Source organism: Cetorhinus maximus, chromosome 21 (genome assembly GCF_964194155.1).
Source record: "Cetorhinus maximus chromosome 21, sCetMax3.hap1.1, whole genome shotgun sequence".
NCBI lineage: Eukaryota > Metazoa > Chordata > Chondrichthyes > Lamniformes > Cetorhinidae > Cetorhinus > Cetorhinus maximus.
Window position 1 is genome coordinate 29,281,093 of NC_135899.1, and position 130,856 is coordinate 29,411,948.

At 44.0% G+C, this 130,856-nt stretch overlaps 2 protein-coding genes and 3 non-coding genes across 7 annotated transcripts; 3 read left to right on the forward strand and 2 right to left on the reverse strand.

The window, feature by feature from the left end:
- Window positions 1–24,458: 24,458 nt before the first annotated feature.
- LOC144695808 (uncharacterized) lies at window positions 24,459–40,826 on the reverse strand. Of its 3 annotated transcripts, none has more exons than XM_078566802.1 (4): window positions 40,654–40,826; window positions 39,741–39,857; window positions 34,292–34,565; window positions 24,459–26,908 (listed from the first exon to the last, which is right to left on the reverse strand). In XM_078566802.1, exon 4 carries the CDS (start codon window positions 26,637–26,639, stop codon window positions 25,944–25,946), a length of 696 nt encoding a protein of 231 aa, XP_078422928.1. In that variant the 5' UTR covers window positions 26,640–26,908; window positions 34,292–34,565; window positions 39,741–39,857; window positions 40,654–40,826; the 3' UTR covers window positions 24,459–25,943. The 3 variants fall into 3 exon arrangements, with proteins under 3 accessions (XP_078422928.1, XP_078422927.1, XP_078422926.1); XM_078566801.1 differs by lacking the exon at window positions 40,654–40,826 and adding an exon at window positions 40,509–40,645; XM_078566800.1 differs by lacking the exon at window positions 40,654–40,826 and adding an exon at window positions 40,324–40,501.
- Window positions 40,827–56,900: 16,074 nt separating this feature from the next.
- LOC144695152 (major histocompatibility complex class I-related protein 1-like) lies at window positions 56,901–79,576 on the forward strand. Its single transcript, XM_078566049.1, is given in 5 exon segments — window positions 56,901–56,943; window positions 60,715–60,975; window positions 68,619–68,891; window positions 69,119–69,394; window positions 79,353–79,576. Coding segments are annotated over 5 exon segments (1,074 nt in total). The 5' UTR covers window positions 56,901–56,903.
- Window positions 79,577–79,875: 299 nt separating this feature from the next.
- trnan-guu (transfer RNA asparagine (anticodon GUU)) lies at window positions 79,876–79,949 on the forward strand. The gene has a single exon. It is a non-coding gene; the product is annotated as a tRNA-Asn (tRNA).
- A 4,406-nt stretch (window positions 79,950–84,355) lies between these two features.
- trnah-gug (transfer RNA histidin (anticodon GUG)) lies at window positions 84,356–84,427 on the reverse strand. Its single transcript has one exon. It is a non-coding gene; the product is annotated as a tRNA-His (tRNA).
- Window positions 84,428–104,858: 20,431 nt separating this feature from the next.
- On the forward strand, window positions 104,859–104,932 carry trnan-guu (transfer RNA asparagine (anticodon GUU)). The gene has a single exon. It is a non-coding gene; the product is annotated as a tRNA-Asn (tRNA).
- The last annotated feature ends 25,924 nt before the right edge of the window (window positions 104,933–130,856 follow it).

Below are 130,856 nucleotides of genomic sequence, written 5' to 3' on the forward strand. Positions count from 1 at the left end.
TCTGCTGGAAACACTCAGCAAACTCAGTACTAGTCGAATTTGAAGTGGAGTGGTAAAATGATATTTTGAAATGGATTGTGACACTGTGGATTACACTAGCAAGGAAGAGCACCTTTGGCCGACTGAGTAGCACTGTGGATCAATAAGGATTCAAGCCCTACTCCAGCGTTTGAGCACAAAATTCAAGGCTGCGGCTCAGCGCAGTGATAAGTCAGTGATTTCAGACGAGACGTTACGATGCCTGCTCGGCTGGATAGAATAGATTCCCAAGCACTCTTCAAGAGAAGCAGGGGAGTTTAATCCAGAGCACAACAACTTGCTGAGTGAAAAAGAAGTCCCTCCAGCCCGACTCTCGTTCCATTTTTTTCAACCATTCTCTCAAACCTTCTTCCTCGAGTTCCCTACACGTTTGTCAGCGAAAAGAGTCACCCCTATTTGCTTTATCATCCTTTGCCGCCCACTGCCCCGGAAAGTTTGAACCCCTCCCTTAAATCTCCACATAGCATTCCCGCTCTGGAAGAGAACAATCCCGGCCTCTATAGTTTCCCCCCATAACTGAATTTCCACCGCGCTGGACACGGGCAAGGTGGAAGAGTATGCAAGGGTCTGGAAAATGTTGCCAGTTGGAAATTCGGAAAATGAAAACGAAACAACACAGAAAACCCAATCTCCAGCTTTGCGAATCTTTAGAAACACCCTGGGAAACGGAAACAAATGAGAATGAAAAGCGAACTGTTCGACTGATCAATGGCAGCCAAAACACATTTCCCTTCTTCAAGAGGCTGAAACGTTTAGTTTGAATTGGTTAGTGCAATTAGCTGATCTTACTAATCGACAGGATTGTTGTTTCTGCTCAGCAGGACATAAAGGCTAGTATTGGTTTCAGGACAATCTGAATGTTTGAAAAAAGAAAAATGCAGAGTTGCTGGAAGGGAGAAGGCTATGGGAGAGCGTGTTGATGGTGACATGGATATTTATGCAATGGAAAAGATCAGACTGATCCCAAGTATCTACCATAAAGTTTGCATGCTTTATTTTAGCAAATGGAAAGCTTGGCAGTCTATGTACTGTAGGTGTTTAGCGCGTTCGACTATGAGTTTAAGGTTTAGTGGTTCAAGCTCATGCAGAGGTATAGTATTTAATTATTTTCCACCTTAAATGTTTCATGCCCTGCAGCGTTGGTCTGTGTTCTGCAGCTGTGATAAAACATTGGAATTTCGCCAGGTGGCAATATTGACGCTGTGTTGGAGTGTGTCCATAGATACACTATCAATTACTTATTTTCAGCTTGATGTCTTATATTCCTAATGGGGTGGAATCCGCTATCTTTTATTTGAAATGAATACTCACCAAATATATCGGCGGGAGCTCACTAGTTAATTTCTGCGCTGACAATGTTTGCCAAAAATGCTTTATGCAACTGAAGGACACGACCAAAAATTATGCGTTTCAAACCTTCAACAGGTAAATTCGTACATCACCACGCGCCTGGGTGGGATGGAACCATCAACCTTCCAGTTCACATCAGGACACGCTAACCGATTGTGCCTCAGAGGTTGCGGAAACAGGGCCTCAAATAATAAGCATGGAACATTTCCGCTGGATACATGGACTAGGTCTGAAATAGCCCACGACACAAACATCGATGATACCCAGCGTTCTATATTCAATACTTTCATTGCATTTTATGTTTCCAAATATTCGGACTGTCCTGAAACAAATATTAGATTCTATTTCCTGATGTACTTGAACGACAATCCTGTCAATTACTAAAATTAGTTAATGTCACCAAACAGTGCATGTTTCATTGTCTTAGGGAAGGAGAAGTTGTCTTGATTGTGTCCGATCAGTCGGAACGTTCGCCCTTCATTCTCCTCCGAATCCGTTCCCCAAGGCATTTGTCAACACTCACAAAGTTGAAGACTGTTTTTCCTGTGTTAATCCGCTTCCATTTTCTCGACTCCCGACTGGAAATATTTTCATAAACTTTACTTACTCTTGCGCCATGCCTCATGTCCAGGGATGAGGACATTCAGTTATATGGAGAGACTATAGAAGCCGGGGCTGCTTTCTTTCGAGCAAAGAAGTTTGAGCGGAGGTTTAATGGAGGCGTTGATACTTATACGGGGGCAATGGACGGAGAAACTGCTAGAGCAAATGGTTTACACTGAAAAAAGAATCGGATACTAGAGGAAGAAAATTTAAGATAACGTTTAAGAAATTAAACCGGAGCGAGGGAGGTGAACCGAAGAGATTCTCGTTCTTACTCAGTGAGTTGTCATGATCTGGAATGAGCTCCGCTGCTTTTCTTCAATTAAGTGCTGAGGCCTCTCACCACTCACTTAGCACTACCCTTGATTTTTGTGCTCAAGCACTGGAGTGGAACCTGTATCCTTATATCCACAGTACTACCAAGTCAGCCATCGATGCTGTTCCGTGTTGATGTGTTCCACAGTTTCACAACCCGTTTCCAAATATAATTTTACCTCTTCAGCTCAAATTTTATAAGTTACGGGTCTGTTAACTGCTTCAAACAGATTCTGTATTCAACAGGAATCTCCGGAACATAAAACGTTCCTCGGATTGCTGTTCTCGCCGCATTCTGAGATCCACACTCAGTGTCATGCGCCGCCATATTAACACACTCGACCTCTCTCCAGCAGCACCGACTCATCCTGCCTCAAAGCTGTCCTTGTCCCCAGTTTCATTTTATTCTTCGCCAAATCCGAAAAATGTTGTCCCGTTGGCCTTTTTTTTCATCAAAACAAGCCTTTCCATGCTTAAATATTGTGCTTCTCAGTGCATTGATTTCGGAGATGGCAGAGCAAAATATCTGGTATGACGCTAATTGTGACTCGGATTTGAACCGAGGCTACTGTGGCTACAACATAGAATATTAACCACTGTACCATCACGGCGCTACATATCGACAACTGGTATACGTTGGTGTTGCAATCACCTGTCATTCCTCTCACCTGAAATGATTGAAGGCCCAATCTGCTCATTTTTCCTAATAAAATAAACTCTTCATTCCAGAAATCAACCCCGTGTACCTTCTCAGAACTGCCTTAATTGCCAGTATGTTCTTCTTTAAATAAGTTGAACCCCGTGCAATTGTAGCTCGGCTTCCCTGTTTTTATAGTGCATCCTCTTTGCAATAAAGACCAACTATCAATTTTCCTTCAATTTTCTTCCTCTATTTTCACACGAACTTTCCCTGACACGTGGGCGAGGGCAGCCATGTCTCTCTCTTCCTTAGCATCCTGTATTGTTTTAATATCAATTACAGTATGCTTTTCCATTCCATCTGTTCTAAAAACTGAACGTGCTGGAAAGCCTCAGCGAAACTGTATCTTCTTCTCTTGCTGTTTCTTGCCTTCAGACAGTGCTCATCCTTTTTCTTCAATTAACACATTCTGCTATTTTGATTTCAGACATTGTAACCTTCGCTCTGCTGTTAACATCTACTCTGTACCAAAGATTTCATCATTATGGTATCATTACCAAGCTCCTTGGCTTCAGTTACATGGTATTTGTGTATTTTAATCTTTACTGCACCACCACCCCACCCCCACCCCCCGCCCCCACTAATCTCTGACATTCCATTTTTCTTCACCTGCCCTCCTTGTTCAACGGCATAAACCCATCTCATTTCTAGCTTTCTGCAGTTCAGAAGAAGTCATATTGGACTCGAAACATTAACTCTGTTTCTCTCTTTGCAGGTGCTTCCAGACCTGCTGAGCTTTTTCCAGCATTTTCTGTTTTAATTTCAGATTTCCTCTAAATTTCTCCGATTGATATCTCATCCACCTTTCTTCCTACTGATACCTGGCATGTTTGCGATAAATTCTGAAATCCCGTTGCACGGTGACTGTGCCTCCTTGGATTGACAGCACTGTCTCCCGGATAGCTGCCTTGCATCACGTCAAAGGAGACAAAGGAGTTGGAGACTCAAGTTCTCACTTTCTTTCAAGGCGGGAGATTGAATAATTGTGTGAAAGAGATTTCCATCTCCCCTTGGATCCTGTAAATCCTGATGTTTTGATGTGACCAAGCCATCGCGCCAAAGAAGCTCCCCAAGCTTGCAGCTAAAATATTGTTAATCCATATAATTGTCAAAGTATGGGACCTATTACATAAGTATAAAGTGCATAAGATTTCGAGTTTTTTCAATGTAGTGCAAGGCAATATGAAGTGCTTCAACATACTTACAATTGCAGGTTATATTTGTTACTTACTATACAATTAATTTCAAAAATTCCCTGGTGTATATGGCCAAGGGGCTTTACTCAGGTTACAGCACCTTGGTGTTCTACTATGGTGGGAAAGGCCAAGACTGTGGCCTTTTTCCATTGAGCCCTTTCAGCCGCTGCCCCAAGATTTAGTGCATCCCTCAGCACATTTTCCATCAGTCATTTTATTTGATCCATCTCGATAGGCCTATTTCCAACTCCATATCATCTCCCGCTTGTCAGAGTTATTCACTTCACCACGGGAGCTTGTAACTTTAACAGGTTGTGTCCTGGAGCCCGCTTTCCTTGATTTGGGAAATCGATACAAACTTGAAACTGCAACGGCCCAATGATGAAGCTCACTTGCTTCCACTCAATAGGCTGAGCCCAGAGTTATTGCTGTTTGCAATCCAGTTTGGTGACGGTTCAGCAGCTGTTAAAACCCAATGAATAACACTGAGACTCAGGCCGCGGCTGATGAGTTTGACGATGACCCTCCTCTTCCGGCAGCTGTGACAAGGAATGATTTCTGTCACACAGGCATTTTGCAACATGGTGAATTTTCTTTACAGAGCGAGAGAGAGAGAGAGATAGAAAGAGAGAGACAGAAAAGGCCAGGGTAATACCTCCACACAGGCAGACGACCTACTCTGGTACTGGTTGCATACTTAGGGTTTGTTGGGCTGTAGCCAGGTTTTTGTTCTCTCCTCCTACAATAGACATAAACAGAACTCCAGTTGCAAACAGCACCCCTTCCCCGCCTCACCCCTACAAATTGAAAGGGTTAATGACCAGATTTCCCTGAGCTCACTCAGAAGACACTCTTACTGTTCATCTGAGACAAAGACATTGGGCAATATTCTCCATTAACTCTATCTTCTCTGGAAATTGAGGAATAAACTTACAGGCAGATTGCAGAAAGAATTCCCATAACTTACCTCTCTGCAGGCTACTAACCACATACTCTCATCCTGTTGTAATTTATGAATAACCCAGATACATTTGGATGCGAATTACCTTACAAACACAAAACTTTTTAACCGTGAAATTATTCGCGCCACGAGTTAACTGAGTCACCCAAATCTCTACATGCAATTTCCCGTGAGCTCTGGACTTGTACTGCAGCCATGTCGCCAATCCCTGGAAACTGTCTCTTTTGCTTACAACGATGCTGCCGGATCTGAAGTTCATGCACCGCTTTCCAACAAGGAATAAGCCGCCCTTTCAATTTCCGACTGAAGCGTCAGCTCCGCAATTGCGCAGTCAACAAACCTTCTTATATTTACCAACCTCAGAGGGAGTAGTTTAATAGCAGAGAGCGATTCATGTGAGGGAAACATAGGGATAGGCATTGAGACAAATAAGTGCAGAGCGACAGCGATAAAGTGAGCTTGGCAGAAACAGAGAGACGGACGGAGCCTGAAAGGCGTAGAGATACATTTCACAACTCCAGCTCTTTCTTCATTCAAAAAGTCACGAAATGTTTACCGTTTACAAATACCAGATTCTCAAAACGCTTCATTACCAGTTAAGTACTTTCGACGTACAATCACTTTTGTAATGACAGAGATATCTCTGTCCACACACGTCATTATTTTGTTTGATGCAGATTCGGGAGATGTAAAAGCTGTTGAACTTTGAAAAGCTTGCTCAGTTGAAATCGCATGCTTTCGGGAAACAAATCATCTCGAATCAATAACGTTGTGAACGTTAAACACGTTTTCTTCTACTTTTCCAAAGAGAATTTTAAGACGTGACATAATGGTCAATTGGGGTGTATTCACGGACCGCTTAGATGGACACACCTTCCAGAAAAATATATCCCTTTTTAACTATGGACGTTGCCTTGACAAACTTTCTGCTTCGCTTCCTCTGGTTCAAAAACTCACTCCTGATAGATGTCAATCCCACCTTCTACAAAGCAGACGATCTTCGAAAACTCACTTTGTGGCTTGCACTAGAACTGCCAACATGGCAGGACTGATCGGAGGCTTGAACTGGCGACGTATCACGCATTCAGTGAAAACCCATAAGCGAAAATTACCCCCCAGGATAAATCACTGGCCAATGAAGCACCATTTCAGTTAGCATACACTTGTATTGTCACGTAGAGCCGATAAGGCATGATTTCAGACCGCTGAAATAAAATCAGAAAATGCTTCAAATAAGCAACCAGCCAGGCAGCATCTGTGGAGAGAGAATCAGAGTTCATGTTTCAGGTTGGTGGCCTTTGATTTGAAATCGCGGGGTGAGGGAGTCGCAGATTTTAAGCAAGCCGGGACCGAAGAGGATTACCAAAAGAAAATGTCTGTGACAGAGTGAAAGTCAGGAGAGATTAAATGACAAAAGAGTTAGTCATGCAAGGCCGAAGGGAATGCTAAACGGAGAATCATAAATGGCTACAGCACAGAATGTGCGCATTCCTTCCGCCCTGTCCGCGCTGACCCTTTGCAAGAGTAGTACGATAAGTGAAGATGTGTCGAGACAATTTTAAAGCATGTACTGTCGATGCTTCTTTAAATCCTGGGAATGTCAGATAATTTCCTGCACTTGCTTCTCTGAATACAGCTCCCAACTCTTAACCACGCACCCTCCTCCTGTGCTGGTTTCAGATGCAGATAGAAGAATTTGTTCGCGAATAACCTTCCAAACGCAGCTCTTTTTAAATTTCACAGTATTCGCTCATTAATTAACTGAATCAACCAACCCGCATGTGCAAGTCTCGTCATCAGCAACAATTTACAGTGATGTCTCGACTTGTACTGCAGACAGGTCTCCAATCCCTAGGAAACTGTCAGAGAGCTTCTTGCACATTGCGCATTGTTAATCATGCACAGTGCTCCTGATGCCGTTTCACATCAGCACTATGAAGCTGGGGCAAGAAAATCTGAAAATCCGGAGATACTACTCAGCTTGCGCAACATTATCAACTCAGATGAAACGTCATAAGCTTGAAAAATAAACTCTCTTTTTCCTCTCCACGACGCTGCATCTGCCGGAGCTAAAGTGCAATTGCAGAAGCTGTAAGAGCTCACTTTGGAGTGAGGCTGTAGGACATGTAACGATGTTTTTCAACAACGCTGTACATGAACTCCAACCAAGGCCTGGGAGCCGACACAACGCTCTAGTCATTGCGCCACAGGAACAAACGCTGGAGCAAAAAAAACATCTAATTTATTCGCTCAATTCTAAGCAAAACCTTGGATCCCTCGGGCACTAAACAGGACAGCCAACTTTCGGGCTGCTGTCACCAGCTTCAAAATTATTTTCGATATCCGTGATATTCTAGCCGAGGAATGTAAAGCGCTGGATCAAAGCTGCCGAGGCTTATGTCAATATTAATCACTATCAGCATTATTGAGAGCCCTGATTTTAGCAATGTTTTAGACAAAATACGCAGAAAAGCAACTTGTGTTAAGGACACAAACAGTTTGCAAAGGGGCATAGATAGGCTGAGTGGGATAACATTTGGGAGATACGCCACTTTGGAGGAATAGAAAAGCAAAATATTATTTACATCAGGAGGGGCGAGAGAATGCTGCGGGAGACAGGAGACTGCTTGTCTCCGTTCACGCATCAATTTTAGGTTAGCATGCAAGTATTCCAAGTAATTCGGAAGGAATGTGGAATGTTGGCCTTTATTTCAACGAGGATGGAATATAAAAGCAGGGAAGCCGTGCTACAGGAGTACAGGGCATTGGTGAGACCACATCTAAAGCAGCGCATACAGGATTCTTCTACATATTTAAAAAATATGCTCGCATTGCATTCAGTTCTGAGGAGGCTCTTTCTGTTGATTTCTGGGGAATCAATGAGGAAAGATTGGGCAGGTTGGGCCGATACTCATTGGAGTTTAGAAGAATAAGGAGTGACCTTATTGAAACATAGAACATTCTGGCAAGGCTTGACGGGATAGATGCTGAGCTGATATTTCTCCTCACGGGGCCATCCAAAACTAGGAGGAATAATTTCGGAATACATGGTCTCCCATTCAAGACAGAGATGAGTAGGAATTTCTTCACTTAGAGTGCCGTCAGCTTTTGGAATTCTCTCTCCAAGGGAGCGTTGAATCCATTCAAGGCGGAGTTGGGCCGATATTTCCTCTAAGACGAATGTAAGGGTTAGAGGGACAGGCAGGAAAGTGGAGTTGAGGTGCCAATCAGATCAGCCTTGATATTTCTGGAATGCTGGAGCAGGGTCGAGGGGCCGAAAGGACTACTCCTGCTCCCATTTATTCTGGTCACCAAAAATCCACTTTCTAAGCCGCGTAGTTCCCATCTTTGCTGAAAGTAGGCCGATGACTCATCGCTGCGATTAGGCGCCGTGATCGTATAGTGGTTAGTACTCTGCGTTGTGGCCGCAGCAACATCGGTTCGAATCCGAGTCACGGCACAGGAAATTGCAAACGTTTTACTGTGCCATCTCATGAAAGAACGTACTGAGGAACAAAACATTAGTGCTTCAAGAAATATTGATGGTGACAAAAATTGTGTATTGCTTCCAAACCGAGCGCCTTCACATGTCTGTGTTTGATGCTTCAGAATTCAAACAGTAAACGTTTTAAAAAAATGAAATAATCAGCAGGTCAGGTAGCAATTGCCGTTTCACCCACCAGAATAAATTATGTCAATGCACCCTATCAAAACCATTTGATATTTTACAGACCTCTACCAGCTCATCCCTCAATTTTCCTCCGGACGCAGTAGTAAAAGAAGTTGAAGTGGAGCGTTAGAATGATATTTGGAAACGGCTGCGCAACTGCGGAATACATGAGCATGGGAGTGAAGCTAGGACTCACTGGCAGCTTTGTGTATTTCAAATTTTCAATCTCATTCCAGGGTTTGAACACCAAATCTAAGACTGATGCAGGGCAGCAGAGAGTGAGTGCTGTCCACTTTCAGCGGAAGCGGTAAATTTCCTGCTGGGCTGGATAAAAAAGACCTGTGCTGTTTTCAATAAGAGCAGGAGATTTCATTTCAGATCATCATACGCTGGGTAAAAATAAAATTCCTCAGTCCATCTTCACTGCCCCCTCAGGTTTTCTTTCTTAAGCCATTATTTTAAACCTCCTTCCTCTATTTCTAGAGACTTTTAAGAACATAAGAACATACGAAATAGGAGCAAGAGTACACCATTCAGCCGCCTGAGCCCGCTCCGCCATTCAATATAATCGTGGGTGATCTTCTACTTCAACAATGCCCTCCCGCGGTAGCCGGTGTCTATGGATCGAATGCATAGAATTCTATCGAACTCAGTCTTGGACATACTCAACGACTGAGCCTCCACTGCCCTCTAGGGCAGAAACTCCCAAAGATTCACCAGCCTCTGAGTGAAGCAATCCCCCCACATCTCGGTCCTAAATGGCCTGCTCCTCATTCTGAGACTGTGTCCCCTGGTTCTAAGCCCCCAAGCTAGAATAAACATCCCACCGCATCGACACTGGCGAGCCCTGCAAGAATTGTATGTTTCAATGAGATAATTTCTCATTCTTCTGAGCTCCACAGAATAAATGCCTAGTCCCTTTCATCCATTCTCGTTGGACAATCCCTCCATTCCAGGAATTAATTTATTGAAACATCATTGCACTTCCTCTGTGGCAAGTATATCTTTGCTTGGGTAAAGAGATCAAAGCCGTATACAATACTCCAGATGCGGCCTCATCAAGTCCCTATATGTTTATAGTAAAACACCGTTATTCAAATATTCAAATCTTCTTTAATAAAGATCGGCATACCATTTGTCTTCTTAATTGTTTGCTTTGCCTGCATGTTGGTTTTCAGTGACTCATGTCCCTTTGAAATTCAACACTTCCAAGCCTCTCACCTTTTAAGAAATGCTCTGCATTTCTTTTTTTCCCGAGCAGAGTGGATAAACTCACAGTTCTCCACATTGCATTCCATCTGCCAAAATTTTGCCCTTACACTTAGCCCCTCCAAATCCCTTGGAAGCGTCTTTGAATTCAGCCCACAATTCAAACTTCCACTTAGCTTTGTGCCATAAGCAAACTGGAAATATTATATTTAATGTCCACACCCAAATCATTGATATAGATTGTGAATTGCTGGGGCCCAAGCACTGATCCTTGTGGTTCCAAATATTCACAGCCTGCCAATCTGAAAATGACCTATTTATTCCAGCTCTTTTTTTTCTCCGTTAACCATCTCTCACTCCATGCCAATATATTCCGCACAATCCCATGTGCTGCAATTTCATTTACTAACCTTATGTATGGGACCTTATCAAAAGCTTACTGAAAATCTAAATATAACTCATCCACGGGTTCCGCCTTACCTATACTCGCTGCATCATGAAAAAAAAACTCCAGCAGGTTGGTTAAATATGATTTCCTTTTCATAAATCCATGTTGGCTCTGCTGAATGATACCATTATTTTCTTTGTGTCCTGTAATCACATCCTTTATTCTAGACTCCAGCATTTTCCCTATTACTGATTTCAGGTTAACAGATCAGTAGTTCCCCTGTTCCTCTCCCCCTACATTCTTAAATAGTCGGGTTACATTTACCACCTTCAACTTGTAGGAACCATTGCAGAGCCTATGATTTTTGGAATATTATCCCTATAGCCAACCCTCTCAACATTCGAGGAAGCAGATATCAGGTGCAGGGATTTTTTCTACTTCAGCCCCATTAATTTCTCTAGTTTTTTTTTTAAACAAATATTAATACTTTGCAGTTAATCGTTTGCACTAGTCCCTTGGTTCTCCGTTACTTCTGGGAGGTTTTTTAAATTCTTCTCTGTGAAAACAGACACGAATAATTCGTTTACTTTCTCTGTCACTTCCTGATTAAAAATTCTCCTCACTCCACTTGTAATAGACCCGCATTTGATGCTTCAATCTTTTTCCTTCTTAAATGACCATAGAAGATATTACAGTCCGTTTTTTACGTTCCTCGCTAGTTTACTCTCATATTCTATTTCCCCTTTCTTGGTCCTCCTTTGCTTCAAATTCTCAGGCATACCATTGTTGGCAACATTATACGCCTCTTCCTTTGATCTAATGCAAGTCTTGGTTTCTTCCATTCGCCACGGTTGGAACACTTTCCTTGCTGGATTTTTGTGCATTAAAGGGATGTATTTTTGCTGTGAACTATGTATTAGTTCTTTAAATGTTAGCCACGGCCTGTCTACGGTCATACTTTTTAACATAGTTTCCCAATTTACCATAGATAACTGGCCCTCATACCTTCATAGTTTCCTTTGTTTTGATTTAAGACCCAAGTCTCTGAGTCAGCTACATCAGTTTAAAATCGTTTGAAATATTCTAACATATCACTGTCACTCTTTCCTAAAGGCTTCTTTACAATATGATTATTAATTAGCCCCTTTTCATTGCACAATACTAGATACAAAATAACCCGTTCCCTATTTGGCTCCTGAACGAACAGCTTTAGAAACCATCTTGCATACTTTCCGAGCATTTGTCCAACACAACATTAGTACTAATAAGATTTACCCAGTACATATGCATATTGAAATCCCCCATGATTACTATATTACCCATGTTACTTGCAATTCTAATTTCCAGATTTATTCTGCGATTTACATTATGACTGCTGTTTGGTGGTCTATAAACAACTCACACTAATATTTTCTAGCACTTGCTGTTTCTAAGTTCCACACAAATTGATTCTATGTCTTGTTCTTTAGAGCTAAAGTCATCTCTCAGTACATTACTACTGCCCGATTAAACTAACAGAGCTACCCCACCACCCAGCTCCCCGTCCTTCCTGAATGTCGCAAATGCTTAGATATTCAGCTCAGGGCTTTGGTTTTTTTGGAGCCACGTCTCTGTAATGGCTATCAGGTCATACATAGGAATTTGTATTCGAGCTGACAATTCGCCTGTTTTATTGTGATGCTGTGGGTATTCAGGTAGAATACTGGCCCCAGAACGGTTTATGTGAAGTCCGCTTCGTGCTGACTTCAAATTCCCCAGTACTGGTACCAGTGGCCCATGAACGGGAACCCACTCTCCCAAGAGATTATTAACTTTGACATTCTGCTTTTTTAATTTACTGTCTAGCTCCTCAATCTTTCTGCAGAACCCCTTTGGTAGACTCGCCCATGACAGTGTTACCTTTATGGACCATGGCACATTCCACTGAAAGTCCTCTCCAACCCTGAGCCGACAGCCCGAACTCTGGCACCGGACATCTGCATTCTCGCTCTGTCCTGCAGAGAACAGTGTCCCTCACCTTGACTATAGTATCCCCAATACGACTGCATTCATTTTAACACCACACACTTGAATAGCTTCCTGTATCATTGTGCCATGATCAGCTTCATCTTCTAAACTACAGCCTTCACTCTGGTCCATAGTAAGGCCACAGCTGGAGCACTGTGTGCAGTCCTTGTCGTCACACTATAGGAAGGATGAGATTGCACTGGAGAGGGTGCAGAAGAGATTTGCCAGGATGTTGCCTGGGCTGGGGCGTTTCAGCTATGAAGATAAACTGGATATGCTATGGTTGTTTTCCTTAGGGCAGAGAAGGCTGAGGGGGCACCTGATAGAGGTATACACAATTATTAGGAACATAGATAAGATAGATAGGAAGAAACATTTCTCCTTAGCGGAGGTGTCAATAACCAAAGGACATAGATTTAAGGTAAGGGGCAAAAGGTTTAGAAGGGATTTGAGGATAAGTTTTCTTTCACCCAGAAGGTGGTTAGAATTTGGAACACACTGCCTGAGGGGGAGGCAGATACAGGAACTCTCTCAACATTTAAGCAGTACTTAGGTGAACACTTGGAACACCATAGCATACAGGGCTACGGGCCAAGTGTTGGAAAATGGGATTAGAATAGAGAGGTGCTTGATGGCAGGCACGGACACGATAGGCCGATGACTCTATGGCCTGGTAGCTCATAGCAGATGACAAGATTTCAGGTCTGTGTTTGCACACAAAAATCATGGCTGGGCCTCAGGCCGGAAATGAATGAGTGCTGTACGGTTGGATGCGCTGTCTGTCAGATGAGGCGCTAAATTTTCTGCTCGGGTGGATCCAAAGGATTCCCCGGCACAATTTTCAGGAAGTGGAGGGCATTTTCTCTGCTGTCCAGTTAACCCTCAGCCAGCTTCACAAAAGCAGTTTTCCCGGTTATTATCCTGCGCTGTCTGTGAGAGCTTGCTGTGCGGAACAGTGACCGAACTCCTGCAGCACTTTACTGGGTGCACTGCCATTGTTGACAACCACAGGACCTCTCAAAGCGTCATTAGACGACAAGTCTTTCTTTAAAAATCCAAGGTTTAGGAGGGGAGATATATCAAATAAATTCCGGGGAAAGATTAGTTTGGAGACCGCTGGTACGGAATGAACTTTAAATTCCAACCCCCCACGACCCCAAACTCCCGCCCAAACCGCCAAATGCACTTACAGATTTCTATTGGCCATTTCATACATTGATGGATTTTAAAGGCCAAAGATGGAGCCTTAACTATAGAATAAATTATCTGCTCTATGTGGTTGAGTTTAACCGCAGCCTTTAATCTCTATGCTGAATGTTTAAATCCAATGCGTTCAGAACATCTGACAGATCGGATGGTTTAGATTGCATCAATGATGGCTACGACATTTGTTTCGATCTAAGAAATTAGGAGGAAATTGAACAACATGAAAGGGTCTAAAGGGACGATAAAGAGATTAAACTCCACAATGCAGGATCAGCACTGTCAGAAAGATCCAAACCATTTCAAGTGCCTCTGGGCTGTCATACAATTATCACGCGCTAACTGACGGCGTCACTAGAGCTGGACAACGAGAGATAGCCCTCATTTTCAGCTGGTATCATAGTGACAGTGGAACTAAGTTTATTTTGATTGTGTGGGTACGAACAGGGGTTACATGAGAGTGTGCAGCCTTAGTTACATTAGTGAGCAATCAATGCTAAAATTGATTCCTTGGTTTCTTGAATTTTTCCCTTTTGGGAGTGACCATGAAATCTACTTTCGCCGTCCTGTCACGCACTTTGTTTCAGATCATAACAGGTCGAGAACAAAATAAATGAATCTTCTTAGCCCAGCTCCCAGCCCCTACGTTTTATTTACAAAGAACAAAGAACAAAGAAAAGTACAGCACAAGAACAGGCCCTTCGGCCCTCCAAGCCTGCGCCGATCATATTGCCTGTCAAACTAAAACATTTTGCACTTCCGGGATCCGTATCCCTCTATTCTCATCCCATTCATGTATTTGTCAAGCTGCCTCTTAAACACCACTATCGTACCTGCTTCCACCACCTCCTCTGGCAGTGAATTCCAGACGCTAACTACCCTCTGCGTAAAAAACTTGCCTCGCACATCTCCTCTAAAGTTTTCTCCTCTCACTTTAAATCTATGTCCCCTAGTAATTGACTCTTTCACCCTGGGAAAAAGCTTCTGACTATCTACTCTGTCCATGCCACTCATAATTTGTAAACTTCTATCAAGTCGCCCTTCTATCTCCGTCGCTCTAGTGAGAACAATCCGAATTTCTCCAACCTCTCCTCATAGCTAATAACCTCCAGACCAGGCAGCTTCCTGGTAAGCCTCCTCTGCACCCTCTGCAACGCTTCCATATCCTTCTGGTAATGTGGCGACCAGAATTACATGCAATATTCCATGTGTGGCCTAAACAAGGTTCTATACAGCTGCAGCATGACTTCCCAGCTTTTATACTCAATACCCCTGCCGATGAAGGCAAGTATGCCATATGCCTTCCTGACTACCTTATCCACCTGCGTTGCCACTTTCAGTGACCTGTGGACCTGTACACTCAGATCCCTCTGCCCGTCGATGCACTTAAGGGTTCTGCCATTTACTGTATAATTCCTACCTGTATTAGACCTTCCAAAATGCATTACGTCACATTTATCCAGATTAAACTCCATTTGCCATTTCTCCGCCCAAGTCTCCAACCGATCTATATCCCATAGTATCCTTTGACAATCCTCTTCACTATCTGCAACTCCTCCAACCTTAGTGCTGTCTGTCATTGGTTCAAGAAGACAGCTCACCACCGCCTACCCAATTAGGGAGGTGCAATAAATGCTGGCCTAGCCAGTGACATCCACATCCCGGAAAGGAATAGAAAAAATATCTTCAACGATGGCTGTATGCTCCTGCTCCCCTTGTCATTGAAAACAGTCTTTCCCTGTTTGTCCAGTCAATTTAATCCGCCCACTTCCTTGATGAGACGATGAGCGAATAGAATTTCGCATTTATTAGGTTTAGAGTGCCCCTGTGTAAATGGACCAAACATAGGAAATATGATATCTTGGTAGTAACAGAAAAATCCATGATAAAATGCATGGCTGGGTAGGACATATTCCTTGAAAGAAGATGTTCAAGAAAGATTGTGAAGGGAAGTGGGGGAGGGGGTGGGGATAACAAGAGGATTGGCAGTATTGATGAAGAATGATATTAGTGAGTTGGAGATGGAAAATTGACTTGTTGGGTCAATAATGTTAGTAAGGGAGGTTAAGGATTTTCGTCCAAGTCAGAGTGGTTGTTGGTTAGGAGGGGAGTTTACAGGTGGTGATGTCCCCATGCACCTTTTGCCCTTGTATTTCTAGTTGATGGAGCTCCCGAGTTTGGTAGGTGGCATGGGCACAGGATTGAGCCAATTAGATCGCTTCTTCAGAGAGTTGGTACAAGCACAATTGGCCCACTGGCCTTTATCTGTCATTATGTAATTCTGTGCAGATCGGGGATCCAGCCCACCACCTGTCTGACTTGGAGCCGACAGAGGAAGAACAATTAAGATGAGCTCGCTCACCAGGCACTCAGAGGGTGGAAATCCTTAGGGAAGTGCAATAGGCACCGAGTAGTTGGCCGTCCCGTTCCATCCACCTATCCTCTGCTTTCTCCTCTCCTCTCCTCCTGAAACTATATAAGTTTGCCAGCAAAGGGGGTTAAGGGCTATGTAGCAAAGGCATGTAGATGGATTTGGATCAATGATCATCCTGAAAGCTGATTGTTCACGGCATTTCCTTAGAAATATAGTCCATCTCACTGAGGAACTGGGTTTTGTTTGTTTGATAGTTCACACCTAATCGACCAACTTCGCTGAACGGAAAAAGAAGAGAGTGAAGGGTAAACTGCTTGTACACAGTGACACGGATTTGTCTGCAGTGGGCGGGATCAGATCAATTCCGTGGTTTTGGCTTTGAGAATTTCCTGCAATGGAGATGAGAGTGACTGCCCTTGACACCAAGGCAGCCTTTGAACGAGTGTGGCATCAAAGAGCCCAAGCAAAACTGGAGTCAATAGGAATCAAGGTATACTTGGTGTGGTTCCGCTTTTGGAACCATATCTAGCATAAAGGCAAACTGTTGTGGCTGTTGTAGGTCAATCATCTTAGTTCCAGGGCATCACTGCAAGAGTTCCTCAGGGTAGTGTCCTAGGCCTAATAATCTTCTGCTGCTTCAGCAATGACCTTTCTCCCATTATAAGGTCAGGAGTGGGGATGTTTGCTGGTGATTGCACAATGTTCAGCACCATTGGCGACTCCTCAGATACTGAAGCAGTCCATGTATAAATGCAGCAAGACCTGGACAAAATATCCAGGCTTGGGCTGACAAGTGGCTAGTAACAGTCACACCACACAAGTGCCAGGCAATGACCACCTCCAACAAGAGAGGATCCAGCCATTGCCTCTTGATGGTCAATGGCATTACCATCACCAAATCCACCACTATCAACATCCCGGGGGTTACCATTGATCAGAAACTGAACTGGACTAGCCATATGAACACTATGGCGACAAGAGCAGGTCAGAGGCTAGGAATCATGCAACGAGTAACTTACCTCCTGACTCCCCGAATCTTGTCTGCTATCGGCAAGGCCCAAGTCTCCCCACTTGCTTGGATGAGTGCAGCTTCCACAACACTCAAGAACCGTGACACAATCCAGGGCAAAGCAGCCTGCTTGATTGGTACCACATCCGCAAATATTCACTCCCTCCACTACCGACGCACAGTAGTAGGAGTGTGTACCAACTACAAGATGCACTGCAGGAATTCACCAAGGCTCCTTTGAAAGCACCTTCCAAACCCACGACCACTACCATCTAGCGCAACAAGGGCAGCAGGTGGATGGGAAGGCCACCACCTGGAAGTTCCCCACCAAGTCAATCACCATCCTGATTTGGAAATATATTGCCGTCTCTTCACTGTCGCTGGATCAAAATCCTAGCAGTCCCCTCCGAACAGCACTGTCGCGATGGTCAATAAATGCTGGCCCAGCCAGCGAAGATGACATCCCGTGAATGAATTAAAAAGAAAGAAACAGGGCTAACGTTTCAGGTCAGTGACCTTTCATCAGAACTGAAGAATTATAGAAATGTAAGGGGTTTTAACCCAGTTGAACGGTGGAGGGTGCAGGGAAAACTAAAGGGAAGGTCTGTGATAGGCTGGAGGGCAGGGGAGATTAAATAACAAAGAGTGCAAGATGTAACAGCCAAGAAGAATGTTAATGGATCTTCTTCCTGAACCCTTGCTCTGACCTGAAACCAAGAGCATATATTGACGCCGTGTCTACCATGTTCACTTGGCACGGTAAAGGTCCTTGATCACTTGACAAACAACACGTGTGCAATAAATTATTAGTGTTCTTTAATGGTGTGAAAGCAATCATCGTTCGTCAGGCAGCTTATGTTTTGTTAAAATAATTCCCTGGATCAGAAAACACCGTGGGCCGTGGTGGTGAAAGGGCGGACTACTAACCACTAGGCGCAAAGGCAACGGTAGTGATTGTTGTTCTAATTCAACTAACAGTCTTCATTTGTGTATGATTTTAACTTCCTGTGCTGCATATGAATGCATTTTGTGACTTGTCGGTTACAGATCTATTTACTCGGATTTGCCTTCTTTGTTCAATTATTCGACTGAATTCTTTGTCTTTACTTGGAACATTTTTAATGCCTATTTATTTCTCTTTTTATTTCAATTGTTCTTAAATACGTTTATACACAACACACGTGCACCCAGATACAGAGAAACAACATATAGAAACGCACATTTATTCAGATCTGACACACTTTCACATCCACAATCTGTTTGCAAGCATTGCAATTTTAATCATAAATATTTATATATTTAGGGTCTGACGCAATCCAATTCCAAGATGCCACAATAGCTACGTTAAAGGTGCGGTAGAAAAGCAAGTTATTGTCGTTAAAAACGCTAAGGGAACACATTTCTATTCCTCCAATATTTCCCATATCCGCTCTGTAACTTGCATTTGCGAGCCTACCAAGAGATAGAATTATTGCATTCTCTAGGGTGGATCGGGAGAACACTATTTCTTGGATAATAAGAACAAAACATGCTGGGAAAAACTCAGCAAGTAAGGCTGCATCTGTGGAGAGACACAGGGTTAACGTTTCAGGTCTATGACCTTTCAACAGGACTAAATAAAGACAGGAATCTAAGAGTTTTGAAGCCAGTGGAAGGAGAGAGGGAAGAGGAACCACAAAGGAGAAGGACTGTCATGGGGTGTGGGCCAGGGGAGTTTAAATAACAAAAAACGTCATCATGCAACAGCTAACAAGAGTGGTCATGGATATCTTAAAGAAATAACAGTTGTGTCAAAATGGGGCGTAACTTGTAATATTAAAACCACCTGAATGCAACATGAAGGGATAAAGAAAGAAGCCAGGCAAGACAAACGCAGAAAAACAAAAAAGGGTAGCAAAAAAACACACAGAATAAGATGGAGACAGAGGTTGTGAACTAAAGCTTTTGAACTGAATGTTGAGTGCAGAAGGCTATAGAGTATCGAGTCTAAAGATAAAGCGCTGTTCATCGAGCTTGCTTCACCAGGCACTGTAGCAGGCTTTAGAGTGCTGGGTAAGCATGAGAGGGGGATGGAGAATTAAAATGACAAGCAACTGGAAGCAAAGCAATCGCTCAGCCTGCAATTGTTCTCTCACACCTTGAACAGCGTGCACAGTATAATAAATTGAAAGCAGTACAAATAAATCACCGTTTCACTTGGAAGGAGTGTTTGGGCCTTGTTTCTCGATTCCTAAGCCTAAATAACTGAAATGATTTTCTGACCATATCCTGAACTTATGGAGACCAAGAACCCTCGTCTCATCTACACGTCTGAAAAACTCTCCATTTATTGTGTACTGTCTTTCCATTTTAGTCCTGCCTAAGTGTATCATTTCGTACATTGAATTTTATCTATTTCTCAATATGCTGTTTAATTTGTGATTTCCATCTCCTCGAGCTCTGTGTCTGGGACTAGTGGCTGAACTCAGGACTATTTCCATGTCGCTTCATCTCCTCAGTGTCCAAAATTCTATCGACTTCAGCTTTAAACATACTCATGCCCTGTGTACTCAGAGCTCTCTGCGATAGAGAATATCTAGCGTTCAGGAATCTCTGAATGAAGAAATTCCCCTCATCTTTCATTTTCTGAGCTCCAGTGAAGAAGCCCTTTTTACTCAATCTCTGCTTGTAGATCAGCCATATCATCCCGGGAATGAATCCAGGGAGCTTTCGTTACACAACCTCTGATGCAAGTATTTTCTTCTCCAGGTAAGACCGTAATTGTGGTGAACTTCATTTGCGTTCTCATCAAAGCCCGATAAAATTGCAACAAGACTTCTTTATTTATAAATTCCAAGTTGCTTACAATAAAATCTGACGCAACATTTGCCTTATGAATCGCTTGCTATCCTTGGATGGTGATTTTGTCTGAATCGTGCACTATGACATTCAAATTTGTCTCATTTACTATGCTCCCTCCTGGCCAACCCGTTTTGCATTCCAACACCAGGCCTTTCTTCAGTAAATCATTCTGTTTTCTTATTCGCCCTCTTCACCTATTTCTATCTGTCGAGCTCTGTTACCCGCCGACCCATTACTGCAATTTCAAGGATTCATAAGCTTGCGATGTAGGCGGTTAGGTGGCCAAGTGGAAAGCTGTTGATATTAGTAACCAAAGATCGCAGGTTCGATTCCCGTCCGTCTCTAGAAACAAGCTTTGGACTTCAATTCCTGCTCCCCGCACTTCACCTACTAAGCGATCTATTACAAATATACGTTCTGTGTCCATGATGTTTGACATTGACTCGCTTACATCTAACTAGGCAAAATTAATACGCTGAAATACTTCACATTTAGTTACTGGTTCGTCTCTACCCTTTACTCTTTTTTCAGGAGATTATACAGCTCCAGACTTGATTCCAGGATGGTATGCTACCTCCCTGGTGCAAAATCAACAACTGCAGACTGCCGATTCGAGAGAAGTGATGGTACTAGAGTTTATGGCGAGCCTCACTGAATATTACATTTTCAGAAAGATATAAGTGATTGGGTTCAAAGAAACCAATGGAAAAGTTGTAATTCTTATTCCATATCGCGCCGTGTGAAGCGACATTTAATTTGCGGCTATTTCATCGGTGGTATCAGTGAAGGAAAAAAAATCTGAACACATTGGGCCACTTAATAAGGTCTTATCTGCGTTTAATATCGTAATTTCTGTTGACCGATTAAAAAAAAAAATAATACCTCTTTAGGTGTCCTTGCCCTTGCATATTGGCGCCAGGCTGTGCTCTCCCTGATATCGCTGTCGAGCCGTTCTTGTTCCTGCTGCAACATACCAGCTTCGCTTGTCAGAAATAAAATATGTTTAATGTGTCCATTAATAATGCTGAAAATAGCTTATCGTCTTGCATTCATCAGGACACTTGCCAAGAATACCAATAAAGGGTAAAACAACAATTTATAATGTGTGAGAAGAGAGTGCTGATTAGTTGGCAAGTGGAATCTGGTTCTAGAGGAGGTGCCCTGGAGAATGCACCAGTGATGGCAACAGACAGTTAACTGCCAACAATTGTTTGAAATTTGTGCATTTGCGTGTATGATAAGCTACATAAATTAATGCGAAGGGCCCTGTTCTTTGCAGACAGAAATAACATATGCACAACTTGTGCCTGTTTCAGCTGAACAAAAGAAGTGACAGCCAGTCGCTGACTCAGTGCTGGGGCTGTACAGGACGTTGTACTTTCAATGTCCTGCTGCGGTTTTCCAGGTCTATTTCTATTGACGGCAATGCTGGGGGTTGTGTAGATCTATGTTCCAGCAATGTAATGCTGGAATTTGTACTGGCCTGTGTCCTTACCGTGCTTGAGGTGTTTACAGGTACTATCTCCCGTCATGCTCGCTCCAAACTCATCCAGTCCATGAGAATCACCCCCTGCTCCCTTGACACTATTCCCAGTAAACTTATAACTACAAAAGCTCCCCTGCTGGTCCACTTGATGGTTGTCCTTCTTTAGGTAATGGTCCTCTCTCCTTTAAAGCTGGTGTAATCACCTCGCTCCTCAAAAAGACAAAACATTCTCTCAGCATCCTTGCAAACTGCATACCCACCTCCAACTTCCCCTTCCTCTCCAAACCTCTTGAACATGTTGTCATCTCCCAAATCCGAGTCCATCTTTTCTGGATCTCCATGTTCGAATCCCTGCAATAAGATTTCTGGCCCTGTCAAAGTCACACATCACATTCTATGCAACAGTGAGAAAGTTAACATACCTCCTCCTACTTTTCAACCTGTCTGCAGTCTGTGTCATGGTCAGTCACACCATCCTCCTCCGATGGCTTTCAACTAATCATCAGCTTGGCGGGAGTGCGGAGGGGGAGTGCGGGGAGGGGGGGGGGGGGTGGGTGGTAGGGAGGTGGTGGGAAGGTTGGGTGGGGGGAGCTGAACTTGCCTGGTTCTATTGTAACTTCTTTAACTGTAGCCAGAGAACCACATGCGATGGCTTCACCTGTTCTTGCACCTTTGCCTCTGGTGTCCAATAAGGATCTATCCTTGCCCCCTTCTATTTCTCATCTACACGGCAACATCATCTAAAAATACGTTAGTTTTTTTATACGTATGGTGATAAATCTCATTTCTACTTCACCACCCAGTGGCATTCAGTCAATTAAAGCACATCAAGGGGGCAAGAAATGGATATGGCTTTGAAGGGACATAACCTACAGTGACAGCAGCAAATTTTCAATGTGATAGGGAGAGAAGGGGGCCGAGTGCCTGAATGAAACTGGTGGAAGGGTGAATGAGTGCCAGTGTAAAATTGGAAGCGGGAGGGAGGTGTGACCGTGTGAAATCGGAGGGAGGGACAAGGCATATCAGTGTGAAATTGGGAGGAGTGGAGTGTCAGTATGAAATCGGAAAGAGGAGGGAGAGCACAGCCTTGAACTGGGGACAGGAGATGAAGAAAAGTACCAAAGCATTAAAAGCAGATAAGGAGATCAGAAACTCTTGGCTCAGGATAACTGGGTGCTGCTTGGTGGTGCTGAATGGGAGTTGCATTTACAGATTTTTACAAGCAGGCTATGGGTTCCATAATAAGCAGCTCAGAGGCTGATGAAGCCAAAGTGCTTGGACTCCTCCTTGTAGACTTCCCTCCTCTTCAGATATAACTGCAAGCAGAAGATAATTCGAAGCAACAACATGCCACCCAGTGAAAGCACACAAGGTCACACCCTGGCTCCACTGAGTCCTGCATCTCAGCAATGCTCAGCAGAGGGAAATAGAGTTAAGACCATGGAGCCCTTTGCATGGAGATAATGTGAAGAAAGTCCCTGCCAGGCTGCTTTCTCACATTTTGCTGGATGTCCAGCTACAACTGGGATAGTCAGATTCTGGGACCACGCTGCTTGCTTGTTCTCTTACCCAGAAGAGGTGTCTGTTTTTGGAGGGATCACCAGCGGGGAAAAATTATTGGAAAGACGATGTCTACCCTCATTGCAGGGAAAATAAACAAAACGGATTCATATTTCTCTTGGAGACAAAACTACACTAAAAAAGTGAAAATCTTAGAATTCTAATGTGTGTTCATTCCCATTTTGGGTATATCAATGAGCAGTAATGAATATCCACACTTATAATGGATATACATACAACAGCTATACTGGACATATTAAACTGCTCATTATTTAAATCAGTGCCGCAGCTACAGCAAGATTGACTGAACTGAGGTTTGTGGAAAGAGCTGACAGATGTGTTGTACTGAGGTGTGGTATCTCATGCCTGAAGAATCTGTTTGTGTCAAATTGTAATTCCCTTTTCCTGTTGCCTAGTGTCAGAAATAGAAATCAAAGAGAGATGATGCTCCAATCTGTTCATTAACTGTTTGACACACTTCTGCGCATTTCCTGTCTTAATTTATAAAGATCCTGACTCCATGAGTTAACAATGGATTGCCAGTCTGTCCATTCTTAAGTGAGATCTGAAAAGTCATCTTTCTGCCCAACTGCCACCATGCTTGGATTGTGTTAGACAGCAGAGCTAATATCTTGCCTTCATTCAGTACATTTTGTGAAGCGTGAGATTGGACTTGAGGAAAAACTGAGTTTAAATCTGATAATTCCAAAATTTGGAGCTGGTTAATGATTTTTGTTTTTCAAGTACTATATGGTGATGTGATCAATCAAAGCAAATTAAAAGATATGTCCTTAACACAACTGAATGATTATACAAGAATGCAATCACAGAAAGACTGTGATATTCAATATTAACTAGACTCCCAATTTATCTTCTGTAAATTTTGAAATTGTATTTGATTCCCAATTCCAAATCATTTATGGAAATGGTGAACAACAGTTGTACCAGCACCCATACCTGTGGAACAGCACTTTCTCATCTTCCACCAATATAAGTAAATACCTTTAACCCCTTGCTCTGTTTTCTGTTTTGTAACCAGCTTGTCAGTCTACCTGTTCCCCAACATCCCATACTCTAGCCTTAGTCATAAGTGTACTGTGATATCTATCAAAGGATTCTTGAAAATTCAAGTATATTGCACCTACTGAATTACTCTTGTCTATATTTCTATTATTTATTTAAAGAATTCAAGAGAGTTATTCAAGCATCATCCTCCCTTTTGAATTCTGTGCCAATTGCTCTTTAAAATATTTTCCAGTTCTATACGTCTTTTTATTACATCTGTAAACGAGCTTGGACATGATTTTCAGTGAAAGTTGATCATTTTCAGTCTGGTCCATTTTACTTTCATTGTAATAGGCTTAAAAAGTCAGGAAGCTATTTTAAATCGGGCATATAAATTTCTGCAGCAGCCATTTCATATGTTGTGTCTTTTTAATTAACCATTATGCTGATTTTATATTTTACTCTAGTCATGAAACAGATGATCTTTTAGAAATGTACATTGATTAAGTTATAAGGCGAAACAATATAATTAATAGAAAATATGTAGGAAGGATTAGAGTCTTTATTTTAAAATTACCACTGTAAAAGCTTAAGGTGCTTCTAGAAAGTTATGGTGTCAGCAAGAATTGCTTTAGCTAAAGCAATATTTCTAACTTTTGATAAAATACGGAACATCACGGCTGCCAAGTCCTGGCTCAAGAATACAGCTCATTGTTCACTATCTGATCAAGATTAGTAAAACAAGGAACTATTATCTTCCATTAACTGTCCTTTTTGATCCAAGCTGTTATCTTTAAATATGTCATTAAATACCAATTAAATTAGCCTAACAATAGCCAGAACCAATCAATGAGCTAAAGAAACCTCACCTGACATGGTGTGATGTTCATGTGAAAGGATAAAATCAGGGTCTGAGAGCAGACCTATTGCTAGCCATAGCTACTAACAAAGAGATAACAAGAAGATTATGACTCTGCAGCCTGATCAACCATCGGAAGTCTTAAAGTCTGTTTTTGGATTTGATAAGTATACCTCTTCTCTGTGTTCATTAATATTCTTTTGAATAACCTTCTTTTGAATTTTCCTTCTGAGAATATTGTCCGACCTATTGGGTTTAATTCTTGTTCGGACCTCAAAGAGTTAAATGAACTATTGGTAGATTGGGGTGATTGGGCTTTGAATATTTTATACACCACCCAAATTCCTCAAACTCCTATACATCTTTGAGTACGGATATCATTGTCTTTCATACCAACATCATTAAACTGGCTGATCTATGATTGACTGGGTTTGTTCTAACTTCCTTTTTATATAAAGGAACATGATATTTCTATCTGCATTAAACTTCTTCAACTTTAAGACTAGTGTATCCTGTCTGATATAAACAAACCCCACCATCACTGAAACCAATTTCCTCCATTCTGATATAAACCAATTCCACATTCGCTGGCACCAATCTCCTCCTGTGTGATATAAATCAACCCCACAGTCACTGACTCTTATCTCTTCCTGTCTGATATAAACCAAGGCACCAAGTTCACAAAGATTAAATCCAGCCCATTACTTGTGTTGGACTTGTCTCCATTCCCATGCTGAGGAGATTGCTTTGCCAGATGGGAGTTGCAACAGTTGGGAGCTCTTGATTTTCTACAATTCCCATTCCCCTTCTTTCTGGTGGACAATGGGGGCACCATTGTTTGTAATGTGCAAGTCAGTAAGAATTTTCAGCAAACACTAATTGGCACTTTCTAATTGGGGATGTTAATCAGTGAAACCTTTCACACACTGAATTGTAGATTTTGGTTCAAATATCAATTTAGTACCGATGTATAAGTTTATAATTTTGTTGCAACCTCATTTCTGATGCAAGTCCCTGAATTATGGAGAAAGATCTGAGACAGTGGTTTTTTAAGGGACACTGAAGTTACGAGAAGAAAATTAGCCAAATATACAGAATGTTAAACTGCAGCCCAATTACAAAGGTTATTAATATCAGCAGAAACAAACGTTGTCTGAATGAACATGGTTCAGTCCTGGGTGTGATTAACAGTAGCAATAAGAGAAGATTCAAACCCCTGAAGTCTCATGTGAACTCGCTGGTGTCTCAGCAAGTTAGAAGATCGATTAAATCCCTTTTCACACACAGAGCAGATAAATGGCTTCTCTCCGGTATGGACTCGGTGGTGTGTCAGAAGCTCGGATGAACGAGTGAATCCCTTCCTACATACAGAGCAGGTGAATGGCCGTTCCCCAGTGTGAACGCGCTGGTGTGTCAGCAGGTGGGATAAGTGAGTGAATCTCTTCCCACAAACAGAGCAGGTGAATGGCCTCTCGCCGGTGTGAACTCGCTGGTGTGCAATCAGGTGGGGAGACTGCCTGAAGCCCTTCCCACAGTGAGTGCAGCTGAATGGTCTCTCATCAGTGTGAACTCGCTGATGTGTCTGGAGGATGGAGGAGTGAGCAAATCCCTTACCACACACAGAGCAAGTGAATGGCCTCTCCCCAGTGTGGCTGCGTCGATGATTTCTCAGCTCAGATGGGTAATTAAAGCCCTTGCCACACATGGAACAGGTGAACGGCCACTCCCCAGTGTGGTTGCGTCGATGAATTTCCAGTTTGGACGGGTAATTGAATCCCTTCCCACAGTCCCCACATTTCCAGGGTTTATCCATGATGTAGTGCCCTTGTATCTCTATCGGTTGGGTGATCAGTTGAAGCCTCATTCACACATAGAACACGAAGACAATTTATCCCTGCAATGAATGGCACACATGGCTGGTTAAAACTCTTTCCACAGTCAGTGCATTGGAACACCCTCTCACTCATTTGTGTGTGTTTCAGTACTTTTCTTACAGATAGAACAGACAAACATCTTTTCTGCCACATTCAGTGGCTGATGATATTCAGATCCTGATGAACTGAACGGCTCTGTCCATCTTGATATGATCTTTGGTTCGAGTTTGCCATCTGCAAATTCTCCCTTTATAATATCCTGCAAAAGGAGTTTACAAAAATCATCACTGTCACTACAGGTGAGAAATTTAAAACAGACATTTCTAGCTTCTGTGAAACATTATTCCTAATTTTTTCAATCAAAGCAGTAAATCACCATTCCAAACACTCTACCTCCTCCCTCTGCTGAAATCCAAAACCATCGCAGTTTCTCCAATATTTTCCCTTTCGGTCAACATTTCTTCCTCACCTGAAGGTGCTGACCTGGACTGGGTTCACTTCCACATTCACTGGTTCCTCTCCCCCTCCTTCTTGACCATGCTCACTCTGGCTGGGTTCAGTTCGACACTCAACAGTTTCTCTCCAATAGGAGACTCATATGTGTCCAATCTACCTGTGCCACCTTCTGCAGTGAGTGCAGGCAGGCTATTCCACAGTTCTCACCTGACACCTCACATGTGCACTTTCCAGCTGGGTCACTGGACTTTGTCCCAATGGCTCAGTGGGTAAAGGCACCGTTCAGTGAGGCTGAGGTGTAGGAACAGGAGTGGCCCAAGATTTAATCCTGTCTGCAAATCCTGCCCTTCCAATACCTGTAAAAGCTGATTGCAAGAGTCATCACTGCAAGTAGGAACAGCAGGAGGCCATTCAGCCCCTCCAGGCTGTTCCACCATTCAATTAGATCATTGCTGATTTGTGTCTTAGCTCCTTGGCATGCTACCAATAACTGCCATTTACATACATACTATCACAACATAGTATAATGTTCCAAGGCAGCACACAAGAGTGTAAATCAGACAAAAACTGACACTGAAGTAGGCTTTCAACTGTCAAAATGGAATCTTATGAATAATTGAAAGATTATTAAGAAAACACACAAGTTATGGGCAATGAACATGGTCTAACTGGATCGCTGTACAAAACACCAATTGCTCAGTTTTTGCAGAATGGTGGGCGATCCTACCCAGAATGATCCGCACAGTAGATATGGCTCACGTCTAATGTAAGGGCCCTAATGCACAGGCATGTGAAGGCTCCAAATCCGGAGACAGCCTGTTTGTGCAGAGCACATGCGATGGCCCAGGAGTGCAGCTTCAGCAACACCAAGTGCAGGTCTCAGGTCCTGAATCAGAGCCGCCCAGCCAGGCGGAAATATGGCAAGGTCCTTGGGAGGCATCATTAACCTGATGTTCATTGCCTCCCTTATCCTCGCTGTTGCTTCCCGGTTTTGTCCCCCATGTCCACCCAGTCCGACTTGTAAAGAAGCCACCCAGAATTCCCCGCAACTGGCCCTGGGAAACATGCGCGCTGTGGACAGCTGGGGAAATGAGTACATAGGATAGAGTGGTTTCTGGGGTGCAGAGAATTGTAGGAGCTGTGGCTGCCATTAATTAGTGGCTGTAGGTAAGCGTTTTATTGTAAGCTGATGGAAGGTCAGTGATTGAAAATGTTAGCTATGTTGCTTTCTCCAAAGATGCTGTCGGATCTGCTGAGTGTTTCCAGTATTTGTTTTTATTTCAAACATTGCATGTGCAACATTTTGCTTTTGTTTTATTGCAGGCATTGCTCATAGAAACATGGCAGCAGCGTGTACGATCTACAAGATGCACTGCAGCAACTCACCAAGGCTCCTTTGATAGCACCTTCCAAGCCCACGACCTCAACCATCTAGAAGGACAAGTGCAGCAGATGCATGGGAAAACCATAAGCTTCAAGTTCCCCTCCAAGCCATACACTATCCTGACTTGAAACTACATTGCTGTTCCTTCACTGTCACTGGGTCAAAATCATGGAGCTCCTTCCCTAACAACACTGTGGATGCACCTACACTACATGGACTGCAGCAGTTCAAGAAAGCAGCTCATCACCACCTTCTCAAGGAAATTAGGGATGGGCAATAAATGCTGCCAAGCCAGCAATCCATGAACGAATTCATCAAAAAAAATTCCTCAGTGGTGCTTTTTGATCCTCTCAGACCAGAGCCTCTTTGCTGTTGCTGTGAATCCATGTCCATCCATTGTTCTGTTCCATCTCTGCGCTCCCTGATCACCTCTCTGCCATTGTCTAAGCTCCTCTGCCTCTATCATGGGTGTATTTTAGCCATGTTTCATATCCGACTGTTACTTCTATCAACCATGACTAAATGAAGTTTCCACCACTGCCATCCCCATACCACCGCTTTATCTTTGTCAATATCTTTCATAGTCAGGAACTGTTTCTTCAGCATTAAATGCCATTTTTCTTACACCTTCTGAGCTTTTATTGACAATGGATTTCTGCACCATATTTATTCCCCATTATTCATTCTGCACACCCTGAAATGTTACCTTTGCTTTTCTCTCACTGCAGATATTCTGTGACCTCAGAAGCAAAGAATGGTTACAGCACAGAAGGCCATTCAGCCCATCATGTCTGTGCTGGCTCTTCAAATGAGCAGTTTCCTTAGTGTCACTCCCCACCTTCTCCCTGTAGCCCTGCACATTCTTCCTTTTCAAATAATCGAATTCCCACTTGACTGCCTTGATAGAACTTCCCTCCACCGTATTCCCTGGCACTGCATTCCAGATCCCAGCCACTCAATGCGTGAAAAGGTTTTCCCTCATGTCTAAATCAGTGCCGGCTGCTTCTTGATCCTTCCATCAATGAGAAGTTTCTCCCTATCTATTCCGTCCAGATCCCTCATGATTTTGAACACTTCTATCAAATCTCCACTCAACCTTCTCTTCTCCGAGGAGAACAGTCCCAACTTCTCCAATCTATCTACGTAACTGATAACCTTCATCCCTGCAACCATTCTCGTGAATCATTTATGCACCTTTAATTACTTCACGTTCTTCCTAAAGTGTGGTGCCCAGAAGCGGACGCAATACTCCAGTTGAGGTCAAAATTGTGTTCTATACAAGTTTAACATAACTTCCTTGCTTTTAAGACTCCATGACCCTTTGATGAAGGCCAGGATGCTGTATGCTTCATTAACCACGCTCTCAACCTGTCCAGCTGCCTTCAATAATTTGTGCACATATACACCCAGATACCTCTGCTCCTGCACTCCCTTTAAAGTTGACCCCTTTATTTTATATTGTTCTTTGGTATTCCTTCTACCAAAGTGAATCACTTCACATCTCTCTGCATTGAACTTCATATGCCATTTGTCCACCCATTCCACCAACCTGTCTATGTCATTTTGAAGTTCTACACTAACCTCCTCACAGTTCACAGTACTTCCAAATTTAGTATCATTCACAAATTTTGAAATTGTGCCCCATGCACCAAGGTTTAGGGCATTAATATACATCAAGAAGAGCAAGTGTCCTAACACCAACCCCAGGGGAATTCCAATATAAACCTTCCTCCAATCCGAAAAACAACCATTCACCACTATTCTCTATCTGGCATCACTGCAGGAGCTCCTTGGGGTAGTGTCCTCGGCTCAACCACCTTCAGCTGCTTCATCAGTGACCTTCCTTCCATCATAAGGTCAGAAGTGGAGATGTTCACTGATCATTGCACAATGTTCAGCACCATTCACGACTCCTCAGATACTGAAGCAGTCTATGTCCAAATGCAGCAAGACCTGGACAATATCCAGGCTTGGGCTGACAAGTGGCAAGTAACATTCATGCCACACACGCCAGGCAATGACCATCTCCAACAAGAGCGAATCTAACCATTGCCACTTGACGTTCAATGGCATTACCATCACTGAATTTCCCCACTATCAACATCCTGGGGGTTACTATTGACCAGAAACTTAACTGGACTAGCCATAGAAATACTGTGGCTTCAGGGGCAGGTTCGAGGCTAGGAATCCTGTGATGAGCAACTCACATCCTGACTCCCCAAAGCTTGTCCACCATCTACAAGGAACAAGTCAGGAATGTGACGGAATGCTCCCCACTTGCCTGGATGAGTGCAGCTCTCATAACACTCAAGAAGCTTGACAACATCCAGGACAAAGTAGCCCACTTAATTGGCACCACATCCACAAACATTCACTTCCTCCACCAACGATGCACACCAGTGTGTGCAATCTACAAGATGCACCGCAGGAATTCACCATCAAGAGCACCTGCCAAACACACGACTGATACCATCTGAAAGGGCAAGGGCAGAAGATAGATGGGGTCACCACCACCCGGCAGTTCCCCTCCAAGTCACTCACCATCCTGACTTGGCAATATATTGCTGTTCCTTCACTGTCGTTGGGTCAAAATCCTGGAACTCCCTTCCTAACAGCACTGTGGGTGTATGTGCACCATATGAACTGCAGCGGTTTAAGAAGGCAGCTCACCACCACCTTCTCAAGGGCAACTAGGAATGGGCAATAAATGCTGGCCCAGCCAGCGAAGCCCACATCTCGTGAATGAATTTTAAAAAAATTCCTGTCACTCAGCCAATTTTCTATCCATGCTGCTATGGTCCCTTTTGTTCCACGAGTTCTAACTTTGTTCACAAGGTCTGTTGTGTGGCACTTTATCAAATGCTTTTTGGAATTCCATGTACACCTGATTGTACAACCAGTATTGTCCACATCAACACTCTCTGTTGCCTCATCAAAAAACTCAAGCAAGTTAGTTAAGCACGATTTTCTCTTAACACATCTCTGCTGGCTTTTCCTAACTAGCCCATACTTTCACAAGTGACTCTTAATTTTATCCTTTCTTGAAGTGTCCCCACCAACGAGGATCAACTGACTGGCCTGTAGTTGCTGGGCTTATCTTTACTTCCTTTTTTCTACAGGGTTGTAACATTTGCTATTCTCCAATCCCTGAATTTAAGGAAGGCTGGAAAAGTATGGGCAGGGCCTCTGTAATTAATTTAATACCTTAGTTATGCCCTGTCTCCATGCATAAATCCTCTTTTTGGTCTCTAATCAGCTCTACTCCTCCTTTTACTATTTATATGCCTATCAAAGACTTATGGGTTCTGTTTTATGTTTGCTGCCAATCTATTCTTATACTGTCTCTTAGCTTTGCCCATTTGCTTTTTCAATTCCACTCTGAATCTTCTATGTGCAGCCTGGTTCTCGGATGTGTTATCCACCTGATAACTGTCATAAGCACACTTTTCCTTCTTCATGTTAATCTCTAACCCTTTTGTCATCCAGGGAGCTCTGGATTTCTTTGTTCTATCTTTCCCCTTCGTCAGAATATATCTTGACTATCTCTGAATTATCTTTTCTTTAAAGGAAGCCCATTGTTCAGTTAGTCTTGTCTGCCAACCTTTGATTCCAATTTATCTGTGTCACATCGATTCTTACCCCATTGAAGTTTGCTTTCTCCCAGTTATTCCCATTTGGATTGTTCCATTGCCAACTTAAACCTTATGATATAGTGATCACTTTCCTCTAAACAGTCTCTTGCTGACACTTGATCCATCTGTCCAATCTCATTCTCAAGAACCAGGTCTAGGAATACCTCTTTTCTTGTTGGACTGGGAACATACTGATGTAGAAAATTCTCCTTTTTTTACTACAAGTTATTGTTTAGCTGCTAGAAGGGACAAGACTGCAAAGCTGATTGACTAGAAGAATGGCTTTGGGCCTAGAATGTTCTGAGGCATACAAATTAAGGTTAGATTGTTGTGAGGATGGTAGGGGCACTCTTCCTATTGTTCAAGAGTTGCACATACTGGGTTAGAAGTAATTGGTTGTGTTGGTCCAAGTGCACATACTTGGTCTAAATGTTGCAAAGCTGCCTGCAGAAAGGGTATAAAATAGGGCTGCATCACTGAGGTCTTTGCACTCGTCACAGGTCACTTTCTGGGGGGCTTTTGGCAGAAGAGAGAGTGAGGAGTAGGGCACATGCAGAGAGAGCAATTGCCAGCAGTAGGGAACTTGCTACATTTGCATTGGGCATTGTCAGTCGATGGGTATTTGTCATGGGTTGAAGGGTTGCCATAAGAACCAAGTAATTGGGTTAACTAGTGCCAAAAGTAACTGTCACAGTGCTGAGGATTTGCATAAGAATTCAGTATTAGAGATCAATGGATCCTGCATTGGCAGGGTTGCAGGGCTAAAGCAATTGCTTTAAGAGAGTGTGATTGTAAAACGTATAACCACTGGCTGCTTAGGAATCATTCAGTCAGTTAAAGTCTAGCTTGGAAGAATCAGTAGGGAAGTAGTTTAATGATTTTGGGAAAGAGAGAGAAAGAGAAAGCACTGAGCAGTCAGCTGTGAAATTTGTAGCTCCAGCAGTTAAAGGTTGGCTGGAAGCTGGGGGTTGGAAAAGGATGCACTAGAGTTGTAGTCTTAAAGCTGCAAAGGGATTTGTATGTTTTTAGAGTTAAGTTGGCTGAGCTAAAATCTCAATGGACATTATGAGTCAAGAGACCAGGTTCAAGGAACCAAGAAAATATCCCAGAAGTTGCAGTATCCATGGGAAAGATAGAGCAACATACATTGACCTTGTGTGTTGTGCCATGCTTTGACTAATGAAATGTTAAGTGTCTATCTTTATTGTCCAACTAAAACTTATAAGTTTGCATTCTAAGGCCAGAACTTTACGGCCACTCCCACTGGTGGGATTTTCTGGTCGCGCCGAAATCTACGAGCTATTGAACAGCTCACTGCATTTTCAGGCTCTGCCTTCACTGTGATGGGGCCGTAAAATTCTGCCCTAAATTAGTGGTAGTCCTTTTTGCCAATATGGTTATTCCTTGACAAGAATGTTCTTAATCTGGTGTTTAGAATAGAGTCCAAATCCTTACACTATATTCGGATAACCACTCTATAATTCTTGCGCCTCAAAAATTTGTTCCTCTACATTTTCCCCACTAGGTATAGACTACTTCGAGCTATCTAATTGCACCTTTTTGTTCCTTTGTGTTAGCCAAATAGATGCTATCTTGACCCCTCTAGGACATCCTCTCTCTCCAGCACTGCAATGTTCTCCTTAATTAATACTGCAACCCTTCCCACTTTCCTTCCTTTCCTATCTTTCCTGACACCTTGCATCCAGGAATATCTAACCCCCAGTCCAGTTGCTCTTTGAGTCAGGTGTCCATTATTGCGACAACATCATGTGACTATCTGCACCTGCAACTCACCAATCTTATTTACCATACTACGCACATTTACATACGTGCATAGTAACCCTAATTTAGACTATATTATTTTCCCCCTTATGCTGGACACATCTAATACCTTACTATTTCTTATTCTGGTGCTATCTCTCTCCCTCCCAATATTCTGTGTACCTTGGTAGACCTCCCTAGTATTACCTCCCTAGTATTACCTCCCAGTTCCCACACCCTGCCAAGTAAGTTTAAACCCTCCACAATAGCACTAGCAAATTCTCATGCAATGAAATTGGTGCTGGCTCCACTGGAAATACTCAGCAAGCCAGGCAGTATCTGTGGAGAAAGATACATAGTTAACATTTCAGGTTGTTAATCTTCCGTCACTCTACAATAAAGCACTTACCAACAGCCGCTAAATAATGGTGGTGCAGTTTCCACAATTCTCTGCACCTCAGAAACCTTTCTATCCAACAGGCTCATTTCTCTGGCCGCTGAGAATGCACATGCTCCCCAGGGTCAACTTTGGGGCTTTCTGGGCGGTGCCTTTGTTGTGACTCAGACTCGGTGTAAACTGGAAAAGAAACTAGGAAACGATGGGTAGAATGGGCGCTGCACCATCGGGTTAATGGTGTCTCCATCCCTGGTCTGTATAAATTGCATCCATACATTTTAAAACACTGTAAGAGAAGAGAAAGCAGAGGCATTAATACAGATATTTAATAATTAATTGGAGAAAGGTGTAGTGCTAGGAGACAGGCAGATAGCTAATGTTATGACTATATTTAGGATGGGAGATAGTTTACTGGACAGCTTCTATAGACCATTCAACATAATGCAAGGAAATATAATGAAATATTTATTAAGGAAGAAAATAGAAAACAATTTCAAATCAAAAATTATAGCAATGAATAGTCAACATGAGTTTCAACAGGGGAAGTCTTACTTGATCACCCTCATTGAATTGTTTGAAGACATAATAGAGACAGAAGACAAGGGTAATGCAGTAGATTAAATTTATCTAGATTTTCAAGTGGCTTTCGATAAGGTGCTGCATAATGTATTGGGCCAGATAATGTGGGGTTGAGAGACACATAGCACAATTGATGGTGAGCTGGTTTCAAGACAGGAAGCAGAGAATAACAGTAAAGTATAGGAGCATAAGAGAAAGCTAGCTAGATTATAAAAATAGATATTAAGAGTTCTTACAGGTATTTAAAAAGGAAAAGCATAACTAAAATGAGCATTGGTTCTCTAGAGAGTGAGTCTGGGAATTAATAATGGAAATTAAGGAAATGGCAGATGCATTGAACAAATATTTTGTGCCCGTCTCCACAGCAGAAGACACAAATAACATCCCAGAAGTAACTGTAAATCAAGAGTTGAAATGGAGGGAAGAACTTAAAAAAATTAAAATCACCAGGGAAAGGGTGCTGAGAAATTTATTAGAACCAAAGGCTATCATGTCCCCAGATCCTGATGGACTTCATGCTAGGGTTTTAAACGAAGTGGGTGCTGAGATAGTAGAGGGATTGGTTTTCACTGTCTAAAATTCCTTAGATTCTGGAAAGGTCCCATCGGTTTGGAAAATAGCAAATGTAACACCTCTATTCAAGAAAGGAAAGTGACAGAAGCAGGAAACTACAGGCCAGTTAGACTAACATGTCATAGGGAAATTGCTGGAATCTATTCTGAAGGAGGTTATAGCAGAGCACTTAGAAAATCTGAATGCAATCAGGCAGAGTCAGCATGGTTTTGAGAAAAGGAAATAGTATTTGACTAATTTACTTCAGTTCATTGTGGAAATAACAAGCAATGTGGAAAAAAGGGAACCTGCAGCTGTGGTGTTCCTGGTCGTGCCACATGGAAGCTTACTCCACAAAATTGGAGTTCATGGTGTAGGGGGTAACATATCAGCATCAATAGAAGATGGTTAGCTAACAAGAAGCAAAGAGTAGGGATAAATGAGTCATGTTTGGGTTGGCAAGATGTAACCAGTGGAGTGGCAGAGGGATTACTGCTAAGCTCTCAACTATTTACAATCTATATCGATGACTTGGATGAAGGGACTGAGTGCATGGTTGCAAAATTTGCTGATGACGCAAAGATAGGTAGGACAGTTAGTTATGAAGAGGATGTAAGGAGTCTGCAGAGGGATATAGATAGGTTAAGTGAGTGGGCAGTATAATGTGGGAAAATGTGAACTTGTCTACTTTGGCAGGAATAAAAAACAGTATATTGTCTAAATGGAGAGAGAGATTGAGTATTTCTGAAGAAAGACATTTTGTCAAAGCTTTTCATTTTGCACTCATCAGGACAATCAAAGATCTGTCTGCAAGGAGCAGGGCCCTGTGTATTAATATATGTAGCTTCCAGTACATGCAAATGTGCCACACTGAGCCTGACTGACACTCTTAAATTGGTTGTGAGCGTAATTTTTAGCTCACTGAGGATTATTTAACAAATGTTGTCCAATCGCAGAATCACATCAAATGTTGGACACTTTGTTTTGAGTTTTGCAAGCATGGGCTGGTTGGGTAGTCTGTACCTTGCCCGTTGCAAACAGCGGAAGAGAGATTGCAGAATTCTGCTGTATAGAGGTTTTGATACATGAATCACAAAAAGTTAGCATATGGAGCAAGTGATCAGGAAGGCAAATGGAAAGTTGTTATTTATTACAAGGGGAATGCAATTTAAAAGTAGGGGTGTTTTGCTATAATTATACATGACATTGGTGAGACCACATCCAGAGTACTGTGTACAGTTTTGGTCACTTTATTTAAGGCAGGATATAACTGCATTAGAAGCAGTGCAGAGACGGCTCAACTCGGCTGATTGCTGGCATGAAGGAGTTGTCTTATGAGGAAAGGTTGGATAGCTTGGGTCTTTATCCATTGGAGTTTAGAAGAATGAGCGGTGATCGATATAAGATCCCGAGGGGACTTGCCAGGCTGGATGCTGAAAGGGTGATTCCCCTTGTGGGAGGGACCAGAACTAGGGAACACAGTTTAAAAATGAGATGTCTCCCATTTAGGAAGGTGAGGAGAATTTTTTGCTCAGAGGGTTGTTTCTGTTGAATTCTCTTCCCCAGAGAGCAGAATATTTTTAAGAAAGATTCTTGATTGACAGGGGAGTCAAAGTGTATAAGTGGGTAGACAGGAAAGTGGGATTGAGGCCATAGTCAGACCACATGATCTTATCAAATGGCAGAGCAGACTGGAGGGCCGAACGACACACTCCTGCTCCTATTTCATATGTTCATGTGTACGTATCTTCGTAAAGGATAACAGTTCAGGGTGGCAGGAAGTAGAATGTTGAAACACACAAAAACACAATTTGTAAATGTGCAGAAGACACAAATTGACAGGGTTAGCCAATACAGAGGAGAACTGAAATAAATTACAAGGGACATTAATAAACTTGCAGAATGGTATATATAATTGTCAAATGAATTTCAACGCAGCTAAGTGTGAGATATTACATCCTGGTAACTAAATGAGGTCACAGATTATTTGGAAATAAGAGTCCAAATTTCGTAGATGAGAAAAGAGATCTGGGAGAACAAATACATAAAGGAGTAAAAAAAAAATTGCTGTTTATTTCTAGAGGGGTAGAAATGAAAAGTAGAATAGTTAAGCAAACATTGTATCGAAGTTACACATGAAGTACAGACAAAAATTCATGAACATTCAGACACCAAACCCAGGGGCCATTACACTGGGACACCAAATGCAGGAATCACTTAGACTGAGATAGCACATCCAGAGCCCAAAAGCACCGAGATACCAAATCCATTGAACACTTATACTGTAACACCAAATCCACAGACTACTGAAACTGAGACACAAATCCATGGATTTATACCAAACAGGGTGGCGCTGGTCTCTGCTCAGCTTCCTGAAGCTGCACCACAAATGATCTACACTGACAGGTGGTCCTAGGCGGCTCTGGAGCCTTCAGATGCCTGCTTGTTTTGTGGCAGTTCTGAAGGAAATAGGCTGTATTCTACCATGCGGTGCACTCTGGGTAGAATTTACATCATTTATATGCAATGTTACAGACAGAATTAGTTCATGTACCATTTTAGAAAATTTGAATAGTATAAAACACTGAACATTATTCACTTCCATTCTCCACAAGTGTTGGGAAACTAAATGTATTAATGGCGAGATTCACTTGCTTGGATTTTAAATTCTTTTGTTTATAAATTGAATTATGTTTCTCCAGTTTCTCCCCCCAATTCAGATTCATGGCCTCATTTTTTTTCTTGCTCTGCACCTCAAATGGCAGTGGAGAGTTTTGCAAATAGTGATTGATTGTTCTGTGAGCCATCAGGAAGACAGCACGGAGGCTGGAAGGCCAAGGGTGCAACGTGTTTCTGCAATCAATGACAGTGCTTGAGAGTTGGAACCCGAGTTGGTCAGTCTGGTGAGCCAGTTGAACCCCTGTTAAACAAGTTATCTTTTAAAATTTAATGGTGGTTTCTTTTGTCAACAAAACAGTTTAATATTTGTCAAGATTTTCTTTTCCTGGAATTCTTGTTACGTTTGTCTTGATGGCAGTTTTGGACTGATTATGCTCATCAACTGAGGATACTGGATTAACCTTCCAACACTTACTATTGCGGTTCATGCATGTGTTGGGTCACATATTTGACAGAAAGTGGTAAGTGAAGAACTGAACTCAGCCAGAGTCAGCACCCTCAGGTGAGGGAGAGAAGTCAACTGGAAGGGAAAATATTGAAGATGATATGATGGGTTTGGATTTCAGAACAAGGAGGGGGAGAGAGAGAGTGAGAGACAGGAAGGAACAAGAGAGGAAAGAATGTTCCATAGAAACTAGAATTGTCTGTTTTGAATTTCTATCTTGCATTTGCAGTGATGGCTTTTGTAAACTCCTTTTGAAGGATCTTAGGAGGGGGAGATTGCTGATGGGAAACACAAACAAAGATTTGGCAGAGCCACTCGATTCATCGGGACCTGAATAAAATCAGCCGTTGAACTCGGAAGGAGAAATTTGGTCTGTTTTTTTTGTGGAAAAAGATTTCAACTTCTGTGTGACTGGACAAGCACTGTGACGTACACACTAGTGTGAAAGCGTTGCAGTGCACTGACTGTGTAGTAAAGAGCTGTAAATCAGTTACACAGCTTGAAATAACATTGCCTCATTCATAGCGCAGAGAAACTGTAAATGTGTTTTCTGTGTGGATTCAGCTTCAACTGCATGTTCATCCTGGAGAGTGACAGGGACACCGACACCATGGAGAAACCATGGAAATGTGGGGACTGTGGGAAGGAATTCAATTAACCATTCAAGGAGTGGAGAGGCCATTCACCTGTGCCATGTTTGAGAAGGGATTCATTCAGTTATCTACCCTGTTGGCACACCAGTGAGTTATATTGCACATTTTAAAGCATTGTCAAACATCCCAAGGCGCTTCACAGGAACATTTATGAGAATTTGACATTGAGTGCTGTAGGGATATATTAGGAGATCTGAGGTGAGTTTTAAGGATGTTCTTAAAGGTGGAGAAGTTTAGGGAAGGAACTAAGAAGATTAGGGACTTGGCAGCTGAAAGCACAGCAGCAAATGGTGAAGGGAAGGACATTTGGGATATGAAACAAACTAGAGGAGCTCAGGGATCCTAAAGTGTTGTAAGGCTGGAGGAAGTGAAAGAGATAGGGAGGGGGATGGCCATGAAGGAACTTAAAGATGAGTAAGGGAACTGTAAAGCTGCATAGGTTTCCAGGGAAGAGTGAGGCCAATAAGGAATTTGAACATGAGGAGGAAAATGCTAAAAACAAGACTTTGCCGGACTTGCAACTAACATTTGTATCACACCAACAGACACTTACTCTTTGGTGCCTGGCATAAAGGAAGAGAAAACAGTGATGTGGAGAAGCTATCAGGTTCACAGTGGCAGCTGATTTTGCCAAGTCCTCCTGTCAGCTCACAGGATCAAATGGGAAAAGCTGGAAGGAACAGAAAAAGATCTTACAACAGAATATGGATAATCGCACAACTCCCTCCCTTGCATGAATCAACAATTGCTGATTTCTCCCAAAATCAAGTTGCAGGCCAAAAGAGAATCAGATAAATAATTGAACTGGGGGGGGAGGATGATTTTTTTTTGGTTTACACTGCAAATTCTTATGGCTTGGTTTGCATTGCCTGAATACGGAGGAAGCAGTTTTCAGAAGGAAATCTGATAAATATCTGAAGGGGAAATATTTACAGGGTTATGGGGATAGGGAGAAGGACTGATTGGATTGTTCTTTCAGAGAGCCGGCACAAGCAAAACGGGCCGAATAGCCTCCTTTTGTGCTGTATCATTTTATGATCTACTGAGAGGTGGCAGCTGGTCACCGGCTGAGCTGGTACACCGCACTGCGAGGGTAGAAATTCACGGGGAACCGCAGGAGGCCCCCAGTAATTCGCCATCCCGTTCTCTCCTGATTCTAAGATTGAAAGTGATGACCAGCCAACTGGATTAAGGGATAAGGAGCAAAGGCAGCTGAATCGGGTTGGATCAAAGATCAGCCATGATCCCACTAAATGGTGGTACAAGCTCGATGGGCTGAATGCCCTCCTCCTGTTTCTGTGCTCCTGCTGACAACCCTCACATCACCGCTCTCGGCAACTGTGACCTCACAGAGCCCGGGGTCATGGGTTCACCGCCGCTGCCGCCGGGACCCGACGTCGGAGGAGGTGCTGCCCCACGCCGCGCCTGTCCCAGGCCCACTGACTCGGCCGCTCCCGGTTACCAACCAGCCTCCGTAGACGTAGACCTCAGCCTAAGCCTCGCCGCCCATAACAACATCCGCAAGGCCCAGGACAGCCCCCACCCACCCGAAACCACCATCACTGGCCTGACACCGAGCCTCAGCCTATTGCTGAGGCAAAGCTGCTTAGTGTCGGAAAGGCGCATGCGCGGCCTCTCCGCGATTTACGGGCTCAGGCGTCAGCGCGTGACGCGTGACGCATGATATAATGGGCGGCAGCTGCCCGGGAGAGAGAGAGAGAAAGAGAGATAGAGAGGAAGAGAGATGTCAATCAAAGAAACCGTAATGATTGCGAATCTGGATTTGAGGATTTTCTTTCAATGCAAAATCTGGAACATGCTTCAATAGAAACAGAAAATACCCGAAAAGAAAATATTTGTAAATGAAATAATTTCAAATAAGAGCAGAGGCCTTCGAAGAAGAAATAGAAAAGCAAAGGGAAAACAGGAAAGAGTATACAAAATGCTGCAGAGGAAGTACAGTATTGCCAAAACGCAAAGGGAAATAAAGGAGCAAGACCAGATGACAGATGAGATACTAGCAATGATGATAGAAAGGTGAAAGAAATGAAACGGACCTGAGTATGATGAAATTGAAAAGAAAATAAAGAATGCTTGTAGGGAAGCTAAAGATGTTTGATGAAGTATTGGAGTTGGAAAGAAAGCACAAAATGGGAGCTGTGCAGGTGAAATCTTTGACAGAAATAGAGAGATAACAACAGATAGTGAGTGTATAAAAGACAAAAAATGGCAAAATATTGTTTGAAGAGGATGCCGTCGCAGAAAATGGACAGAATATATAATATAATATAATATAATAAATATATGATGATCTAAATCGTAGGATCCCTCAAGATATAGAGACAAACGATAGACCAAACGTTATGATATCAGAGGTGAGAGAATGCTTTGAAATTGATGAGTACAGGGATCTCCAGACGTAGATGAATAACAAACTAAAAGCCCTTTGAGAAACAAATAGAAGTGGTAACAGAAATGTGATCAAACATATTGCACACAATGCATTGCAGTGGCTTAAGACATTCATTATTCATCAAGTCACCTAAGAAACCTAAAGCAATGGAGTGTGATCATTTTAGAAAGGTAAGCTTAATGAGTCATCTCTTAAGTGACCTTGGAAACCTTGAAGTGAAAATTGGTGAAACACAATCTGGATTAGACCTGAAGTAGGAACAAAATTTAACCCAAAAGCAATACTTGACAAATATTTCCATATACTTCATAGATTATAACAACACATTTGTCATGTTTATTGCCTAAAGCTAATGGACGTGCTGCTGAAATTTGTAACAATGCGAGATTTATCCTGAGCCTATATTGGGACCAATTAGTGAGCATCAGTCTAGAAAATGGATAATCAGATACCTTTCAAGTGAAGAGAGGAGTATTGTCGCCACAATCATTCAGTCTGTACGCAGAACAAATATTCAGCATTAGATGTACTTTTATGAGTAAAAATTGGAGGCAAGAACATAACCAACTTGCAGTACTCTGACAACACAGTGCCGCTTGTCAAATCAGAAACCGTACAAAATATCATACAGCAAGTGAAATCTTGAATTTAAAATATGCAAAAAGATGAAAACAACGGTTGGTAAAAGGAAGACATTATATTTAAGTGGAGGGTGTCACACTGGAACAAGTAGGTAGGTTTGTCTACTTAGGACAAATGATAACAAGATGGTAGATGTGATGCCAAAGTCAGAACAAAGATAGAGATAGCCAGAAGTAATTTTGTGAAGATGGAGGATGTGTTAACAACAAGAAAACTCAAGCTTGCAATAAAGAAAAAAATCATAACATGCTATATTCTATCCACTTTCCTGTATGTGCCAGAAACCTGGGCAATAAATAAAGATCTGTGGAGGAAAATAGAGCCCTTTGAAATGTGGATGCTAAGACATATGCTTAATATTCTATATACAGACCATAATATAAATGAATCATAGAAAATTTATGGCACAGAAAGAGGCCACTTTACCCACTAAGTCTGCGCCAGCCAAAAAATGAACCACCTGCTTTTCCACTTTCTGGCATTTGGTCCATTGCCCTGCAGGTTACATCACTTGAGGTGCTTATCCAGAAACCTTTTAATTGAGTTGAGAGTTTTTGCCTCTGCTACTTCTTCAGGCAGTGAGCTCCAAACCCCTACTACACTCTAGGTGAAAAAAAATCCTCATCTCCCCTCTAAATTTTCTACCAATCACTTTAGATCAGTGCCTCCTAGTCACTGACCTCTCTGCTAAGGTAAGAGGAGTGTGAGAGGAGGACTGTGGGACAGGCAGTCAGCAGCACCTAGAGAAGAGTGCAAGAGGAGGACCCTGGGACAGGGCAATTAGCAGCACCTAGAGGAGAGTGTGAGAGGAGAACCCCGAACCAGGCAGTCAGTAGTACCTAGAGGAGAGAGCGAGAGAAGGGTCCTGGGACAGTCAGCAGCGCCTGGAGGAGAGCAGAAGAGCTATATAAAAATAGCGTGAGAAGTAGCAAGAGTTTGAGAGCAGGCTGTAAAGGATTGTAATATTGTTTGTACTGATGCACCTGGTGATACATTTTGTAAAAGTTTAACCGGGATTGTACCCTTGTAATGGTGTTTTTGAAATGGTTTGGAATGTGATTGAAGATATTTTATGAATAAAGTATATTTTTACAAAAAAAAAAGAGTTTGAGAGCAACTGAGGGAGTTTGGTGAAGAGGGAGCAGGTGCTCCTTTTCAACCTTTCCTCAGAAAGAAGACCGGCATCCTTGATAAGTAGGACCTGGTGAATAAATTAGAAAAGTGTAATATTTTTAAAATGTTGCTGTACTTGGATTTAACTGAGAAGTGCCAGGAATAAGGGAAATTTAGGGCCAATATAATAAAGTAATATAAATAACCCAAAGTAGAATAGAGCTAACGTAAGGGAAGTAGAGTTAAGACATGGCAAGGCAGCTCAGTCGAGCGGAATGCGTGTCCTGTAATATGTGCGAAGTCATGGAGGCTACCGGAGTCCTAGATGACCAAACGTGCAGGAAGTGCTGCCAGCTGCACACATTTGAGCTCTGGGTTGGAGCTCGAGCGGTGGCTGGAGGCACTGTGGCACATCCACAAGGCTGAGAGCTACATGGATAGCACATTCAGAGAGGTGGTCACACCGCAGCTTAAGGGCCTGGAGACAGAGAACGAATGAGTGACCACCAGGCAGTCCAAGAGAAGTAGGCAGAGTCCTGCTCACAAATTGGTTTTCCGTTATGGAAGCTGGTGAGGGCACTGGTTCTTGAGGAGTGCAGTCAGAGCCAAGTTTATGGCACCACAAGCAGCTCAGCTGTACAGGTGGGTGGAAGAAGAGAGAAAGAGCAAAGGTGATAGGGGATGCATTGGTTAGGGGAGCAGTCAGGTGTTTCTGTGGCCATAGATGTGACTCCAGGATGGTAAGTTGCCTCCCTGGTGCCAGTGTCAAGGATGTCACAAAGGGGCTGCAGGACATTCTTCTAGGGGAGGGTAAACAGCCAGAGGTCAGGGTTCATATTGGTAGCAATGACTTAGGTAGGAAGTGGGGTGTGGTCCTGCAATCAGAATTTAGGGAGCGAGGGAGAAAATTAGCAAGCAAGTAGTAATCTTCGGATTACTCCCAGTACCACATGCCAGTGAGTACAGAAATAGGAGGATAAAGTATATGAATGCGTGGCTGGAAAGATGGTGCAGGTGGGAGGGCTTTAGATTCCTGGGACACTGGGACTGGCTCTGGGGATGATGGCACCTGTACAAGCTGGATGGGTTGCACCTGAACGGAGCTGGGACTAAGTTCCTTGCGGGGTGTTTTCTAGTGCTGTTGGGTGGGCTTTAAACTAACTGAGCAGGGGTGTGGGAACCAAGAGAAAATATTACTGAGGAATATCAGGGTGCACAAAATACTGGGAGGGACTAGTATAGAGAATAGTAAGTTAATAAGTGAAGTTAGGGTGAGGGAGAAAGTAACACAATCTAAATCAGGGTTACTATGCATGTATGCGAATGCACGGAGTATAGTAAATAAGATCACAGGTGGAAATATGATTTTGTGGTGATAACAGAGACCTGGCTCAAGAAAGGGTAGAACTGGGTATTAAATATTCCTGGATTCTTGAAAAGATGGGAAAGGAAGGAAAGGAAGAGGGCTGGTGGTGTTGGTTAAGGAGAGCATTGCAGTGCTGGAGAAAGAGGATGTCCCAGAGGGTTCAAGGACAGAATCAATTTGGCTAGAGCTACAGAACAAATAGGGTGCAATTACATTGCTCGGTGTAGTCTATAGACCGCCAAATAGTGAGGAGGATGTAGAAGAACAAATCTGCAGGGAAATTATAATGGGTGACTTTAATTACCTGAATGTAGACTGGGACAGTAGTAGTGCATAGGGTGGAGAGGGGCAAAAGTTCCTAGATTGTGTTCAGGAAAATTTTCTACAGCAGTATGTGTCCAACCCAACAAGAAAAGATGCACTGTTGGACCTGGCTATTGGAAATGAGGTGGGCCAAGTAGATCAAGTGTCAGCGGGGGAATATTTAGGAGACTGTGATCATTGTATTGTACATATTAGGATGATGATAGAAAAGGACGATAGGCAATCCAGAGTAAGAATAATTGACTGGACGAGAGCCGACTTCGATGAGGCAAAAACGGAGCTAGGCCGAATAGATCGGAATGAAAGATTGGTGGGAAAAACTGTAGCTGAACAATGGGCTACCTTCAAAAAAGAATTGGTCCAGGCACAGTCAAGGTATATTCCATTGAAAGGGAAAGGTAGGGCAAACAAATCCAAGCTCCCTGGGTGAAAAAAGGAGATAGATATTAAGATAAAAATCAAAAAGTGTGCTTATGACAGGTGTCAGGTAGAAAATACAATTGAGAACCAAGAGGAATACAGAGGCTCAGAGGGGAGGTGAAAAAGCATATTATAGATGCGAAGAGAGATTGTGAGAAAAGACTGGCAGCCAACATAAAGGGGAATCCCAAAGTCTTCTATAGACATATAAATAGTAAAAGGGTGGTAAAAGGAGGAATGGGGCCGATTAGGGACCTAAAAGAGAATTTACACATGGACGGAGAGGCCATGGCTAAGGTATTAAAATAATACCTTGCATCTGTCATTGCCAAGGAGGTATTGCTATCCAGGCCACAGTGACAGACAAGGAAACTCTGTCACTAGAAGGGTTCAAAATTGATAAGGAGAAGTGTTGATTAGACTGTCGGTACTTAAAGTTGACAAGGCACCGGGACCAGATGAGATGCTTCCAAGAATATTGAAGGAAGTGAGAGTAGAAATTGCAGGGGCACTGGCCATAATCTTTCAGCCATCCCTAGACTCAGAGGAGGTACCAGAGGACTGGGGAATTGCAAACGTTACGCCCTTGTTCAAAGAAGGTTGTAAGGATAAGCCCAGCAATTACAGACTAGTCAGTTTAACTTCAGTGGTGGGAAGGATTCTAGAAACAATTATTCAGGATAGAATTAGTAGTCACGTGGAAAAATATGGATTGAGAAGGAAGTGCCAACATGGATTTCTAAAGGGAAAATCGTGTTTCACTAACTTGCTGGAGTTTTTTGAAGAGGTAACAGAAAAGGTCGATGAAGGTAATGCTGATGTGGTGTACATGGACTTTCAAAAGACATTTGATACAGTGCCACACAACAGATTTGTGAGAAAAATTATTGCTAATGGAATAAAAGGGACAGTAGCAACGTGGATACCAAATTGGCTGAAAAATACGAGAGTAATGGTCAATGGATATTTTTCGGGCTGGAGGAAAGTTTGTAGTGGAGTTCCCCAGGGGTTGGTATTGGGATCCTTGCTTTTCCTGGCATATATTAATGATCTAGATCTTGGTTTGCATTGGGATAATTTCAAAGTTTGCAGATGATACGAAGCTTGGGAGTGTTGTAAACTGTGAGGAGTAAATGTAGAACTTCAAAAACACATAGACAAGTTGGTAGAGTGGGCAGATATGTGACAGATGAAGTTCGATGCGGGGAAGTATGAGATGATGCATTTTGGTAGGAGGAACACAGACAGACAATATAAAATAAGGGGTGAAATTTTGAAGGGGGTGCAGGAGCAGAAAGACCTGGGTGTATATGTGCATAGGTCATTGAAGGTGGCAGGACAGGTGGAGAGAGCAGTTAATAAAGCATATAGCATCTTGGGCTTTATTAATAGGGGCATAGAGTACAAGAGCAAAGAGGTTATGCTGAATTTATATGACACTTGTTATAGTTGGAGTATTGTGTACAGTTCTGGCCGCCACTTTATAGGAAGAATGTGAATACATTGGAGAGAGTGCAGAGAATGTGTACAAGAATGGTTCCAAGGATGAGAAACTTCAGTTACGAAGATAGATTGGAGAGGTTGGGACTGTTCTCCTTGGAGAGAAGAAGGCTAAGAGGAGATTTGATAGAGATTTTCAAGATCAAGAGTAGGTTGGACAGAGTAGATCGGGAGAAGCTGTTCCTGCTTGTAAAATGATCAAGAATAAGAGGCACATATTTAAAATGACTTGCAAAAGAAGCAACTGTGTCCTGAGAAAAAACTTTTTCATACAACAAGTGGTTCGGGTCTGAAATGCACTGCCTGGAAGTGAGGTGGAGGCAGGCTCAATGGAGGCATTCAAGAGGACATTAAATGATTATTTGAATAGAAGCAACGTGCAGGGGCACAGGGAAAAAAGCAGGGCAATGGCACTCATAATGCTCATTTGGAGAGCCGGTGCAGACACGATGGGCCGAATGGCCTCCTTCTGTGCCGTTAAAATTCTGTGATTCTGTAAATAGGCTCCTCCAATCCACGCTATCCAAGCCTCTCACAATTTTGATCTCAATCAATGAAGAAGCTCTTGAAATTGCAAGAGCAAAAAGAACTCTAAAAGGTGACATCCAGAGAAGAAAATGTCAGTATTTCAGCCACTTCATAAGAGCTGAAAAGCTACAGAAATCTCTCCTAGAGGGAAAAGTGGAGTGCAGCAGAAAAGGGGATTGACCTAGCAGTGGTTAGATGACGGACGTCAGAGAGTGGTTGCAGACGAGCTACTGGGGATGGGTGAGGACGGCACAAGACAGAAAAGGGTGACATACCACGACAGCAGGACTCCTGGTAGGAGTGCCTACAAGCAGGACAGGCCAGGAACGACTGAAAATGTACAGAAAAAAGGCAGAAAACTGCAAATACAACAAATCTGCAATAAAAATGGAAATGCACAAACTGCCATAGATGTGATGATCAGGCCACTGTCAGAGGCAGATGATCTTCCCAACCTTGGGTAGAAAATAAACAAAATGCTTGGATGTAACTTCTTTAACACAGGGTACTGGATGCATGGAGGCACTGATACCCGAATGTAGCAGCAAATTGGAGAGATTTGTCCAAATATCTAATAGCGGGAATGAGTGCTACCTCGGATATGACAGCCGAGAATCAGATTTTTTTTGTCGCACCAGCGTTTACTGAGTTCTGTACCTGGACTTTGTAGCTATTGTGGCTACGGGATTGGATAACATCAAGTTCTACAAACTTTCTATTGAAACTCAGTTTCTTGCTTGATCACCTAACGTCTCCTGTTAACCTCCCGAGCAAATGACGATGAGGCGCACATGGTTTCTTTGATTGGACAGTTCACAATACTTGGATAGTATATTCCGATACAGGCGCAAAATATCCGAGACTCTTCCACCCGGATATTGACAACTCAAAGCGAAATATTTATTCCGATTTGATACGGTTACATCATCCAACCAACCAGCACAGAGGCGATGAGCAAACAGGAACATTTCCTTATAAAAACAAAAAACTACTGCGGATGCTGGAAATCCAAAACAAAAACAGAATTACCTGGAAAAACTCAGCAGGTCTGGCAGCATCGGCGGAGAAGAAAAGAGTTTTCCTTGTTTAACACAATCAACAGTGGGCACAGCTCTGGGACCCAGAGATCTTTAGTTCGGAAAGGAAAGGAATTTCCCATAAACCGTTGATCCCAGCCTGTCAAAGGAAGCAAAAATGATTGGACTAAAAGTGCTGATCCTTCTGTGTGAAGGGGTCTCTGCAGGTGGGTAATGCGGTCAAAGAAGGTCTCACTGGCCAGACAGGGTACTGGCACGTTCACCCCCAGTGAGTAATGGGATAGATGAACGACCATGATCATGGTTGCCCCTGCATGTGTGTAAGTGTTGTTTTTGTGGGTTTCATTTCTTTTACTGGGGGGGTTTTAGCATTCTTGAAAGTCCCCTCCACACAGAACGATGTTGTCTCCTTTTGCCCTTTGGTATTTGAAGTTCTTCTGTGGTTATTTGTTTTCCCTGACGGAGTTTCAGTACCAAACACCGCGAACTTAAAGAAGTGATGGCTGCAACCAGTCAAGCCCAAACCAGGGGTAACACAATTAGGGTGGCGGTGAAAGGCAGCGGAGGAGGGACACCCATTGACTGTGCCTTCTTCATTAAGGGAATCCTCTTGGAATCCTGTGGATTTGAAGCTGCGGACATCTACTCTCTACAGGATTTCCTCAACGCTGGATACTTTGACGTGACTTTGAAGAATGCTGCGGCATTCGTGAGATTCCTGAAGGTTTTCGAGAAGAAGAGAAACCTGCCACAGCTGAGAATCCTCATGTGGAGTTGCTGTTTACTTTGCTGTCACAATGGGACCGCTTGGTTACTGTGCACCCCGACATCCCCCATGTCATTGGTGCGCTTACCTTCCTCACCAGGTACGTCGACAAGGCTGGGAACTGCACCAAGGTCAAGGACGTTTTTGGGATTTGGACCAGCAAATGGCAGGTCAAGGTTACTCTCAAGATGGATGACCCCCAGCTTCTCTATTGTGGGAGGCCACAGCTACTTTGTATATGCCGGGCAGCCTAAAGTTTGCCATTCCTGCGGCAAATCTCGTCAGGCAGTGGCCAACTGCAATGTCATCATCTGCAAGACCCACAAGCAAGAACAACATCAGACAAAGGACTGCAAGGAGACTAAGTGCTAAGGAAAAGAATGATGCAGCAGATGGCCAAACACCAGCACTGCCTCCCTGCACTTTCCAATCCTCAGCAGAGCGTATCAATTGAGGAGGAACCAGCAGAGGATCAACCGGGGATTGGCAGCTGGTGTAGAAGACCAAAAAAGAAGAATGGGCCAAGAAGGGACCAAGTCACCTCCCAGACGAGTGGCAAGAGGCAACTCTCATCCGACATGAGCTGCTGCTGCTCAGATGAAGAAGGACAAGAGGGGCACCAGAAGAAGCAGCAACGCTCTAGGGAGCTGGAGCTCCAAAACATTGGAGACAATGAAGATGCCAGCGCACCCCAGCTCCATCAAGCCGGGAGCAGTGAAGCATTTGGCGCACCCCAGCTGCAGGAAACTAGGAGCAGCAACATCCCTGAGGGGAAATGGATTGGGAGAACAATCCAAGCCTCACTCCTTGCACGAATCCCCCCAATGTCACCTGGGTGGAACATTTCCAATGGGGCAGACCAGCATGTTTTCCTCAACCCTCACAAGGGAGACAATTTGCAAACACTATGGGTGTGCAGAAGCAGACCAAAGGACTGAAACTGTCAAAGAGAACAGGTCTGGTAAGTGAAAAAAATGCTTTAAAATGGCGATAAAGATTGTGTCCATAAGCATTTGTAGCATTGAATCTGCTACGCTATGTGCCAAAGTCAAAGCTGTTTCTGCAGGAGTGTGTAATATCGCACCTCAGCCCTGACAGGTAATGATCACGGTGGTGGTCCCATGGACCATCGATCTGGTCAGGAGGAAGGAACTCATGTTCCTCCGGCCTGGGTATTCTGCAGCAGGGAGGCAACTTCATCATCTCCGAATTAAGGAGATGGTCGGCAGGCGCCTCCTTGTACAGACATATTGTACAAGAATGCTCTGCTCTGGTTAATTAATGTGTACACCTCAGCTCAAAACAGCAGTGGCTGGCCGTCCTTCAGCAGCTTCCACTGTTGCTGGTCACTTCCAGACCGGTCATTCTGGGTAGTGACTTCAACTGCACCATCAATGCACTGGACAATCTGGAAGGGTCAACAGCACGTCCAGACTCCTGATGGAAACAGTGAAAGACGCAAAGTTGCATGACACCTTCAGCAACTTTGAAGATTGAGTGTGGCATAGATACATCTGGTAGCGGCCAGGCAGGTCCATCCATTCTAGGATAGACTTCCTTTTGTGTCCCGAACATTCACAGTCAGATCTACCAATGTCAAGCCGGTGTTCTTCTCTGACCACTGCCTCCTACTGGCTGACTGCCATTTACAGGAAGACCATAGGGTGGCAGAGGGACATGGAAAGTGAATGTGAAACTGTTGACCCAAAAAACATTGAGGAACTCAAGGAGCATTACAAAGGTTTGAGAACAATGAAACCCCTCTTTGAGTCCCCTATGCACTGGTGGGAAGAGATCAAGGAGAACATCAGAGGTTTTCCATCTTCAGTGGTGTTGAGCAGGTGAAAACGAGAAAGAGGGAAATGTCCCAACTCCAGAAAAACATGCAAAATCTGCTCCAGCTGTAGTCAATGGGGGTAGATGTCAAGGAGGATCTCCAAGAGGTGAAATGCCAGATAGCCTCTCTCTTTGCCTCGGAGGTCTCCAAGATCATCTTCTGGTCCAAAGTCTGTTCCGTGGAGCAGGATGTTACGTGCTCGGATTTCTTCCTCCAAAAACTACAGAGAGAGAGAGCTCTGTGATCAGCAGCCTGAAGGAAGAAGACAGCTCAGTAAGGTCATTGCCGTCTGACATTTTGAGGATCAGCAAATCTTTTTATGCTAGGTTGTGTGATGTGAAGCCCACAGACAGCATGGCGTCTCAGTCCTTCCTGTCCCCATCACGGACGTGTTTGTCAACAGTACATGGGAGAGTCGGGAGAAACTGCTAACTCTGGATGTGCTGACTAAGGCCTTTAAGAAGAGTAAAACCCCTGGAAGCAATGGCTTACTGGCTGAGTTGTGTTCAGCTCTGTGGGACTGGATTGCCCAGACCTGCTGGAAGAGTCCAAGAGTATGCTTCTGGCCAGCATCGTGTCAGAATCCATGAGGAAAGGCATCATCACTCTCATCTACAAGTGGACGGGGGAGATGGAGGAAATTAGAAATTAGCCACCCATTTCACTGTTGGATGTGGGCTGTAAAATTCTGTCCAAGCTCATCACCAATTGGGCCAAGTCTGCTCTGGAGTGAGCGATCCACCCCGACCAAAACTGCGCTGTACCAGCAGGAAGATCTCTGACAGCCTTGCGCTACTCAGGGATACGATTGCCTATGTACAGGACAGTGGTGTGGACACCTGTCTTATCATCCTGAATCAGGAGCAAGCTTTTGATAGAATATTGCACACCCACATGACGGATGTGCTCTGCAAAATGGGCTCTCTGGAGGGAATCCGCAATTGGATCCAACTGTTCTACACAAACATCAGTAGTGCAGTTTCAATCAATGGGTGGGAATCGGAAAGCTATCCAATTAAATCTGGAGTCAGGCAGGGCTGCCTCTCTCCCCTGTCCTGTTCGTGTGTTGCAAAGAACCCTTTGTTGAGTCCATCAGGAAGGATTCGGGCATAAGAGGAGTGATGATCCTAGGCAGTGGAGGCACTCAAGTCAAAACCTCCCTGTACATGCATAATGTCTGTCTTCTGCGCCACTATCGGTGTACAGACTGATGAACATCTGCGACTAGTTGGAATTGGCCTTGGGGTCCAATGTGAATTGCAGCAAGAGTGAGGCCATGTTCTTTTGGAACTGGGCTGACCGATCTTTCGTCCCCCTCATGGTCGGAGGTACTGGGGAATGTGCTAAAAACTGGAAGGAAAGAGTAGCTAAGGTCAAACTAAAACTGGTCATGTGGGAGTGATGCTCCCTCTCCATTGCAGGTAGGAACCTGGTCATCAGGTGTGAGGCAATCTCAGATTGCTGTACATGGTGCAGTTCTGGCCCATTCCTCACTCCTGCGCTGTGGTGATCCACCCGAGCCATCTTCCGCTTCATCTGAAGGTCAAAAATGGACCATGTTCGCAGGTACATGATGTACAAACTTCTAGATAAAGGAGGAAAAAAGCATACCCAACACCACCCTGATCCTGATGGCCATCTTTGTATGTGGCTGCATCAAGCTGTGCCGAAACCCTCAGTACGCAAACACCGAGTGCCAATACTTGATGACGTGCTACCTGTCCCCAGCGTTGCAACAGGTGGATCTGGCCACATCGCGGTGGAACGCTCCAAATAGTTGGACCATGTTGAACCACCTCTCCCTTGTAGAAAAGTTTATGCAGAGAAACACCTTTGACCACAGGTTCATCAGGCAGCAGTGTGCATGTAATTTCCTAGAGGCCCTATGTTTGAAGAGATAGTGGATCCTGTCAGATGGTCCCCCGAGCAGACTGTCAGAAGTCATTTGGCTGAAAGCCTCATCACCAAAACTTCCAAACAAGCATCTAGACGTAGCTTGGCTGGCAGTGAGAAAGACTCCCAGTCAGATCCTTCCCTCATGCCTGGAGTCTCACCCCTTCCACAGTTGTCCTTGAGGTGGCTGTGGTGGGGAAGAGACTGTTGTCCACTTCCTTGTGGAATGTGCCTTTGCAAAGAAGGTCTGGAGAGGGATGCAGTGGTTTTTGCAGAGGTTCATCCCAAGCAGTTCTGTGACACAGGACTCTGTGCTCTATGGGCTGTTCTTAGGGACGCACACCGAGACAAACATCAACTGCAGTTGGAGGATCATCAACTTGGTGAAAGACGCTCTTTGGTCTGTCCAAAACTTGTTGGTCGCCCAGTGCTGAGTCTTGTCCTTGACAGAGTGTTGCAGACTGGCAAATTCTGAGGTCCAGGACTACTTGCTGTGGGACTCACTGAAGTTTGGGGCAGCCATCGCAGAGGCGCAATGGGGAAAGGTCGCTGTCTAAGACTCTTCAACCATAGAACACCCAGGTACTGGAAACTGTAAAACCCCTCATGTTTCATGATTCACATTGAATGTATACAGTAAATATTACATGTATCACAATTATATTGAAGCACCTCAGAGTGCACATGATCTATATAGAAAACTTGAATTTCATTGCACTTTCTGTGATGGCTATTTGAGATGTTTTGTAATGTTCTTTTAGATATTTTATGAATAAAGTATTCTTTTGCAAAAAAAAGGATCAGAGAGCTTCTCACTACCATTAGAGAGAGAAAGAGGGAGAAACCATGGTCAGTTTGAGTGCGACTGTTGGGCAAATTGAGGGACAGATTCATTGGGCTGAGACATAGAGAGAGGAACATTGGAACAGGAGTTAACCATTCGATCCTTCATGCCTGCTCCACTGTGCAGTTTGATCCTAGCAGATCTGTATTTCAACTTGATTTATACATTTTTGTTCCATGTTCCATATTTTTTGATATTCTTATGTAGCAAAAATCAATGGATCTCTGTTTAAAGTGAATGACCCAGCTCTTATTTTGAGTAGCTCTTGCAGAGAGCCGGCATGGACATGGCAGGCTGAATGGCCTCCTTCTGTGCTGTAACCATTCTTTGATTTGTTATGTCCACTTTTTCCGTGTCTAAAACATTGAATACTTTAACATTTTAAACCTCTCAATCAGATCACCCCATCAATCTACTAAACTCAAGGGATAATAAGTCAATTTAATCAAACTATCCTCTCACATTAATCCTTTTAGCCCTGGTTTCATCCTGGTCAACATGCACTCCCTCCAAGGCCAAGATAACTTTCCTCTGGTGCGGTGTCCAGAACTGAATACGGTTTTCCAGATGGGGTCTAACCATAGTTCTATCCAGCTGGAACATAAGTTCCACCCCTTTTTATTCCAAATCTTGATGAAATGCAACATTCCATAAACCTCCTTAAACATTCCTCAAACCAGGAACCATTCTCTCCAAGGTACCCTAGTCCAATCCTCAGCCACTTCAAATCTCCTATCTTCCCTATGGCGCCTTTCTGTACAAGCACAGATGAGTACCTGTCCTTTTGCCTCCTCCCTTCTCACTGCCCAAGGGCCCCAAAACTCCTTCCAAGTGAAACAGCGATTTACTTGTGCTTCTTTCAATTTAATTGACTGTATCCATTGTTCACAATGTGGTCTCCTCTATATTGGGGAGCCCAAACGCAGACTGGGTGATTGCTTTGTAGAACACCTATGTTCAATCAGCAAACATGAACCCTGAGCTTCCGGTTGCTTGTCATTTTAATTCTTCACCTTGCTCCGACTCTGACCTTTCTGCCCATGGCCTGCTATAGGGTCCCAGTGAAGCTCAACCCGAGCTCCATGAACTGCACCTCATCTTTTGATTCGGCACTCAGCAGCTTTACATTCATACGTACGAATTAGGAGCAGGAATAGACCAATCGGCCCTTTGAGCCTGCTCTGCCATTCGATAAGATCATGGCTCATCTGATTTTAACCACGACTACACATTACTGCCTAGCCCCGATAACCTATCACCCTCACTTTTTAATTCATTCATGGGACATGGGCATTGCTGGCAAATATTGCCCATCCCTAATTGCCCTTAAGAAGGAGGCAGTGACCAGCCTTCTTGAACCACTGCAGTCTATTTGGTGTAAGTACACCCAGAGTGCTGTTAGGGAGGGAGTTCCAGGAATTTGACCCAGTGACAGTGAAGGAACAACGATATATTTCCAAGTCAGGATGCTGTGCGCCTTGGAGCGAAACTTTCAGGTGGTGGCGTTCCCATCTATCTGTTGCCCTTGTCCTTCTAGATGGTAGTGTGTCGTGGGTTTGGAAGGTGCTGTCTAAGGAGACTTGATGAGTTCCTGCAGTGCATCTTGTAGATGCTGCCACTGTGTGTCAGTGGTGGAGGAACTGCGTGATTGTCGATGGGTGCCAATCAAGAGGGCTGCATTTTCCTGGATGGTGTCAAGCTTCTTGAATATTGTGAGAGCTGCACTCATCCAGGCAAGTGCGGAGTATTCCATCACACTTTTGACTTGTGACTTGCAGATGGTGGACAGACTTTGGGGAGTCAGGAGGTGAGTTACTCGCTGCAGGATTCCTAGCCCCTGACCTTATCTTATCGCCATGCTATTTATATGGCTAGTCAATGGTAAACCCCAGGATGTTGATAGTTGGGGGATTCAGCAATGCTGATGCCATTGAATGTCAAGGAGCATGGTTAGATTCTTTCTTATTGGAGATGGTCATTATCTGGCACTTGTGTGGTGTGAATGTTCCTTTCCACTTGTCAGCCCAAGCCTGGATGTTGTCCAGGTCTTGCTGCATTTAAACTTGGACTGCTTCAGTTTCTGGGGAGTCACAAATGGTGCTGAATATTGGGCAATCATCAGCGACCATCCATACTTCTGACCTTATGATGGAAGGAAGGTCATTGATGAAGCAGCTGATGATGGTTAGGCCGAGGACACTACCCTGAGAAACTCCTGCAGTGATATCCTGGAACTGAGATGATTGACCTCCAACAACCACACCACCTTTCTATGTGCTATGTCAGTGGACAATCCCCCCACCCCCATCCCCTCACCCCGCCCCCCCTTCCGATTTCCATAGACTCGTTTTGCTAGGGCACCTTGTTGCCATACTCGGTCAAATGCTGCCTTGACGCCAAGGGCCATCACTCTCACCTGACCTCTGGCGTTCAGCTCCTTTGTCCATGTGCTGCTCAATAGCCTGTTGATGACCTGTTCCATCACTTTGCTGATAATTGAGGGTAGACTGATGGGGCGGTAATTGGCTGGGTTGGAATTATCCTGCTTTTTGTGGACAGGACATATCTGGGCAATCTTCCACATGCTGGGTAGATGCCAGTGTTGTAGCTGTACTGGAACAACTTGGTTAAGGGTGCAGCAAATTCTGGAGCACAAGTCTTCAGTACTATTGCCAGAATATTGTCAGGGCCCATAGCCTTTGCAGTATTCAGTGCCTTCAGCTGTTTCTTCATATCATGTGGAGTCAATCAAATTGGCTGAAGACTGGCATCTGTGATGATGGGGACCTCCGGAGGAGGCCGAGATGGATTATCAACTCGGCACTTCTGGCTGAAGATTGTCGCAAATGCTTCAGCTTTATCTTTTGCACTGCTGTGCTGGGCTCCTCCATCATTGAGGTTGGGGATATTTGTGGAGCCTGCTCCCCCAGTGAGTTGTTTAATTGTCTCCCACTATTTATGATTAGATGTGGCAGGATTGCAGAGCTTAGATCTGAACCATTGGTTGTGGAATCACTTAGCTCTGTCTATTGCATGCTGCTTATGCTCCTTGGCACAGAAGTAGCTCTCAGATGTAGCTTCACCAGGTTGGCACTTCATATTTAGGTATGCCTAGTGCTGCTCCTGGCATGCCGTCCTGCACTCTTCATTGAACCAGGGTTGATCCCCTGGCTCGGTGTTAATGGTAGAGTGGGGATATGGCAGGCCATCAGATTCCAGATTGTGGCTGAGTACAATTCTGCTTCTGATGATAGCCAAAACGCCTCATGGATATCCAGTCTTAAGTTGCCAGACCTGGTTAAAATCTATACCATGTGGTAGTAGTGCCACACAATGGAGAGTACCCTGAATGTGGAAATGGGACTCCGTCTCCCAACAACTGTGTGGTGGTCACTCCTACCGATGCTGTCATGGACGGATGCATCTGCAGCAGACAGATTAGCATGGGCGAGGTCAAGTATGTTTTTCCCTCACCACCTACTGCAGACCCAGTCTAGCAGCTATGTCCTTTTAGACTCGGCCAGCAGTGGTGCTACTGAACCACTTTTGGTGATAGACATTGAATACATTCTGCACCTTCGCCATCCTCAGTGCTTCCTGATTCATCAGCTGAGGGGGATGGGGTGATCAGCAGTAGGTTTCAGGACAGGACATGCCAAGGAATGGTGATGGTGGTGTCTGGACATTACCTGTAACGTATGATTCCATGAGTATAACTATGTCGGGCTCTCCCAATTTTGGCACTAAGCCCCAGATGTTAGTAAGGAGGATTTTGCAGAGTCAACAGGGCTGAATTATTTGAGTGGCTGTTGTCATTTTCGTTTTCCAAGTCAATTCCAAGAGGTCCATCCATTTTCATTCCTTGTAGGCTTCGTAGCAGTTTGATACAACTGAGTGGCTTGCTAGGCCATTTCAGTATCAGGTCATTGCTGTGTATTTGGTCTGACATGTAGGCCAGACCAGGTAAGGGCATTTTTCCATGGTGGGATTCAAACCCAAAGCATTACCCCAAGTTTATGGATTAATACCCCAGTGACAATACCACGATGCCACCATCTCCCCTCGCTTATCAAGAGTCTATCTACCTCTGCCTCAAAAATATGCAATTGACGAAGCGAGTTCCAAAGACTCACGACCCTCTGAAAGAAAGAAATTTTCCTCACCCCTGTCTTAAATGGAGACCCCTTATTTTTAAACAGTGACCCCTCATTCTAGATCCTCCCACAAGAGGAAACATCCTCTCCACATCCACCCTGTCAAGTCACCGCAAGATCTTATATGTTTCAATCAAGTTGACTCTTCTAAACTCCAGTGGATACAAGCCTCGCCTGTCCAGCCTTTCCTCATAAGACAACATGCCCAATCCAAGTATTAGTGTAGTACACCTTCTCTGAACTGCTTCCAATGCATTTACATCTTTCCTTAAGTAAGGAGACCAATACCGTACACAGTACTCCAGATGTAGTCTCACAATGCCCTGCATAACTGAAGCATAACCTCCCTGCTGTTAGATTAAATTCCTCTCACAATAAACAATAACATTCTATTTGCTTTCCTGATTACTTGTACCTGCATACGAACCTTTTGCAATTCATGCACTAAAACACCCAGATCCCTCTGCATTTCAGCGCTCTGCAGTTTCCCACAATTTAGATAACACGCTTTTTTATTCTTCTTGCCAAAATGGACAATTTCACATTTTCCCACATTATACTCCATTGCCAGATGTTTGCAAACTCATCTCACCTATCTATATCTTTTTGTAGCCTCCTGATGTCCTCTTCACAATTTATTTTCCTACCTATCTTTCTGGACTCAATATTGACTTTTGATCATAGCTCTACCTCCATCTTGTTCTATTTGTTTTCTTCTTGTATTTTGTTTTACTGTGTTGGCCGTCTTGTCCCTTTCTTTATCCTTTCATGTTACATTCAGATAGTTGCGATGTAGCCATTCGTGTCTCATTTGGACATGCTTTTGCTTCTTTACCGTACCCACTACCACTTTGTTTGGCTGTTGCATCATAAAACCTTTTGTTATTTAACCTCTCCTCCCTTCCACGCTGTCACAGACCTTCCCTTTGGTTCTTTCTGCCCCTTGCCCCTTCTACTGGCTTAAAAACTCTTACATTTCCACCTTTCTTCAGTTCTGATGAAAATACATCTTGACCTGAAACATTAACTTTGTTTTTCACAGAATCACAGAATCACACAGTGCAGAGGAGGCCCTTTGGCCCATCGCGTCTGCACCAACACGTGAGAAATACCTGACCTATCTACCTAACCCCATTTACCAGCACGTGGCCCATAGCCTTGAGTGTTATGACGCCCCAAGTCATGCCACTCCACAGATACTGCCTGACCTGCTGAATATGTCTAGCGCTTTTGTTTTTATTCCATGAACCTTGTTAGTTTTTGTTTTGTCCACTAGCTTTTCATGACTTCTGAACTTGGATATCAAAGTCTTACTGCTCTCACATTCCTGGCATCTCACTGTGTAGAACATACTCTGATCTATCTTTCTCAGGTCCAAACACTCCCACATTGAACTCCATCTGCCACAATTTTGTTTTACCCACTCACTGAATATATGAGTGCCCTTTTGCAACTTTTTTTCACCCATCCACACAACAACTTACTGCCACGCCTAATTTAGTGTCATCTGCAAAATGATAAATAACTCTCAATTCCTTCAACCAATTTGTTTACAAATGTGGTGAAGAGTTGCGATCCCTGGGGCAGCACGGGTTGCATTCCACCAATCAGAATATTAGCCCGTTTATCCCCAATCTCTGTCTCCTACTTCCCAAACTATTTTCAGACCAAAATCAGAAGATTACTCCAATCCATAAACGCTCATTTTCGCAAACAATCCCTTGTGTGGAATGGTAGCAAATGCCTTCTGGAAATCTTTGTGAATAATGTCCATCAACACTCCCTTATCTTTCATGTCGTTGACCTCCAGTTCAACTAAATTAATCAGACCTCAGTTACTTTTTACTAATCCATGGCTCCCTCTGATCAGCTAATATTTATTCTTGTGCTCAGCCACTCTGTCTGTCATATCAGATTCTAATTGCTTCCTCACTCTGAACATTAAACTGATTCCCTATAACTGCAACCTTTCTGTTCTGCTCCTCCTTTTCCATGGTGCTTTGGTCACCTATCCAATAGCCTTCCTCCTTATTCCCGCAGGTAGCAAATAAAACATAACTGTTAGTCAGAACCAGACTCTGTGGTTCTCCCTCCCCAATCTCTATTAGATTCCACAATCTTGATGACTGTCAGTCGACACTCCTCTTACTGAGCCTGAATATCTCTACTTGGTGTTACTGAGTCAGAAGTAAGCTAGACCCCTCTCCCTCAGTATGTCAGTGGGTAGGTTACCCCAGGCCCCTCTCCCTCAGTCTGTAAGTGGATGGGTTACCCCAGGTTCCTCTTCCTATGTCTGTCTGCAATGTAGGTATATATATATATATATATATTTATGTGTGTGTATATATAGATATATGGGGATTCATATTAAGTATTTGAGGAATTAGATGCTGTATTCAGTCACTCAGTGGGTGATTATTCCCATTGGTCAGTATAGAGACAGGGAGCCTGGATGGGAGAGGGAGGAGTGGGCCACAGACTCAACCTATAGCAGACAGCGTTCAGTGTAATTGGGCCCATGGCTCGGCCTATAACTGATGGTGTTCAGTGTGACTGGGTATTACTTACAGAGGTTGCTAACTTACCTCTCTCTGTGGGGTTGGTGTTTTGGGATTCATTCCCTGATGTCTCTTTTTGTGTGGGGTTGGTATTTTGGGGTCCATGTCCTGATCTCCGTCTCTGTGTTTCAGGCTCTCACTCTCTCCGGTATTTCTTTACATCAATGACCCCGATTCCCAGTGTCCTGGAGTTTGTGCTTGTTGGTTACGTGGACAACATGGAGTTTGTTCTATATGACAGCAATCAGAAGCGGATGATTCCTCGACAGCGCTGAATGGCGGAGAGCAAGGGTCCCGAGTATTGGAAGCAGCAGACACAGACCACACAGGCCTGGGAACAGGCTCTGAGAATCAGCATTCAGAACCTCATGAGCAGGACCAACCAGACAGGCGGTGAGTCCTCACCCTCCCACTGCTCACAGCGCATCCCACAGGTCAGGTCCGGGAATGGGATGACAACCCGAGACTAGGAGAGCAGGGAGTTGGGGGCAGGGGCGTAGGCTATGTAGAACCATTGAGCCATAGAAAAGTTAAAGCACAGAAGGAGGCCATTCGGCCTATCTTGTCCATGCCAGCCCGAGGACACCCAGGTGCCCTTTCTAATCCCACCTTCCTGCACCCTGCTGCTTACAGCACTTGAGGTGCAGATCCAGGTACTTTTTAAAAGAGTTTATAGTTTCTGCCTCTACCACCAACTTGGGCAGCGAATTCCAGACACCCACTACCCTCTGCGCAAAAAAGTTCTTCCTCATGTCCCCCCTACACCTTCTGCCACTTATCTTGAATCTATATCCCCTGGTTCTAGAATTCTCCACCAAGGGAAATAATTTTATCTGGTCACACTCTATCTATTCAAACAAAGAACAAAGAACAAAGATAAGTACAGAACAAAAACAAAAATACCTGGAAAAACTCAGCAGGTCTGGCATCATCTGCGGAGAGGAGCACAATTAACGTTTCGAGTCCGAATGACCCTTTAACAGAACTAAGTAAAAACAGAAGAGAGGTGAAATATAAGCTGGTTTAAGGGGGGGTGGGACAATTTGAGCTGGATAGAGGCCAGTGATAGGTGGAGATAACCAAAAGATGTCACAGCCAAAAGGACAAAGAGGTGTTGAAGGTGGTGATATTATCTGAGGAATGTACTAATTGAGAGAAGAAAGCAGGACAAGCAAGGTAGAGATAGCCCTAGTGGGGGTGGGGTGGGGTGAAGGAATCAAAAAAGGCTAAAAGATAGAGATAAAACAATGGATGGAAATTCATTTAAAAATAATGGAAGTAGGTGGGAAAAGAAAAATCTATATAAATTATTGGAAAAAAAAGGGGAGGGAAAAGTACAACACAGGCACAGGCCCTTCGGCCCTCCAAGCCTGCGCCGATCATATCGCCCGTCAACTAAAACATTTTGCACTTCCGGGGTCCGTATCCCTCTATTCCCATCCAATTCATGTATTTGTCAAGCTGCCTCTCAAACACCACTTTCGTACCTGCTTCCACCACCTCCTCTGGCAGCGAATTCCAGACACTCACTACCCTCTGTGTAAAAAATTTGCCCCGCACATCTCCTCTATAGTTTTCTCCTCTCACCTTAAGTCTATGTCCCCTAGTAATTGACTCTTCCACCCTGGGAAAAAGCTTCTGACTATCTACTCTGTCCATGCCACTCATAATTTTGTAAACTTCTATCAAGTCGCCCCTCAATCTCCGTCGCTCTAGTGAGAACAATCCGAGTTTCTCCAACCTCTCCTCAGTTGCTAATAACCTCCAGACCAGGCAGCATCCTGGTAAACCTCCTCTGCACCCTCTCCAACGCCTCCATATCCTTCTGATAATGTGGTGACCAGAATTGCACGCTATATTCCAAGTGTGGCCTAACCAAGGTTCCATACAGCTGCAGCATGACTTCTCAGCTTTTATACTCAATACCCCTGCCATTGAAGGCAAGCATGCCATATGCCTTCCTGACTACCTTATCCACCTGCGTTGCCACTTTCAGTGACCTGTAGACCTGTACACCCAGATCCCTCTGTCCGTCAATGCACTTAAGGGTTCTGCCATTTATTGTATAATTCCTGCCTGTATTAGACCTTCCAAAATGCATTACGTCGCATTTGTCTGGATTAAACTCCATCTGCCATTTCTCTGCCCAAGTCTCCAACCGATCTATATCCCTTTGTATCCTTTGACAATCCTCTTCACTATCTGCAACTCCTCCAACCTTAGTGTCGTCTGCAAACTTACTAATTAGCCTGGTTACATTTTCCTCCAATCATTTATGTATACTTCAAACAGCAAAGGTCCCAGCACTGATCCCTGCAGAACTCCACTAGTCACAGCTCTCCATTCAGAAAAGCACCCTTCCACTGCTACCCTCTGTCTTCTATGACCAATCCAATTCTGTATCCATCTTGCCAGCTCACCTCTGATCCCGTGCGACTTTACCTTCTGTACCAGTCTGCCATGAGGGACCTTGTCAAATGCCTTACTGAAATCCATGTATATAACATCCACTGCCATTCCATCGTCGATCATCTTTGTCACTTCCTCGAAAAACTCGATCAAGTTAGTGAGACACAACCTCCCCTTCACAAAACCACGCTGCCTCTCACTAATACACCCATTTGCTTCCAAATGGTAGTAAATCCTGTCACGAAGAATCTTCTCCAATAATTTCCCTACCACTGATGTAAGGCTCACCAGCCTGTAATTTCCTGGATTATCCCTGCTATCCTTTTTAAACAATGGAACAACATTGGCCATTCTCCAGTCCTCTGGGACCTCACCCGTAGCCAGTGAGGATACAAAGATTTCTATCAATGCCCCAGCAATCTCCTCCCTTGCCTCCCTCAGTACGCTGGGGTAGATCCCATCTGGCCCTGGGGACTTATCAACCTTTACATTCGTCAAGACACCTAACACCTGCACCTTTTTGATCTCAACATGATCCAGGCTATCTACACACTCTTCCCTAGACAAATCAACCGCTAGGTCCTTCTCTTTGGTGAATACTGATGAGAAGTATTCATTTAGTAACTCCCCCATTTCCTCTGGCTCCACACACAGATTCCCACCTCTGTCCCTGAGTGGGCCTACCCTTTCCCTGGCTACCCTATTGCTTTTTACATATGTATAAAAAGTCTTGGGATTTTCCTTAATCCTGGTTGCCAGTGACTTTTCTTGACCCCTTTTAGCCCTCCTGACTCCTTGCTTAAGTTTCTTCCTACTTTCTTTATATTCTCCATGGGCTTCATCTGTTCCCAGCCTTCTAGGCCTTACAAATGCTTCCCTTTTCTTTTTGACTAATCTCACAATATCCTTCGTTATCCATTCCTCATAATTTTGTACACTTCAATCAAGTTACCTCTCAGCCTTCTTTGTACTAAGGAAAATAACTCCAACCTATCCAATCTCTCCTCGTAGCTACACTTTTCTAACCCTGGCAACATTCTTGTAAACCTCTTCTGCACTATCTCCAGAGCTATTACACCCTTCCTGTAATGTGGTGACCAGAACTGCACACAATACTCCAGTTGTGGCCTCACCAGTGTTTTATACAATTCCAACATTATATCCTTACTTTTAAATTCTATACCTCTGCCAATGAAGGAGAGCATTTCATATGCCTTCTTTACAACCTTGTCTACTTGAACTGCTGCCTTCAGGGATCTGTGTACTTGTACGCCAAGATCTCTCACTTCATCTACCCCTCTTAGTATATTCCCATTTATTGTGTAATCCCTATAACTGTTTGACCTCCCTAAATGTATGATCTCACACTTCTCTATGTTAAAATCCATCTACACTTTACCGCCCACTCCACTAACCCATCTATATTGTTTTGGAGATTATGGCTATCCTCTACACTATCCGCTACTCGGCCAATCTTTGTGTCATCTGCAAATTTCCCAATCGTACCCCCCCCCCCCAGGTTCACGTCCAAATCGTTAATCTATAACACAAACAGCAAGGGTCCCAACACCGAGCCCTGTGGAACACCACTTGAGACAACTTTCCATTCGCAAGGGCATCCATCGACCATTACCCTTTGTTTCCTGTTACAAAGCCAACTTTTTATCCAGTTTGCCACATTACCCTGAATCCCATGGGCTTTTACTTTCCTGATCAATCTGCCATGTGGGACCTTGTCAAATGCCTTGCTAAAATCCATGTACTCAACATCCACTGCATTACCTTCATCAACCCTTCTTGTCACTTCCTCAAAGAATTCAATCAAATTTGTGAGGCAAGGCCTTCCTTTAACAAATCCATGCTGACCATCCCTGACTAGTCTGTGCCTTTCCACATGACAGTTAATCCTATGTCTCAGGATTGATTCTTCTAATTTGCTCACCACCGATGTAAGACTAACTGGCCTATAATTGTTTGGCATTTCCTTTGAACCCTTTTTAAACAATGGAACAACGTTTGCAACTCTACAGTCCTCCGGTACCTCCCCTGTATCTAGTGAAGATTGGAAAATCATCCTCAGAGCATCTGCTATCTCCTCCTTGACTTCTTTCAGCAGCCTCGGAAACAATCCATCTGGCCCTGGTGACTTATCAACTTTCAAGGATTTCAACCCTTTGAGTACTTCCTCTCTCTTTATGACTATCCCATCCAATATCTCGTAGTGTTCCTCCTAGACAACTATATCTACATCCTCCCATTCCTTTGTAAACCCAGAGACAAAATATTCATTCAAAACCCTTCCCACAGCCACTGCATCTACGCACAAGTTTCCATCTTCATCTCTGATAGGTCCCACTTTTTCCTTAACTAATCTTTTAGCATTAATGTTTGATAAAACATCTTTGGGTTATCTTTAACTTTACTTGCTAATCTTTTTTCATGCCCTCTCTTTAATTTCCTTATTTCCTTTTTTACTTCATCCCTGCACTTCCGATATTCGTCTAGGCTCTCTGCAGTGCTTAGTTCTTTGTGCCTATCGTACGCTTTCTTTTTCTGTTTGATCTTCCCCTGTATTCCTCTAGACAACCAGGGGGGTCTAGATTTGGCAGTACCACTCTTATTTTTGTAGGGGACATGTCTTCTTTGTACACTTAGGATCTCGCTTTTTAGTGCTTCCCACTGGTTTTCCACTGTTTTATCCTCCAGCAGTGCTGTCCAGTCCACCTTAGCCAAGTCCCTTCTCATTTTTGCAAAATTTGTCTTCCCCCAGTACAAGACATTTACTCCTGCCTTATCTTTGTCCTTTTCCATGATAATGCTAAATCTAACTGAATTGTGATCACTTTCCCCGATACAGTTGCCAACTGTCACTTCACTCACTTGCCCTTCTTCGTTCCCCAAGACTAGGTCTAGAATTGCATCTCCTCTCATTGGGTTTGTCACTGATTGGTTGAAAAAAATTTCCTGGGCACACTGCATGAATTTTTCTCCCTCAGTGCCCCTTATATTGTTTGAATCCCAGTTGATATTAGGAGAGTTGAAGTCTCCTACTATTATTGCCCTCTTGTTCTTACAAGCAGAAGTTTGCCTACATACTTGCTCTTCTATCTCCCTTTCACTATCTGGGGGTCTGTAGTATACTCCCAGTAGTGTGACTGCCCCTTTTTTATTTCTAAGCTCAATTCATAAAGCCTCGTTTGTTGACCTATTTAGTATATCATTTCTTCTCACAACTGGAATTGATTCTTTAATCATTAGTGCTACCCCCCCCTCCTTTTTTATCTTCTACTTTATCGTGTCTGAAGACTCTATTACCAGGGATATTAAGCTGCCAGTTTTGTCCCTCCTTTAGCCAGGTCTCCGTTATAGCAATGACATCCTGCTGCCATGTGTCTACCTGTGCCCTTAACTCATCTGCCTTGTTTGGAATCCTCCTTGCGCTGAAGTAAAAACAGTTTAACCCTGTCAATTTCCCTTGCTGGACACTTTTTAAACTTTGCTTCTCCTGTAACTCCATGTCTATCACAACGTCCCTAGTTAATGTTCTACCTCCATTTTTCTGATCTGAATGTGACCTATCCGATCCTACTCCTGGTACCCGCTGCCGCACTGGTTTAAATACTCCCCAACAGAACTAGCAAAAGCCCCCGCAAGGACACTGGTCCCAGCTCTGCCTGGGTGCAGCCTGTCCAGTTTGTACCACCTTCCCCAGAACCGGTCCCAGTGCCTCAAGAATCTGAATCCCTCCCAGCTACACCATCTCTCCAGCTGCGTGTTCATTTGGTCTATCCTCTTATTCCTGCTCTCGCTTGCACGTGGAACTGGGAGTAATCCTGAGATTACTACATTTGAGGTCCTGCATTTTAATTTATCTCCTAACTTCCTGTACTCAGCTTGCAGGTCCTCATCCCTTAGTTTACCTATGTCATTGGTACCAATGTGTACCACGACCACTGGCTGTTTACCTTCCCTCCCCAGAATGTCCTGCAGCCACTCCGTGACATCCAGGGACATGAAAGGGACTGGATCAGGGCTTGGAAAGAGCTGAAGGACCAGGAGAAGGGGACAGAGAGAGGGTTGCCTGTACCCCAGGGATGGGGGTTGGGGAGGTGGGGGCATGGTGTGGCAAGTGCTCCATGTTACGGGGAGGGTGGAAAATGTCCCTTACATCGGGGACAGGGGTAGTTCTGAATCTGATTCCAGGGTGAACCACCCTCCCAGCGGTATGCCAATGGTGAGAGGCCTCACATTGACTGTTTCCACCTGGTTCACATGGTGGCTTCTTGACAAGTTTCGAGAGCCTAGCCCCCAGCCATATATCCCTATTCCACCACCGCTCCCCTGTGTCGCTCTGTTCCCCCTAGTGTCTCTCTTTCACCCCCATCTTTCTTTTCCCACCATGTCTCTCTATTCTCCCAGTATCTCTCTAATCCCCCCCGACTTTGTTAAGAGGGTCCAAGCCGGCTGGTGAAGTCAAAACTAAGACACAGGGCCTTTCCTTGCTGAAAGAGTGTATTGACTTTATTCTGTGTCAACACTCCTCACCTCCACCTAATGTCCCAGCTATCCCTTGTTTATGTGTGTTCAGTTACCCATCACCTGTTTTCCTTAATTGCTGTTAACAAACCTTAACAATGAAAATTCACATCAACGGATCCTAACAATGTAATTGATAAGACATTGACACCCGTGTCTCTCTATTCCCTCTGTGTCTCTCTGGTCCCCCCAGCAACTCTCTATTCCCCCCTTGTATCGTTCTCTAATCCCCTCCCCGTATCTCTCTATTCCTCTCCGTGTATCTCTCTATCCCCCACTTGTCTAACTATTTTTCCCAGTGTCTCCCTATTCCTCTGTGTCTCCCTACTTACCATGCCTGTGTCTCTATTCCCCCCGTACCTCCCTGTTTCCCCTGTGCCTCCCTGTTTCCCCCCTGTGCCTCCATGTTCCCCCCATGTCTCCCTGTTTCCCCCGTGTTTCCCTCGTGTTTCCCTGTTTCCCCCCATGTCTGCCTGTTTCCCCCTTGTTTCCCTGTTTCCCCCATGTCTGCCTGTTTCCCCGTGTCTGCCTGTTTCTCCCCATGTCTCCCTGTTTGCCCCGTGTCTCCCGGTTTCCCCCATGTCTCCCTGCCCTCTCATCTCTCTCTGTTTTCCCCCCCTCCATCTCTCTGTTTACCCCCATCTCTCTATTCCCCCTACATTGTTCTCTGTCCCCCTCCGTCTCTTTCTGCGCCCCCAACTCTCTGACACCCCCGTCTCTCCCAGCCCTCCCGAATTGCTCTGTTCCCCCCATCTCTCTCTATTCCACCAACCTGTCTCTCTATTCCTCCCATCGCCTCTCTCTGTTTTCTTCCATCTCTCTCTGTTGCCCGTCTCTCTGTCCCCTGCATCTCTCTCTGTCCCCCCATCTCTCTCTGTCCCCCACTGTCTCTCTGTCCTTCTCCCCCAATGTCTCTCTGCCCCTCCATCTCTCTGTCCTTCCCCCCCATGTCTCTGTCCTGCCACTGTTCCTCTGCCCTTGGCCCCATGCCCCCTCTCCTGCCCTGCCAATGTCTCTTTGTCTCCTCTGCGGAGGATGACCACTGTCCTTGTGAAGCAGGCTCTGGTTGGCTGTGTGTGTTTGATTGACAGGGATCCATACCTATCAACTGATGTACGGTTGTAAGATGTGGGATAATGGGAGTACCAGTGGATTTGAACAGCTTGGCTGGGATGGAAAGGATTATGTCAACTTCGACAAGGATCATATGGTCTGGGTAACTCGTGTGACTTGGGGACAGCTGAGCAAGAACAAGTGGGACCAGGCCCCGGGCTTCAACCAACACGTGAAACGTTACTTGGAGCAGGAGTGCATTGAGTCACTGAAGAGATACCTGATGGAAGGAGAAAAGGAATTGAGACCTTGTGAGTGTGTGAAAGGGGGACTGACAGTCAATAACTGGGGGTGGGTGGATCCGAGAACCAGTGGGTGAAGGGGATTGAGAGTCGGTGAGGGAGGAGGTGACTGAGGGTCTATTTTCTAATCCCCAGTTGAAAGGGTTTTGTACAATTCCCTTGTGGTTTAAATGCAGTTTAAAGATCTCTCACCATCTCGCACAGACTTGGCTCTGATCTGTTTTACTCTCTCTCAGTCACCCCTCAAGTGTTTATTTCTGTGGACAAGGCCTCATCCACTAAACTTACTCAGCTCTCCTGCCTCCTGACGGGATTTTACCCTTGTGATATCGAAGTTACTCTGTTGAGAAATGGCGAGCCGATTACGGACACATATTCCACTGGCATCCTGCCCATCCACAATGGCATCTACCAGCTCAGAAGATGGGCTCAGATCAAGTTGGAGGACAGAGCCACTTATTCCTGTCAGTATGAGCACAGCAGCAAAGAAGGAGTGGAGACCAAAGATTGGGGTAAGAGGAACAGTGATTGCAGGGACAGTGTCTGTCAGTGAGGTTCGAAGATGTTTATAATCACCCCTCCTCATTGCATCTTCTAAAATTAATCATCACACACTTTGTTACACTAAGCTTCATCGGTCACCTGTCTGTCCATTTGACTGGTCTGTGATCCCCTGAAACCTGTTGCAATCCTCTCTCTGTTTACTGCATTTGCAAGATTTGTACCATCTGCAACTTTGAAATTATGCTCTGAATACCCAAGTCCAGGTTATTAATATAGATTGAAAAAAGCAGCAGTCCTAATACCTACCCCATACCACTATATACTTCACTCCAATCTGAAAAACAACCATTCACCATTACCCCCCACTTTCTGTCTCTTAGCCAATTTTGTATCTACACTGACACTGTCTCTTTTTCCCCACAGCTTTCAATTTCACAACAAAGTCTATTATCAGATCCTTTTTAAAAATCAATGTACAAAATATCAACTGCACTACTCTCATCAAGTTTGTCAGACACAATTTGCTTTTAACAGTTCTATGCTGGCTGTCAATTTATTAACCCAAATTCTTTTTTTTACCAAGAGAGAATTAATTTTGCCTTGGATTATTCCAACATTAAAAAGAGAAGATCTAGGTAAGGGAAAGCAAATGATTGTGACTTCAGTTAGAATTGATGAATAAAAAAGGACATATGAATATAATGGGAGTTGTCTACAGGCTGCCTGATAACAATTAAGAAGTAACACAGAATGTTTTAATTCAGAGACTAGAGAGGCTTGCAGCAAATGAAGAGGTTTATTTTTAAATAGGGGACTTTCAATTTCACAGTAGCACAAGAGAAACACCGTAACTCATGTCAGAAAGATATTGAATATCTTCATTCAATATAGTTTTCTACCAGGATGTTCTAGAGCCAGCAAGGAGGCAAGGTGTACTCGATTTAGGATTGAGTAATGAGCCAGATGTAGCTAATCTAACAAGAAAGGAACATATAGCTAATGGTAGTCATAATATAATCATATTTAAAGTTGGTTTTGAAAAGAAGAACCTTGATAGTTACTAAGATTCTACATTGTGGTAAGACTGGCTCTAAACGGAATGAGACAGAGAGTGACAACAGCAAACTGGTCAAAACTTTTATCAGGAATATGTACAGATGAACAGTAGAAGTTCAGAAAATAATGTAGCTCAATAGATATCTTGGGCTTCATAAATAGAAGCAGTGTGTACAAAAGCAGTGAAGTTATGCTGAACCTTCAGAGAGCTCTTGTTAGGCCACATTTAGAGTATTGCTTCCAAATCTGGTCATGACACTTTAGAAAGAATTTGAAGGTCCTTGAAAGTGTGCAGCGGAGATTTACCAGAATGTTTCCAGGGATGGGATGTTTTAGTTACAACGTTAGGTTGGAAAGCCTGGTGTTATCTCCTTGGAGCAAAGGAGATTGAGGGGAATTTTGATAGAGCTGTAAAAGGTTATGGCAGGTTTAGAAAAGGTAGACCTAGGAAAATCTCTCCCCATTAGCTAATGGTAAAAGGACGAGGGGACATAGATTGAAGATTTTGGGCAAGAGATACAGGGAGGATGTGAGCAAGAACTTTTTTTACACATCATGAGGTAATGACCTGGAACTTGCTGCCCATGAGGGCGGTGGAAGAGGAAACAGTCAATGATTTCTAAAATAAATGGGATGGGCACTAGAAAGAAATAAACTTACAGGACTATGGGGATCGAGCAAGTGAGTGGGACTGACTGGATTCCTCCATGGGGAGCCAGCACTAAGTTGATGGACCAAATAACCTTAAATTACTTTTTGACTCGAATAAAGAATCCGTACATATCCCTAAGGAGCAAGAGTTCTACCTACCAAATAAAACAACCCTGGCCAGCAAAGGAGGCAAAAGATAATATAAAACTCAAGAGAAAAGCATAGTGTAGATCCAAGGGACAATGAGATAGAATAGAGAACAGCTAAGGAGACAAAAAAGTCATCAAGAGCTGCAAAATGGAATTCAAAATGGAACTTGCAGGTGACATTGAGATGTGCACAATTTTCACAATCATAATGAAAGGAAAAGTGTAGTTTGGGCAATTAAAAAAAAACCAAATTGGGTAATATTGTAATGAAAATAAGGAAATGGCAGATTTTTGCTAAATAATTACTTTGTCAATCTTCACAGTCGAGGAAGAGGATAATATACACCTGACAGACCAGGGAATTAATTAGGAATCAATGACTGGAATAAACTTAATTAATTGTAAAAGAAGTATACAGTGTTGGAAAATGGCACTAAAGGCTAACAAATCCCTTGAGTTTTAAAGGAAGTAGGTGAGGAAATTGCAGGTGTTTTAGCCATAATCTTCCAAAGTTCTCTTGATTCAGGAATTGTCCTTATAGTTTGGAAAATTATTAATGCAACTCCATTATTTCAAACAGACAAGAGAGAAAGAAACCAGGAAAATATAGTCCTATTAGTCTAAATTTGAGCTGTTTGGAGAGACCCAGCATGGCTTTGTAAAGCAGAGATTATGTTCCTTCACTGTCACTGGGTCAAAATCCTGGAAATTGCTCACTAACAGTGCTGTGGGCGTACCTACATTACATGGACTGCAGCATTTCAAGAAGACAGCTCACCATTACCTTCTCAAGAGCAATTGGCCGGCAATAATGCTGGCCTAGCCAGCGGCACCCACATCCCATGAATGAATAAAAAAAATTATATCCAATGAATCTAATTGAATTTTTTAAGCAATTAACTGAATTAGTAAACAGGAGAATGCCCATGGATGTAGTTTTTATGAATTTCCAGAAGGCTTTCGATAATGTTTCGCATAAGAGACTGATTAAACCTCATGAATTGAAGGCATATTATTGGCCTAGTTAGGAGATTGGTTAGGGAGTATAAGACAGAGAGTAGGAATAAAGGATATACTCAAAGTAGAAGAAAATGACTAGTAGGTCTCACAAGGATCTGTGATGGGGCCTCAACTATTCACTTTATTTATTAGTAGCTTAGATAACACAATTGAGAGCCACAAATCCATCTTTGCTCAGGACACAAAAATTAGTGGCAGTGTAAGTGGTGTAGATGGGAGCATAACATTTGGAAAAAAAGACATTGAGAGAAAGTGGGTGTGGTTGATGGATTTCAATGCAGGGATATGTGAAGCCATCCATTTTGGACCAACTTGGTAGATGGGAGTAATTTTTACATCATGAATAACCTTGATTAGGCCACATCCAGAGTGCTGTATACAATTCTGAGCACCACACCTTCAGAAAGGATAGATCAGCTTTGGAAGGAGTGCAGCACAGATTCACCAGGTTGTTACCAGGGCTCCAAGGTTTAGATTATGAGGAGAGATTAAACAAACTAGGCTTGCATTACATGGAACTTAGATGGTTAAGAGATGATTGATTGAGGTTTTTAGGATTTGGAAAGGTATTGAAAGCATAGAAAAAGAGAAATTTTTTCTCTGATGGGGATACTCTAGGACCAAGAGACATCACTTTCAAATCAGAACCTGATCATCCAAAAACAGTTAGGAACCACTTCTTCACACAAAGCATGGTAGAAATAAAACATTAAAATAAAAAAAAGATATAAAATAAAATAATTAAAATAAATTCCTAAAACGCATACCTGTGTAATTAAGTAATGTATAACTTTTAGTTGTATTTGTGGGTGGTATTAGCATTAAATAAACACAGTAAATTGTAGTATATATGAGAATTCTTCTAAATTAATCAAGAAAATAATTAAAATTAATTAGTAAATTAAAATAAATTAGTAAATTAAAATAAATTGGTAAACAAATACTGTAGGAAATGCTTTATATAAAGTTTAAGCTATGTCGGTGCAGCTCGGCCATGTGGAAAGTGCCCTTTGTGGGATGTGGGAGGTCGTACATGCACAAAGTGCCTTCGATGACTACATCTGCAAGAATTGTCATCAACTACAGAAACTTATGGTCTGAGTTGCGGAGCTTGAGCGGCGGCTGGAGTCACTGTGTTGCATCTGCAAGGCTGAGGATTACGTGGATAGCACATTTAGAAAGGTGGTCACACCAGAGCTAAGAAGTACACAGACAGAGAGGGAATGGGTGACCGCCAGAATATCTAAGAGAAACAGGCAGGTAGTGCAGGAATCCTCTGAAGCTATCTCGTCCTCTAACTGCTTTTCCATTTTGGATACTGGCAAGCAAGATGGTTCCTCAGAGGAATGTGCAAGAGCCAAGTCTGTGGTACCACAGGTGTCTCAGCTGCACAGGAGGGGAGGAAGAAGAGTGGAAGTTCTATAGTAGCAGGGAATTCCATAGTTAGGGGAACAGACAGGTGTTTCTGTGGATGTAGACACGGTTCCATGATGGTCTGTTGCTTCCCTGGTGCAAGACTGAAGGATGTCACAGAGCGGCTGCAGGACATTCTTTTAGGGGAGGATGAACAGGCAGAGGTCATGGTCCACACTGGGACCGATGACATAGGTAGGAAAAGGGATAAGGTTTTGAAAGCAGATTTTAGGGAGTTAGAAAGGGAATTAAAAAGCAGGATGTCAAGACCAGTAATCTCAGGATTACTCCCAGTGCCAAGTGCCAGTGAGCATAACAATAGGAAGGTTCAATATGTGGCTGGAGAAATGGAGTAGGAGGGAGGGCTTTAGATTTCTGAGGCATTGGGACCAATTCTGGGGCAAGTGGGACCTGTACAAGAAGGATGGGATACACCTTAGCAGGACTGGAACTAGTGTCCTTGTGGGAAGGTTTGCTAGTGCTGTTGGGGAAGGGTTAAACTAGATTGGCAGGGGGATGTGAACCTGAGGGAAAATTCAGAGTGCAGAAGAGAGAAACTGACAGTGGGAAGTAGTGAAGTATCAACCGAAAATGAGGATATATCAGAGAGTAGTATCAAGGTGGATAGAATACAAGGAGAGTTTGATAGAATTAGAGTAGGCAATAGTAAGATGTTAGGTGGGGTCAGAATAAGGCGGGAAGGTAAAAAGCCTAAATAAGGGCTAATGTGCATGTATGTGAATGCACAGAGTGTGGTTAATAACATTGGTGAATTGCAGGCACAGGTTGACAAAAGTAATTGATATTATTGTTATAACACAGACCAGGCTCAAAGAAGGGCAAGACTGGGCGTTAAATATTCCTGGGAACAAGGTGTTTAGGAGAGACAGGAAAGGAAGAAAAGGGGTTGGGGGGGCGGGGGGGGGAGGGGGGCGGGTGGGGAGTTGCGAGGCAACTGCCCAGGAGACAAAGATATCATGGAACACAAGGTGAAGAGAAAAGTAATGATAGTATAATGATGAAAGCTTTGGAACCGAGTAGGTGCTAATAACAGAATAAAAGTGAGCAATATCTGAAAATGTGTTATGAGCAGAAAAGGGGTGAGCATTGTCTGAAAGCACAAACATGAAAATAAGTTACACACTGCTGGTTTTTTTTTCCAGTATTTTCAGTTTTTATTACAGGAGCAATGGAAAAGCAGAACATAATTCCGATTGAGAGAGGCTACAAAATGCTGTGGAAGAGAGGGATGTGGGTTTCCTCGTACATCCGTCACAGAAAGTGAGCATGCAGGTAGAACAAGTAATTTGGGAAGAATATGGAAAGTTGGCCTTTATTTCAAAGAGTATGCAGTATAAAAGTGAGGAAGTCATGCTACACTTGTACAGGGTTCTACTTATTTAAAGAGGAACATACTGGCGTTGAAGGCAGCTCTGCAAAGATACATGAGTAGATTCCTGGAATGAATAAGTTGCCTTATGAGGAAAGGTTGAGCTGATTGGGCCTGTACTCATTGCGTTGAGAAGAATGAGAGGTGATTGCAACAAGGGTCGTGAAGGCTCGAAACATAACTGATTTCTTCTCCACCGATGCTGCCAGACCTGCTGAGTTTTTCCAGGTAATTCTGTTTTTGTTTTGGATTTCCAGCATCCGCAGTAGCTTTTAGCTTTTTGTTTTTATCTCTGTGTTTAATTGACTGCCACCTCTCTTCAAGAAATGCCCTCTCTGAAGAAGTACGGTTCTGTTCTCCGACAGGATTTCCGCCTGTCTCTTCTGCCCTGCTCACCTTCATTGCTTTCCATTTCTCTCCTGGTGTTTGATAAGGTGTTTACTAAAACCCGCTTTCACAGCCATATCTCCTTTCTCAGTGACTGTCTCCGTCTCCGACTCACCCCACGTGGATTTCAACTGAAATTCCATCCCTCTAGTTTCGAACCCACCCAGGATTACAGGTATCTCCGGGACATAAAACGTTTCTCGGACTGCTGTTCCCGTCGCATTCTGAGATCCACATTCAGTGCCATGCGCCGCCATATGAACACACTCGACCTCTCCCTCCAGCAGCACCGCCGCACCCTTTTTCAAAGCTGCGTGTGCCCCCAGTTTCATTTTATTCTTCGCCTCATCCGTCGCCTCAACAAGAAACTTTTTCTCTTTCTCTCAAGTGCTAAGGAACGCAAGCTCCAACAACTCATCGACACCAACACCCATCTGGGATCCTCCACCCCTGCTTGTCCCTCCGTCCCCACCCCATCTTCCAATCCCAGCCCCAGCCACGTATTCACTATACCCCCTGACCTTCCCCTCTCCGATGCTGAACGTTCAATGCTCAGCAAAGGACTTAGTTTCATACCCTTACGCCCTCATCTCAATGAATTTCGGGCTCGGCATGATGCTGAACTCTTCTTCCGCCGTCTTCGTCTCCGTGCTCACTTCTTTGGGCAGGAGTCCTCTCCCCGTTCAACGGATCCTTTTACCCACCTCCAATATTCTCCCTCCACCTGGACCCCTCCCTCTGGATTCTTACCTTCTCTTGATCTTTTCATTGAGAACTGTCGGCGTGACATTAGCCGTCTCAATTTCTCTGCTCCTCTCACCCATTCTAATCTGTCTCTCTCTGAACTCACTGCACTCCGTTCTCTCAGGTCCAACCCCAACATTGTCATCAAACCCGCTGACAAGGGTGGTACTGTTGTTGTCTGGTGCATTGACCTCTACCTCGCGGAGGCTGAGCGTCAACTGCAGACACTTCCTCCTACCTCTCCCTGGACCATGACCCCACCACAGAACATCAAGCCATTGTTTCCAGGACTGTCACTGACCTCATCTCCTCTGGAGATCTTCCTCCCACAGCTTCCAAGTTGATAGTCGCCCAACCCCAGATGGCCCGCTTCTACCTCCTACCCAAAATCCACAAACAGAACTGTCCTGGCAGACCGATCGTGTCAGCCTGTTCCTGCCCCACGGAACTCATTTCTCGTTATCTTGACTCCTTTCTCTCTCCCCTTGTCCAGTCCCTCCCGACCTACATCCGTGATTTCTCTGACACCTTACGTCACATCAACAATTTCCAGTTCCCTGGCCCCAACCGCTTCCTCTTCACCATGGATGTCCAATCCCTCTACACCTCCATCCCCCACCAGGATGGTCTGAGGGCCCTTAGCTTCTTCCTTGAACAGAGGCCCGAACAATCCCCATCCACCACTACTCTCCTCCGTCTGGCTGAACTTGTTCTCACACTGAACAATTTCTCCTTTAACTCCTCTCACTTCCTCCAAATAAAAGGTGTGGCTATGGGTACCCGCATGGGCCCCAGCTATGCCTGTCTCTTTATGGGGTATGTGGAACATTCCTTGTTCCAGTCCTACTCCGGCCCCCTCCCACAACTCTTTCTCTGGTACATCGATGATTACTTCGGTGCTGCTTCATGCTCTCGTCGGGACCTGGAAAAATTTATTAATTTTGCTTCCAATCTCCACCCCTCCATCATTTTCACATGGACCATCTTTGACACTTCTCTTCCCTTCCTTGACCTCTATGTCTCAATTTCTGATGATAGACTGTCCACCAATATCCATTACAAGCCTACCGACTCCCACAGCTACCTCGACTACAGCTCCTCACACCCCGCTTCCTGTAAAGACTCCATCCCATTCTCTCAGTTCCTTCGCCTCCGTCGCATCTGTTCTGATGACGCTACCTTCAAAAACAGCTCCTCTGACATGTCCTCCTTCTTCCTTAACCGAGGTTTTCCATCCACGGTCGTTGACAGGGCCCTCAACCGTGTCCGGCCCATATCCCGTGCATCCTCCCTCACGCCTTCTCCTCCTTCCCAGAAACATGATAAGGTCCCCCTTGTCCTCACTTATCACCCCACCAGCCTCCACATTCAAAGGATCATCCTCCGCCATTTCCGCCAACTCCAGCATGATGCCACCACCAAACACATCTTCTCTTCACCCCCCCTGACGGCATTCCATAGGGATCGTTCCCTCCGGGACACCCTGGTCCACTCCTCCATCACCCCCTACTCCTCAACCCCCACCTATGGCACCTCCCCATGCCCACGCAGAAGATGCAACACCTGCCCCTTCACTTCCTCTCTCCTCACCGTCCAAGGGCCCAAACACTCCTTTCAAGTGAAGCAGCATTTCACTTGCATTTCCCCTAACTTAGTCTACTGCAGTCGTTGCTCCCAATGCGGTCTCCTCTACATTGGAGAGACCAAACGCAAACTGGGCGACCGTTTTGCAGAACACCTGCGGTCTGTCCGCAAGAAAGACCCAAACCTCCCTGTCACTTGCCATTTTAATACTCCACCCTGTTCTCTTGCCCACATGTCTGTCCTTGGCTTGCTGCATTGTTCCAGTGAAGCCCAACGCAAACTGGAGGAACAGCACCTCATCTTCCGACTAGGCACTTTACAGCCTTCCGGGCTGAATATTGAATTCAACAACTTTAGATCTTAAACTCCCCCTCCCCCCATCCCCACCCCGTTTCTCCCCCTCCCCTTTTTTTTCAATAATTTATAAAGATTCTTCTTTCCCCACCTATTTCCATTATTTTTAAATCTAAAACTAAAACCTTGTTAGTCTTTCCACCCCACCCCCACCAGAGCTGTACTTTGAGTGTCCTGTCTTCCATTCTTAATTAGCACTTTTCTTAGACAAATATCACCACCTTCAACACCTCTTTGATCCTTTTGACTGTGACATCCTTTGATTATCTGCTCCTATCACTGCTTGCTTATCTCCACAATCACCCCACCCTCAACCTCTCTCTCCCCCCGCCCCCGCCCCACCTTAAACCAGCTTATATTTCTCCTTTCTCCTAACTATGCTTCAGTTCTGCCGAAGGGTCGTGAAGGCTCGAAACGTTAACTGATTTCTTCTCCACCGATGCTGCCAGACTTGCTGAGTTTTTCCAGGTAATTCTGTTTTTGAACAGATCAGTAGTGGCGCCCTGATCGTACAGTGGTTAGTACTGTGCGTTGTGGCCGCAGCAACCTCCGTTTAAATCTGCATGACGGCAAAGGTTATTTAAAATACTTTCGTGTGCCATTTTCACAAAAGAGGGATTGAAGAATTAAATGTTTGCCAGTGTAAATATTTATTTTTTGACCCCAAACTGAGCGCATGCACATTTCCGTGTTTAATGGTCCAGAATTCAAACCCGCAACTTTAAAAACGGAATCTGCTGGAAACAACAGACTCAATACTAATTGAATTTGAACTGAAACAGTAAAATATTTTAAACGGTAAAACTGTGAAATATATTTACACGAAATAGCGGCTATTATTGACTTGGATTACAAAGACTCAAATGCCACTCCAGCGTTTGAGCGTAAAAATCAAGGCTGGGATGCAGGGCAATGCTAAGTGAGTGTGCGGTCTTTCAGTCGACACGTTAAACTGCCGACAATGATCCCAGCACTTTATTCGAGAAAAGCGGCGGACCTCATTCCAGACCATAACTCGCTGAGTAAAAACTGGAACCTGGTCAGCTTATCTTTTCGCTTTGGTTTTACTTTTTTTTAACCGTTATCTGAAATCGAGTTCCCTACTTCTGTCAGTGAAAACAGTCTCTCCCTACTTGCTCTGCCAGCTTCTCCGCCTATTCCCCTGTATAAGAATGACCACCTCCATCAAATCTCCGCTTAACCTTCTTTACCCTAAAGAGAACAATCCCGGTCTTTATAGTCTCGCCGCAGAACTGAATTTCACATCCCTGGGCATGGGGCAAGGCGGAAGCCTGCGTAAAGGTTTCGAAAATATTGCCAGTTGGGAGTGGGAAAAATGGAAATGGAACAACACAGAAAACCTGGACTCCAGCTTTGTGAACCTTGAGAAAGGATCCGGGAAACGGAATCAGAGGAAAATGAAGGGCGAACAACCCGACTGATCAGAGACAGTCAAATCAACTTTCCCTCCATCAAGACGTTGAAACACTTAATCTGAACTGATTGGTGAAATTAAATTATATTTTAATCGACAGTATCGCTGTTGTTGCTCATCAGGAAATAAAGCCGAATATTGGTTTCAGGAAATATTTGGAAACAGAAAACGCAATGAAAGGCTCGGATATAAAAGGCTAGAGGAGAGTTATTCATGGTGACTGAATGTAGGCAATTGAAATCAGACCATTTCCACGTAGTCTCTATAAATGTTCCATATTTTATCTTACGTGAACAAGCTAGTACAGTCTCTGTGGCGCAACCGGTTAGCGCGTTCGGCTGTTAACCGAAAGGTTGGTGGTTCAAGCCCACCCAGGGACGAAGCTTATTTTATCGCTTTCATGGTTCATGACACAGTTGTGGGTTGTTTCCTTCATTTGCTATGAAATATTCGCCAAACATTGTCAGCTTTGACGTTTACCAGTGAGTTCCCATCGAGATACTTAATGAATATTCATTTCAAATAAATGATACTGACATCCACCCCATTCGGAATATACTAAGATATTGAGCTAAAAGAAACTACTGCAGACACACTCCAAACACAGCTCTTTCCTGTTTATCTTTTGACTAAAAAAATCCCAATAATAAATTATCTCAACAATCCAGATGATGCTGAATTTTGATGCGTGCCCAACAGCTTTAATCCAGCATTTAACGCTGCTCGCCCAGGCAATCGCAGATCGCAAACGCCAGTTTTGAAGCTGGCTTTCCTGTTAACTTCCCACCACTGCCTACTCCCACTCCCGCCCCTCTGTTGTGACCGATGCAGTTGGTAAAGCGGAGTTGTTTAAAAGTCCCAAAAGTAACCTTTAAACAACTGTCACATCCTATAATTAATTGCTATGTTTGAGATGCGACTCTAAGTTCAGGAATCGGAGCCCCAGTTCTCGATGTTTTATATTAAACTAAATGAAACATCTTATTAATTTGCACAGGTTAATATATATGTACACATGGCTACAGATTACTACTATCATAACTTTTAACAAATTCCCAAACTAATCTCCATTAAGGCAACAGCACCCATAGACTTAACCAAACACCAGGCAAAGCATTTTCACCTTACAAATCCAAAATGAGGTTCTTTCACTTTGGTTTCTGTGGAGCCAGTTAGAGGCTGGCAGCTGCCTTTTGATCTCACATTGTCTCTGCTCTGCACAGCCGAAAACAACTGAAGTTATTCCTAACAGCCCCATTGAATGTTCATTCTCATTATACCAACAACCTCTGAACTAAACCTCTCTAACAATAAAACCCCTTTTATTGCACCAACTTTATTAGTAATATAAACATGTTGCTTGGTAGCTGCTAGAAAGGCGTCAGTTTTCACCCCACTTGAACGCTGTATTCAAAAAATGCATATGCACGCTATCTCCCTTACATAGTACCCATCAAAGCACCCAGACTAGCTGGCTTTAATCCAGTTAGGACACAGCTGCAGACTAAACCTCTATTTTAAAAGAAAAATATTTTCCAAAATATTATGTACATTAATAGCTTTATGATACACCCTCTTTCCCCACTGCCCCACCCCCCGCCCCACCCCACGCCACGCCACCCCCAGCTCCATTGCGAGATTTTGAATGAAACTGAGGGAATAAACACTTATTTCGTTATGGCGCTTCTCCTTGTCGAGCAATGGAGAGCGCGTTGGGTCACCACTTTGACTTCTTAGAAGGCAGTTGTTTTAACAATTCATCTGGATGTTTCTGAAACCACCACAGGAGAAGAATGCGTGGTTAACCGTTTAGAGCCTCATGGAGAGAGAGAAATGCAGGAAATTCTCTGACGATCCCCAGATTTGAAGATGTAGCCACAGTATATACCCAGAACTGCTTCGACAAACATCTCATTGCCCCATTTACTCTTACGGAGAGTCAAGACGGACAGAATGGGCTAATTCCGATTCCCTGTTGAGCAGTCTCTTCGGCCAGGTATGGCAAACTCTTTTGTCAATTCATTTTTCCTGACTTTCCCTCTGTCACAGACGTTTCATTTTGTTGATTTCCCACGCTGCTGCTTCTCCTTACTTCCTATCAATTGCATTTCTATTTTTCCCCCGGGTTTTAATGAAAGGCCATGGGCCTGAAACATGAGCGCTGATTCTGTCTCCACAATCTGACTGATTGTGTATTTGCAACTTTTGTTGTTTTTATTCCAGCGGCCTGAAAGCATGGCTGATCGGCTCTACGTAGCAATGCAAGTATATGTTCGATGAAATATTGCATTATTGGCCGCTGCTTTATGTACAGGTATTATTGCCATTCAAGAGTTGTCATTGAACGAGGCGTCAAAAGTTTGGAATTGAAATCTCGGACAAGCCCTGCATGTTTCATGAACTTTCAATTCAAGACATAAATTGTGTTTTCAAAGACCTTTTGCGCTGAAGGAGGTGGGGTTAATTTCCATTCGGAGTATAGGAGTAGGTCTTTGTTGAATAAAAAGAAACGAAGCAGGTTCGATGATGCAACGTGCCTGGACAAAATTAAGGCATTTTTTCTGGAAGGTTCACCTGTTTAAGCGGACTCTGAATTGATGCCAATCCATTGAGAAACAACTTGAAACTCTCCTTGGAAAAGTAAAACAATAACTTTTAAATTTTCAGAGATTTACAGAAAGAAAGATCCCACATTTATTCATAATTCGTAAGATGTTCTTTTGGAATCTGCTGAATCTGTATTTTATTCTTTAACTCTGTCATTACACAAGTGACTACTTCAAAAAGTATTTCAAAGGCGGTAACCCGCTTTGGCACATCTCGCATTCTTGAAAGGTAAACATATTCCGATGCAGTTGTGAAACGTGTCTGTACCTTTCAGCCTTTATCTGTCCCTCTGTTTCTGTGTAGCTCACTTCCTCGGTGTTCTTCTGTATTTCATTGTGTCTTAGTTAATCCCTCTATTTTCCTCACATGAATCGCTTTCTGCAGGAAAACTACGACTACTTGGGTTGGTTAACAAAAGCAAATCTGTTCACTGCGTGATCGCTAAGCGGACGGGTCTGGAGAAAATGCATAGCAGCAAAAGTTCCCTTTTAGTATCATGGTGAATATCCCCGCCCGTCACGTGGATGATGGATTTGACGCTAAACCAGTGATTTTCAGATGAAGAATGTTATTAACATTTTCTGTACAGCTTCATGTTCGAAAAGATGAGGGAAAGAGCATAAGTACAACAAAAAAAAAGGGAAAAGGATATGTTCCATCTCAGAATTCGCTTAAATGTTTTTTTTAAAACGTGATTTTAATGGATGGACCTTTTAATTATGTAAACGTGGTACTCGTGGCCTAGCGGATCAGGCAATGGGGTCGTAATCGGTTGATCGGCTGTGGAGTGACCACATCTAAAACCGTTCTGTACACATAACCATGAGCCTTGCGGATGCACACAAGCTCCGAAACCCGTTGCTCAAACTGGTCAAGCCGGTGGCACTTGCTGCACATGTGGTCATCCAGGCTGCAAGGAGTGTCTAAGAATTCACACACGCTGCAGGCCGTAGAACACACGGGACTGAGTTAAATTGCCATACTTTTTGTTCGGTTTTAATTAAAAGGCTATTTCCTTAAATTTAAGCAGTGGTCTGCTTACTGCTATCTTCCTGTTGACAGCTCCGCCCTGCTCGAAGTCTCACTCTGCGGTGAGCCACATTTGCTGCAAGTTTCTGGTGTATTTCACAATTTCACGACCAGTTTTCCGAATATCATTTTACTGCCTCACCTCAAATTCGATTAGTACTGAGTACAGAGGAAGATTGAGGTATGAACGAATCGAGGAGTTAGAAATGTTAAAGGGATTCGACAGAGACCATAAAAGCAATTTCCTTTGGCGGGTGAATTATCATCTGCTGCCTGTTCTGCTGAGTGCCTCCAGCAGTTTGTTTTTAATATTGCGCTTTCACTACAACATCTTCCCTGACAAAACGCAACTTAACTGAAGGGGGCATTTCCTTTCTTGAGCTCTACTCACACACAAGCCCTCTACACATTTCCACACACCCGCTTTAAAGTCAGCCATTCCCGATCTCTGCGTCCTTGGCCAAGCGGCATTCCTCTCAGGGCAACCAGCTCGAACCGATACTTTTGCACAACGAGCGGTCTTTTCAAGTTTGTTCCATTTTTTCCATCGCTGATATTAACGGATAAAATGAATTCGGATTTTCTTTTACCAGTTCACCGCCCGATTGTCAGCCCATCGCTCACTCAGCTCAACTGCTGCGCACACAAACTTCATTTTTTTTTTCATTTTGCGTTGACGGAATCACCGGATTCACGAGAAAATGTCGCGTCCAATCGAGTGGCTGCACTTCCTAAATGCAATCCGACTTTCCCAGCTCTTGTCCTCCCGGCGGTCAAACATCTAAATAAAACCGTAGGGTTCGAGGCAGCTTTGGTGAGTTTGCGACAGTACTTCCCGTAACAGTTAAGGTAGCAGAGCAAACTTAACGGTGGAAATATTGAACATGAGAGTTAGATGAGGCAATGCCTCAGCAAAGTTTCAATGTAAATGAAAGAGGGAAGTAAAGGAGGTTATTGATTCTAAAAGGGAGACGAATCTCCGAGAAGATATGGGGTTGAATTCTGGACAATTAAGCGCAGGCAAAAGAGAGTGCTCGGTTCTGAAGTAATGAATAGGTTTTCATTACCAAAAAGCATGTCCTCATGCAACTCAAATTGTCCTATAGTTTTTAGTAGCTATCACATGGATAAAATTGCAGAAGGAAAGGCATGCCGTGACTCGGATTCGAACCGAGGTTGCTGCGGCCACAACGCAGAGTACTAACCACTATACGATCACGGCAACACATGCCAATTGCTCGACCAGTTCTTCCCTGCAGCTAGTTTATAGAATGCAACCTCTCGAATATATGGCTCACCAACTTATATCTGTGTTTTGAGCCTATCGATACATTCCGCTATGTGCCAACGCCTGACAAGCACTGCGAAACCTGTGTTCAATCTGAAAGCAGATTGCTCACAACACTTACTTAGAAATCTAGAAATATAATCAGTTTAAAAAATGATTCACTTCGTATAATGTCAATTTACAATTCTCTCAATATCAAATTTAATCAGATTTCAATTGTTCTTCCAGGGCCCCGAGGCTCCCTGGGCAAGACCTTCAAACTGTATCAATTACCGCAAACTGTTAAGACGATGGAGGCCAGGGCATATGCCCTCCACTCTCTGGCCCTCAATTGTTCCAGGTCTTCTCACTTCCACCCTCACTCTATATTCAAAATAACATTCAATTTAACTGAGGAAGTGGGATTTTTTTTGATAGCTAGTTCGCTCTTTTGGAAAAGTGTTGGGGTGCGAGTTGTTCTGGCAGGTTGCTACGGTGAAGCGAACAGCAATTGTTTCCGAAGTTATGCTCTGAATTATGCGAATGGAAGGAATGGAAAATTCGCATTGAATTAAGTAACGATTGGCCGCAAATTGGCCGCAATTCCGCAGGGAAAAGTCTTTTGAAAGCTCGTGGTGCATGACTGTGTTCGGAAATGGTAGAGCGTAAAACAGGTGTGTGGAATTGTAAAGAGACCTCTTGTGTTCAGAGAAGGAACTGTGCCCCTGAGGTAAGCTTCGTGTCTTTAGGAAAGCTGTAGTATAGAATAAATTATTTGTATTGCCCCATTCGAATCGCTTTCACAATTCAACACTTGGATCAGTTCACCTCCCAATCTTCATTTGGACGGAGAACTAATGTAATTTCAGTTGAAACAGGAAAATATAACAACAGAGGGCGCTGGTGAGAAGTGACTGAAGCATTCTGGGAGAAGTCACCGCAGACACCACGACTCAGGAGGGAATTGAGGAGGACCCACTGTCAAAGAACGGAATAACCCCAAACATTACATTGCTATAGTGTTTCCATCCCTCCCTCCTCCTCAAACCTAAAAAAAAAGGAGAGAGGAAGAGGCAGTGCCTTCAGGAGTGCACCATACCTGCGAGGGACACTCTTCTGAAAGTGGATTTTAAAGAAAAAGCAGCTGATTGGTGAGTAAATCCTGGGAGCAGACTCGGAGGGAGGAACACCGGAATGGTGAGTATAAATCTAGCTTACCTCTGGGATTCGCGGCCTTGTCTCCAGGGCATAGACTCGGAGTGAGGAGCACCAGAGTGGTGAGTATAAATTAGCTTACATCAGGGATTCGCAACCTTGTCTCCAGGGAGCAGACTCGGAGGGAGGAGCACCGGAGCGGTGACCTCGGGGCACAGAGTAACTGAAGCCAAAACTGAAAAAGTGACATCACAGGAAAGCTGTGACCTGATTGGTTGGTAGGAAATCTGCACCAAATTTGATTTTAAAAAAACACTGCAAAGCTAATTAGTAAATTAATTATCTAAGTCGAGATGGCTGGGCAGGTGATGTGCTGTAGCTGTATGATGTGGGAGCTGGCAGAACCCATTGCAAGCCACAGTGACCACATCTGCAGCAAGTGCTGGTTGCTGGACGGACTCTGGCTCAGAATTGATGAGCTGGAGTCCGAGCTCCGGACGCTGTGGCACATCCGGGAGGGGGAGAGTTACCTGGACACTGACGTTGGTGCACCTATCCTCCGAAAGGATTTGCAAGATCTTTTGGAGGCAGCACTGGTGGTATTTCTCCAGAGTTTTGAGGCGCCTGGTGTAGAAACCCCACATCTCAGAGTCATATAGGAGGGCAGGTATCACTACTGCTCTGTAGGCCATGAACTTGCTGCCGTGTCTGAGACCCTGACCTTAAAATGCACTCTTCCTCAGGTGGCTGAAGGCTGCACTGGCACACTGAAAGTGGCGTTGACACTTGTCGCCAATGTCTGCCATTGTTGTTAGTAGGTTCCCAAGGTATGGACACAGATGCAAGCATTCTCTGCATACCGTAGTTCAATGAAAGGGGATGGGGCAATCTTGGACCTGGCTTGCAGGCTACATAGATTGGACAGGTTCCCATTTGTTCTGTAGTTTAGCTCCAATCCAGCAGGGAGCCTGCTGAGGTGAGATGGAGCACTGCAGCAAGTAAGATCAAGAAGAACATCGGTGCCTTGACACAGTCTTGCTCGTCCCCTTTCCTATCGGGAATTGAGCCTGTGGTGGATCCAATGGAACCACGGCTTGCATGTCATCATGGAGCAGGTGGAGAATGGTGATCAACTTTTAGGGGCAGCAGTAATGGAGGCGGATGCTCCATAATGCTTCTCGGTTGACAATATGGACGGTTTTTGTGACGTCGAAGAAGGCCATGTACAAGGGTTGGTGCTGTTCCCTGCATTTCTCTTGCAGTTGCCACATGGTAAAGAGCGTGTCAGTTGTGCCCCTTAGCAGACTGAATCCGCATTGCAACTCTGGGAGGAGCTCTTCAGCCGCAGGGAGAAGGCGATTGAGGAGGCTTCTTGCGATGACCTTCCCCTGGCCACCAGCATGGAGATTCCTCTATAGTTGCCACAGTCAGACGTGTCACCTTTCTTGAAGATGGCCACGATTACGGAGTCTCTGAGATCTCCAGGCATGCTCTATTCCTTCCCAATAAGGGATATAAGGCCACGCCAACAGTGCATCTCCACCATTCTTCAGTGGGGATTCTGTCTACTCCTGATGCCTTAAACAAAAATAGCTGGAAAAACTCAGCAGGTCTGACAGCATCTGCAGAGAGGAAGACAGTTGACGTTTCGAGTCCATATGACTCTTCATCAGAACTAAGGAAATAGAGAAATGAGGTGAAATATAAGCTGACAGAGGGGGATGGGACAGGTAGAGCTGGATAGAGATAATATCACCACCGTCAACACCCCTTTGCTCTTTTGTCTATGACATCTTTGGCAATCTCTTCTTTGTCCCCACCTATCACTGGTCCTCTAATCAGCTCTACCTGTCCCACCCTCCTCTACCAGCTTTTATTTCACCTCATTTCTCTATTTCCTTAGTTCTGATGAAGAGTCATACGTACTCAAAACGTCAACTGTGTTTCTCTCCGCAGATGCTGTCAGACCTGCTAAATTTTTCCAGCTATTTTTGTTTTTGTTTCAGATTTCCAGCATCTGCAGTATTGTGTTTTTATACTCCTGATGCCTTGTTGCTCTTTAGCTGTTGAATGGATTTTTCTACCTCGTGCTGGTTTTGATTGTGCTGAGACGGTTGTCGGTAGCATGCATAGGATGGAGTTGAGGGCACTCGTGTTGAAGACAGAGTCTCTGTTTAAAAAATATTTGAACTGCTCCTTCCAGTGGGCATTGACTGCCTCTCTGTCCTTGATGAAACCAGTCTGTTCTTGGCCAACAGTGGAGAGGGGCCTTGGGTGCTCAGGCCGTGGATGGTCTTGGCTGTGCTAAAGAAACCAACCATGCCGTGTTGTTAGCTAACTATTACATCTCCTGCTCTATCTCCATCCACCATCTGTTCTTTATGTCACGGGATTTTTGCCACGCCTCAGCCTTCTGTAGAGTTGCTTTCTTGCTCTCAAGTGGGTTGCAGTTTCAGGTTCAGAAATGCCTTGCACTTGCAGCATAACAGCTCCTTATCATTCTCATAGAACTGGTCTTGCTGTTTCCTGGTCGAGTGACCATGTGTCTCTTCGCAGGTGCTGATGATGGAGACCTTGATGGCAGACCAGTCACTGTGGACACTCTCCGTCTCTGGGTCACGGGGAGTTGCGAGGTTGGCAGTGAGGCGTCACCACGGTCCTTGAGCACCTCAGTGTTAATTTTGCTGTAGCATTGTTTATGTCGCCGTCGCTGCTTTGGGTCTACCTTGATGTTGACGAAAGATTGAGTTAGGTGTTGGTCCGTCCAGCAGTCATCGGATCCTGTCATGGCGCGAATGATATGCACGTCCATGCGGTCCCTCGCCCTGGCAATGACGTAGTCGAGCAGGTACCAGTGCTTCGAGGGAGTGTGTCGCCATAAGGCCTTGTGCTTGCCTCCCTGACGGAATAAGGCGTTGCTTATGACAAGGCCGTATTCTCGGCATTCTGTCAAGAGCCGGGTACCGTTTGTATTGGACTTTGCTTCACCCTCTCTGCCGATGATATCTCCCTAGGCCTTGATTTCGCAAAGGAGAACCAACTTAATGCCCGCTGGGGTTCCGGCCAGGGGTAGCTCACGGCTGGAGTAAAATTCCTCTTTGGGCTCATCTGTAGTACCCTGTGTTGGTGCGTACGCGCTGAGGACTGCAGCTCATTCTTTCTGAGCCAAGGTGAGCCGGAGGGTCATGAGGCGCTCGTTTAACCCGCAAGGGGTGTCTTTGAGGCGGCCAACTAGTTCAGTTTTAATGGTGAAGCCAATTCCGTGGAGGTACTTTTCGAGAAAAAGATGTAACCGCCACCTTTTTTATTGAGCTGGCATTCCCCTGCCCGCCGGCCTCACTTAATGCGGTGATGTCAATGTCGAAACGTCTGAAATCCCACAGAACGATCGCTGTATGCCGTTTCGGCTTATTACTGTTGGGGTTGTCCATGAGGGTCCTTACGTTCCCGGCGTCGGACTTCATTTTAAGGGGCTGGAATATGCCTCCCCGTGAGTTATTTTAACCTGGGGCGGCCGTTGCACACCAGCAATTACACGGGACTGACGAGTAAGGCCTTGGTCCAGTTTCAGGGGATTCGAGACGAGCAGAGGCCAGGCTCCGCTGTGTGGGCCTAGGACACACATACGCCAACAGTCCTCTGCTCTCCTTCCCACAGGACCTTACTCCCTGGGATTCAGAAAGAGCACTGGCGGTCTCGCGATTTCGCCGCTCTTCTGGGTGGTCGTTGCTGTCTTCGGGTGCTCACCTGCCCTGGCTTTACACTGCCGACTGCCTCTGCCGACTGAGAGACAGTTCCCTGAATTCTGGCTGTTTTATTTCCTGAACTCTCGCTGATTTATGCCCTGAACTGTCGCTGTTTTATTCCCCGAACTCTCGCTGATTTATCTTCCGAACTTTCGCTGTTTTACCCCATCCCCGACACTTGCTGATTTACCTGCCCAAACTCTCGCTGATTTACCGACCTCCCTGAATAGTCTTCTCCTGTTCCTATTTCTTATGTTCCTGTGTTCGTAAACCTGTATCTGTTGGAAAGAGTCAGCAGACTGAGTACTTGTTGAATTTGAACTGAAAAGGTAAAATTATGTTTGGAAACGGGCTGTGAAAGAGTGGAATAAATTAACGCAGAACAGCAGCTATGGCTGACTTGGCAGTACTGTGGATCTCAAGGATTCAGACCCCACCCCAGTGTTTGAGCACAAAAATCAAGGCTGGGCCTCAGGGCAGTGACAAGTGGGCCTTTTAGAGGACAGCGTTGGGCTGCCTGCTGGGCTGGAAATAATCGATCCCCCAGCAGTAAACTGAAGAAAAGCATGAGGGTTTATTCCAGCTCATAAGAACTCGCTGAATTAAAGCGGCAATCTCCTCACCTCACCTCCACAGTTGCAGTTTTATTAACTTCACCATTATCTTAAATCTTCAACAGATTTATGAGAAAACTTGTTGCTAATGGAATAAAAGGGACAGTAGCAACGTGGATACCAAATTGGCTGAAAAATACGAGAGTAATTGTCAATGGATATTTTTCCGGCTGGAGGAAGGTTGGTAGTGGAATTCCCCAGGGGTCGGTATTGGGACCCTTGCTTTTCCTGGCATACATTAATGATCTAGATCTTGGTTTACATGGGGACAATTTCAAAGTTTGCAGATGATACGAAGCTTGGGAGTGTTGTAAACTGTGAGGAGTAAATGTAGAACTTCAAAAACACATAGACAAGTTGGTAGAGTGGTCAGATATGTGACAGATGAAGTTCGATGCGGGGAAGTATGAGATGATGCATTTTGGTAGGAGGAACACGGACAGACAATATAAAATAAGGGGTGAAATTTTGAAGGGGGTGCAGGAGCAGAAAGACCTGGGTGTATATGTGCATAGGTCATTGAAGGTGGCAGGCCAGGTGGCGAGAGCAGTTAATAAAGCATATAGCATCTTGGGCTTTATTAATAGGGGCGTAGAGTGCAAGAGCAAAGAGGTTATGCTGTATTTATATGACACTTGTGTACGATTCTGGGCGCCACTTTATAGGAAGAATGTGAATACACTGGAGAGAGTGCAGAGAATGTGTACAAGAATAGTTCCAAGGATGAGAAACTTCAGTTACGAAGATAGATTGGAGAGGTTGGGACTGTTCTACTTGGAGAGAAGAAGGCTAAGAGGAGATTTGATAGAGATTTTCAAGATCAAGAGTAGGCTGGACAGAGTAGATCGGGAGAAGCTGTTCCTGCTTGTAAAAGGATCAAGAATGAGAGGCACATATTTAAAATGATTTGCAAAAGAAGCAAATGTGACGTGAGAAAAAACTTTTTCATACAACGAGCGGTTCGGGTCTGAAATGCATTGCCTGGAAGTGTGGTGGAGGCAGGCTCAATGGAGGCATTCAAAAGGACATTAGATGATTATTTGAATAGAAACAATGTGCAGGGGCACAGGGGAAAAGGCAGGGCAATGGCACACATAATGCTGATTTGGAGAGCCGTGCAGACACGATGGGCCGAATGGCATCCTTCTGTGCCGTTAAAAATTCTGTGATTCTTTCTCTCGTTCCCGATTGTTTTGTCAGTGAAATCAGTCTCCCCCATTTGCTCTATCAGCTTTTCCGCCCACTCCCGCTTAAAATGTTGAACGTTTCATCAGATCTTCGCTTATCCATCTTTACTCTGAAGAGAACCATTACGGCCTTTTTCGTCCCTCCGCAGAATTGAATTTCAGCCACCCTGGACATGAGGCACAGAGAAAGACGAGATCGTCGTTACTGGACATCGGGAAATGAAGACTAATATTAGTTTCAGGGCAATTCGAATATTTAGAAACAGAAAATGAAATGAATGGTTCGAATGCAGAAGCCTAGAGGAGAGTTATTCATGGTGACATAGATGTTTGCAAAACTGGCAATGTCAGGCTGTCCCCATGTATCCAACATAAATGTTTCATGGATTAATTAACAACTACCGGCCATTGCAGCCCTTGAGCCGCAATCGGTTAGGGGTTTCGGATATTAACTGAAGGATTGGCGTTGCAATTCCACCCAGTGTCAAAGCTTATCGCTCTTTCATCTCCTAAATTATTCATGCCACGTAGTTTTGGGTTGTGTCCTTCAGCTACAGTAACATATTGGCCGAATATTGTCTGCTCTGATGCCAATCAGTGAGGTCCCAGCGAGTTAATTTAAGAGTATTCATTTCAAACGAATGACACTGACATCCACCCCGTTAGAAACATACGAAGATATTGAGCTGAAACTTAATAAGTGATATTGCATCTACAGACACACTCGAATTAGAGCGCGAGCATTGGGCACCTGGAAAAATTCCCAATATATATTCAGTTTTGGTCACCTGGAACATTCCCAATACAGATCCAATTTATGCACCTGGCTACATTGCCAGTAGTGCTACATTTACTGGCACCGATCACATCCTCCAAAACGGCGGCACCTGCCTTCACATGGTGAAATTCTCAGCACAGTGGTGAATTCCAGCACCTGACCACTAGGAACTGAAATGCCGATGAGTTTGACGTCTGTTGTGGAAAGTTAATGGAATCAATTACTGATGAGACATTGATTGGGAACAACCATAACAGTGAATAAGAATCAGAAAACTAATTCATAATGCCGAAAGGTATGGAATGTGAATCGTCCGAAAGGAAATAAAAATAGAAAGAACTGCAAAAACTCAACAGTTCTGGCAGCATCTGTGCTAAGAGAAACAGTTAGCGTGAACCCTGTTCATCCCTCCATAGATGCTGGCACACGTGCTGAGCTTTTCCACAGTAGTTCCTGTTTTTATTTCAGATATCGAGCATCAGCAATGCTTTGCTTTTCTTAGAGCCTGAAAGGGACCCTCTTCAATCTTCTAAACTGCAAGAAACTGCAATCGTAACCGGTGGGATTTGAACTGTTAGATTCTTGGCCCACCGCCCTAACTATTCGGGCACGACAGCGGGTCATATTTTCTGAAAATGCCGATTAATTGCATTGGCAAGTATGTCAGTTTAAGCCAGTTCTCTGCTCGAGCATCTCCTTTGGCGTTTTCTCCTTTGCTCTGTTGGTTTTATCCACGGTTTTTCCAACATGAAGCTGCGCAGGAACTGTGAATATATTTCTTCAGATTAATGTGAACACCCTCGCGTCGGCCCGGTCACCGCGTGACAGGTCTGGATCTACAAACAGGGAACTGACCGCCCTTGCTGCTACGCATTTGCGACAGAATCGTCAGCTCATCAATCACGCAGTCAACAGATCCGCTTATATTTACTGACCCCAGAGGGAGTAGTCATGTCAGGAAAACGGGGGGATGGGCAAAAAGATACAGAAATATAGAGGGAAAGCGATAAAGTGACCTCGGCAGAAACAGAGAAACAGTTAGAGCCCGTGTTTCACAACTCCAGCTGTATGTTAATTCTGAAAGTAAAGAAACGTTCACCTTTTACGAATACCAGATGCCCCAAAATGCTTTATAGCCCGTGAAATACTCTTGACGCAAAGTCTGTTTTATAATGACAGAGTTGCGGAAAAATCATGCAGCACGTGCCAAAAGAGCCTCTTATGAATTCATGTAAATAAATAATCTTTCTTTTTTTCTACGTCTTTAATCAACTCATTACTTGTTTGATGCACATTGAGCGGATGCACAATAAACAGTTGAATTTTGAGAAGCCTGCTTGGTTAAAATTTCATTCATTCAAGAAACATTAATAAGCTCTCCAAACCATCTCGAATTAATAATATTGCAAAATGTGAATATTTTTGTTCCACTTTTCCAAAGAGAATGTTGAGATATTACGCAATGATGAATTGGGATGTATTCATGGTCCGATTAGATGGTCAAAGCTTCAAGAGAAATTGCCTGGTTTCAACGAAGGGCATTGCCTTGGCAAACTTTCTGCTTTGTTTCCATTGGTTCAAAAGCTTGCTGCTGGCACCAGTCAATCCTACATTCTGCAATAAAGGGGATCTTTGAAAACTTAATTTGTGACTTGAAATGAAAGTTATTTAAACATGCAGGTCTCGTCCGAGCCTTGAATTCTGGATCTTCTACACACTCATTCAATGAGATGTCTTACCGAGAATCATACCTGTGGAGAAAGTAGTTACCAATAGCGCAGTAAAGTCCATCAGCCATGCTTTCAGGCTTCTTTTTTATGCATTTCTGGGACTTGGGCGTCGCTGGCTCGACCAACATTTATTGCCAATACCTAATTGCCCCTGAGCAGGTGGCGGTGAGCTGCCGTATTGAACCTCTGCAGTCGCTGTAGTGTAGGTTTGCTCACAGTGCTGTTAAGGAGGGAGTCCCAGGATTTTGACCAAGAGACAATGAAGGATTGGCAATGCATTTCTAAGTCAGGATGGTGAGGGGAACCTCCAGCTGGTGGTGTTCTCTTGTGCCTGCTGCCCTTGTCCTTATAGATGGTAGTGATCGTATGGTTAGAACGTGCTGCCTTAGGAGCATTGGTGAGATTCAACAGTGCATCTTGTAAATGGTACACAGTGCTGCCAGTGTTCGTCGGTGGTGGATGGAGTGAATGTTTGTGGAAGGGCTGCCAATCAAATGGGTTGCTTTGTCTTGGATGGTGTGAAGCTTCTTCAGTGTTGTTGGAGCTGCTCTCATTCAAGCAAGCGGGAAGTATCCTGAATTGTGCCTTGTAGATGGTGGAGAGGCTTTGTGGAGTTATGAGGTGAGTTGGCCGCCGCAGGAATCCTAGCGTCTGACCTACTCTTGTAGCCACCGTTTTCATATGGCTAGTCCAGTTCAGTTTCTGGACAATGGTAATCCCTAGGCAGTAATAAGAGTGGAAGCTGCTGCAAATACGCAATCAGTAACCTAGCAACTGTGGAGAGAGAAACAGAGTTCATGTTTCAGGTCGATGGGCTTTAATTAGAAATGGGAAAGTTAGAAATGTAATTAATATCAATCAAGTGAAAGCGGGCAGAGTGAAGAATTAACAAAATGAAACGTCTGTTATAGAGGGTAAGCCAGGAGAGATAAAATGGCAAAATAATTTGACATGTGATGTCCGAAGGGAGTGCTAAACAGGGAAACACAGGAAGATTGCAGCACAGAATGAGCCCATTCGGCCCGTCACATCGGGCTGAGCCTCAGTAAGAGGAATGGGGCACCTATGATGTATTGAGATTAGACCCAGACATGTAACGTAGTTACATATTCAAATCCAGGGATTGTCAGAGAATTTCCTGCACGTACCTCCCTACATGCGGTTCTCAACTTTCTATCGCACGCTCTCCTCCTGTGTTGGGTTAAGAATCACCCAGATGAATTTCCACACCGATTACCTTCCAAATTCATCCCTATTTAACCCTGATATTATTTGCGCCACATACCAGTTACATGACTCAACCAAATTTGCACTTGTAAATTTCGTCATCAGCTGCAACCTACGGTGACCTTTCCAGTTCCACGGTAGTTACGTCTCCAATTGCTCGAAAACTCAAGAGAATTTCCCGTACTTACCTTTCGTCATACAACTTGCACTGTTAGTCGTATAAGACCTGCTCCAGAATCGGATTTACGTTACCTTTGTCAAGCTGAGGGAGGAAAAAATGGAATTTTCTTAAATACTCAGCAGGTCGGGTAAAACCTTCCACTGTGATGAAAGGCTACGAATTTGAAACGTTCGTTCTCTTTTCCTTTCCGTGATGCTGCCGCAGCAAATGTGCATTTCCAGCATCTATCATAGTTCATTTTTGCTTAACGCTGAGAAATATCTGACGATGACTTTCAATGACGCTCAGTATGACTTCGAAGCAACAGTCTTTAAACAATCTAAAATACTGACCCAACGCCCTCTTAATTGCTCCACAAGGAGAAACTCCACAACTAAAGAAACATTCCATCCCTCAGTTGAATGAAAGCCTCAGCGCTCGACATGACATCGAACCTACCGACAAAGAGCAATGTTAAATGCCTAACCAACGCGCCATTCAATGATCCACAGGGCAAAGGATAAAACGAAAGGAGAATTTCGTCTCTCGGTTCATTGCAAAGCCGGATGAGGTGTAGCGCCGCATGGATATTGCGGGGCAGTGAACCAGGCACGCAGCTTCAAAATTGACATTGGTTCCATTTGGTAGCCTGGCCAAGCAGTATAAAGCGCTAGATTCAAGCTGTTAGGGGTGCGTCAAATTTTATAAATAGCAGTATTTTTAAGGTCCTTATTTTCGTAACTTTTTAGACACAGAATCTGTATTTTTTTTCTCCACCTTTGTCAGTACAAAATTGACAATGCCGCAAAAGTGTGTCACTGGCTAAAAAGCTCTTTCGGGCGCCTGGTTTTACTTTCTGAAATATCAAAGTGCTGGAGTTGTGAAATATAACTACACCTTTCAGACTCTACCTGTCTCTCTGTCTCTGCCTCTCTCACTTTCTCGTCGTCCCTCTGCACTTCTCTGTCTCATTGCCCATCCCTCTTCATCCCTCACATGAAACGCTCTTGCAATTAAACTACTCCCGCTGGGATTGGTAAATATAAGATGTATTGACTGCGTGATTATGGAGCTGGATAATCTTTCTGGAATGCATAGCAGCAAGGGCGGTTTGTTCCTTGTTAGTACAGTGGTGACGGGAAGGTAGTCATTTCGCATTTCCTGAGCAGCTTCATTTTGGACAAGTTGTCAAGAAGACCAAAACAGCAAATAAAAAGATACTGGAAAAGGAAATACTGCTTCCGAGAATTCGCTTAAACGGACATCAATGTTATTTCAGTAGATCAACATTCTCATGAACATCGATTAGTCGTCGTTGCCGAATGGTTCACGTGATGAAGTTAAAATCCATGGCCGTCTTCCCGCTCCAGTTCGAATCTTGTCAATTACAATCGAGAATTTTTCAGAAGATTTAACCAAATTGGGAATGCCGCCAGCTGACCAAGGCTGGCGCTGTATTTGGAAAGTGCCCGTAGATACATTATCAATTAGTTTATTTCAGCACAACGATTTACTATATTTCTAATGAGGTGGATATCGGTATCTGGTACACCTATTTCTTCTCTAATTTCAAATAAACGCTCATTAAGTATCGCAGTGGGAATTCACAGATTCACATCAGAGCAGATAACGTTAATATGTTATTGCAGCTGAAGAACACAAACCGGTCATGGGATTAAACTGCCAACCTGTCGGTTAATAAGCGAACACAATAACCGATTGCACCACGGAAACCTCAGCAAATTGGCTAGCCAAGATAAAGCTTGAAACATTAATGGCGGGTACATGGCAACAGTCTGCTCTTGTTCAAAGAGAAAACATTCACCCCACCATGATTAACTCTCTTTGAGCTTCCACATTCGAAACTTTAACTGCATTTTCTGATTCCAAATATTCAGATTGTTCTGAAACCAAATAACAGTTTATTTCTTGATGTGCAGCAACGACAATCTTGTCACTTCCTAGTAGCTAAATTCACCATCAGCTCAGTTTAAATGTTTCAGCGTCTTTAAAAAGGGAGAGGCGACTTTGACTGTCTCTGATCAGCCCGTCTCTTCGCCCTTAATTCTCTGATTAGGCTTTCAATGCGTTTCTCAACATCCACCAAGTTGAATACTGGGTTTTCTGTGTTGTTTCGTTACCATTTTCCCCAATTCCAACGAGGAATATTTTCCAAAGAATTGTATACTCTTCCGCCATTCCTCATGTCCAGAGATGAGATGTTACTTTACGCTGATAGATTTAGAGCCGGGGATTGTTCTTAAGAACAGAGAAGGTTAGGGTGAGACTTAAGGGAGGCGGTGAAATTTATACAGGAGATTGGGCGGGTAATTGTGATGCAGGAAATAGTGAGAGAGTGTTTTCACTGCCGAAGCACATAGCATGAATCCAGGAGCTTGACGAGTATGGGAGTTTTAAGGGTTAAATTCCTCTCTGAAGTCGAGTCTTTCTTTAATTTAGGAATTAACTAAAATTACAGTTGAAGTTAAGAGCTCATTTAAGTTAATTCCAGTCTTAAACAGGGATATAAAATCTCTCTGAGACCAGGTGTAGCTAGTAAATTAGGCAGGTAGCTTAAACTGGTTTCTGAGCTTTAGCAGAGCTTAACTCATCATCGTGTTTCAGGAAATAAAAATACATGGGCATCTAGGTGCTGCTGGGCTGCACTGAGTGCTGCTTGAGCACACAGAATTTGAAGCCAGAGGCTTAGTGAGTGCGCGAGTTAGGTGAAAAGGGGAACGATAAACTGATTAAGTAAAATACAAATAATTAGCACAATAAAGATAGCTGGACAGTGGATGTGATATGGCTGCAGCACTTCGTAGCTCCTGGATGCCATTGCAATCCATTTCAATCACAGGTTAGTCAGGTTAGTGCCTGCGGGTTAAGGAATTTCGGGCGAGAATTGATGAGCTGAAGAGCGATCTGGAATTTAGAGTCGTAGAATTATACTTATGCAGCCCATCGTGTCCCTCTCAGCCAAGAAACACAGATCTATTCTAATCTAATTTTCTAGCACTTGAACCGTAGCCCTGTATACTACGGCGTTTGAAGTGCCCTTTTAAATATTTCTTAAATATTTCGAGGGTTCCTGATTCCACCACGCCCTCTGGCAGTGTATTCCAGATTCCAACCACCCTCGGCTGAAAACCTTTTTCCACAAATCACCTCGAAACCTCCTTACCATTGCCGCTGGTCATTGACTGCGTCGTTAAGGGGAACGTTTATTCCCATATACTCCATCTGTGCCCCTCATAATTTTGTATACCTTTATTAGGTCCCCCTTCTGTCTTCAATGCTCTAAGGAAAACAGCCCTAGCCTATCCAGTCTCTCTTCATAGATGAAGCACTTTAGCCCAGGCAACATCCTGGTGAATTTCCTCTGCACCCTCTCCAGTGCAATCACATCCTTCCAGTAATGTGGCGACCAGAAATACACAGAGTTCTCCAGCTGTGGTCTAACTAGCATTCTATACAGCTCCAACATAATTTCCCTGCTCTTATATCCTATGCCTCGGCAAAGTAAGGCAAGTATCCCATATGCCTTCTAAACCAGCTTATCTACCCGTGCTGCAGCCTTCAGGGATCAATGGATATGTACACTAAAGACCCTGTTATCCTCGGTACGTCCGAGAGTATGACCATTCGTTGTGTATTCCCTTGCTGTGTTAGTCCTCCCAAAATACATTACCTCACACCTCTAAGGTTTAATTTCCATTTGCCACTGCTCTGTCCATCTTACCAGCCCATCTATATTGTCCTGTGATCTCACGCTTTCCTCCTCACTATTTACGACACCACCAATTTTCATGTCATCTGCGAATTTACTGATCCTATATTTACATCTAAATGATGAATGTACACCACAAACAGCAAGGGTCCCAGCACCGAACCCTGCGGTAGGCAATTCACAGACTTCCAATCGCAAAAACAACCTTGGACCATCATCCTCTGCCTCCTGCCACTAAGCCAATTCTGGACCCAATTTGCCAAATGGCCCTAGATCCTCTGGATATGCTCTTACTTTCTTGACCATCCTCCCATGGGGGACCTTGTCAACAGCCTTACTGAAGTCCATGTAGACTACATCAACTGCACTACTCTCATGGACACAATGAGTCACCGCCTCAAAAAATTCAATCCAATTTGTTAGTCACGATCTCCCCGTGACAAAGCTATGCTGACTATTCCTCCTTAAACTTGCCTCTCCAAGTGGAGACTAATCATGTCCCTCAGAGTTTCTTCTAATAGTTTCCTTACTACTGATGTTAGATTCACTGGCCTGTAATTACTTGGTTTAACCGTACTACCTTTCTTGAATAATGGTATCACATTCGCTGTCCTCCTGTGGTCTGGCTCCTCTCTTGTGGCTAGAGAGGATTTGAAAATTAATGTCAGAGCCTGATAAAAACCGCTGATACCTCCCTTTCAATGCTAGTTTGTTCAAGTATATCACAGTCCCCTTCCCTAATTTCTACACCGACATCGTCCTTCTCCATTGTGAACACAGATGAAAAGTAATCATTTAACACCTCACCAACGCCCTGCGGCTCCATGCACAAATTGCTCCTTTGGTCCCTAATGGGCCCTACTCTTCCCCTGGTTATCCTCTTGCCTTTTATATATTTATAAAATGCCTTGGGACTTACCTTTATCTTTCCCACCAATGCTTTTTCATGACCCCTCTTCAGTGTCCGAAATACTGTTTTAAGTACCCCCCGACAATTTCTACACTCCATTGGGGCTTCTACTGCTTTCAGCCCTCTGTATCTGCCATAAGTCTGCTTTTTATTCTTAATCAATCCTCTTTATCCCTTGACATCCGGTGTTCCCTGGACATGTTGGTACTACCGTTCACCTTTTCGGGAACATGTTGGCCACAAACTTTCACTATTTCCTTTTTGGCTGACTCGCACTGGTCTGATGTCGACTTTCCTGCAAATAGCTGCTCCCAGTCCACATTGGCCAGATCCTGTCTTATCACATTGAAATTGGCCCTCCCCTAATTCAGGACCTTTATTTCTGGCCCATTTTCTCCTTTTCCATAACTACCATAAATCTTACAGAGTTATGGTCACTATCCCCGAAATGTTCCCCCACTGACACTTCTACAACTTGCCCGGCTTCATTCTCTAAGATTAGGTACAGTCCGACCTCTTTTCGTGTAGGACTTTCTATGTGCTGGCTCAAAAATCTCCTCAACGTACTTTGAATATTCCGCCCCGTCTAAGCCTTTCACACTAAGACTCTCCAAGTTAATATCGGCGAAGTTGAAATCCCCCACTATTATTACCCTACTTTTTTACACTTCTCTACGATTTGCCTACATACCTGCTCCTCTACCTCCCCCTGACTGTTTGAAGATCTATAGTGCAGTCCCAGCAAAGTGATTGTCCCCTTTTTGTTTTTAAGTTCAACCCATATGGCCTCACCTGAAGAACCATCTAAGATACCATCCCCCCTTACTGCAGTAATTGACTCATTGATCAATAGTGCAATCCCACCTTCTCTTTTACACTCCCTTGTCACGTCTGAAGATTCTACACCCTGGAATATTGAGCTGCCTGCTCTGTCCTTCCCTCAACCATGGTCTCTGTGATAGCAACAATATCATATTCCCATGCCTTAATCAACACCCTAAATTTCTCTACCTTACTTGTAGGACTCCTTGCGTTAAAAAAAAACATGCAATCCAGCCTTTCATTATTCCCTTGTGCCTTAACAGACCTATATTTGCTTTGTCTTCCAGACTGACTTAGTTTCTCTTCTATATTTGGCTGCGCGTCACCCCCTACTGTACCTTCACTCTGTATCCCATCGCCCTGCCAATTATTTTAACCCCGCCTCGCGCCCCATAACAGCACTAGAAACCCCCCGCCCCCGCAATGATGTTGGTCCCGTTCTGCTTCAGGTGCACCTGTCCGATTTGTACAGGCCCCACCTTCGCCAGAAACAGCACCAGTGATCCAGGAATCTAAAGCCCTCCCTCCTGCACCATTTGTTCAGCCATGCATTCACCCGCTCTATCCTCCTATTCCTATACTCACTAGCACGTGGCGCAGGGAGTAATCGAAAGATTATAACTTTTGAGGCTCTGTGTTTTAATCTACTACCTAGCTCCCTAAATTTTTGTTGCAGGACCTCATCCCTCTTTCGAGCTATGTCGTTGGTAACAACGACCTCTGACTGTTCGCCCTCCCCCTTCAGAATGCACTGCAGCCGTTCTGTGACGTCCTTCACCCCGGCAGCAGGGAGACAACACACTATCCAGCAGTCACGTCTACAGCTGCAGAAGCGCCTGTCTGCACCCTCACTATTGAGTCTCTTACCACTGTTGCTCTTGCACTCTTACTCTTCTCCCGTAGTGCAACAGAGCCTCCCACAGTGCCGTGAGCTTGGCTCTGGTTGCACTCTCCAGAGCAACCTTCACACTTACCGTTTTCCACTGCAAAAAAGCCGTTCTTGAGTGAGATGCACGTTGGGGCTTTCCTGCCTGCCTGCCTCCTTTCTCCTGACTGGCGGACATCCATTCCTTCTCTGACTGCACTTCCTTAAGCTGCGGAGTGACCTGATGTAAAAAAGTGCTATCCACGTAACCCTCAGCCTCTCGGATGCACCGCTGTGTCTCCAGCTGACGCTCAAGTCTGAAACCCATTGCTCAAGCTAGTCAAGCCGGTGGCACTTCTTGCGCATGCGGTCATCCAGGATGCAAGGAGTGTCTAAGAATTCCCACGTGCTGCAGGCCGTACAACACATGGGACTGAGCTTGCTTGCCATACTTATTGTTTGTTTTTGATTAAAAGTCCATTTCCTTAACTTTAAGCCCTTAACTTTAAGCCGCGTTCTGCACATTGAAGTCTCGCCCTTTACAGCCCCGTTCTGCTCGAAGTCTCGCTGTATTGCGTCACCTGAGATCCGATTAATACTTAGCCCAGAGGAAGATTGAGGTATGAACGATCGAGGAGTTAGAAATGTTAAAGCGATTCGCCAGAGAAAATTAAAGCAATTTCTTCTGGTAGGTGAATTAACATCTGCTGCGTGTTCTGCTGAGCGCCTCCAGCAGTTTGTTTTTAATGTTGCGCTTTCACTACAACAGCTTCCCTGACAACACGCAACTTAACTCAAGGGGACATTTCCTTTCTTGAGCTCATCTCACACACAAGACCTCGCTACATTTCCACACACCCGCTTTAATGTCAGCCGATCTCTTTGTCCTGAGCCACGGGCATTCCTCTCAGTGGTAACCAGCTCTGAAGTAATAAATATATTTTCATTGACAAAAACATGCTCTCAGACCGACTGGCAGCTTTTAATAGCTGTCACAAGATAAGCATGCATCTAAGAAGCTGTGCCGTGACTCGGATTCGAACCGAGATTGCTGCGGCCACAACGCAGAGTAGTAACCACTATACGATCACGGCACCCTACACCAACTGCTACATACTCCCCTCCCTGCGACCAGCAGGTATACAACTCATCAACTTATATCTGCGCTTTAAACCTATCGATACATTTCAAGATGTGAGAACGCCCCACAAAACACTGCGAAACCAGTGTTCAATCTGAAAGCAGATTGCTCACAACACTTTCTTGGAAACCTAGGAACAAAAACAGTCATAAATAAAGAATGGCGATTTTTTTGATAACTAGTTCGCTCTTTTGGAAAACAGCTGGGGTGTCTGCGAGTTGTTCTGGCAGGCTCGACTGTGAAGCGAGCTGAATTTGCCTTATCAAATATGCTAATGAAAGGAATGGAAGAATCGCATCGAATTCAATAACGATTGCAACAGATTGGCCGCAATTCCCCAGGGAAAATTCTTTTGAAAGTCCGTGGTGCACGACAGTGTTTGGAAGTGGCAGAGGGTAAAACGGGTGTGTGGAATTGTAAAGGGACCTGTTTTGTTCAGAGTAGGAATTGTACCCCTGAAGTAAGCTTCGTGTTGTCAGGAAAACTGCTGTGTAGAAGGAATTATTCGTATCGCTTTCGCAATTCAACACTTCGATCAGTTCATCTCCCAGTCTTCACCTGGACACAGAACCGAAGGAATTTCAGTTGAAGCAGGAAAATATATGCGGTAAATCGGTTGTGTAATTGTGGAGTATACGATCAAGTGTTAGTATCTTACGCTCACTTGGTGTTCTCTGTGGATCACAAGGGTCCAGGACTCACGTTGGTTTTGACCACAAAACATCAAGTCTGTGTGAGAGTGCAGAATGAACGAGAGCTGTGCTGCTGGAGGTGTCATGTTTTGGTTGAGATATTAAAATGCCTACCTAGTTCGATGCAAAAGATTCCCGGTCACTATTTACAAGAAAAGCAGGAAAGTTTTCCCTGCCGTCCTGCCTTCCCCAACCAGCATCACAGAACCAAACTGCTCGGTAGTTTGCAAGTTCGTTGCAGTTGTAGTTACCACAACCTCGGTTCAAATCTGCATCACAGCAAAGGTTATTTCACGTATTTCCTATAATGCGACATTTCCAAAAAGAACGGATTGAACGTTTGCCAATGTAAAGGCTTACTTTTTACTCACAAACTGAGCGCATGCATTTTTATGTCTTTGATGCTCCAGAATTCAAACATTGAAAACGGGATCTGCTGGAAACAACAGACTCAACACCAACTGAGCTTGAATTGAAACAAAAAAATGCCATTTGTAAACGGGGTTGTGAAACTATGGCATAGATTAACACGGAAGAGCGACTATTGTTGACTTGGTAGAACTGTGGATCAGAAAGATTCAAACCCCACTCCAGCGTTTGAGCATAAGCATCAAGGCTGGGATGCAGGGCAGTGCCAAGTGAGTGGCGCGGTCTTTCAGTTGACATGTTAAGCTGCCTACAATTCCCCCAGCACTTTATTTAAGAAAAGCGGCGGAGTTCATTCCAGATCATAACTCACTGAGTAAAAACAAGAGCCTGGTCAGCTCATCTACCCGCTTAGTTTTTTATTTTTTTTTAACAATTTACGGAAATCGAATTTTGCCAGTGAAAGCAGCTTCTCCTCACTTGTTCTGTCAGCTTCTTCGCCTATTCGGCGGTATATGATTGAACGCCTCCATCAAATCTCCGCTTAACCTTCCTTACTCTAAAGAGAAAAGCCCCGGCCTCTATCGTCTCACCGCAGAACTTAATTTCCACATCCCTGGACATGAGGCAAGGCGGAAGTCTGCGTGAAGGTTTGGAAAACATTACCAGTTGGGAGTGGAGAAAATGGAAATGGAACAACACAGAAAACCCGGACTCCAGCTTTGTGAACTTTGAGGAAGGCTCCGGGAAACGGAATCAGTGGAAAATGAAGGGCGATCAGCCCGACTCATCAGGCACAGTCAGATCAACTTTCCCTCCATCAAGACATTGAAACATTTAATCTGAACTGATTGGTGTAATTAAATTATATTTGTAATCGACAGGATCGTTGTTTGATGCTCATCAGGAAGTAAAGCCTAATCGTTTCAGGACAATGCGAATATTTGAAACAGGAAACACAATGAAAGGCTCGGATATAAGCAGCTGGAGGAGAGTTATTCATATAATAAAGGCAAAATAATGCGGATGCTGGAAAACTGAAACAAAAACAAAAAATGCTGAAAAAGCTCAGCAGCTCTGATAGCTTCTGTGGAGAGAAAGCACAGGCTTAACGTTTCGAGCCTGTATGGCTCTGAAGAAGCATCTTTTGTTTTTGTTGCAGAGTCAGTCATGGTAACTTGGTTTATGCAATTGAGGTCAGACTGTTCCCATGTAGCTGCCATAAATGTTCCATGCTTTGTTTTGCAAAGCACTGTAAGCCGAGTCTCTGTGGCGCAATCGGTTAGCGCGTTCGGCTGTTAACCGAAAGGTTGGTGGTTCAATCCCACCCAGGGACGTAGCTGTTTACTGTTATCTTGCTTTAATGACTCATGACACATAGCTGTGGCTTGTTTCTTTCATTTTCAATGAAATATTCGCCAAACATTGTTTACCCGTTAATTCTTACCGAGATACTTTATAAGTTTTCATTTCAAATAAATGATACTGACGTCCACTCATTAGGAATATACTAAGCTATTGAGCTAAAATAAAGTAATTGTTACTGTATCTACAGACAGGGTCCTAACACAGCCTTTCCCGCTTATCTTTTGCCTAAAAGGCTGCATAGATAAATCTCAATAATAAGTAATCTTAACAATTCCGATTATGCTAAATTTTGATACGCGTCCAACAGCTTTAATGCAGCACTTAATGCTTCTCGGCCAAGCTACCGCTGACCGCAAATGCCAGTTTTGAAGCTGGTGACTACTAACTGAAAGCTGACTTTCCTGTTAGTTTCCCACCCCACCCCTCTGCCCTTTACATCACCCTCACTAAATCGAAGTCTCGGACGAGCCCTGCTTGTTTCATGAACTTTCTGTTCCAGCCACGAATTGTGATTTCCAAGACCTTCCGCGTTGTAGAAGGTGGGATTGACTTCCATCAGGAGTAGGTATTTTTTGAATAAATGCAAACGAAGCAGGTTTGTTGATGCAACGTGCCTGGATAAAATGAAGGCATTTTTTCTGGAAGGTTCGCCCTTGCAAGCGGACCCTGAATTGATACCAATCCACTGGGTAACTTCAAATTCTCAATGGAAAAGTAAAGAACTAAATTTTAAACTTTCAGAGATTTTCAGAAAGAAAGATCCCATAGAGATATTCATAATTCTTAAGATGTTATTTTGCAATCTGCTGAATCTGTATTTTATTCTCTAACTCTGTCATTAGAACAGCGACTACTTCAAGAACTATTTCAAATGCAGTAACCCGATTTGGCACATCTCGCATTCTTGAAAGGTAAACATTACTTTATTCTCTGAACTAACAAAGAGCTGGAGTTGTGAAACGTGCCTTTATCTCTCTCCCTATTTCTGCGTAGCTCACTTCCTCGGTGTCCGTCTGTATGTCATTGCGTCTTTGTCAATCCCTCTGTTTCCCTGACAGGAATCGCTTTCTCCAAGAAAACTTTTCCTTGTAAGGTTGGTAAACAGAAGCAGATCTGTTCACTGCGTAATTGTTGAGCGGTCGCTTCTGGAGAAAATGCATATCAGCAAAGGTGGTCAGTTCCATTTTAGTATAGTGGTGAATATCCCCGCCCGTCACGTGGATGAGGGTGTTGATGCTAAACTAGTGAATTTAAATTGAAGAATGTTATTAACATTTTCTATGCAGCTTCATGTTCGAAAGGTTGTGGGGAAGGCATAAGTGCAACAAAAAAATAAACAAAAGGATATGTTCCATCTCAGAATTCGCTTTTGTTTTTTTTTACGTGATTTTAATAGAGCAACCATTCAATTATGTAAAGGTGGTACTCGTGGCCAGACGGATCAGGCAATCGGCTGGTAATCGGTTGATTTTTTTTTTGTTCGCCTCGCGCAGCTTGAAATCCTGCTGACAGCGCTTGCAACCCCTCTCAATGATTTAGAAAAATTATCCAAGTTTCCTTGGGCCTATTCATAGCATACGCGGAATAATGTTCAGCACATTTGAACACTATGAATAATTTCTTCTGATTTTTATTGACAGCCCTTCTTGTTTTGTTTGAAATTAATGCAATATATTGGTCGTTTTTCAGTACAGAACTTGAGCATTGATGAAAAGAGACATTTCATAGAAGATTTTCGCCTTGCACTCGTCAGGACAATTAGAAAGAACACCAATGTCATGAGAAACAATAACTTTGTACTGTATGAGAAGAGAACACTGATTGGTTGGCAAGTGGAAACTGATTAGTAGAGAATGCACCAGTTAATGGTGACTGATAGCTAACTGCCAAGTATTGTTCGAAATTTAAATCAAGCAGCTTGACTCCGTTTGGCCCAGGCATTTCCCAGAGGAAAGATCCAAAAAAATGGCTATAACTGAATTTGTTTAGCAGAAACAGACGCAATCTGTGTGTAAATATAAGCAGTAATTGTAATTGTGTCGAGGCTCATTAGATTGCCATGGTACTCCACTCAAAGACATCGAATTGTATTGCACTTCATGCAATGTCATATTCGAAATGTTATGTACTTTTATACTTGAATAAAATACAGTTTTAGTTGCAAAATTGCAAAATTGCTTTGGTGCGCTGTATGTAGACACACCAGAACATCAGGATTTATCGGATTCAAGGGGGGATAGAAATCTCTTTCACACAATTATTCAATCTCCCGAATATAAAGGAAATCAGAACAAGAGTCTCCAATCCCTTTGACTTTTTTGACGTTTTGCGAGTCAGCTGCCGGGGAGAAAGAGCTGTCAACCAAAGGAGCCACAGTCACCTTGCCCCGGATTTTACAACCTACTGCAAATGGACCAAGTAACAGTAGGAGAAAAAACTGGGTCTGGTATCGGTCGCCGAACATTACTGGACGCTGGTCATCGGATAATAAGATTTACGTTGGCTATGGAAAAGGACAATGAACAATCTGAGTAAGAACGGGGGAAAACCAACTTCAATAGGATAAGGATGGATCAGGGCGAGTGTCTGATATATCGAATGTTTTGTTCTTTTATTTGAAATAAGTGTTTATACAGTATCTCGGTGGGAACTTTACTTGTTGACATCGGAGCTGACAATGTTTTGGGAATATCCTATCATAGCTGAAGGACATAATAAAACGCAAAGCCAAAATAAAAGCAAAATATCGCAGATTCTGGAATTCTTAAATAGAAAACCCCAGAAAATACTTGAAAATCCCAGCAGGCCTGGCAGCCTCTATGCAGAGAAACAGAGTTAATGTTCTTAGTCTAATGTTATTCTTCTTCTGAACTGGAGAAAGGTTTTATGGTTTTATGATGTGTTTTATGGTTTTTGAAAGGGTGGTGGTGGCATGTTGAGCAAAATATAATGTCAAGGACAAGTTAGAGGGCTGGAGAGATTAAATGAAAAATATCTCATGGAACACAAAGGAAATGGGCTTGTAATGATAGTTTAATGACGAAAGCTTTGGTACAGTGTAAGTGCTCACAGCAAAACGAAGGTGTTCTTCTTGGGCAGGCACTCGGGATTGAGGAGGACTTGATTCCACAGTAAAAATGAGTTCTCAGTTGACTGAAGAGTGCAATGCATGACGTATGGTCTCTGTGAAATGTGGGGCAGACAGCAGTGGGGGAAACGGGTGAGTGGGGTTTCCGGTTTGCCAGACGCTCGTTTTGCAATCGACGTTTGGCTTCAGCTAGGCGTTGCCAATGAGACTCGAGGTGTTCAGCTCTTTCCTGGATGCTTTCCCTCCACTTTTGGTGGTATTGGTGCAGTTTCCGGGTGTCCTTGAAGAGTTTTCTCTGCCCTCTTGGTGCTCGCTTGCCATGTTAAAGCTCTGAGCAGAGCGCTTGAATCGGGAGTCTAGTGTCAGGTATGTGGACTATGTGCCCCGCCCAACGGAGCTGATCGAGCGTGGTCAATGCTTCGATGCTGGGGGTGTTGGCCTGAGTACGAACACTGACGTTGGTGCGCAGATCTTGCCAATGGACTTGCAAGATATGGCCGAAGCAGCGCTGGTGGTAATTCTCCAGAGGTCTGAGGTACCTGCTGCCGAAACTCCAGAACAGGTTTCACCACTGCCCTGTAGACTATGAGACTGGTGCCGTGTTTGTGGCCCTGGTCTTCAAACACTCTCTCACTCAGCGGCCGAAGGCTGCGCTGGCACACTGAAGGTGATGTTGAACCTTGTCGTTGATGCCCGCCTTTGTTGACAGCAGGTTCCTCATGTATGCAAAGTGGTCCACGTTGTCCAAGGCCTTGCCGTCGATTTTGATAATAGCGGGGCAGTGCGGCGTAGGTTCGTAGACGACCTTTTTCTTACGGACATTTAGCGTGAGGTCCATGCCCTCGTCTGCCTCGATGAAGGCTTAATGCTGGCTTGGAGCTCGGTCTCCAGTTGCACGCAGTCGGAAGCATACTCTGCACACTGTAGTTCAATGACAGAGGATGGGACGGCCTTGGATCTGGCCTGCAAACTGCGTAGATTGAACAGGTTGCCATTTGTTCTCTAGTTTGGGTCCAATCCGGCAGGGAGCTTACTGAGGGTTAGGGGTGTGGGTGGTGGTGTTTGGGGGTGGAGCATTGCAGCAAGTACGATCAAGAAGAGCTTCAGTGCGATGACGAAATCTTGCTCCGACCCCTTTCTGAACATGGTTTGTGTCTCTGGTGGGTCCATTAGTTCGAATCACGGCTTGCATTCATGATGGAGCAGATGGAGGATGGTGATCAACTTTTCGGAGCAGCCATAACGGAAGAGGATGCTCCATAGTGCTTCTCTGTTGACAGTGTCGAAGGCTTTTGTGAGATGTCTTGAGTGTGACTCTTCTCACACACAAGACATCTCCACATCTTCACACACCCGCTTTAAAGTCAGCCACTGCCCATCTCTGCGTCATGAGGCACAGGCATTCCTCTCAGGGGTAACCAGCTCGAATCTACACTTTTACACAACTAGCACTCTTTTCAAGTTAGTTCCATTTTTTCCAATCGCTAATATTAACCGATTAGATGAATTCGGATGTTTTTTTTATACAATTTCACCGCCCACATACCATCGCTCACACAACTGCTGCGCACACAAACTTCATTTTTTTTTTCATTTGGCATTGACGGAATCACCAGATTCACAAGATAATGTCGCGTGCAATCGAGTGGCTGCACTTCCTAAATGCAATCCAACGGTCCCAGCACTTGTTCCCCCGGCGGTCAAACATGTAAATATAACCACTGGGTTCGAGGCAGCATTGGTGAGATTGGGACATTTACTCCCAGCAACAATGAAGGTAGCAGAGCAAACTTAACGGGGGAAATATCGAACATGAGTGTTCGATGAAGCGATGCCTCAGCAACGTGACAATATAATTGAAGGAGGGAAGTATAGGAGGTTAGTGATTCTGAAAGGGAGAAGGTGTGCGGTCGAATTCTGGACCATGAAATACAGGCAAAAGAGAAGGGTGGGTTCTGAAGTGATAAATAGGTTTTCATTGCTTAAAATACGTCCTCATATACATTAGATCGACTGATATCTGCCACAAGGATGCGAATGCAGCAAGTAAGCTCTGCTGTGACTCGGATTCGAACCGAGGTTGCTGCGGCCACAACGCAGAGTACTAACCACTATACGATCACGGCACCTCACCAACAACTGCTGCATGATTGCTTCGCTGCAACCAGCAAGCATATGGCCCATCAACTTATATCTGTGCTTGGAATCTATCGATACATTTCAATATGTGAGATCGCCCGGCAAAGCACTGCGAAACCAGTGTTCAATCTGAAAGCAAGTTGCTCATAACACTTCCGTGGAAATCTTGAAATACATTCAGTGCCAACTGAGGAAATGCGATTTTTTTGATAAGTCGTTCGCTCTTTTGTAAAGCAGTTGTGGTGCGTGCGTGTTGTGCTGGCAGGCCGCGACGGTGAAGGGAGCAGTACTTGTTTCCGACTTTGTCTTATGAGATGTGCGATTGGAACAAATGGAAGATTCACTAAGAAACGATTGCAACAGATCGGCCGCAATTCCAGAGGGACAAGTCTTTTGAAAGCCCGTGGTGCATGACAGTGTTCGGAAGTTGCAGAGTGCAAAAGAGGTGTGTGGAAATGTAAATAGACCTGTTGTGTTCAGGGAAGGAATTCTGCCCCTGAGGTAAGCTTCGTGTTGTCAGGAAAGCTGCTGTGTAGAATAAGTTAGTTGTATCGGCCCATTCGATTCGCTTTAACAATTCAACACTTCGATCAGTTCATCTCCCAATCTTCAAAGGAACCAAAGGAATTTCCGTTGAAGCAGGAAAATATATGCGGTAAACTGGTTGTGTAACTGTGGAATATACGATCAAGTGACAATATCATTCGTTCACTTGATGCTCTCTGTGGTTCACAAGGGCCCAGGGCTCTCTTTGGTTTTAAACACAGCATTTTTGGCTCAATGCAGAATGAACGAGAGCTGTGCTGCTACAGGTGCCATGTTGAGACATTAAAATGCCTACCTGGTTAGATGCAATAGACTCCCGGGCACTATTTTCAAGAGGAGCAGGTAAGTTTTCTCCTCCGTCCTGTGTTCTCGCAACCTGCATCACAGAAGCAAACTGTTCGGTTATTCCCAAGTTAGTTCTGTGCGTTGTTGTCACAGTAAGCTCGGTCCAAATCTGCGTCACGGCAAGCGTTATTTCATATATTTTCGTGTGATATTTCCCAAAAGAACGGAGTGAAGAATCAAACGTTTGCCAATGTAAAGGCTTATTTTTTGCTCTCATATTGGGCGCATGCTCATTTCTGTCTTTGATGCTCCAGAATTCAAACCGGCAACATTGAAAACGGAATCTGCTGGAAACAACAGACTCAGTACTAATTGAATATTGAATTGAAACTGTAAAATGAATTTGTAAACGTGGTTGTGAAACTGTGGAATACGTTACCACGGGACAGCGGCTATTGTTGACTTGGTAGCAATGTGGATCACAAAGATTCAAATCCCACTCCAGCGTTTGAGCATAAAAATCAAGGTTGGGATGCAGGACAGTGCTAAGTGAATGGTGCGGTTTTTCAGTCGACACTTTACTTGCCTACAATTCCCCAGCACTTCATTCATTAAAAGCGGCAGAGCTCATTCCAGATCATAACTCGCTGATTAAAAACTAGAACCTGGACATCTCATCTCCCCGCTTCGGTTTTATTTTTTTTAACCATTTACTGAAATCGAGTTCCATACTCTTTTGTCAGTTACACAGTCTCTCCCTACATGCTCTGTCAGCTTCTCCACCTATTCCCCTGTATAAGATTGAACGTCTCCATCAACTCTCCGCTTAACCTTTTTTACTCTTAAGAGAAAAATCCCAGCCTCTATAATCTCACCGCAGAACTTAATTTCCACATCCCTGGGCATGAGGCAAGGCGGAAGCCTGCGTAAAGGTTTGGGAAATATTGTCAGTGGGAGTGGGGAAAATGGAAACGGAACAACACAGAAAACCGGGACTCCAGCTTTGTGAACCTCGAGGAAGGCTCCGGGAAACGGAATCAGAGGAAAATGAAGGGCGATCAGCCCGACTGATCAGAGACAGTCAAATCAACTTTCCCTCCATCAAGACATTGAAACATTTAATCTGAATTGATTGCTGAAATTAAATTATATTTGTAATCGACAGGATCGCTGCTGTTGCTCATCAGGAAATAAAGCCTAATATTGGTTTCAGGACAATGCGAATATTTGAAACAGGAAACACAATGAAAGGCTCGGATATAAGCAGCTGGAGGAGAGTTATTCATATAAGAATGGCAAAATACTACGGATGCTAGAAATCTGAAACAAAAGCAAAAACTGCTGGAAAAACTCAGCATGTCTGATAGCATCTGTGGAAAGAAAAACAGTCTTAACGTTTCGAGACTGTATGACTCTGAAGAAGCATTTTTTGTTTTTGTTGGAGAGTTATTCATGGTGACTTGGTTTATGCAATTTAGATCAGGCTGTTCCTCTATAACTGCCATAAATGTTTTGCACACTGGTAGCAATTGAGTCTCTGTGGCGCAATCAGTTAGCGGTTTCTGCTGTTAATCGAAAGTTTGGCGGTTCAATCCCGCCCATGGACGGGGCTGTTTACTCCTTTATCTATTTATGATACACAGTTGTCGGTTGTTTCCTTCATTTGCAATGGAATATTCGCCAAACATTATCAGCTTTGATGTTCACCAGTGAATTCCCACCGAGGTATTTTATTTAATAAATAAATGATAATGGCGCTCACCTCATCAGGAATATACCAAGATATTGAGCTAATAATAAACTAATTGATACTGTATCTACAGGCAGGCTCCAAGCAAAGCTCTTTGCTGCTTATCTTTTGCCTGCATAGATAAATCGCAATAATAAACAATCGTAACTATTCCGATGATGCTAAATTTTGATACACGTCCAACAGCTTTAATTCAGCACTTTATGCTGCTCGGCCAAATCACCCCAGACCTCAAAAGCCAGCTTTGAAGCTGGTGACTTTCCTATTAACTTCCCACCACTGCCTTGTCCCCCTGCCCCCCGCCCGCCCCTTTCTCTTCACACCCCCCTCACTGAATCGAAGTCTCGGACTAGCCCTGATTGTTTCGTGAACTTTCTGTTCAAGCCACGAATTGTGATTTCAAAGATCTCCTGCGTTGTCTAAGGTGGGATTGACTCCCATCACGGGGAGGTATTTTTTGGATAAGAGGAAACGAAACAAGTTTGTCGATGCAACGTGCCTGGATAAAATAAAGACATTTTTTCTGGAAAGTTCGCCCTTGCAAGTGGACCCTGAATTGATACCAATCCACTGGGTAATTTAAAATTCTCCATGGAAAAGTAAAGAGCAAAATTTTAAACTTTCAGTGATTTTCAGAAGGAAAGATCCCATATTTATTAAAAATTCTTAAGATGTTATTTTCGGAATGTGCTGAATCTGTATTTTATTCTCTAACTCTGTCATTAGAACAGCGACCACTTCAAGAAGTATTTCAAATGCGGGAACCCGCTTTGTCACATCTCCGATTCTTGAAAGGAAAACATTACTTTATTCTCTGAATTAACAAAGAGCTGAAGTTGTGAAACGTGTCCTTACTTTTCAGCCTTTGTCTGTTTCCTTGTTTCTGCGTAGCTCACTTTCTCGGTGTCCCTCTGTATTTCATCTGTCAAACCCTCTGTTTCCCTCACAGGAATCGCTTTCTCCAGGAAAACTATTCCTTCTGGGGTTGGTAAACATAAACAGATCTGTTTACCACGTGATTGTTCATCTGACGCGTCTCCAGAAAATGCATAGCAGCCAGTTCCCTTTTAGTATAGTGGCGAATATCCCCGCCCGTCATGTGGATGAGGGTGTTGATGCTGAACTAGTGATTTTAAGCTGAAGAATGTTATTCACATTTTCTGTGCAGCTTCATGTTCGAAACTTTGTGGGGAAGAGAATAAGCGCAACAATAAAAAAACAAAAAGATATGTTCCATCTCAGAATTCGCTTGAGTGGTTTTGTGTGTGATTTTAATAGATCATCCTTTTAATTATGTAAAAGTGGTACTCGTGGTCAAGAAAATCAGGCAATGGGCTGGGGATCGGTTGATTATTTTTTTGTTCCTCCCGCGAGCTTTAAATTCCGCTGACAGTGCTTGCAACTTCTCTCAATGATTTGAGAGACTTATCCAAGTTTCCTTCATGGCATTCATGGCATACGCGTGATAATATTCAGCACATTTGAACGCTATTAATAATTTATTCTGATTTTTAGTGACAGTCCTTGCTTTGTTTGAAATGACTGCAATATATTGGTCGTTTTTCAGTACAGAAATTGGGCACTGATGAAGAGAGATGTTTCGTGGAAGTTTTTCTTCTTGCACTCGTCAGGACAATAAGAAAGAACACCAATGTCATGAGAAACAATAACTTTATACTGTATGAAAAGAGGGCACTGATTCTTACGCAAGTGGAAACTGATTGGTAGGGGCGTTGTCATGAAGAGTTAATGGCGACTGACAGCTAACTGCCAAGCCTTGTTTGAAATTTAAACCAGGCAGCATGACTCCGTTTGGCCCAGGCATTTCCCAGAGGAAAGAGCCAGCGAACGGCTATCACTGAATTTGTTTAGTTGAAACAGGCGCAATGTCTGTATAAATATAACCAGTAATTGTAAGTGTGTCGAGGCTCCTCAGATTGCCATGGTACTCCACTCAAAGACATCTAATTGTATTGCACCTAATGCAATGTCATATTCAAAATATTATGTACTTTTACACTTGCAAGAATAAGATACAGTTTTAAAGATAAGATTGAGAAATTGCTTTGGCGCGATGCAGTCACATCAGAACATAAGGATTTATCGGATTCAAGGGGAGATAGAAATCTCTTTCGCACAATTATTCAATCTCCCGAATATAAGGGGAATCAGAACAAGAGCCTCCAATTCCTTTGACGTGCTGCGAGTCAGATGCCTGTGAGAGAGAGCTGTCAACCAAAGGAGCCACAGTCACCGTGCACCAGGTTTTACAACTTACTGCGAATAGACCAGGTATCAGTAGCAGAAAAGGGGGATCATATATCGGTAGAAGAGCTTTTCGGGACGCTGATCGTTGTATCATAAGGTTTACGTTGGCTATGGAAAAGGACAAAGAACAACCTGAGTAAGAATGGGAGAAAGCCAACTTCAATGGGGTAAGGATGGATCAGGGTCAGTGTCTGCTACATCTAGTAGTTTCTTCTTTCATTTCAAACATATATTTATAAAGTATCTTTGTGGGAACTTTACTTGTTAACATCAGAGCTGAAAATGTTTGGAGAATATCTTATCATAGCTTAAGGACACAATAAAACGCGAAACCAAAGTAAAAGCAAAATACCGCTGGTTCTGGAATTCTGAAATAGAAAAACCGCAGAACATACTAGAAAATTCCAGCAGGCCTGGCAGCCTCTATGCAGAGAAACAGAGTTAATGTTCCGAATCCAATATTAGTCTTTTTCTGAACTGGAGAAAGGTTTTATTGTTTTATGATGCGTTTTATGGTATTTGAAAAGGGGGTGGTGGGATGTTGAGCAAAATATAATGTCAGGGACAAATTAGAGGGCAGTAGAGATTAAATCAAAAATATCTCACGGAACACAAAGGAAAGGGACTTGTAATTATAGTTTGACGATGAAAGTTTTGGTAGTGTAAGTGCTTATAGCAAAAAGGTGTTCTTCTTGGGCAGGCACTCGGGATTGAGGAGGACTTGATTCCACAGTAAAAAATTATTCTCAGGTGACTGAAGAGTGCAATGCATGACGTATGGTCTCTGTCACATGTGGGGCAGACAGCAGTAGGGTACACGTCTGGGTGGGGTTCCCGGATTGCCAGGCTCTCTTTGTGCGGTTCCCGGGTTGCCAGACGCTCTCTGTGCTGTCGGCGCTTGGCTTCAGCTATCCCTCGCCGCTGAAACTTGAGCTATTCAGATCCTTCCCGGATGCTTTCCCTCCATTATTGTTTTGTTGGGGCAGGGTTTGAGGGTGTCATTGAAGCGTTTTCTCTGCCCTCCTGGGGCTCGATCGCCATGTCAAAGCTCCGAGTAGAGCGCTTGAATCGGGTGTTTAGTGTCAGATATGTGGACGATGTGGCCCGCCCAGCGGAGCTGATCGATGGTGGTCAATGCTTCGATGCTGGGAATGTTGGCCTGAGTGAGAAAACTGACGTTGGTGCGCCTATCCTGCGAATGGATTTGCAAGATCTTGCAGAGGCAGTGCTGGTGGTACTTCACCAGAGTTTTAAGGTACCTGCTTCCGAAACCGAAGAGCAGGTTTCACCACTGCTCTGTAGACTGTGAGGCTGATGCCGTGTTTGTGGTCCTGGTCTTCAAACACTCTCCTCCTCAGGCCGCCGAAGGCTGCGCTGGCACACTGAAGTTAGCGTTGAACCTTGTCGTTGATGTCCGCCTTTGTTGACAGTAGGTTCCCAAGGTATGCAAAGTGGTCCACGTTGTCCAAGGCCTGGTCATCGATTTTGATAATAGCGGGGCAGTGCGGTGTGGAGGGGCCAGGTTCATAGAGGACGTTTTTCTTATGGATATTTAGTATAATGCCCATGCCCTCGTATGCCTCGATGAAGGTTTAATGTTGGCTTGGAGCTCGGCTTCTGGTTGCACGCAGTCGCAAGCATACTCTGCATAATGTCGTTCCATAACAGAGGATGGGACGGCCTTGGATCTGGCCTGCAGGCTGCATGGATTGAACAGGTTCCCATTTGTTCTGTAGTTTAGGTCCAATCCAACAGGGAGCTTTCTGAGGTGGAGGTGAAGCATTGCGGCAAGTAAGATCAAGAGGAGCTTCTGTGCGACCACACAATCTTGCTCCAGCCCCTTTCTGAACATGAATTGAGTCTCTGGTGGACCCATTAGTTAGAATCACGGCTTGCAGGTCATTATGGAGCTGTTGGAGGATGGTGATCAACTTTTGGGAGCAGCCATAACGGAGACGGATGCTCCATAATGCTTCTCGGTTGACAGTGTAGAAGGCTTTTGTGAGGTTAAAGACGGCCATGTACAAGGGTTGGTGCTGTTCCCTGCATTTCTCTTGCAGTTGCCACGTGGTGAAGAGCATGTCCATTGTGCCCCTTAGTGGCCGGAATCCTCATTGCAACTCTGGGAGGGGCTCTTAAGCCACATTGAGTAGGCAATAGATGAGGATTCTTGTGATGACCTTCCCCGTGGCCAACAACAGGGAGATTCCTCTGTAGTTACCACAGTCAGAAGTGTCACCTTTCTTGAAGATGGCAATGATTACGGCGTCTTTGAGACCTCCAGGCATTCTCTCCTTGTGCTACTTTGGGGTTGTGCTGAGATGTTGGTAGACATCATGCTGCAGGTTGGAGTCGAGGAGACTTATGTTGAAGACAGAGTCCCTCTTAAGATGTTCTTCAAAGTGCTCCTTCCAGTGGGCGTTGACTGACTCTCTGTCCTTGATCATCACCCGTCCATTCTTGGCCAGCAGTAGAGCGGTGCCTTTGGTGCTTTGTTGGTAGGTAGTCTTGACTTTACTAAGGAAACCAAGCATGCAATGATTGTTGGCCAACTGTTGGACCTCCTGCACTTCCTCCACCTACCACCTGTTCTTTATGTCGCGGGTTTTTTGCTGTGCCTCAGACTTCAGCCGCCTTGCTCCCAAGTGGGTTGCTGTTTCTGGTTCAGAAATGCCAAGCACTTGCATCATATCAGCTCCTGATCGCTCTCAACGAAGCAGCCTTAGCGTTCCCTGAACGAGTGACCAAGCGTCTCTTCGCAGGTGCTGATGATGGAGGCCTTGAGGGCAGACAAGTCACTGTGGACACTCTGCTTCACTGGGTCACCGGGAATTGCAAAGTTATCAGTGAGGCGTTGGCTGAATAGGGGCCTCTTATCAGGGCCCTTGCGTGCCTCAGTGTTGATTTTCCTGCGGCATTGTTTCTGCTGCCGTCGCTGCTTTGGGGCTACATTAGTGTTGATGAAAAGGCGAATTAGGACATGGTCCGTCCAGCAGTCATCGCCTCCTGTCATGGCGCGGGTGTTACGCACGCCCTTGCGGTCCCTCACTCGGGCAATGACGTAGTCGAGCAGATGGCAGTGGTTGGAGCGAGGGTGTTGCCATGAGGCCTTTCACTTGCCTCTCTGATGGAATAAGGTGTTGCTTAAGACAAGGTCGTGTTCTAGGCATGTTGTCAGGAACAGGGTACTGTTGGTGTTGGACTTCCTTTCACCCTCTCTGCCGGCTACATTTCCCTCGGGCCCTGTGTCCTTCTCAACTCTGGTTTTGAAGTCGCCAAGAAGGATGTGCTTGTTGTCCGTTGGGACTCTGGACAGGGATTATTTGCGGCTGGAGTATAATTCCTCTTTGGACTCGTCTGTAGCACCCAGTGTTAGGCCATACGCGCTGAGGACTGCACCGCATTCGTTTTGAGCTAGGATGAACCGAAGGGTCATAAGGCGTTCGTGTATCCCACTTGGACTGACTTTGAGGCAGCCAACTAGTTCGGTGTTAATGGCGAAGCTAACCCGTAGAGGCACCGTGGAGGTACTTTTCCAGAAGACCTTGTTCCTTCAGCTGGCGTTCCCCTGCCCACTCGGTTTCACTTAATACGGCGATGTCAATGTCGAAACTTCTCAGCTCTCAGTGAACGATAGCAGTCGGCTGTTCCGGTCTGCCGCTGTTGGAGCTGTCCATGAGGGTCTCTCAGGTTCCAGGCCCCGAACTTCATTTTCACGGGGTGGAAGATGCCTGTACGTGCGTTCTTTTAATGTGGGGTGGCCCTTGCACACCAGCAACCACACGGGACTAGCGGACAAAACGGACAAGTGGCAAGGCGGTCCGAGACAAGCAGAGACCAGGCTCCCCTATCTGGGCCTAGGACATAAAGACACACATACTCCAACTGTCCTCTTTCCTCCTTCCCACAGGATCTCTCTCCATGGGATTCAGAAGGAGCAGTAACGGCCTCGCGATTTCACTGTTGGCCCGTTCTGCGCCGCTCCAGGCCTCACCCGCTCTTCTGGGTGGTGGTTCCTATCTCCGTGTGCTCACCTGCTCTGGCTCTCCACTGCCGACTGCCTCTGCCGACTGAGAGGCAGCCCCCTCAGTTATCGGTGTTTTATCTCCGGAATTCTCGTCGTTTATTTTCTCCTGAGCTCTCGCTATTTTATCTTCTGAGCTCTCGCTATTCTATCCCCTGTCTTCCCGCTGATTTATGCTCTGACCTCTCGCTGTTTTATCCCCTGAACTTTCGCTGATTTATCCCCTGACCTCCCGCTGATTTATTCCCTGACCTCTCACTGATTTATCCCCTGACATCTCGTTGATTTATTCCCTGAGCTCTGGCTGTTTTATCTCCTGAACTCTCGCTGTTTGTTCTCCTGAACTCTCGCTGTTTTATCCCCTGACCTTTCGATGATTTATGCCATATCTTCTCACTGATTTATGCCCCGAACTGTCGCTATTTATCCTCCCGAACCCTTGCTCTTTTCCCCATAACTCTCTTTTTTATCCCCCGAACTCTCGGTGATTTATTTCCCGAATCCTCGAATGAAGCTGAGCAATGTCCCAAAGCCAAATAACAGAATGTGCTAATAGCGAGAAACGGGTCAGCGCTTTCTCCAAGCAAGAACATTAGAACAAGATTCAGACATGCTGAGTTTTTTCCCCCAGGATTTCCTGTTTTTATTACTTTAGAACAGGGAAAACAGTGTATATTTTACGTGAAGGGAAAATGCAGGTTGTTGTGGGAGGGAAGGGCCTGGGTGTCTTCGTACATCTGTCACAGGAAGTCAGCATGCAAGTCGGACAAGTAATTGGAAGGAACACTTCAGATGCACTGCAGGAATTTTGCAAGGCTCCTTAGACAGCACCTTCTAAACACACGACCGCAGCTAGTTGAGAACACCACCACCTGGAAGTTCCACTCCAAGTCCCTCAACATCCTGACTTGGAAATATATCGCCGCTCCTTCACTGTCGCTGGATCAAAACCCTGGAACTCCCTCCCAAACGGCATTGTGGTGTACCTTCACCATGTGGACTGCAACGGTTCAAGAAGGCAGCTCACTACCACCATCTCAAGGGCAATTAGGGATGGACAATTAATGCTGGCCTAGCCAGTGATGCCCATATACCCTGAATGAATAGAAAAAAAAACGGTCTTCATTACAAAGGGAATGGAGTATTAAAGTTGGGAAGCCTTACGACGTTGTTGTGAGCAGTTTAGGTTTATTCTACTTACTTAAAGAGGAATATGCTGGCATTGAAAGCAGTTCTGAGAAGGCTCACTGGGTTGATTCCTGGAAGGAAGGGATTGACTGAGGACGAATCGTTGAGCAGATTGGGCCTGCACTCATTGCAATGTCCGTGAAGGAGAGGCGATTGCAGTTAAAAACGCCGAGGCATTTGTTGCACGGCGCCGTGATTTTACAGTGATTAGTACTCTGCGTTGTGGCCGCAGCAACAGCCTTTCGAATCGGAGTCATGGCACAGATTGTGTTCAGATATTTTGCTGTAACATCTCAGACCTGATAACAGTTAGAAAGCAAACATTTACACATGTAAGACATAGCTTTCATGACAAAATCTTCTTATTGTTTACAAACTGATCATCTTCACATGTCCGTATCTGATGCTCCAGAATTCAAACAGTCAACCTTAAAATGTTCAGAGGGATGCAGGTTCTCCACTGCTTGAAGCGCAAAAGGTTAGTATGCAGGTACAGCAATTAAGTAAGAAGGCTAATGAAATGCTATCCTTCATTACGAGAAGAACTGAACATAAAAGAAAGGGTGCTATGTTACAGTTATGTAGGGCGTTGGTGAGACCAAGTCTGTAATACTGCGCAACTTTGGTCTCCTTATTTAAGGAAGAACGTAAATACATTGGAGGAGGTTCAGACGAGGCTTACGAGATTGTTACCTGAAACGAGCGATTTGCCTTATGAGGCTGGGCTTGTTTCCACTGGAGTTTAGAAGACTGGAGGGGTGACTTGATTGATGTGTATACGATCCTGAACGATATTGATAAGTTATAAGTCGAAGGATGCTTCCCCTTGTGGGTCAGTCCAGATCTAGGGGACAATGTTATAAAATTAGGGGTTGCTCTTTTGGGACAGAGATGGAGTGACATTCCTTTTCTCTCAGAGGGTTGTGCGACTTTGGAACTCTTCCTCAGAAGGCAGTGGAGGTGGGAGTCATTGAATCTTTTAAAGGCGAAAGTAGATCGATTCTTGTTAGCAAGGGAACCAAAGGTTATCGGAGGTAGATAGGAATGTGAAATTCAAAACGCAAACAGATCGCCATGATCTTATTAAATGGCGGAGCAGGCTCGAAGGTCCGAATAGCCTTCTCCTGTTCCTATTTCTTATGTCCGTGCCTTCATAAAACAGTATCTGTTAGAAAGAGTCAGCAGACTGAGTACTTATGGAATTTGATCTGAAAAGGTAATATGATGTTTGGAAACGGGGCTGTGAAAGTGTGGAATACATGAGCACAGAGCAGCAGCTAGGGCCTACTTGGCAGCACTGTGGATCACAAGGATTCAGGCCCCAATCCGGTGTTTGAGCACAAGAATCAAGGCTGGGCCTCAGCGCAGTGGGAAGTGGGTGGTGCGGCCTTTCAGAAGACACATTGGGCTGCCTGCTGGGCTGGATACAATCGATCCCCCAGCAGTATACTGAAGAAAAGCATGGGGGTTTATTCCAGATCATTGCAACTTGCTGAGTTAAAACGGGAACCTCCTCAGCTCACCTCCGCCGCTCCGGTTTTACTAATTTCACCATTATCTTAAATCATCTTTTTCTCGTCCCCGACTGTTTTTCAGTGAAATCAGTTTCCTCCATTTGCTCCATCAGCTCTTCCGCCCACTTCCGCTTATAAGTCTGAACGTCTCCATCAGATCTCCGCTTAACTTTCTTTACTTTGAAGAGAACATTTCCGGCCTCTATAGTCTCTCCGCAAAACTGAATTTCCACCACCCTGGACATGAGGTAAGGCGGAAGGCGGGATCGTCGTTTCTGCACATCAGGAAATAAAGACTAATATTAGTTTCAGGGCAATTCGAATACTTAGAAACACAAAAGGAAACGAATGGCTGGAGAAGAGTTATTCACGGTGACTTGGATGTTTATGAAACTGGCAATATCAGTCTGTTCCCATGTATCCAACATAAATGTTCCATGGTTTAATTAACGGTTACCAGCCTTTGCAATTCTTGTGTCGCAAACGTTTAGCGCGTTTGGACATTAACTGAAGGATTGGTTTTTCAATCACACCCAGGGATTGACAAAGCAACTACCAATCACGCCATATTTGAACTAGCATATATTTACATTGCCACGTAGAATCGATCAGCTATGCTTTCAGTCCTCAGTTTTTATTCATTTACGAGATGAGGGCGCCGCTGGTTCGGCCAGCATTTATTGCCAATACACAATTGCCCTTGAGAAGGTGCTGGTAAGCTGTCGTATTGAACCTCTGCAGCCCCTGTAGTGTGGGTACGCCGACAGTGTTGTTAGGGAGGGAGTTCCAGGATTTTGACCAAGCGACAGAGAAGAAATGGCAATGTATTTCCAAGTCAGGATGGTGAGTGACTTGGAGGAGAACTTGCAGGCGGTGGTGTTCCCATGTGTCTGCTGCCCTTGTCTTTCTAGTTGGTAATGTTCGTATGTTTAGAACGTGCTGCCTAAGGAGCCTTGGTGAGATTCAGCAGTGTATCGTGTAGATGGTGCACACTGCTGCCACTATTCGTCGGTGATGGGTGGGGTCAATGTTTGTGGAAGGGCTGCCAATCAAGCGGGTTGCATTGTCCTCGATGGTGTGAAGCTTCTTCACTGTTGTTGGAGCTGCTCTCATTCAAGCAAGCGGGGAGTGTCAAATCACAATCCTGAATTCTGCCTTGTAGATGGCGGAGTGGCTTTGCGGAGTTATGAGGTGAGTTAGTCGCCGTAGGGTCCCTAGTCTCTGACCTGCTCTTGTAACAATAGTTTTTATATGGCTAGTCTAGTTCAGTTTCTGGACAATGGTAACCCCCAGGAAGTAATAAAAGGCAGAAAATTCTGCAAATACGCAATCAGTAAGGCAACATCTGTGGAGAGAGAAACAGAGTTCATGCTTCAGGTCGATGGGCTTTAGTTAGGAATGGGAAAATTAGAAATGTAATTAATATCAATCAAGTGAAAGCGGGCAGGGCGAAGAATTAACAACCTGAAACGCCTGTTACAGAGACAAAGCCAGGAGAGATAAAATGGCAAATGCGTTTGTCATGTGATGGCTGAAGGGAGTGCTAAACAGGGAAGCAGAGAATGATTGTGGTACAGAATGAGCCCATTCGGTGTGTCCTGCCGGGGCTGAGTCTCTGTGGAGGAATGGGGCAACTGAGATGTATCGAGACGGGATTCAGGCATGTAACGGAGATAAATATTCAAATCCAGGGATTGCCAGAGAATTTCCTGCACGTACCTCTCTGCATACGGTTCTCAATTTTCTATCGCACGTTCTCCTCCTGTGTTGGTTTCAGAATGACCCAGGTGAATTTCTACGCCGATTACGTTCCAGATTCATCACTTTTTTAACACTGATATTATTTGCGCCACACACCAGTTAAGTGACTCAACAAAATCTGCATCTATAAGATTCGTTATCAGCTGCAATCTCCGGTGACCCCTCCATTTCCACTGTAGATACGCCTCCAATTGCTCGAAAACTCTCAGATAATTGCCTGCACTTACCCTTCTACATACAGCCTGTACAAAATCTGCTCCCGAATCGGATTCAGATTACCGCTCTTAAACTGAAGGAAGGAAACATGGCGTTTTCTTAAATAATCAGCAGGTCGTGAAAAACCTTCAAATGTGATGAAAGGCCACGAATTTGAAACGTTCGTTCTTTTACCTTCAGTGATGCTGCCGCAGCTAATGCGCATTTCTGGCATCCATCATAGTTCATTTCCGCGTAAGGTTGAGGAATATCTGGCGACGATTTTCAATGACGCTCGTTGTGACTTCGAAGCAACTGTCTTTAAACAATCTAAAATACCAACCCAACGCCCTCTTAATTGCTCCACAAGGAGAAACTCCACAACTAAAGATTCGTTTAGTCTCTCAGTTGAATGAAAGCCTCAACGCTCGACATGATCTCGAACGAACTGGCATAGAGCAATGTTAAATGTCTACCCAACGCGCCATTCAATGACCCACAAGGGCAAAGGATAGTACGAATGAAGTATTTAGCACCTCGGTTCATTGCAACGTTGGGTGGGGGGGGATGAGGCGCCGGATGGGCATTGGGGGGCAGTAAACCGGACACGCAGCTTTCAGTTAGCAGTCGACAGCTTCAGAACTGACATTTGCTCTCTTTGGTAGCCTGGCCAAGCAGTACAAAGTGCAAGTTTAAAGCTGCTAGGTCGTGTGTCAAAATAGCAGGACATTTATTAGTCCTTATTTTAGCAACGATTTAGACACAGAATCTATATTTTTTTATCCATCTTTTTCAGGGCAAAGTTGACAATACCGCAAAAGTGTATCACTGGCTAAAAAGCTCTTTAGGACGCCTGGTTTTACTTTCTGAAATAACTAAGTGTTGGAGTTGTGAAATATATCTGCAGATTTCTGACTCTATCTGTCAAGCTAATTTTCTCTTTGTCCCTCTGCACTTCTTTGTCTCATTGTCCATCCTCCTTCTTTCCTCACATGAAACACTCTGTGGAATTGAACTACTCCCTCTGGGGTTGGTAAATATAAGAAGATGCATTGACTGCGTGATTGTGGAGCTGACGTATGTCGGAAATGCATAGCAGCAAGTGCGGCTTGTTCCTTGTTCGTATAGTGGTGACGAGAAGAAAGTCATTTCGCATTTCCTGAGTAGCTTCTTTTTGGAAAAGCTGTCGAGAATTCGCTTAAATAGAAATCAATGTGATTTCAATAGATCAACATTTTCAGAAACTGTGATTAGTCGTCTTTGCCGAATGCTTCACTTGAAGAACTAAAAATCCAAGGCCGTCTCTCCCCTCCAGTTCTATCTTGCCAATCACCAGGGAGAATTTAACCAGCTTTAACCAGGTTGCTACTGGACTAAATTAAATTGGGAGTATCGCCAGCTGACCAAGGCTGGCACTCTGTTTGGCATATGTCCGTAGATATATTATCAATTAGTTTATTTCAGCACAATAAATTAACATATTTGGAATGAAGTGGATATCGGTAACTGGCACGCCTATTTCTTCTTTAATTTCAAATACAAACTCATGCAGTATCGCGGTGGGAACTCACTACTTCTCATCAGAGCAGACAACGCGTGGCGAGCATTTCATTGCAGCTGAACACGGAAGCCAAAAGTGCGAAGGCCTGGGGTGGTTTGAACCACCAAACCAGGGGCTAATAAGCGAACGCGATAACTGATTGCACTGCACAAATCCACGGAAATGCTGTATGTCAAGATAAAGCATGAGACATTAATGGCGGGCGGCGAGTACATGGCAACAAACTGATTTTGCCCAAGGCGAAAACATTCATGCCACAATGATTAACTCTCCTGGAGCCTTCAATATTCGAGACTTTGCATTTGCTGATTCTAAATATTCAGATTGTTCTGAAACCAAATTAGTGTTTATTTCCTGATGTGCAGCAATGACAATTTTGTCACTTATTAGTAGTTAAATTCGCCAGCAGCTCAGGTTAAATGTTTCAGCGTCTTATAGAAGGGAGAGGTGCCTTTGACTGTCTCTGATCTGTCAGTATCTTCGCTCTTAATTATCCTCTGATTAGGTTTTGAAAGCGTTTCTCGACATTCACCATTTATTTAGGTTTTGCATTGTGTCCTTCAGTTGTGATAAAATATTCCACAAACGTTGTCAGCTCGGATGTTAACTAGTAAAGTTCCCACCGAAATATTTTATGAGTATACATTTGAAATAAAAGGCGAAAGTATTAGTTATACCAGAAACTGATTCCTGATCCTATTGAAGTTGGCTTTTCCCCATTCTTACTCTAGATTGTTCTTCGTCACTTTCCATAGCCAACATAAACCTTATGTTACAATGATCAGCGTCCCGTAAAGCTCACCTACCGAAATCTGATCCACTTTTTCTCCGACTGATACCTGGCCCATTTGCAGAAAGTTCTAAAATCCGGTGCACGGTGACTATGGCTCCTTTGATTGACAGCTCTCTCTCTCTCTCTCTCTCTCCCGGGCAGCTGAACTGGCAGCAGGTCAAAGAAGCCAAAGGGATTGGTGACTTTTGTTCTGATTTTCTTTATATTCGGGAGATTGAATAATTGTGCAGAAGAGTTTTCTATCTCCCCGTGAACCCTATAAATCCTGATGTTCTAATGTGACCACAAATCGCGCAAAAAAGCAATTTCGCAAAATTATAGCTAAAGCTGTACTTTTTTCATGAAATTGTGAAAGTACATAACATTTTGAATATGACATTGCATGAAATGCAACACAATCCGATGTCTTACAGTGGAGCACATGGCAATCTGAGCAGCCTCGACACACTTACAATTACTGGTTATATTTATAAACACATTGCCTTTGTCTCAGCTAAACAATATCAGCGATAGCCATTCGCTGGCTCTTTCCTCGGGGAAATAGCTTTACCAAACAGCGTCAAGCTGTTTTGTTTAAATTTCAAACAATGCTTGGCAGTTAGCTGACAGTCACTATTAACTGGTGCATTCGGCATGGTAACGTCTCGACCAATCAGTTTCCGCTTGTCAACCAATCAGTGCTCTCTTCTCATACAGTATAAAGTTGTTGTTTCTCATGACATTGGTATTATTTCTAATTGTCCTGAAAAGTGCAAGACGAAAAGCTTCCACGAAATGTCACTTTTCATCAATATTCAAATCCTGTGCTACAAAACGACTATTATTTTGCATTCGTTTCAAATAAAGCAATAAGGACTGCAAATTAAAATCAGAAGAAATTATTCATAGTGTTCAAATGTACTGAGTATTATTCCACGTTTGCCATGAATGGGCCCAAGTAAACTTGGATAAATTTTCTAAATCACTGAGAGAAATTGCAAGCGCTGTCAGCAGGATTTAAAGCTGCTCGGACGAGAAACAAAAAAAAAAAACATCAACAGCTTCCTAGCCCATCGCCTGATCCGCTAGGCCACGAGTACCGCCTTCGCATAACTAAAAGGCTGATCTATTAAAATCACGTTCAAAAACACGGATGCGAATTCTGAGATGCAACATATCCCTTTGCTTTCTTTTTGGAGCACTTTTGCTTTTCCCCACATTTTTTCGAACATAAAGCCTCACAGAAAATGTGAATAACATTCTTCAGCTTAAAATCGCTACCTTAGCGTCAACCCATCATCCACGTGAAGGGCGGGGATATTCATCACTACACTAAAAGCGAACTGACCGCCTTTGCTGCTATACATTTTCTCCGCTGGAATAAAAGCAGAAAAAGCTGCAAATACACAATTAGTCAGGCAACATCTGTGGAAAGAGAATCGGCGTTCATGTTTCAGGTCGATGGCCTTTCATTAAAACCAGGAAAAACTAGAAATGTAATTGATAGGAAGCAAGAGAAAAGCGGCAGCGTGGGAAATCAACAAAATGGAATGCCTGTGATAAAGGGAATGTCAGGAAAAATGAATTGACAAAATAGTTTGCCATGCCTGACCGAAGGGAGTGCTCAACAGGATATCATAAATGGTTACAGCACAGAATGAGCCCATTCTGTCCGTCCTGACTCTCCGTAAGAGTAAATGGGGTAACGAAAGGTTTGTCGACACTACTTCTGGGCATATACTGTGTCTACGTCTTCAGATTCCGGGAATATCGAAGAATTTCCTGCACTTCTCTCTATCCAGGAGGCTCTAAACGCTTAACCACACATTCTTCTCCTGTAGTGGTTTGAGAAACACCCAGAAGAATTGTCGAACCAACTGCCTACTAAGAAGTCTAAATGCTAACACAACGTGCTCTTCATTGGTCGCCATAAGTGTGTATTCGCAGTTCAATTCAAAGTCTGGCAATGACAATGGAGGAGGAGGAGAAGGATCTCAATCGGAAAAACCAAGTCACCATGAATAACTCTCCGCCAGCTTTTTATACCCGAGACTTTCATTAGGTTTACTGTTCCCAACTATTTCCATTGTCCTAAAACCAATATTAGGATTTATTTCCTGATGAGAAACAACAACGATCCTGTCGATTACAAATATCATTTAATTTCACCAATCAGTTCAGGTTAAATATCTCACCGTCTTGATGGAGGGAAAGTTGATTTGACTGTCTCTGATCAGTTCACCCTTCATTCTCCCCTGACCCCGTTTCCCACAGCCTTTCTGAAGGTTCACAAAGCTGGAAGTCGGGTTTTCTGTTTTGTTCCGTTTCCATTTTTCCAACTCCCAACTGGCAATATTTTCCAAAACATTGCGCAGGCTCCCGCCTTGCCCTATGTCCAGGGATGTGGAAATTCACTTCTGCTGTGAAACTATAGAGACCGGGGTTGTTCTCTTGAGAGTAAAGAAGGTTAAGCGAAGATTTGATGGAGGCGTTCAACCTTATACAGGGGAATAAGTGGAGAAGCTGGCAGAGCAAATAGGGAGAGACTGTGTAACTGACAAAAGAGTAGGGAACTCGATTTCAGGTAATGGTTAAAAAAAAAACGGAAGCGGGGAGATGAGCAGACCAGGTTCTAGTTTTTACTCAGTGAGTTATGATCCGGAATGAGCTCCGTCGCTTTTCTTGAATAAAGTCCTGGAGGAACTGCAGGCAGCATAACGCATCGATTGAAAAACCGCGCCGTTTAGTTAGCACCTAAGCAAAAGCTGAACTTGCTGGAAAAACTCAGCATCTGTGCAGAAAAAACAACACAATTAACGGTTCGAGTCGGTATGACTCTTCTTCAAACGGACTCGATACTTTAACTCTGTTTTTCTCTGCACAGGTGCTGTCAGACCTGTTAGTCTTTCCAGCATTTTCTATTTTTCTTTCAGATTTCCAGCAACCGCAGTATTTTTCTTTCATTCACTTAGCACTGCCCTGCATCCCAGCCTCTATTTTTATACTCAAACGCTTGAGTGGGATGTGAATCTTTGTAATCCACAGCGCTACCAAGTTAACAATAGCCGTGGTTCCGTATTAATGTATTCCAGTTTCACAGCCCCGGTTATGAATGTCATTTTACAGTTTCAATTCAAAATTCAATTAGTATTGGTCTGTTGTTTCCAGCAGATTCTGTTTTTAATGTTTCCGATTTGAATTCTGGAGCATCAAACACAGAAATGTGCATGCATGCGCTCAGTTTGGGAGCAATAAATAAGATATTTATCTTCAATCCGTTCTTTTCGGAAAGGTCACAGGAAAATATATGAAATAATGTTTGCTAGGAAGCAGATTTGAACGGAGGTTGCTATGAGAACAACGCATCGAACGAACTTGTGAACAACAGAGCAGTTTGCTTCTGTGATGGTGGTTGCGAGAGCACAGGACGGTAGGGAAAACTCTCCTGCTCCTCTTGAAAATAGTGCCCGGGAACTTTTTGCATCGAACCAGGTAGGCATTTTAATGTCTCAAACAAAACATGGCACCTGTAGCAGCACAGCTCTTGTTCATTCTGCACTGAGCCACAGCCTAAAATGCTGCGTTTAAAACCAAAGCGAGACCTGGGCCCTTGTGAACCACAGGGAGCACCAAGTGAGCGAATGATACTGCCGCTTGATCGTATATTCAACAGTTACGCAATCAGCTTACCGCATATATTTTCCTGCTTCAACGGAAATTCCTTTGGTTCCGTGTCCAGATAAAGATTGGCAGATGAATTGATGGAAGTGTTGAATTGTGAAAGCGATTCCAATGGAGCGATACAAATAATTTATTCTATATAACTGCTTTCCTGACAACATGAAGCTTACCTCAGGGACACAAGTCCTTCCCTGAATACAACAGGTCTCTTTACATTTCCACAAACCCCTTATGCATTCTGCCATTTCCAAACACTGTCGTGCACCACGGGCTTTCAAAAGACTTGTCCCTCTGGAATTGCGGCTAATCTGTTGCAATCGTTTCTTAGTGAATCTTCCATTCCTTCCATTCGCATATTTCATAAGGCAAATTCGGAAACAAGTGCTGCTCGCTTCACCGTCCCGGCCTGCCAGCACAACACGCACACACCACAACTGCTTTACAAAAGAGTGAACTACTTACCAAAAAAATCGCAGTTCCTCAGTTGACACTGAATGTATTTCTAGATTCCCAAGGAAGTGTTGTGAGCAACTTGCTTTCAGATTGAACACCGGTTTCGCAGTGTTTTGTGAAATGTATCGATAGGTTCAAAGCGCAGATATAAGTTGATGGGCCATATACTTGCTGGTTGCAGAGAAGGGGGCATGCAACAATTGGTGTGAGGTGCCGTGATCGTATAGTGGTTAGTACTCTGCGGCGTGGCCGCAGCAACCTCGGTTCAAATCCAAGTCACGGCAGAAATTACTTGCGTGACAGCGCTTAAAAGCTATCAGTCGATCTAAGGTGTATGATGACGTGTTTTAGGCAATGAAAACTTATTCATTACTTCAGAACCCATCCCTCTCTTTTGCCTGTATTTGATGGCCCAGAATTCGACCGTACATCTCTCTTTCAGAATCACTAACCTCCTTTACTTCCCTCCTTCAATTACATTGTCACGTTGCTGAGGCATTGCTTCATCGAACACTCATTTTCAATGCTTCCCCCGTTAAGTTTGCTCTGCTACCTTCATTGTTGCTGGGAGTAAATTTCCCAATCTCACCAATGCTGCCTCGAATCCAATGGTTATATTTAGATGTTTGACCGCCGGGAGAACAAGTGCTGGGACAGCAGGATTGTTG

Excerpts from the sequence above, each read along its gene's own strand:
- LOC144695808 (XM_078566802.1), bottom strand. The coding sequence starts at position 26,639 with ATGAGGCTTCAACTGATCACCCAACCGATAGAGATACAAGGGCACTAC.